The sequence below is a fragment of the Rana temporaria genome, chromosome 4, assembly GCF_905171775.1.
Source record: "Rana temporaria chromosome 4, aRanTem1.1, whole genome shotgun sequence".
Classification (NCBI taxonomy): Eukaryota; Metazoa; Chordata; class Amphibia; order Anura; family Ranidae; genus Rana; species Rana temporaria.
The window spans coordinates 395,350,455-395,494,633 of NC_053492.1; the positions used below are offsets into that span (position 1 = coordinate 395,350,455).

The 144,179-nt window shown below is 41.8% G+C and overlaps 1 protein-coding gene across 1 annotated transcript; it reads right to left on the reverse strand.

Annotated features, from left to right (window-relative positions):
* Nucleotides 1-40,140: 40,140 nt before the first annotated feature.
* Nucleotides 40,141-118,095, reverse strand: CCDC85A (coiled-coil domain containing 85A). The gene is made up of 2 exons (XM_040351155.1): nucleotides 117,355-118,095; nucleotides 40,141-41,733 (listed from the first exon to the last, which is right to left on the reverse strand). Exons 1-2 carry the CDS (start codon nucleotides 117,559-117,561, stop codon nucleotides 40,768-40,770), a joined length of 1,173 nt encoding a protein of 390 aa, XP_040207089.1. The 5' UTR covers nucleotides 117,562-118,095; the 3' UTR covers nucleotides 40,141-40,767.
* Between the last annotated feature and the right edge of the window lie 26,084 nt (nucleotides 118,096-144,179).

Here is a 144,179-nt window from a genome sequence, read left to right on the forward strand (position 1 = left end):
TTTGGTGCACATAAAGTGGATTTTCATCATGTGTGGCTATTGAGAAAATGTTTGTGCCTGGAGTTCAACTGTAAACTTTAGTATGTGACACCAATGAGACTATTAATATTTGGCTATTTATAGTACACAATTGGGCCGGGGTCAATACTACATAGGTCCAAAGTTTACTGTGAGAAAATCTGGAACCCTCACCAACTTTCACAAATGCACCTAGGTTTTGGTAAAATCATTTGAAGAGAAAAAATATAGGGGCAGATTCACATAGAAAAACATCGGTGCAGCGTATCAGAGATACGCTACGCCGCTGTAACTTACTTTTGGCTGGTTCGAATCCTGGAAGAATTTGCGCCGTAAGTTACGGCGGCGTAGTGTATCTCTGGCGGCGGAATTCAAATCGGCGATTAGGGGGCGTGTTTCATTTAAATGAAGCCGAATGAACTGTGCATGCTCTGTTTCTAAATTTCCCGCCGTGCATTGCGCGAAATGACGTCGCAAGGACGTCATTTTTTAAACTTAGATGTGACTTACGTCCATCCCGATTCACGGACGAGTTACGCAAAAAAAATAAGAAATTAAAATTTCGACGCGGGAACGACGGCCATACTTAACATAGCAAATCTAACTATACACGGCAAAAAAAAAGCAGCTTTAACTATACGCCGGAAAAAGCCGACTAGAGACGATGTAAAAGAATGCGACGGCCGCGCGTATGTTCGTGGATCGTCGGAAATAGCTAATTTGCATACCCGACGCGGAAAACGACGTGAACGCCACCCAGCGGATGCCGAAGTATTGCATCTTAGATCCGAAAGGCGTACGAGGACGTATACCTGTCGGATCTAACCCAGATGCCGTCGTATGTTGGTTTGAGGATTCAAACTAAAGATACGACGCAGGTAATTTGAAATTACGTGGCGTATCAAGTGATACGCCGGCGTAATTTCTTTGAGGATCTGCCCCCATAGATCTTTGCTCTTGTTTTAATTTTTTTTAAATGGCCCCTTACTTTGTATAGTTTATATCCATTAGCCCCCAGACTGGGCAAGTAATTGGGCATGTTATGGTAACCATGCAAATGAAATTTGTAAGATGAACAATATAAAAAAAAAAAAAAAAAAAACATAAATTAATTTCACTCCATTGCAATGCAAGAAAAAATATTGCATAAATTAAATACAAAAAAATATGGTGTAAGTATTCTTCTGATTAAGCCCTGTGTAATATATTTTAATTACGATTTTGCCTTACAGTCTGGTTTCATAAGAAAGGCATAGCAGTTCTACATAGACAGATGGGAAGAGACTCAACTTGGGTAATCAACAATTTATTATTTTTAAAGCCTTCAAATCCAATAAAATGAAATATTTGAACAGAAAATATGTGGAGAGGGCAATTTATCAACATAGCTGTGAGAGCACCAAACTCTGGAGACAATGACATAGTATGTGCTTCTGCATTTAAACTTAATTAATTGTGATTCCTATTGCCTATGCCTCCAGCTGAGGTCCGTCTTAGTCATTTTGGTTAGGCAAATGTAGACAGATGCTGAATGGTTACACAGACTGAACATTTTCATTATGTCGATTTGTACTAGAAATTGTGATATGCAGTGTTTAACTAGTGGGCGTAACATTACTTACAAAACAAGTTTAATAATGAAGTGAATAAGAAAACTTTACTGACAGATAAAATAATATTTAGGCCCTATTTACACGGTACACTGCCTTGTGGTAACACACTAAGGCAACACAACTCCTTTGCACATGCATTGCAGCACAATGTGTATTCTGGTGATGAGATACCAAAAATAGTACATGTCAGTTTTTTCTGACCCTTTTGGTGCTTTGCCTGCTGATTAGTTTGAATGGACTGCCTTAATTCAATGCATTTTAAGACATGTGAAAAAAGGATGTTATTGCCGGTGCGAAAATACAATGCACCAGGCATGTCACATGCCTGACGAAGGGGCCCTGCGGGGCTCCGAAACGTTGCACTCTTTTTGTGTTGTGATCATGCAAAAAAACATCCGTTTGGATGTTATTGTCAGGGGATGTCTACGCAGGCATCCGAATACTGGGTAACAGGTCAATGGGCTGCACTAACGGCAATAGGCACCAAGATAGTGAACAAAATATATGTTTATTAAAGGTTAAGCACGTGTGTAAAACAATCATAGAAAACCCCCAAGACGAGCAAGCATAACACAGCAACCACAAACCACCAGAACTAGTGTGTAGGCTTTTGTTTGCATTACATACTCAGATAAAGGTGTTCATTGTCTCAACAGATACTGGTTAATAAGTATTCTCCACATTCATGAAGTTCTTCTTTAGATTAGACGGAGTCAAATGCCCCATACACGCGGTCGGAATTTCCGACAAGAAAAGTTCGATGTGAGCTTTTGGTTGGAAATTCAGACCATGTGTAGGTTCCATCGGACTTTTCCTGTTGGAATTTCCGCCAACAAATATTTGAGAGCCGGTTGTCAAATTTTCAGACGGAAAAAAATCCAATTGGAAATTCCGATCGTCTGTAGCAATTTCGACACGCAAAATTCCGACACATGCTCGGAAACAATTTGACGCATGCTCGGAAGCATTGAACTTAATTTTCTAGGCTCGTCGTAGTGTTGTATGTAACCGCGTTCTTGACGAGAACTTTTGTGTGACCGTATGTATGCAAGCCAAGCTTGAGCGGAATTCCATCGGAAAAACCATCCATGTTTTTTCCAAAGGAAAATCCGATTGTCTGTATGCGGCAAAAGTGTTAGCTCTCAATCTATATTCGCATATTGTGTCCTTCCTTTTGAAACTCTAAAGTTGGGAGGTAAGTAAATAGACAGCAGAGAATGTTGTTTAGGGAGTTAAGAAGGTAGGATTTGTAATACCACACTGAGAAATAAAATGTTTTCAACAATTCCACAGAGGTTAGCTCATATAGCTTACATGTGAAAACGATCCTTATAACCAAGATTTTTGCCAGGATTGCCATTGTCCTAAAAAATACTACAGGCAATGAACATTTGGAATTATGGAAACAAGCCTAACATACATTGGATGTGAATTTTATGGGAGGCTAAAAAAAAATCGTCTTTTCTTTACTGAAATTTGTATACATAGTTATATAGGGCCATATTCACAGAATAGATACGACGGCGTATCTCTGATACACCGTCGTATCTCTCAGAGTATCTATGCGACTGATTCATAGAATCAGTTACGCATAGATAGCCCTAAGATCCGACAGGTGTAATTGTCTTACACCGTCGGATCTTAGGATGCAATACTTCGGCCGCCGCTGGGTGGAGTTTGCATCGTATTCCAGTGTCGGGTATGCAAATGAGGATTTACGGCGATCCACAACGGTTTTCGCGTTCGTTACGTCGTCGCTAGTAATTTTTTCCTGTCGCAAAGTTAAGGCTGCTTTAACATGGCTTAACTTTAGTCGAGCCATGTTAAAGTATGGCCGTCTTTCCCGGGTCGAATTTCAATTTTTTTTCGTAAGACGTCCGGGAATACGAACGTACGTTACACACGTCGCCGTTCAAAAAAATTACATCACTTCGCGCAAAGCAAGGCAGGAATTTCAAAACGAAGCATGCGCAGTACGTCCGACGTGGGAGCGCGCCTAATTTAAATGGTACACGCCCCATTTGAATTAGGCGGGCTTGCACCTGTGTGCATTGCTCCAAAGTACGCCGCAAGGACGTCATTGGTTTCGACGTGAACGTAAATGACGTCCAGCCCCATTCACGGACGACATACGCAAACAACGTAACTTTTTCAAATTTTGACGCGGGAACGACGGCCATACTTAACATTGTTACGCCGCACTTATGCCTCATATAGCAGGGGCAACTATACGCCGGGAAAAGCCTAACGTAAACGTCGTAACTTTACTGAGTCGTCCGCGCGTACGTTCTGGAATTCGCGTATCTAGCTAATTTGCAGACTCAACGCGGAATTCGACGGAAGCGAAACCTAGCGGTCAAAAAAAAATGCAGTTAAGATCCGACGGCGTAAGAGACTTACGCCTGTCGAATCTAATGGATATCTATGCGGAACTGATTCTAAGAATCAGGCGCATAGATAAGACGGGTCGGATTCGGACTTACGACGGCGTACATGGCACTGCGCCTTCGTAAGTCCTTTCAGAATCTGGCCCTAGATGTTTTGTAAAGTGGTAGAATTATATAACCTTAGCTCTTGAGTATATACCCTTTTTAATGCATGCTAATAGTCTGCTAGACTTACTTGCTGCAGCATGGCATTGCATGCTATTTCTGAGCCTTTGATCTATGACCCCCAGATCCTTTTCCATACTCAAATCCTCCAAAGGTTCTCCCCCTAGCGATTAGCCCCAAATGCATTACTTTAAATTTTTCAATATTAAACCTCATTTGCCATGTAGCTGTCCACCCCTCTATTTTATCAAGGTCTTTCTGTAAAGTTGCTATATCCTGTTGTGAAGTTTTTTCCCTGCTTAGCTTTAATTGAACTTTATACCAACCTCCATATTGTTTATAAACAAATTAAACAGAACTGGTCCAAGGACAAAGTGTTGGGGTAGCCCATGTATAACTTCAGGCCATTCCTAATAGACGCTATTTATCACCACCCTTTGGACGAACTCCCGTGACCAGTTTTCTATCCAGGTGCATATACTATCCTCTATGCCAACCAACCTCAATTTGCAAATTAAGGCTCCATGCACACTGGAGCTGATAAACTGCAGTGGACTTATTGGAGTTTGGGCGCTTATTGGAGTTTTGGTGCTTTTTTTTTCAAAGTCCATAAACTCCACTCTATGTTAGCCTATGGGTCCATGCACACATGGACGTTTTACAGCTTTAATGAGCAGTGGAGTTTACATATGTTTTTTTTTTTCTGAACGCCCGAAAATCGCGTTCAAAGTGCCGTTTTTTGACACCCAAAAATGCTAATAAACTCAAAAAATTGCTCAAAAACACAGTTTACCAGCGTTTTTTAGCGTTTTTTGATCCATTGAAAAAAAAACGCTGAAAAACGCTGAAAAACGATATTGGAAAAACGTTAAAAAACATTGAAAGGCTCTCTGCAAAGCTACTGGCATTTTTATAGCTTTTTTTAACGTCCAGTGTGCATGTAGCCTAAGCATTTATGAAGAACTGTATCAAATGCTTTGGTGGAATCAAAATACTCTATATCCAGAACCTAGGTGTGTTCTAACTGTAGGGGGGATGGACTGTCTGGGACATGACAAAGATCACTGTTCCTGATCACTGGGGGAACAATAGACCTCTGTCATGTCATCTGTCAGAATAGGGATCCGCCTTGTTTACAAGGGAAGATCCCCATTCTGCCTCTGTACTAAGTGATCAGGGATCGTCAGCGGACATCGAGACAGCCTGACCAACGGGCGCCCTCCTGCTGCGTGCAACGAGTGCGAGAGCGCGCTGCCAGCCCGCCCGCAACTACACCTGCGCAAGCCAACGTGCAGTGATGGCAATTCGCGCAGGAAGCTAACCTGCCGCACTACAACTGGAGCAGCTGATCCTTAAGTGGTTAAATGCATTTATGGGATGATAAAGCAGGTCAAGTCTAAAGCATTCACAGCAAGTTTGTAATATTTCTACATACATTTTGGGGAATCTACACTTTTGTCATTTGTACGCTGAGAATATTCTCTGTAGCTTATTACTTGTATTGTGTACATTTAGTTGGGCTTTAAAACAGTTTAAGACCAAAATAATATAACATTTATCTCTTGGGGATATTTGGAATATAGACGATTTGAGGGCAAGGTGCAGACAGACCAGAGACCTAATGTGCTAATTTCCGAAGACTGGGAATTTATCAAATAACCAACATTTCAGCAAGGGTCGCCACCCTTATCAAAGTACAGCAAAACACAACATGTCAAGTTAATAAAACTGTCTCCAAAGAGAGCACCTCACTGTTGCCTAGCAACCTGAATTGCATAATGCTAGAAAAAAAAGGTGCGATCACGGGAGTAGACTAGGGCATTCAGCAGTCAGGTATATCATACCTAAATGGAAACTAATATGGCAGAAAATCACTATATTAAAAGAAACATTTAAATGAATACCTAGAGCATAATGGTAGTAACATTATATATACTAACATAAGAAAAGGATCAGGCACAGGCAACTACGCATTAAATGATAATGCAGGAAGGTGAGTAATAAAGCAATTGTACAGATAATGATGTAAAACAGAAAAAGAGGATTTTCAGAAGTGTTACCTAAGCATCACAGGGTGGTTCTGTTATTAGTCAGATGTGTTTGTCAGTCTGGACACCCATGCAGCGCAGCTCACCTTGGAAGTCTCAGGATTTGATCTTGGCATAGGATTTTAGGAATATCCAGGGTTTATTTTAATTTGATGCATTTTATGTTTTAAAACCTTCAGGGGGACCACATAAAAAGAAAAATAACCAAGTTAAGCTGCTGCGGTCATTTTCTACATTTATTTTCCATATTGCAGGCAAAATGAAAATAACTCGGCAAAATCTTTTTACACGTACAGTTCACCAATTATTTAAGAAGCCCTACTGTTCTTTTTAATGGAAAGTTTGTTATCACATGAAATAGCGCATAATCCATTTTCAATAGAAGGAAACTGAAGAATGACCTTTCTCAGGGTAATGTAAGGATACATTTACATATCTATTTTTTTATGCAGTTTAGTTGCAGTGCGGTACAGTCTATGTACATTACCATTCATCCTAATGAAAAGGGTTTTAGTTTGACTGATTTAGTCCAAAAAAATGATAAGTGCGTTTCCAAATAAAGTGCAGCTATTCTCTTTGCCCCGCCCCCATATAACGTACCCCACCTTTCACCCCTCTTCCAAATGCATACTTCCCTTTAACCTGTGGAGGCAATGTTTACATTCTTCCACATGAATTTTTATTTTATGGGTTGGCCACTCTTGCATTGACTTTAGTGCGACCTCTCAGGCCTCATACACACGACCGAGTTTCTCAGCAAAAATCAGCAAGAAACTTGCTGGGAGATATTTTTTGCCGAGGAAACTGGTCGTGTGTACATTTTCTTCGAGGAAACTGTCGAGAAATTCGACGAGCCAAAAAGAGAGCAAGTTCTCTATTTCCTCGACGGGAATGGAGAAACTTGCCTTGTCGAGTTCCTCGACAGCCTAACAAGGAACTTGACGAGGAAAACAATGTGTTTCGCCCGTCGAGTTCCTCGGTCGTGTGTACGAGGCCTCCAGCCAGCATACCCGCAGTGTAATCAGTCTTAATGTTTTGTTAGATTTTTTTTAGGGGGAACCTCCACTTTAAGGAGGCCACAAGGATGGTGAGCAGTAACAGTGCATGCATCAGTGAGACTGTCCCTCTTATTCACATGTTGAAGCACACACTGCGTGGAATAATGGACAGGGCCCATGAGGCAGAACAGAGGGAGGAATGGGAGGACTTCCTTACCTCTCAAGGCCCCCTTTATCCAGACAGTGTTCCTGCTTTCCCGCCTATCACACAGGAAGAGGACGAGGAGGAGGAGGAGGAGGATTGTGTCAGCATGGAGGTGGAGCCTAGCACTCAGCATCAGCAGCAGTCTTCAAGGGATCAATTACAGTCCCAAGGAACCCATGGATTTGTACGTGGCTGGTATGAGGTGGCTGCGGATCATGTCGTCCTCAGTGACCCAGAGGACTCCGCACCGAATGCCTCAGCAAACCTACGTTGTATGGCCTCCCTGATCCTGAAAAATCCTTGTATTCGTGCTATCAAGGAGAGGGATCATTACTGGCTGGCAACTCTCCTTGATCCATGTTACAAGAATAAGGTTGCGGATCTTATCTTGCCAGTGCAGAGGGAGATGAAGATGAAACATCTTCGGGAGGCCTTGCAGAAAGGTCTGTGCAACGCGTTCCCAGAGACTGGGGGGTTACAAAATCTTGGACAACGTGTTGCTGAGGCTTCGGTCAGTCACAGAAGGAGCGGTGGAGATGGTGGCCGTCTGACCGATGCGTTCAGACAATTTTTTAGTCCGCAGCCCCAAGGTATGACCGGTTCCAGCAACCATCGCTAGCGTCTGTTTTACATGGTGCGGGAACACCTAGGGGCAAGATTAGACTTGGACACCTTTCCCACCGAAAATCCTCTGGCTTACTGGGTCTTGAGGATGGATCACTGGCCAGAGCTTACACAGTACCCAATTCAGCTACTGGCTTGTCCTGCATCCAGCGTTCTTTCAGAACGCACATTAAGTGCTGCTGGATGCTTTGTAACCGATCACAGGGTGCGCCTCTCCACCGACTCGGTCGATCGACTGGCCTTCATAAAAATGAATCAGGCTTGGATCACCACCAGCTACCAAGCACCTGATGCTGATGTAACTGAATATTATTTTTTTTAAATGTCAGATCCCTTCAAGACTGCCTATGCTGATGCTGAGTCACTATCCTTTTCCTCCTCAATGATCATGCTGATAGCTTGTAAGAACATTTTTGGTTCTGGGCACCGCCACCAGTGGCTAAGGCCCAATTTTCTGCCCCTGTTTAACAGGGGCGTGTAATTACAATTTTTGATGCAATACTTTGCAGCGGGCTAATTCCTGCGCTCCTACTAGAGTATTTGTGAGGGGTTGCAGTGTTGCGGCACCAGCACCAGTGCATAAGGCCCAATTTTTCTGCCCCTGTTTAATAGGGGTGTGTAATTACAGATTTTGATGCAATACTTTGCAGCGGGCTCATTCCTGCGCTCCAACTAGAGTATCTGTGAGGGGTTGCAGTGTTGTGGCACCAGCACCACCACCAACAAAGGCCCAATTTTTTAGCCCCTGTTCAACAGGGGCATGTAATTACAATTCTTGATCTAATATTTCACAGCAGGGCCCATTCCTGTGCCCACCAAGAGTAACTGTGAGGGCTTACAGAGCTGTGGTACCAGCGCCAGCACCAATTTATCTACCACTGTTCAACAATGGCATGTAATTACAATTCTTTATATAATAGTTCACACAGCAGGGCATTCCAGCGTCCACCAAGACTTAGGCCCCGTACACACCATAGAATCCATCCGCTGAAAAATCCCAGCAGATGGGTTTCAGCGAATAGATCCTATGGTGTGTACACGCCAGCGGATCTGTTTCCGCGGATGTTTCTCCCCTGGGATGGATTCCAGCAGATCGAATATTTGCTGACATGCCAAGCAAATCCATCTGCTGGAATCCATCCCAACGGATGGATCCGCTGGTCTGTATAGACTCACCGGATCCATCCGTCCGAAGGGATCCCCCGCATGCGTCGTAATGATTCGACGCATGCGTGGAATTCCTTATATGACAGCGTCGCGCAGGTCACCGCGTCATAATCGCGGCGACGGCGCGACACGTCATCGCCAGAGGATTTCGGCGCGGATTTCAATGCGATGGTGTGTACACTCCATCGCATGAAAATCCGCCGAAATCCTCGAGAGGATTTATCCGCGGAAACGGTCCGCTGGACCGTATTCGCGGATAAATTCTCTTGTGTGTATGGGGCCTAACTGTGAGGGCTTACAGTGTTGTGGCAACACCAACACCTAGGGCCCAAATTTCTGAAGAGTATCTACGGCAGGCCTCTACTTTCAAACAACCAACTTACAAACGACTTCTACTTGCAAACGGAAGGAGACAACAGGAAGTGAGAGGAAATCTACCCCTAGGAAGGGAAATTCTCTTCTGTAAAGAGGTGTCTCCTGTCCACTGATGCTTTATCACCAATCCTTGTTTCACTAAAAAAAGCGAATTTTTTTAAAAACATCATTTGTCTGGAGCTACACTTTAAAAAAGTACCTGTTCAAAATTACAAACAGGTTCTACTTAACAACAAACCTACAGTGCCTGTCTTGTTTGCACCGCCTGTATAATGCTGTTCCAAGTATATAGGGCCAAAGGGGCTTGTAATGACCTTATTTTTACCATCCATATTGCAGGAACCAGACATTACATTAAAGCCGCAAGCAGTTTTAAATTACTTGTTTCCTATAGTAATCTCATTTTGTGCAGGGAAAGTTCTAAACACGTGCCACCTCACAGGCATACTATAGACACCCAGCAGGTACGATATTTAACACCTTCCATACCGCGTCATTGTAAAATGACGGCGGCAGGAACCCCTCGCCGATCCGGGTGGACGTCAAATGACGTCCTGTGTTCCCGGCAATCTAGAGCGCGCGGCGATGCTCGTGACCCCGGCGCGGGTGCCCGGCGGCCGCTATTGCCGATGGGTGCCCGCGATTGTCTGTGATCACGGCAGGAGTGTGGATCTGTGTGTGTAAACACACAGATCCACCTCCTGTCAGCGGTGAGGAGACCAATGTGTGTTCCCAGTACAGAGGAACACACATCGGTCTCCTCCTCTTGAGAGTCCCCTCCCCCCTACAGTTATAACACACCTTAGGGAACATATTAACCCCTTCAACGCCCCCTAGTGGTTAACCCCTTCCCTGCCAGTCACATTTACACAGTAATCAATGCATATTTATAGCATTAATCGCTGTATAAATGTGAATGGTCCCCAAAAACGTTTCAAAAGTGTCCGATGTGTTCGCCGCAATGTCACGGTGACAGTAAAAAAATCGCAAATCGCCGCCAATACTAGTAATAAAATAAAAATGCCATAAATCTATCACTTATTTTGTAGACGCTATAACTTTTGCGCAAACCAATCAATATACGATTATTGCGATTTTTTTTTACCAAAAATATGCAGAAGAATACGTATCGGCCTAAACTGAGGAAAAAAATGTTTTTTTTTCTAAAAATTTTGATATTTATTGAATAAAAAAGTAAAAAATATTGTGTTTTTTTTTTAAATTGTCGCTCTTCTTTTGTTTATAGCGCAAAAAATAAAAACCGCAGAGATGATCAAATACCACCAAAAGAAAGCTCTATTTGTGGGGGGAAAAAAACATAAAGATTTCGTTTGGGTACAGTGTTTCATGATCACGCAATTTTCATTCAAAGTGCAACAGCGCTGAAAACTAAAAATTGGTCTGGTCAGGAAGGGGGTGAAAATGCCCTGTATGGAAGCGGTTAATGGAATTTTTCATTTTTTTTTCACTTCAAGCATCATCAAAATCACTGCTCCAGAAAAAACGACCGTTTTTAAAACTTTTTTTTCTATTGATACATGTTCCCTGGGGCAAGACCCGGGTTCTCAAACCCTGTTTTCCAACAATAACTTGCATATTAGGCTTTAAAATTAGCACTTTTGAATTCAAATGTTCGAGTCCCATTGATGTCAATGGGGTTCTAAATGTTCACGCGAACGTTCAGTCCGTTCGAAGGTTCTGGTGCGAACCGAACGGGGGGATGTTCGGCTCATCCCTAGTTACAAGTATCTGTATATGTCGTACAGTGATTCATGCTTATATTTTAATTGTCTTTGCATAGACATTTTTATGAAAGTTTTTCTTATGTTTGTAATAACATTTCTACATTTTCAAACCATTTGGTGTTCATGTCACTTTTAAAGTCCTGTCCCATAGGGGGGGTATTTCTTATTTTCACACAATTCGGATGGAGACAGGACACCTGGTTCTGTAGATGGTGGAATCTTTTTCTATGAATTACTACAAGTTATATTCTTCAGGCAGTTTTGGTCGGGGTTTTTGAGGTCTGACCTTTTTTTTTTTCTTCTGCTCAGTTCACGGTTTGCAATATTAGACTAAGCAATAAGGAGTTATTATGGTAGGAAATCTAATACTGGGCACCTTGTCATTCAACTTCACTGGGCAGAAGAGGTTGACATTGAATGACAGGATCCAGCAGGGGCTTCTCATGGCTACAGAGATCAATCTGAATAATATCCCCAGTAATTGCAGGTACCAAAAGATACCTACTGTATATTTCATTGCTACTTTTCAAATCATTTGTGTTCACATTAAAGCAGTAGTTCCCCCTCAAAAAAATTGTTACCCTTAGATTGATGCTTATTTTGTCTAGGGGAATCGGCTAGTTGTTTTAAAATCGAAGCTGTACTTACCGTTGTAGAGAGTGATCTTCTTCGCCGCTTCCGAGTATGGTCTTCGGGTCTGGGCGTTCCTTCTTGATTGACAGGCTTCCGACGGTCGCATCTATCGTGTCACGATTTTCCGAAAGTAGCCGAACGTCGGTGCGCGATGGATGCGACCATCGGAAACCTGTCGGAAGACTGTCAATCAAAATAGGAAAGCCCAGTCCCGAAGACCATACCCGGAAGCGGTGGAGAAGATCGCTCTCTACAACGGTAAGTACAGCTTTGATTTTAAAACAACTAGCCGATTCCCCTAGACAAAATGAGCATCAATCTAAAGGTAACATTTTTTTGAGGGGGAACTACCGCTTTAAAGAGGTGCAACGTAAATTGACTTCATCTAAAAGAAACTGATGAGGTGAGGTTTCTGTGGCTCCATCCTGAAATTTTATCTCAAAATACAGTACAACTCATTAAATTACTTCCTGAAATTAACTGCTTGTGCAGTCCTTTACAACACAGTATCGCTTTCTAAAGTATACTGTATATGTGTTAATGGGATGCTGTGTAAGTTTATTGTAATGTGCTCACCAGTCATATAAGCATAATCAGCGTTAGAAGCCTACTGTATTACTGCGTAGGAGCATAATAAGTACCAGTATTCCTTTTTAAAATTAAATGTGAATTTCAGTTATAGTGAAAATTATTACTATGAAAAAGTGTTTCTCTAGCTAAGATATGCACTGCTGCCATACTGCAATGCCTTTAGAGAAGCTTTGATAAAAAACAAAATTAGGAAAACTCAGGTTAACAGATTGGTGTGACTGTCATTTTTCCTGGATGACTTAAGAGTCACTAAGTTGGTGCGATTCTTCGAAAAAAAATTACAGATTCATAGTTAACGTACACCTGTACTGAAAAAAAAAATATTTAGGCTTACAGGCCCAGATTCTTAGAGGAGATATGACGGTGAATCTCCAGATACGCCGTCGTATCTCTGCGTCCGGACGGTCGTATCTATGCGCCTGATTCTTAGAATCAGTTACGCATAGATATCTGTTAGATCCGACAGGCGTAAGTCTCTTACGCCGTCGGATCGTAACTGCATTTTTACGCTGGTCGCTAGGGGCGTGTACGCTGATTTATGCGTCAAAATATGTAAATGAGCTAGATACGCAAATTCCCGAACGTACGCCCGGCCGACGCAGTAAAGTTACGCCATTTACGTTAGGCTTTTCCTGGCGTATAGTTATCCCTGCTATATGGTGGCGTAAGTGCGGCGTAACAATGTTAAGTATGGCCGTCGTTCCCGCGTCGAAATTTGAAAAATTTACGTTGTTTGCGTAAGTCATCCGTGAATGGGGCTGGACGTCATTTACGTTCACGTCGAAACCAATGACGTCCTTGCGGCGTACTTTGGAGCAATGCACACTGGGAAATTCCACGGACGGCGCATGCGCCATTCGGGAAAAACGTCAATCACGTCGGGTCACAGAAGATTTACATAAAACACGCCTTCCTGATCCAAATTTGAATTAGGCGGGCTTACGCCGGCCGATTTACGCTACGCCGCCCCAACTTATGGAGCAAGTGCTTTGAGAATACAGCACTTGCCCGTCTAAGTTGCGGCGGCGTAACGTAAATCGGATACGTTACGCCGCCGCAGAGATACGCCGCTGGACGAGAATCTGGCCCACACTGTTTACATCCTTCTAAAATTGCTAATTATTTCATTATTTCATATTCTGAGTCACTTACCCAGGACAAGCATGCATCAGGTTCGTTTTAGAAATAAGCCAGAGCTCCTAATTTGCATAATGTTCATTCCAGGGCAGTAATGTAAAATGCGTCACGGAGGCCAGAAAATTTGTACTTATAAGAGTATAAGTATAAGAGAGGAAAACAGTAGTGGACTATAATTTCCTTCAATCAAAAAGTACTAAAGCTTAATCCTGGGGTTGAAAAATCCATATCCTTGCAGAGAGTCCCCCTCCTCACTACAACGGTTACCAGTAGAGATTGGCCGAACGCCGAACAGAGGAAAAGTTCTGCCAAACCCCACTCAAAAGTCCCCATTTAAAGTGTTATATGCAAGTTAATGGCAATAAAAGGGGTATGGTGGTCAGGGTACTTCCCTGGGGGACATGTACCAATGCAATTTTTTTTAAATAATCATTTTTTTCAGGAGCCGTTATTTTAAAGTGCAACAATAAAAATTAGAAATTATTTTAAATATAGTGCCTGGGGGGTCCCCTTTGTCTGCCTATAAAGTAGCGCATCTGTAGCATATATAGAAAAATCTGCAGAAAAATGAAATTTTCGAAGGAAAATAAACAAGGCAAATCACACCTGTCCATGACGTCAAAAGGGGGCGGTGGCAATTTGCCTTATCTATATAGGAAAAGTCAAATGGCAGAGCCTGCATTAGACAGCCAGCCTTCATGTCGGAGGGAGTATTTTTTTTTCAGGTGCGGCGTGGTGGACTATGGATTTACATCAAAAAAAGTATTGTAAAAAACTGTGTGTGTTATTATTACTTTTTTTGCACTTTTTATGTATCCCATACTCATTCACATGAGGGGGGGGCAGGATCTGGGGAGCCCCTTGTTAAAGGGGGCTTCCAGATTCCGATAAGCCCTCTGCCAGCAGAACCCCACAAACCCCAGCCACGGTTGTGGGGATAATTGCCCCTGTCCCTATCAATATGCTTTGGGATGGGGGGCACTTACTGCCCCAAAGAACTTATCCCCCCATGTTGAGGGCATGTGGCCTGGTATGGTTTAGAGGGGGGAAATGCTCCGCCACTTTCCTGACCTGCCATGCTGCATGTCCGGATACGAGTCTGGTTTAGATTATTATTTTTTTACCAGCAATTTTTTGGGGAAACCCATTGACAGCTGATAACTCATCGTTTTTTAAGGACGCCGCAGCTGGATTCCTGGCCCTACTCCTTAACAACCATCTTGTACTGCGCCATGAGCTTTGCCCAAACAGGGCGCAAAATGCACTGTGCATTGAAGGGCGTTCGGTGAGGCGAACACCCACCAAACACCCTGCAAATTTGGGTGTTCTCCAAATGAGGTGAACAGCCAATGTTCGGCCCAAACTGATGCTCGGGCCAAACCTTTTGCCCAAACTCTAGTTACCAGGTTGTTTTATCTAGGGAATGATAAACAAGGTAATATGCTTACTTTATTCCTTGCTCACCCAGCAGCTGTTGATCTCTTCTGCTTTGTGATACACCAGGGTTGTAGGTGGGTATTTGGCGAACTGCTGGTCTTACGCCGTATGGGATGAGGTCAGAGAGCTGCAACTGGTCAGGCAGCAAAGGGAAGACATTTTAGGAGACAAGTCACACGATGAGGAGAAATAAGGTAAGTATATCACCTTATTCATCATTCCCTGGGCAAAACAAGTAGTTGACCTTTTTTAGTGGGTCCCCCGAGCTCAAGCTTTAATGCTTTTAATGGAGTGGGGAATAATTATAACCTCTGTCAGTTTTTTATTGCAACCTGTGTCCCCATTTGGTTAGAATGTGTTAAACACATTTAATATTATTACCTTTAAAATATAATGTTCTTGACATGCTTACACCTTCAGCCTTGGATCACAAGAATAATTGTATTATTCTTACATTAGGCTGGATTTAAAAGCTAAAAAATGGGATTGAATTCCCATCAATGATTTTTTTCTCCATTTAAGTTGCATGGACATCTGTGTTTGCATGAGGTTTCCTCCAGATAAATTAGACAGAATGAGAAGAGAAGCAGACGCAATGCAGACAGAAAATCATATTTTAGCCGAATGGAGCCTCATGGAAGGTTTTATGGCTCTCTGTGTTGCCCTAATGATCTTTGCCTAATGACCAATGACCACATAAGAATTGCTTCTTTCTACTTACAAGTCAACAGGAATGCCAAAGCAGCTTAAAACAGATTAATGAAGCTTTACAGGAGGTAAAATACAAATCAAGTGATCGTAGTTAGAATGATCTCAATAGCATCTCAGACTCAAACTGATCTCAAATAAAAAAAGCTCATTGTACCTTAAATCAAGCCGCATTTGCCTAATGGCACAAGCTAAAAGACCATTGACACAGGCCATATGGATTTTTCCTCCTAATTTTCTTATTTCCACTTATTTCCACATGCATCAGCATACCAAGATATTTTGGGCAATTTTGTGCTTCAAACTTTGTGGTAACAGTTTGGGGATGGCCCCTTTCTGTTCCAACATAACTGTGCACCAGTGCACAAAGCAAGGTCCATAAAGACATGGATGAGCGAGTTTGGGGTGGAGGAACTTGACTGGCCTGCACATTCAAAGTCCTGACCTCAACCCGAAAGAACACCTGTGGAATAAATTAGAGTGGAGACTGCAAGCTAGGCCTTCTTCTTGAAGAATGGTCAAAATCTCCCATAGACACACTCCTAGATCTTGTGGACAGCCTTTCCGGAAGATTTGAAGCTCTTATAACTGCAAAGGGTGGGCCAACTCAATATTGAACCCTACGGTCTAAGACTGGGATGCCATTAAAGTTCATGTGCGTGCAAAGGCAGTTGTCCCAATACTTTTGGTAATAGAGGGCCAGATTCTCGTACCTGCGGCGCAGCGTAACGTAACCCGTTTACAATACACTGCCGCAAGTTTTCAGTCTATGTGCCCGATCCACAAAGCACTTACCTGTAAACTTGCGGCGGTGTATCGTAAACACGTCCGGCGCAAGGCGGCCCAATTCAAATGGGGCGGGTACCATTTAAATTAGGCGCGCTCCCACGCCGGACGTACTGCGCATGCTCTGTTCGCAAACGCGGGAAAGACGGGCATACTTTCACATGGTGGAGTAATTTTACACCATGTTAAAGTACCCCTAACTTTGCGACGGGACTTGCGCCGACGTAACGACCGGAAAAACCTTTGTGGATCGCCGTAACTGCTAATTTGCATACCCGACGCTGGTTTACGACGTGAACTCCCCCCAGCGGCGGCCGAAGTATTGCATTCTAGGATCCGACGGTGTAATTCAATTACACCTGTCGGATCTTAGGGCTAGCTATGCGTAACTGATTCTATGAATCAGTCGCATAGTTAGAACGGCCCTAAAACAGAGATACGACGGCGTATCAGGAGATACGCCGTCGTATCTCTTTTGTGAATCTGGCCCATAGTGTATATTTTATGCTTACCACATCTAAAAAAAAGCACCTTTCTTAACCATTAACCTACAAGGAAAACCACAAGTTATAGCTGACATTGCATTCCTGAATATTACTGCAGTTCTCTCAGATACTGTCATTTTGAGGAAAACTTGTCTAAAATATCTCAAAATCTAGGTTGGGAATAAGGGCCAAATTGCACTACCTTTGTGCTGTTACAAAGCAGTGTCAATTACATTTTCTTCTCCTATCCATCTTTCATGCATTTTGATTGGAAGAAAAAGGCACAGTACAGACAAATTGACTGGTATACCTGTAGCAAAGGAACTGGTGAGCATACAGTACTCTGGCCATTCTTTTGTTTTTGATAAATTATTATTATTCTAGTCTGTCGTAGCTTAATTTTAAGAAATCATTAAATAAGGTCCTGTATTTGGCTGGTCGTCTTCTAGATGAAGAGTAATTCCCACTGTGACAGGAATGGAACAAGCGAGACAAGTGCAATCTGCATTATTTGAGGATTAACATTTAATTTGCATTTATGAAGAAATGTTCTTTCAATATGCATGCAGTTTAATTGGTATTATCTCAATCTTTCTTTCCTAAATCTGTCAGCATATGCTCCTTGACATTGCTTTTTAAAAGTTTCTAACCAATAGATAATGTATGCACTGTGCAGCTTAAAGAGAACCTGCACGAGACCATTAGTTTCACCTACAATCGCAACAAAATATTATAAGGGGCATTCATAAAGGATGTCATAGACACCCTTCAGAATTCCATTGGCTGTCAGATTGCTACCGATTCATGTACCTGTCACAAAGAATGTCGGGTACTGAGCTTGGCATGTCCATATTGGACATTGCTTCCTCAATGCATTCCCTCCCTGGCCACTTGAACTAGAGGAACTCGTCTCTCAGTGCCCCATAAGGCTGCGCCCACCCAATGACACAGGTAATTGTCATATTTGGATAATGACATCACCACTATCCCTGACTCCTTTGTTGACAATTAGCTTTTTTAGCTAGTGAAACTCTCACTTGACAGCTGATCGGAGCTGAGGAGACTGTGCAGGAAGCTGTCCTATTCATGATAGCTTCTTTGCACAGACAAACCCCACTTTGAGGACTTGGCCAACTCAGAGCTGGTCTTAATTACTGCCAGTTTCCTAATGGTGCTAATTCTTTAAGAATATGTCACTGCCATAGCAACGTGTTCTTAAAATTGTGGTAGTTACCTGTCAGTATTGTTACCAAAACAGGCACAGATACATAACGAATTTGTAAAGAAAAAAAAAAATCACACAGGTCACAGTCTATTTAGAAGGAAACAATATGAAGGCAGTGATTACAAATAAAATGTTTTTAAATTGTTTCATTGCCCAAAAACCTTGACTTCTGATTTTTTTTTTCTCTTTAGGCATTTTGAAGGGTTATAATTTATTGCATATGTATGTTGAATAGCAAAAAATATATGGGTAGAGTCAGTAAGATCGCCATAACTTTGCGGCGGCGTAGCTTAAGGAATTTAAGCTACGCCGCCGTAAGTTAGCGAGGCAAGTACATGATTCACAATGTACTTGCCTGCTAAGTTACGTCGGCGTAGCCTGAATCGGCGGGCGTAAGGGCGCCAAATTCAAATGTGTTGGGGGGGGGGGGGGCGTGTTTAATGTTAATGAGGCTTGACCTCACGTTTTTTAGTTTTTTTTAAAGTGCGCATGCGCCGGGCGCCTACATTTCCCAGTGTGCATTGCGGCTACGTATGCCGCACGGGCCTATTGATTTCGACATGGACGTAAACGACATAAGTCCTGATTCGCAAACAACGTAAAAAATTTGAATCTCGCGGCGGGAACGGCGGCCATACTTTAACATTGTTATTCCACCTAATAGGTGGAATAACTTTAGGCCTGTAATGCGCTACGGAAACGGCGTAAATCGACTGCGGCGGCCGGGTGTACGTTCGTGAATCGGCGTATAAACTCATTTACATATTCTACGCCGGCCGCAATGGAAGCGCCACCTAGCGGCCATCCAAAATATTGCAACCTAAGATATGTTTAAGCGTATCTCTGTTTGAGCATACGCTTAAACATAGGTCGGCGTAGATTCTGAGTTAGGTCGGCTTATCTACTGATAAGTCGGCCTAACTCTTACTGAATCTACCTATTAATGCCTAATACATCCTTTGTGGAAGGCTTAAAGCTAAACTCCAGGCATCAATTTATGAAATTACCATATTTTCCGGCGTATAAGATGACCTTTTACACCGGAGGTCATCTTATACGCCGGGTGAAGCAGCTGTCCGATGTATATCAGCCCACCGGGTGCTCTGTAAAGCTGTATGTATTCAGTATATGCGCCACTCAGCCAATCCCGGCGGGTGATGCACTCTGTTGATGACTACAAAGGCTGCTAAGCCTGCTTGGATCGGAGTAACAACCTCTGCCAATCCGAGCAAGGCTACATATTACGTTGACTATAGGTCAAAACCAACGTTTTAAACTGAAAAGTAGGGGGTCGTCTTATATGCCCAGCCAGCTTATACCCCGGCAAATACGGTATGTATTCATTGAAAACAATTCGAGTGGATTCACACCTTTACTTTTCAGTAATGTGTGGTAAAGAAGGCATTTTACAAGGTATTACCGATATGCATGGCAAAATACGAACTGCAGTGCTTTGAAGATTCATTCATTGTAATAGTGGCCCGATGGCTGCACATCTCCAAACCACCACTATAGGCCTTTGTTTTATCACACTACCATGCAAAGATGTGAACCATCTCTGCATTGTGGTGTGCTAGAAACAATGGTGCTGGTGTGTTGAAAGGTCCCTTGTTATCCAATGGTAGTTCATTCAAAATAAATGAACTGCCTTAGTGCATGTTAACTTCAATTTTAACTTACGTATTGTAACACATTGGGGTTGATTTACTAAAGCTGAAGAGTGCCAAATCTGATGCAGCTGCACATAGAAACCTATCTACTTTACAGTTTTATTGGCAAAGCTTAATTGAACAAGCTGAAGTTAGAAGCTGATTGGCTACCATGTACAGCTGCACCAGATGCTGTGTGCTCCACTTTTAGTAAATCAACCCCATTGTAAAGGTCTGAATCTAGCCTGAATACATTTTTACATAAGATGGGTATCCTAATAATCAGCCTCCTGTAATTCTCCACTTTCTGTGACTAGATCTGGGAGAGAGTGGGTCAGTGCTTGGAGCCAGTCATACCCTATTTCTTCTATGTTCCTGAATATGCTTACAGGAAGAGAAAGCAGAGGAATGATCTAATTAGTATGTTTCTGCAGTTTCATTGCCCAACCACAGGCTGACACAAGCCAGTGACCAAGTTAATCTGCAGAACTGTAGTTAAAGTGTTACTAAATCCAAAATAGCAAAATAAGTCTGTATATGCAGTAAAGCATGCTTGTGGTTCACACATCGTGTGAAAAAGGCTGTTTGATCCTGACTTTTCTGATGCTCCCCTTCTTTCATTGTCCCCAATTCATTTGCTAATAGGACAGAGCCTTTGTAGTCACTCTGCACTTGCTCAGTTTGGTGTTATTGCTGAAGAGTTTTACTTTTTTTTTGATAGAGTGAATGTTATCAGCACAGGTCCAATCAGCACTGTCCAGACAGAGGGTCAGGGGTCCTGCAGCCTCATAGGACAGTCAGAGTAGAATGAAAAAGTCTCCTCCGTGCTCAGCTGGACACTGATAGAAGTAAAAAAAACTGCTACTATATATACTGCTGATGAGAAAGGGTATTTAGCAGTTTATATTTACTAAAATAATTGCATTTCCATGTTATGTGTACTGTGGGAGACCAGATATAGTAAATGCAGAGTCCTGGGTTTAGTAACACTTTAAAAAAATAAGTGGTCAAATAAGGTGTTGACTGCCTCACTTTGATATCTGATAGGTATGAGTAGCTAATGAGAATTCCAAATTTTTTGGCTGGTAAGAGAGTTTAGATATATGTATTTAAACTGATTAGGGATGGGCTATCTGTTTGAGTCGAACTCGCCGAACAGCGAACAATTTGAAGTGTTTGCGGCAAATTCGAAAACCTGTGGAACACCTTTTAAAAGTCTATGGGAGAAATCAAAAGTGCTAATTTTAAAGGTTAATATGCAAGTTATTGTCGTAAAAGTGTTTGGGGACCTGGCTTTTTAAAATGTTGACACTTTTTTACAATGTACCCTGTTACCAATTCATATGGGGGGGGATCTGGGTGTCCCCTTTGTTAAAGGGGGCTTCCATATTCCGATAATCCCCCCGCCTGTAGACCCCCTTCAACCTGTGGAGATGAGGCCCTTGTCCCCATCAACATGGGGACATCCCCCCCATGTTGATGGCATGTGGCCTGGTACGGTTCAGGAGGGGGCGCTCTCTCGTCCCCCCTCTTTTCCTGCGGCCTGCCAGGTTGTGTGCTCGGATAAGGGTCTGGTATGGATTTTTGGGGGTAACCCCACGCCATTTGTTTTTTAATTTTGGTGCAGGCTTCCCCTTAAAATCCATACCAGACCTGAAGTGTCTGGTATGTATTTTTGGGCGGAACTCCACGCCATTTTTTTTTAAATGGCGCAGGGTTCCCCTTAATATCCATACCAGACCTGAAGGGCCTGGTAATGAACTAAGGGGGAACCTATGCTGTTATTTTTCAATGACTTTTATCTGTATTGCCGGGATCAGTTTAAATTACTTTTTTTCCTTTAGAAATGTCATTTTGTGCAGGGACTTTTTTAAGCACGGGAAACATGCGTTACTTTACAGGCATACTATAAACACCCCCCCCCAGGTACGAAATTTAAAGGAATATTTCATTTTTATTGTTTCACTTTTAGCATTATTAAAATCACTGCTCCCGAAAAAAACGTCAGTTTTTAAAAAAAAAAATTGCATTGATACATGTCCCCTGGGGCAGGACCCAGGTCTCCAAACACTTTCTGTTATGACAATAACTTGCATATTAGCCTTTAAAATTAGAACTTTTGATTTTCATGTTCGTGTCCCATAGACTTTAACGGTGTTCACGTGTTCGAATTAATTTTTTTTGCCTGTTCGCGTGTTGTGCTGCGAACCGAACAGGGGGGTGTTCGTCTCATCCCTAAAACTCATTATAACTGCCTGGATTTCACTATTAAAGCTGAACGAAACTGTAAAATAATTACCTCTGCTTTTGATGCCCATGAGGTCCCTTGCTGGCACTGACATCTTCTCCCCAGCTCCTTCTGGGTGCCAGTCCTCAGGCCATCTTGGTTGGCCAGTGGTGGGATGACATCACTTCTGTGCATGGGCAGGAGTGCAGTCATCCCACCACACAGGCACTGTGCTAATATGTAACCTGAGTTTGCGAATAGGCAAGTAGGTGTATTTTATTCTAGAAGAGAAGTTGCATGCCTCTTCTGCAATAAAGGGCCTGCCTGCTATTTTTCTTTACAACTTTAGTCCCACTTTAACCTCCCTGGCAGTATGATTCTTTCAGATTTTAGGTGCTGAAAGCGGTGCCATTATTTTGCATGGACATTTGGCGTTTTAGATTGCAGGCCTGTAATTCTTAGGAATAACTCACCTAAATCTGTCCAAACCAGAGTCTAGTAGATGTCTCGGGTATGATAAAGTTTGAAACACAAAATTATAAGTTATAATATAATAAATAATAAAACATTTTTTTTTTATAATAACAATACATTTATAATATAATCAAAAACTCAGATTTTTTTTTTTTGGCCAAACAAGGGTGCAATATTAGTAGTCAGTAAATGCAGTGGAATAACAGGATGTCTCCAACTTACAAGCCAACCTCAATGCACTGTTTAATTGGGCAGCTATGAGGCAAATGAGGTTTAATTTAGAAAAATGTAAAGTTATGCACTTGGGGGCTAAGAATATGCATGCATCATACATACTAAGGGGAGTGCAACTGAATGAGTCAATGGTGTAGAACAGGGGTCTCAAACTCAAATTACCTGAGGGCCACAAGACAAGTTTTCATATGCCATGGAGGGCCGCATGCAAACTTTCAAACTTCAAAAACAGTACTGGTGTCAGCGAACACATTATTAACCCCCAGTACTGGTGTCAGCGAGCGCATTATTACCACCAGCACTGGTGTAAGTCAGGGTTTGACAAATTTTCTTGGAATCTAGGAGCCAGCTAAAAAAGTTAGGAGCCAGGAAACGCACCCCGTCCCGACGAGCTTGCGCGCAGAAGCGAACACATACGCGAGCAGCGCCCGCATATGTAAACGGTGTTCAAACCACACATGTGAGGTATCGCCGCGATTGGTAGAGCGAGAGCAATAATTCTAGCACTAGACCTCCTCTGTAACTTAAAACATGCAACCTGTAGATTTTTTTAATCGTCGCCTATGAAGATTTTAAAGGGTAAAAAAGTTTGTCGGCATTCCACAAGCGGACGCAATTTTGAAGCGTGACATGTTGGGTATGAATTTACTCGGCATAACATTATCTTTCATAATATTAAAAAAAATGGGGATAACTTTACTGTTGTCTTATTTTTTAATTAAAAAAAGTGTAATTTTTTCCCAAAAAAGTGCGCTTGTAAGACCGCTGCGCAAATACGGCGTAACAGAAAGTATTGCAACGGTCGCCGTTTTAATTCTCTAGGGTGTTAGGATAAAAAATATATATAATGTTTGGGGGTTCTAATTAGAGGGAAGAAGATGGCAGTGAAAATAGTGTAAAATGACATTAGAATTGCTGTTTAACTTGTAATGCTTAACTTGTAATACCAACGGCCACCACCAGATGGCGCCAGCTCACATCTGGTGGTAATAACTTGTAATACCAACGGCTTACCACCAGATGGCGCCAGCTCACATCTGGTGGTAATAACTTGTAATACCAACGGCTCACCACCAGATGGCGCCAGCTCCCAAAATTTTTTTTTTTTTTTCCTCTTTGCTCCCCCCACTTCCACCCTGCCTGCGGGCCATTTATAACTGGTCCGCGGGCCGCAAATGGCCCGCGGGCCGGTACTTTGAGACCAGTGGTGTAGAAGGATCTGGGTGTTCTGGTTGATCATAAGCTTAACAATAGCATGCAATGCCAAGCTACGGTTTTCAAAGGGAGCAAAGTCCTTTCTTGTATTAAGATAGATATGAACTCCAGAAAGAGAAAGAGGGATAATTTTGCCCCTGTACAAATCATTAGTAAGACCTCCCCTGGAATATGCAGTTCTGTTATTTGGCACCAGTTCACAAAAAGAATATCGGAGAACTGAAGAAAGTGCAGAGAAGGGCAACCAAACTGATTAGAGGCATGGAGGAGTTCAACACTGAGGAAATATTAGAGGAACTGAATTTATTCTCTCTTGAGAAGAGGAGATTAACTACGTGACCACTGGAAGATCCCCCCTTCCTGACCAGGCCATTTTTGTGATACAGCACTGCGTTACTTTAACTAGCAATAATGTGGTCGTGCAACTCTGTACCCAGAAATAGTAAAAAAAAAATCCCCCTCAAATAGTGTTTTCTTTTGGTGGTATTTGATCACCACTGTGTTTTTTTACACAAAAAAAGGACGACAATTTTGAAAAAGAAAAAACAATATTTTTTTACTTTCTGCTATAAAACATATTCAATAAAAATAATCTAATTTCTTTATAGATTTAGGCCAATATGTATTCTGCTACATACTTCAGGTAAATAAAATCACAATAAGCGTATATTGATTGGTTTGTGCAAAAATAGCATCTACAAACTATTGTATATACACTCATTTTTTTTTTATACTAGTAAAGGTGGTGATTAGTGACTTAAAGTGGGACTGTGATATTGCGGCGAAAAATCTGACACTAACTGACACTTTTGACACTTTTTGGGAACCAGTGACACTAATACCAAAATTATGTACAAGTGAATGTGAGAGATGATATCACTAATGGAGCATGGAAAAAGGTGGAATCCTTATTGGTAGTGCTACAAAGGGAGGAAACTAAGGGTAAAGTAATACTGGGCATGTGCTATAGGCACCCTAACCAGAGGGAGGAGGGGGAGGAAGACCTCCTATCACAATTTGGATTAGCGGCAAGCATGGGAAGTGTCATTATAATGGGGGATTTTAATCATCCAGACATAGACTAAGCGGGGGGAATTGCACATTCATCTAAAGCTCGCCATTTCCTAAATGTCTTGCAGGACATATACCAGGGCCTGATGGTATATGCACTAACTAGAAAAAAAGCGTTACTAGACCTACTGATTACCAACAATACAGACCTGATCACGGATGTGGAAATACAGGGCATCTTAAGAAACAGCGATCACAGGTCAAATTGTTTCAGTATAAATCACACAAATCGGAAACATAAGGGGAATACAAAGACACTGAATTTCAAAAGAGCCAACTTCCCTAAACTATGATCCTTGCTAGAAGATACTAAATGGGATAAAATCTTAGGAACAAAGAACACGGAGGAAAAATGGGTATGCTGTAAGAGAATATTAAACAAGGGTATTAGCCAGTGCATCCCAATGGGAAATACATTTAAAAGAGCTAATAAAAGTCCCTGGTGGCTTAACTCCAATGTAAAAATGCAGATAAAAGCAAAGGAGAAGGCCTTCAAAAAAATACAGAGGGATCATCATCAGCATTCCAACTTTACAAAGAATACTACAAGAAATGTAAGGGTGCAATTAGGGCAGCTAAGATAGAACACAAAAGGCACATAGCAGAGGAGAGTAAAAAAAAAAATCTTTAAGTATATCAATAGTAAGAAAGGGAGGTCAGATCATATTGGTCCCATAAAGAATGATGAAGGGAATCTGATTACTAAGGATGGATAGATGGCGAAGGTATTGAATGTATTCTTCTCCTCAGGCCTCGTACACACGACCGAGAAACTCGACGGGCGAAACACATCGTTTTCCTCGTCGAGTTCCTTGTTAGGCTGTTGAGGAACTCGACAAGCCAATTTTCTCCATTCCCGTCAAGGAAATAGAGAACATGCTCTCTTTTTGGCTCATCGAGTTTCTCGACAGTTTCCTCAACGAAAATGTACACACGACCGATTTCCTCGGCAAAAAAATATCTCCCAGCAAGTTTCTTGCTGGTTTTTGCAGAGAAACTCGGTTGTGTGTACGAGGCCTTAGTCTTCACAAGGAAAACAGGGGGGCTTCAGTAACCTAAACTGCGATGTTTATCCTCATGAAACATCACAGTAAGGAACCTCATGGCTAACAGAGCCTTTAAATAGAAATAGACTTGAAAAACATAACATTAATAAGTCACCGGGACCAGATGGCTTGCACCCAAGGGTCCTTAACCACTTGCTTACTGGGCACATATACCCCCTTCCTGACCAGAGGACTTTTTGCGATTCGGCACTGTGTCGCTTTAACTGACAATTGCGCGGTCGTGCGACGTGGCTCCCAAACAAAATTGACGTCCTTTTTTTCCCACAAATAGAGCTTTCTTTTGGTGGTATTTGATCACCTCTGCGGTTTTTATTTTTTGCGCTATAAACAAAAATAGAGCGACAATTTTGAAAAAAAATTATATTTTTTACTTGTTGCTGTAATAAATAGCTCAAATTTTTTTTTCTCAGTCTAGGACAATACGTATTCTACATATTTTTGGTAAAAAAAAAAAAAAATCGCAATAAGCGACTGGTTTGCGCAAAAGTTATAGCGCCTACAAAATAGGGGACAGAATTATTATTATTTTTTTTTTTACTATTAATGGCGGCGATCTGCGATTTTTATCGGTACTGCGACATTATGGCGGACACATCGGACACTTTTGACACATTTTTGGCACCATTCACATTTATACTGCAATTAGTGCTATAAATATGCCCTACTCACTGTATAAATGTGACTGGCATTGAAGGGGTTAACTCTAGGGGGTGAGGAAGGGGTTAAATGTGTACCCTATATAGTGTTACTAACTGTGGGGAGGGGGGTGACTGGGGGAGGTGACCGATCTGTGTCCCTATGTACAAGAGACACAGATCGGTCTCCTCTCTCCCTGACAGGACATGGATATGTGTGTTTACACACACAGATCCATGTCCTTCTCTCTGTAACCGCCGATCGCAGGAGCCTGGCGGACATCGCGGCTGCCAGGCACGCGCATTGGCATCCCAGTGATGCGGCGGGCGCGTGCCGCCGGTGCACTCGCGCGCCCCCCAGTGGCCAGGAGGAGCGGAGGCCGTAAAAACACGGCCTCCCAGAGATTTAGAGCCACCCTGCGGCCGTATAAAGTCGTACGGCCATCGGGAAGTGGTTAAGGAACTCAGTCAGGTAATTGCCAGACCATTGTTCCAAATTTTTACAAACAGTCTACTGACTGGAATAGAACCAGCAGATTGGAGAAAAGCCAATGTAGCTCCAATATTTTAAAAAAGGGACAAGATACATCCCTGGGAATTACAGACCAGTTAGCCTAACATCAATAGTTTGCAAGCTCTTGGAGAGGATGATAAGGGACTATATACAAGATTTTAGGAATGAAAACTGTATCATTAGCAGTAATTAGCATGGATTCATGAAGAATCATTCTTGCCAAACCAACCTATTAAGCTTCTATGATAAAGTGAGCTGTCTTCTAGATAAAGGAAGGCCTGTAGATGTGGTATATCTGGATTTTGCAAAGGCATTTGATAAAGTTCCCCATAAATGTTTACTGTACAAACTAAGATCTGTCGGACCATAGCGTGAGTTCATGGATTGAAAACTGTCTACAGGGGCGAGTATAGAGGGTAGCGATGAATGGGTTCTTGGAAAGGTCCAGTGTGGAAAGCGGGGTCCCCCAGGGTTCTGTCCTGGGACCAATCCTATTAAATTTTTTCATAAAAGACCTGGAGGATGAGATAAACAGCTCAATCTCAGTATTTGGGATGATACTAAGCTAAGTAGGGCAATAATGTCTCCACAGGATGTGGAACCTTGCAAGAAGAACTGAAGACATAATGTGATGGGCAACTATATGGCAAATGAGGTTTAATATAGAAAAATGTAAAATAATGCATTTGGGTGGCAAAAATATGAATGCAATCTACTCACTAGTAGGGATGAGCTACGAGTTCGAGTCGAACTCATGTTCAACTCGAACGGCGAACAACGAACAATTTGGGGTGTTCGCGGCAAATTCGAAAAGCCACGGAACACCCTGTTAAAGTCTATGGGAGAAATCTAAAGTGCTAATTTTAAAGGCTAATATGCAAGTTTTTGTCCTAAAAAGTTATTGGGGACCTGGGTCCTGCCCCAGGGGACATGTATTTTTAAATGGCTGTTTTTTCGGGAGCAGTGATTTTAATAATGCTAAAAGTGAAACAATAAAAGTGAAATATTCCTTTAAATTTCGTACCTAGGGGGGGTGTAAAGTTAGCATGTGAAATATCGCATGTTTCCCGTACTTAGAACTGTCTTTGCACAAAGTGTCATTTCTGAAAAAAAAAAGACATTTAAAATTTACTTGCGGCTATAATTAATTGTCGTTTTTAAAACTTTTTTTTGCATTGATACATGTCCCCTGGGACAGGACCCAGGTCCCCAAACACTTTTTAGGACAATAACTTGCATATTAGCCTTTAAAATTAGCACTTTCGATTTCAAACGTTCGAGTCCCATAGACTTTAATAGGGTTCTAAAGTTCACACGAACAGGGGGGTGTTCGGCTCATCCCTACTCACTAGGGGGGAGAACCTCTGGGGGAATCTAGTATCGAAAAGGACCTAGGAGATGACAGGCTCAGCAATGGCATGCAATGCCAAACTGTTGCAAGCAAAGCAAACAGAATATTGGCATGCATTAAAAGAGGGATTAACTCCAGAGATAAATCGATAATTATCCTACTCTACAAGACTCTAAACTGCTAAATGTGTGCCTAGACAGTGTTTTTGTGTACTATGTGTGCTGCTTTCACTAAGGAATGTGCTGTATTTTCTAATCCATCACATCTCCACTGTCAGGACAGAGCTCTGCATCCATTTGCTTGGCACTCGCTGACCGGCTTCTGCTGTGACTTATCACAGCAGAAGCGGTGTGCCCCCTACCTGGAAGTGCCAAATCACATACATAGACATGATTCTGCACAGAACAGCCGCCCTGTAGCAAGTGGTTAAGGGGGGATATGATCAACATGTACAAATACATAGGGCACTCTTATATCTGGAGGAAAGAGATTTCATCTCCAAATACGGAAAGGTTACTTTTTACAGTAAGAGCTGTGAAAATGTGGAATAGACTCGCTTAAGAGCTAGTTCTGGCCAACTCAGTAGATTTTTTAAAAAAAGACCTGGATTATTTCCTAAATGTATATAATATAACTGGATACTAACATTTATAGGTAAAGTTGATCCGGGGAAACCTGCAATGTTAAGGTTTCATATATAGTTAGGCTCATAGAAAAAAGTCTACAGCACTTTAGTTGCATATAAGTAACCATACTAAAAAGTTAGGATTAGCCAAAAAATAAAAAATAAATAAAGTGAATTGAAACAAAAAAATAAATAAGTATAACTTTTAAAATACTGTATATGACTGACTGCTATTTTCTTATTTGTAATAGTGCGTTTATGATATAGATACAGTATACCAATATCAAAGTGGGTTTCAAGAAAGTGGAAATCACATTTTTTCTGAACCCCTACCTTTTTAGGATGCCGAGTTTCTTTGGGACTGTAATTATAGATTTTACTTTCAGTTCCACATTTTGGACTTTGTATTGTGGTGTGACCAAACAAGACAGTGGTGGTTACAGGGACCACTATATTTTATATTTCAACTCCAGTCTGCATTTCCAATTAATAGTGCATTCCTTGGATTTTAACAAATGAGCTACAAATAATTAGTATAGGTGAGGTTTCCCGTAGGTGTCCTGTCCATCAACATATTGGGTAAATTAATTCGATTCTATATAAACTGGACCAAGAGAGTGTGTAATTTTACTGGATGGCTGGAAAGCCAGACCTCTCATTACCTGTTAAAGATTTGCTTGTGCTCACTGAAATCTCTAGAGAAATGCAATCTACCACCATCTTTGTCAAAAAGCAGGTGCATGTTTAGTAAAAGATTTGCTATTTCCAGAAATATCCTGCAGAGATTTTCAACCATGATGACAATTCTCTGAATGAGATGACAAGCTCTTCAGATACTTCAAAGTACTTATCTCTTTGGTGTAAACCACTTCATCATATATCATCATAAGTGATATATGATTCTTTCACATCACATCAATTACTGGACAATGTATTTGTATTTGAGTAGTTGCTTCCTCTGGACAGCAGGCTCAAAAGATTGTTCTAGGTCCGTACCATGGAGAGAAATATGTTGATGCTATAATATTATCCTCTTGACACGCCAAATTATTTAGACCACAAGTATCTTCAAGTGATTTTGTATTCAAGCACTTTAATAACCTACTTAATCCAAATGACCCTTGTTCTGTCATAAATATAAGTATTAACCCCTTGCCAACCAGCGCACGTCGATAAACGTCGGCACAATGGCACGGCTGGGCAAATGGGTGCACCTGTACATCCCCTTTAAATCGCAGCATAGTGGGCACTCACATGCGTGCTATGTACTTTGTGAGCATGGCTGTGGGTTCCACAGACTTTATGTCCGCCAGGGGCCCGCGATTGTGTCATACTGGGCAGAACGGGGAGATGCCTATGTAAACAAGGCATTTCCCTGTTCTGACTAGCAACATGACAGGGATCTACTGCTCCCTGTCATCGGGAGCAGTGATCTCTGTCATGTTCTAGTGAGACAATCCCCCCTACAGTTAGAATCACTCCCTAGGACACACTTAACCCCTTGATCGTCCCCTAGTGTTTAACCCCTTCCCTGCCAGTGTAATTTACACAGTAATCAGTGCATATTTATAGCACTGATCGCTGTATAACTGACAATGGTCCCAAAATAGTGTCAAAATAGTGTCAAAAGTGACACTTGATTGTGTTTTTTTTTTTAAATAAACCTCTACTTTTTGGACATACTTCACTATGAAGACTCTATTATTGTTTTTTTCCTGATGAGTTACCATTCTCAGTTCCAGTGCCTGCTAAAGCCGAGTGGATTCTGCCTGTTTTTCCTGTGTGATCCGGTCTGAAGAACAGCTGAAGGTGTTTTCCTCATCCAGCAAGATGGAAGCATCCCTCCCTGATCAAGGTGGACTGTTACAGTAGCCGGCAGGCTGATATACACGCTCTATAGATCTCCCTAACCTGAGATATTTCCAGTCCGGTAAGCAGCAGTAATTTCACACTCTTTTGGCTCCTTCTAGATATTTCATTGAATATTACAGCGATTATTGGAATAATCCCTAAAAGTGTCCTATTGCTAACAATTTCCTCATTTCATGTTTGGGACTTTGTTTTTATTTTTCTCACACAGTGGTTATCTAACAAAAAGTTACTTTGGTAACATTTGTTTTCCTTCACTGTTTTATTTGTGCATTGTATGTTCACAAACATATTGAGTCAGTTAATTTCACGTAATAATTTTTTTGGTTGCGCGCTTGTTTATTATTTGTATGTTTCTTTGGGCTTTAAAGGAACACTAAAGGTTTGTTTTTTATTAGATCAATTGATTGCTGTAAACTAGAGCATTTAAATATCAGTTACCTCGTTTTTCCTTTTGACCTCCAAAATACAGTAATCCAGGTTTGAAATGCCATTTCCTGTCACTCCTCTTCTTGCTTTCCACCAGCATCTGAGCTGTTTTGCATGGTGGAAAGCAGAATGTGCTCACCCCCTCCCTATGACTATTATTATTATTATTATTATACAGGATTTATATAGCGCCAACAGTTTGCGCAGCGCTTTACATCAGGGAAGACAGTACAGTCACAATACAATTCAATACAGGAGGGATCAGAGGGCCCTGCTCGTTAGAGCTTACAATCTAGAAGGGAGGGTCAAGTGGAACAATGGGTAGTAGCTGTGGGGGATGATCAGATGGACTCAAATACAAATACAGTTGTTAAGTGTGGGTAGGATAGGCTTCTCTGAAGAGGAGGGTTTTCAGGAATCCTCTAAAAGCTAATAGAGAAGGGGATAGGCGGATAGATTGGGGTAAGGAGTTCCATAGGCTTGGAGAGGCTCTGGAGAAGTCCTGGAGACGAGCATGGGAGCAGGTGATGAGAGAGCTAGAGAGTAGGAGGTCTTGAGAAGAGCGAAGAGAACGATTAGGTTGGTATTTAGAGACTAGGTCAGTGATGTAGCTGGGGGCTGAGTTGTGGATGGCTTTGTAGGTAGTAGTTAGTAGTTTGAATTTAATTCTTTGGGTGATTGGAAGCCAATGGAGGGATTGACAGAGAGGGGAAGCAGAGACAGAGCGGTTGGTAAGGTGGATCAGTCTGGCAGCAACATTCATGATGGACTGAAGGGGGGATAGAGTATGCAGAGGTAAACCAATGAGGAGGGAGTTGCAGTAATCAAGGCGAGAGATGACCAGGGAGTGAATTAAGAGCTTTGTGGTGTCCTTGGTTAGAAAGGGGCGTATTTTGGAGATGTTGCGAAGGTTGAGGCGGCAAGATTTGGACAGTGATTGAACGTGAGGTTTAAATGACAGTTCAGAGTCCAGGACTACTCCTAGGACCTTGACATGTGGGGATGGGCTGATAGTTGTGCCATTAATTTTGACAGAGAGATCAGGGGAAGTGGCACGTGGGGGAGGGAAAATGATAAGTTCCGTTTTAGATAGATTGAGTTTGAGGAAGTGGTGCGACATCCAAAGTGATATATCTGATAGTAAATTAGTGATACGTGAGGAAAATAAACTAGTGAGTTGAAGGGTAGAGAAATAAATTTGTGTGTCGTCAGCGTAGAGATGGTATTGGAAGCCGTGGGAGGCTATCAGCTGACCCAGGGAGGAGGTGTAGATTGAGAATAGGAGAGGTCCAAGAACAGAACCTTGGGGGACCCCAACAGAGAAAGGAAGAGGAGAGGAGGAAGTAGAATTGTAAGTAACGCTAAAGGTACGGTTGGATAAGTAGGTAGAGAACCAGCGTAGAGTACAGTCACGGAGACCAAAGGTGTGAAGTTTTTTGAGGAGGAGGGGGTGGTCAACCGTATCGAAGGCGGCAGAGAGGTCCAGGAGTAGGAGCACAGAATAGTGTCCCTTAGTTTTGGCCGTTAGTATATCGTTTGTAAGTTTTAGGAGAGCAGTTTCTGTGGAATGTTGAGGACGAAATCCAGACTGAAAGGGATCAAGAAGGTTATTATCAGCAAGGTGTACGCTCAGTCGGTTGTAGACTAGACGTTCAAGGAGTTTGGATAAAAAGGGGAGCAAGGAGATGGGACGTAGGTTGTCAAGATTGGATGGGTCCAGTGAGGGCTTTTTAAGTATGGGGCTGACTAGTGCATGTTTCAAAGAGTTAGGGAAGATGCCAAAAGAGAGGGAAAGATTGAAGATGTGGGTTAGAGAGTGTAGAATAGAGTCAGAGGGTGAACGTAGCATTTGCGAGGGAACGGGGTCCAGAGCGCAGGTGGTAAGATGGACGTTGGCAAGTAATTTAGCGACCTCGTCTATAGTGGTGGGGTTGAAAGTAAAGATTGTACCTGTGGGCATGAGGTGGGAAGTGTGGAGGGTATTTGAACAGTAGAGATCTCCTTGCGAATTGTATCAATCTTCTGTTTGAAGTGATTGGCGATCTCCTGGGCAGTGAGTAAGTAGGTGGGTGGAGGCAGTGGGGGACGAAGTAGAGAGTTGAAGGTAGAGAAGGTAGAGAAGAGTTGACGGGGACAGGATGATAAGTTTTTAATGAGGGTGATGAAATAGGTCTGCTTGGCAGTGAGGAGGTTGGAATTGTATTTTTGGAGGGCAGATTTATACTGGACGAAGTCTTCCTTGGACTTGCTCTTGCGCCACTGGCGCTCAAGAGCACGGCTGTGTTTTTTCAGACTTCTGGTATCATCAGTTTGCCAGGGTTGAAGGGGACGGGGCCTTATTCTGCATGTAGTGAGGGGGGCAAGTCTGTCCAGTGATGCTAGAAGTGAAGTGTTGTAGACAGAAGTGGCTAGGTCAGTGCAGGACAGGGGTGCGATTTTGTCGTAGAGGTGGTCAGTCGCAGAGTATAGAAGAGAAGGGTTGATATGGTGAAGGTTTCTGCGAGAAACCGTTAGGCGTTTGGGTGGAGAGGAGGTGGAGGAGAAGGAGAGAGTGAAGTTAATAAGGTAGTGATCAGATAGGGGGTAAGGATAGTTGGAGAGGTTACGTGGAATGCATAGGTGGGAAAAGACAAGGTCAAGGGTATTGCCTTCAGAGTGAGTAGGAGCCTGTATCCATTGCTTCAGGTCAAAAGAGGAGGTTAGACTGAGAAGTTTTGAAGTTGCAGGAGTGTTAGCATTAGTAGGGATGTTAAAGTCGCCAAGAATGATTGTGGGGATTTCAGAAGAGAGAAAGTAGGGTAGCCAGGCAGAGAAGTCATCCAGAAAGGATGATACTGGGCCAGGGGGCCGGTAGATCACAGCTATCCTTAGAGAAACTGGGGAGAAGAGACGAACGCAATGCGCCTCAAATGAGGAGAGTGACAGAGAGGGAGGTGGGTGAAGTACCTGAAAGGTGCTATGTGGGGCTAAAAGGATTCCAACACCCCCTCCTTTGCGTCCACTGGCTCTGGGGGAGTGAGTCCAAAGAAGACCACCGTGAGATAGAGCAGCAGAAGACTACAGCCCTGTGTGAAGATGCTCTCTTATCCCTCACAGGCATGGAGGCTAAGCCTAATGGGAACTGTAGTTCCCATTAGGCCGTGATGTAGCAAGAATGAATGCGCACCGCAAACCAGGAAGTCAGTGAGAATAATGATTCGGGAGTGACAGAGGTGAATAAAACAGCTCGATTTCAACAGGTATCAAACTAGTTATAATGCAAAACATTACTTTTTACTTTATCAGCTACTGTCAGATTTTAATTTAAGAGGAAAACATTTTTGTCTTTACAACCCAAGTATTTAGGCTTTCATGAGCAGCAGCACCATTTGTTGTTCGATACATTTTTTCACTTATTATAATATAATTTTTATATTATTCACCTATTTTCACTTTCACTTTTTATTAGGTTTTTATTTCCAGCTGCTACTGGGACTTATTGTGATATTTATTGTATTCTATCAGAGCACTGAAATATTACCTAGTTTATAAATTATTTTTGTAGTTTAAGCACTCATTTAGTGATTTTATTATTTTTTGATTTGTATTTAGCCAGTGCCATTACCCGATATCCACCTTACTAGCAATAAACTTAAACTATGCTTTCAGTTAGACTAGAGTAACTGCTTTGTAAGTAATTAGGCAGTTGGGAAAGGTTCTTATGATGATGGTTTAAGGGCAGTCTATATTCACTTTTCAATCCAGTGAGCAGGCAAAAGGTGAGGCGGTGGGAAAGAGCCTGAAAAATGACAGACACATAATATTATCACCCCTGTTGCTACACATCTGTAAAGCACAGCAGGGAATGAGATGTTAGGGTTGCAAATGCATGAGCCTACCTTAACAAAGTTAATGTCAAGTAAAACAATCTGTTGTCAATATGTAATGATTGTAATGGCCCAAGTTGCCATTTAATTTCAAATCAATACAAATTTTTGACAGGTAGCCATAAATTTCAATTTTCTTCCAATGATTCCAACTGGGAACGACAAGCAGATCTAAAACCCTCTGATATAACTCTATGACAAAGATATCAAAGCTTGCCGTGAAACCATAGATGGAAAACAGATGATTTATAATTATGCTCTTGGATAAAACATGGTTCTCTCCAGCACAGCAAGATATAAAGACATACAGTTATCTCACACAGCTGTCACACACAAAGTATTAAAATATTTAAATACATTTACATCTGCGTGTTTTCTCCACAGCCTACTTGAGTAGCTCATCAGATTAGCAGAACTGTGGATTCATATTGCTTTGTAACACTGATAGTCATGATTTTGTTAACCACTAAAACACTCAATAAATATGTAAAAAAATATAAAAATATAAATGACCTAAACATCAAAAAAAAAAAAAAAACTTCTATATCTTGTAGATATCCATATGTATATTTTTCCAACACATTTTAAATTGGTATGAAAACACATTAACATATTAAACTAAGATTCTGAAAAAGATTAAATGTATCAGCAAACATCCGTAAAATATTTTGCTACATAGCAGCACTAACCGGCAAGCAGAAAGTAACTCAACAATAATAAATACATTTGTTCAAAGTGAAAATAAATGTTATTTTCTCTTTGATATGCTGTAAGCTCCTGTTAAATCATCTAGAAGACAAACGTTGAATGGCAATGATGAGCTATTCTCTCTCCAACCAAAAAGAAGTTCAATCAATAGTGATTGATTTTGGGTGAACACCAATAGGAAGAATCATTCAAAAGCTTTTCCCACCTGCCAGGGTTCTTTAAACCCAGTTTTACCAACCAGCAGAATCCCACAAAGGGATCTCTCACACACTTGGAGTCTCTTTGTGTCTCCTGTTAGCATTGAATTTTCTTTGGTTGGCTTTTGGCTTTCCTCATAGTTGTTTCAGGCAGGTTAATACATGTATTTGAGTGGGGTTTTTTTTCAGTTGGAGGCCTTAAATGGTTTTCTACTTTCAGAAAGTGGAAAACCTCAACACTTACCACCCAGATGCTGACTGGCAGACCTGTCCAACTCAGGTTATGCAATAGATAAGTTGTTTAACAGCAGCCAAAAAAGCTCCAAGGCTAAAAGTGTACAAAGTTGTTCTACCTTCTTCAGCCACCCCATTTAATGTGATTGTTTTACCAAAGACAAATAGACTGTTCACTTTGCAAGGGATTGTAACCCTAATCTTAGTGAATGTTTTAAAAACTGAATTGCAAAAAATAGTCAGTCACATGCAGGGAACAACAAAACAGTAGTTTTTCATGCATTTTACTAAGCTAAGGGAAAATTCCCTTGCAAAGTAAACAGTCTATTTGTCTTTAGTAAATCAACCCCAATGTTTATCAAATGAGGCAAGACTGCTCCTGTGCCAGCCACACAGCCATCAGTGGAAACAAATGGCTGTGATTGCCTAAAGCCCTGTACACACGGTCAGGAATCTCGTCTGTTTAAAAACCATCAGTTTAACTGATGGGATTCCTGCCAAGCTTACCTTGAAAAGCAATGTATACACACGGCCACACAAAAGACCCACCGTTCTTTTAAATGGCAAGAACGCAGTGACGTCAAAGACTATGATGAGCCGGCTAAATTAAGTTCTATGCTACCGCGCATGCGTCAATTTGTTATAGAGCATGCAAGGTTTATTTCCCCTTCAGGTAACCATACAGACGACCGGTTTTCTCGGCAGGAAAATAGAGAGCAGGTTCTCTATTTTTTTCCGGCAGTTTTCCTGTCTGGAAAACTGCTAGGGAAATTCCCGGCCAAAAGCTCTCCTGACAGTTTTCCTGCTGGGAAAACTGGTCGTGTGTACCAGGCTTAAGAGGCAGAGAAGCACTGCCAAGCACTAGTAACCTTAAGCAGGCTATACACTAGTAGAATTTCACTGGAAATGTTTCACGTTAAGAACATTTGTTTGATTTTCAAATCATTAGTGGGGTCAAATTTGAAAGAGCAGAATGGTACATTTTTCTCCAATGAATGAATTTCTAACTTCTATGTGATCTTCAATTCCTTTCAGAATTGAATGTTAAAAGCCAACACAAATTGTAAGTACTTTTAAACATTTATTAAGCCGTCAAATGTATTCAGATTTTTTTTATTACGAATGTTCATACAAATATCATCCAGCGTTTGGCAAGCTTTAGACCTGCTGGTGAAACAACTGATAAACTGGAGTTCCAAGCAAAACATCCTTATTCATCAGTGGTGGAGAGAAGGAAAGTTTTGAGATTTTATAAGGGATACAGCATAATAGACCAGGAATGATTCAACCTACCACTTTGCCCAAAACAGAAATATCAGTTTTGCAATGACCTAGCACTGGCAAGGGGTCGAAGAACAGCATGCAAAAAAAAAATAAAAAATCTTCAGATTTTGTAATCTTCTCCACTGCAATCATAGGAGATAAAGAACATGACCGAAGTGAGCACTCTCAAAGAATTTCACTGTCTATCAATAAGAGATACACTAAACTTGTAAGCAATATTGAGAAAAGACCTCCACTAAATAGCCGTTTTATTGATGACAAACATGACCATAGAGAAAGCTCCCTGTTAACATACTGAGAACATCCACTCCTTTGCTACATATTTGAATGCACGCCTTTAAAGTAAACCATCCAGGGGGGAAAAGGCAGTTGTCATAACCTGTTCTGAAAATGCTAGTTGCCTGATGACTGCATGCTTTCAACACCTTGAGTCAATGACCTGCAACAAGTAGAGGGATCAAGAAAATCAAAGAAAAAAATCAGGAACCTTATCTGTATCCTTGTTCAGGATCATTGACTTGTATTAAAATAAAAGGAGTAGCATGACAACCAAGCAAATAGCGGATTCAAAAGGGGTAGTCAGCACTATCCTTCATGTTTCTTTCCTGCAAATTTTCCTTAAACAGTAATCCTCATTCACACTTTAAACTGCATCTGATGTTCATTGAGAGTTTACCTCTGTGCAGGCACTTAAAGCGGAGGTTCACCCTGAAAAACAACTATATGCCATTACATCCAGCATACTGCTGACATCTGCAGTATGCTGTTTTTTTTTTTTTTGCTGTACTTACCGTCTTATATTTGTTTTCATCTGGGTCCGTGTTCTGACTCCCGCGGGGAATAGGCGTTCCTAAGACGAGGCATAGATTATTGACATGCGGGTAAAGCGCGTCACGCCTTCCGAAAATATCCAAGCTGGAACTCAGCTCTTTACGGTGCTATACGGCGCCTGCGCCTGCAGTGTAGAGCTGACTGCGCAGGCGCCGCAAAGTGCCGAGTCCCAGCTCAGATATTTTCGGAAGGCGTGACGCGCTTAACCCGCACGTCAATCATCTATGCCTCGTCTTAGGAACGCCTACTCCCCGGGGAGCGAGAACCCGGAAGCCGGGTGAAAACAACGATAAGACGGTAAGTACAGCGGGCTAAAAAAATCCAGCATACTGTTGATGTCAGCAGTATGCTGGATGTAACGGTATATAGATGTTTTAGGGTGAACCCCCGCTTTAAACACCACTAAAGTACACTGCACTTAAGAACTTTATACTGCAGTACTTGCTGCCTTTCAGGTGCAGTTTTTAGCAGGGGCAAACAACACATAAAAAGCAGGACATAACCTCTTCCTGGGAAATAAAAGCCAAACAAATACAAAATGCATAAAACACGTGGAAAGCCCATGGAAAGCTATTTTTTTTTTAAATAAATCCATCATAACAATAAAGATTATAAATGTCTAATATTTGATAATAGACCAGACCCACAGGTGCCTGCACTTGCCTTCAGATAGGTGCCATAGAAATCATTATCTATTATCTATTAGGCAGTTCTTGCCCTTTGTAGAGAAAGTCAAGTTCCCATATCTCCAATATCTTACTGTTAGTGAGTGAAGCGTGTCTAAAGGTCCATGCAGGTACCTGTAAGTGTCTGCTATTATACATCAATGTCCCAATAGACATGTATACTTTCATGTACATATTGTATAACACAAGATGACAGTAAATTGCAAACAACATCTTAAATAGTGTATATTCATACATTTGTATTTGAGCTACTCCCAATGCATTTTCACTTACCTGAACCTCTGCATGCAGATCTGCTTTACATTATAGTAAATTAACTATAACAACCATACAACTTATAGTACTTTTAGGGGCAGTTCACACCAGACGCAGTTCCGTACAGTTTTGTGTGCATTTTGTCTGCACTAAAAATGCATGCACAGTGTTTTCCATGTATTTCAATGGCTCTAGTTGGTTCTAGTTCACACCATGCAGTCAGTTTATTGTCAGTTTCTGGTGCAGAAACTGACCGGAAACTGACTGCATGGTTTGAACTAGAGCCAACTAGAGTCATTGGAATACATGGAAAACACTGTGCATGCATTTTGTGCAGATAAAAAGCACACAGAACTGAATTGAACTGCGTGTGGTGTGAACTGGCCCTGATAGTATAAATCACCAAAATTCAACTATGATTTAACAAACAATGGTACTCTATTTTTTAGCCTCAATTCATGTAAAGATGACAGCTACTTTAGGCCTATTTATGGAATATTGTATACAATATACACACACAAACAACTGCAACACAACTATCAACACCAACAATACTTTAGTGGACATAAAGCAATGACTTAATGTCAGCATTCACTGCAGTTCACCTCTACTGCAGGTTAAAAGGGCTAAAAAATAAAATAAAATTCTCATGATATTGCACTAACCATACCAGAATTCTCTGTAAAACAAAACTATAAATGCCAATAGGATGTGTACCAATCATAGATTACTTTTATAGTAGCAAGGAATGCCGAGAATTGCTAAGAAAAGAAAAAACATTTCCTGCAATTGTTATTGATTCTAAGGCACTAAAAGCATCAATAATTTTCCATATTTAGTTTCTGCTATATTAACTTGGAAAAAGTACAAGTGAAATACTGAAACTGACTGACCATTCTTAATATACAGTTGGTATTAAGCTAAAACATGCATTCGTGATATGTTCACATGTATGTACTATGTTTATGCTGGTTGTTCAATACATGCAGAAAACTCCATTTAAGCAAATGGGGATTTCAGTAGGCTTGTCCACCCACCATTCATTCCATTGTACACACTTCTGTGATGAGATGACATTTCATCTGCTACTTGTCTCCTTATGGTGCCTTCCCTGCTGCTCGCACTCAAAAGTTTGAGGTGTTCTGGGCTACCTCCAAAATGTTGTCTGAGATGCTCAGGGCTACTACCCCTTGCTTTTTGAAGATGTTCTGAGTTTCCACTTAATGTATGTTTTTGAAGATGTTCTGGGCTGCCACTGCTGAGCTTTTGGTATTCTGGACTACCACCAGACCTATGCTTTTTAAAATGTTCAGGGCTACTACTTAATATCTGCTTTTGTAGGTTTTCTGGGCTACTACAAGAATGCCTTTGTGGCTCTGGACTACTTTTACCCACACTTTTATGATGTTCTGGACTTGCACTTTTCAGATGTTTCTGATGGTCAGGACTTGATGAACTCCTAGGCTTTTGAAGATGTTCCGGACTGCCACTTCCATGTTTCTGGTGTTCAGGACTTCTTTCACCTCTGCTTTTTTGGAGGTGTTCAGGACTGTTGGTAGAGTTTGCTTTATGATGGTCTGGGCTATCTGTGCTACCTGCACTGGATGTGCTGCTTCCATCACCAACATCTCGTAGAAATGTACTGGTCGTTGCAGTCAACTGACAGAGGCTATTCTGACTGTCAATGGAACTCCTACTACCCGCTACCCCAATTTTCTCTTCATCTAGCAAAAAACAAAGTTCTTTTAATTCAAGGTTTTCCTTTACCACTTCTTCTTGTCTTACTTCAAGCTCCTTCAGTTTCTGTAAATACAAAGTAACTTCTTTCTGCATGATCCCTGAAGTATATCTTCCCAGTCTTTGCCACTCTCTGGAAATACGTTTTCCTTTTTGCCTGTCGTCATCCAAGAAACAACATAGGTCTCTAAGTTCTTGATTGTCTTCCTGCAGCTTCTTATTTACATCCTTAAAGAACAGAATATTTTCAGTTAGTAAATGATCAAAGTAGAATTAAAATCATACATTTTTAATGCTGATAAACCGTTCAACTGAAAATCTGCCAACCGCCTTGTGTAGCTGGAAAAATCATAATGCGCCAACTCTGATGTGATTTATTTTAAGCCAGATGCAGTACATTACATCTGATACAATATATCATAACTTCAAAATGATGGAGAGCAAATCATAAAGCTGAAATTAAACCTATTTAAAATCTGTCATCTAGTTTTTCAAAACATTCTTCAATAGCTTTTACTGAAAGAGTACATTTGCAATAGTAATAGTGGAATAGACTCCTTTTTCGTGAAAAACGAATTTCACCCAAATGGCTAAATATACAGTTAAATACATTATCTTCAAAATAATTTGTACAGCATTTCTGTTTATCCAGTCCTAAAACATGCACAGACCTGCCACTCAGCAGTTCTGCTCTCAGCTTGTGATTGGAAGAATCAGAAATAGCAAACTGATCATTTATCCCTTGTTTATTCTACTCATGTAAGAATGTTTAAATTCAGCACATGGAACTGAACCACAGCTCATTGGCTTCTAGTACTGCCCCTCCCTCTCCAAGTGCTACTATACAGGGGATTACATGAGGCTGATATAATATAAAGCCAAAAAGTCAAAATCACGATATATATATATATTCTTATTAATCAATTATGAATTACCGGTAACTACATTCATTTGTTTTCAACTGCACAAAAAGGTTCTATTATGCCCTCTACCTCATCTAACTGACAACAATAATATATGGTGCACAATGAGAAATCTGAGAAATCCTCTACTTTTTCTTCCTGGTCACTCAGATGTTGACCCTGCAAATGAATACAAGAGATAAAACATTCCAACTATCTAACTTCCTAAATCAAAAGCCCATGCAGTAGGTTTCATCAAGTATGACACTTTTTGTGTAAGTAAAATTTAGGTAAATAATAACCTGTGAAAAAGTTTTTTAAGTTGTTAATGGGTCCTCATATAAAGTCTAGGTACTAGCAATGTTTTAATTATGGCTTCTGTGTGGGAGAGGCAGCAAGAAGGGTGTTCCAGAATCACCAGCAGGTGCTCTCCAGGATCACCAATTTATATATATACAGGTATATATATATATATATCTGTATTTATAAATATGTATTCAGTGCTTATACTGGATAATTTAATATATTTATTTGCCATCTGCAAAGTCCAATAACCCAAAGCAACTAGGCCAGATTCAGGCTGGGTTCACACTGTGTGAGGTGGCTCGCAGCAGGGGGTCTGATGCGTCCCCATTCACCATTACAGGTCCGACCTGGCTGAATTTGGACCTGAAATGGATCCAAAGACGCACAGGACTCTTCTGCAAAGCGCTCTGTGGCCGCCCTGGAGATGTGTGAACCGACTCCATTGAGAGCCAATCTTACTTTACTGTCTTGCTAATTGAATGCAGGTTTTCTCCTAATCTTATCTGGAGTTTAGTACATGTAATCCACTGCTGGCCATGAAACTCCACAATGGATGCCAATGCACACCATTTAGAAATAGGCTTTGAGAAGTCAGATGCACTGGTGAGAAAGCTATATATTAAGCTCTTGAGCAGAAAGAAAAGTTATAATAGAGCAGCTCTTGCCACATCAAAAATTAATGTTGATTTTAACATAAATGAACTAGGTCAGTGATGAAGGAAAGCAGAGACAGGACATTCTGTAATGATCTTTTGCATATAGACAAGAGGAGATTATGTCAGCCAGCTACTGCAGAAATGCAGTAAGTGTCAGCAATAAAAAGAACTCTGGCACTGCCACTTTCACGGCTCTATAGTCACTGATCCATCTTCAGAAGAGAAATCTCCAGTTGATTTTTTTCAGAAACAGACATTTCCAGGGATGTCATGATTCTGTGTCCCCCGTTGCATTGGGTGGTTCCTCTCAATAATCCCATATCCCTATTGTGTCCTGAAGTAATGTTGGGGCTGGCAGGAGGATCAGCTACACACAGAATGGGAAACAGAAGATCAACACTCCCAGAAGAGTCAATTTCTGAAGAAACTCTGTTGAGTTTGCTCAAGTTAAGTGCATTAAGACAGAAGTGCAGTGGACAAAAGTCCATACGTTCCACATCAGTAGTTTGAAAACAGCAGATAACTGTCTTAGGTAGCACCTTTGTTTGATTTTACTAACCATTCTTTTGAAGTTTGGTCTAGTTTAATGCAATACATACAAGATTCTGATGAGCTAACTTGTGAAAATGCAGTACTAACTTAGACACTATGCAGGGACAGGGCAGTGTGGACATCTGTTGGGTCTTGTAGTGTTAATACTAGGGACCATAATCATGCAGCTTTTGGTGTGTATAAACTTTATGATATTCTTTCTGAACTAAATGGTAATATAGAAGTTGTTATATTGTTTTTGAGAATGGCATCCCTATTGAGTAGAGGAGGGAGACCCCTGAGAAAGAAATTACTTTGTAGCAGTGAAAGTTCATTTTTAGGATTTCCAAAGGCAGAGATAGCAATGAAAGACTAATAAAGCAGTTAGAAATCATGACATTCATTTCAGAGTTCTAAGAGAACTTTGAGGCATAGTTGTTAGACTATTAACTGACCTTTTAATCAGTCTCACTTAACAGGAGAAGTTCCCCATGACTGGTGGACAGCTAATATTGTACCTATTCACAAGAAGTTGTAAGGAAGAAGCTGGCAACTAAAGGCTAGTAAGTTTAACATCTGTAGTACAACGTAAAATCAATAGAAGTACTCCTGAAATAAGGATCAATGTTCATTTAAAAATACACAACTTGGTGGACCCAAGGCAGCATGGCTTTACTAAAAGCAGATGAAATCAAAATATTCTGATATAATTTCTAGACTATTTTACAAATGTTTTGGGGAGGGTGGTACTGTGGTAGTACTATGGACTATCTTTTCAGCAATGAATTTATTATGATTTCATATAATAATATTAATAATATCATAAAACTGTTGTAAACTGTTGTAAAAGCTATGACTAAACCCTTGAGTGGCTTAGTAGGTACACAGCTTCTTAAAGGATAGAGCTCAGAGTATATTTGTATATGGAGTTAATTCAGAACAGAGAAAAGTCAATAATGGTATACTACAAGGCTCTGTACTAGGTCCTGTTCTATTTGATCCATGTGTAAGTGGGCAAGGGGTACCTTTCTTCTGATGATTCAAAGGTGTGCAATACAATGGATATCTAGATTGTAAGCTCTAACGAGCAGGGCCCTCTGATCCCTCCTGTATTGAATTGTATTGTGACTGTACTGTCTTCCCTGATGTAAAGCGCTGCGCAAACTGTTGGCGCTATATAAATCCTGTATAATAATAATAATAATATGCCAAGAGGTACAGTATTTGTAACATGAAACATGGTTTGGCATTGTTGGAAGATAGAAACTGCAGTTCAATATTTCTAAATGCAAAATAGCGTTTAATATATAAATAGTGAAAAATAATCCCTTTTTCTAGGGTACAATATGGGAGGAGGGGCAGTGCTGGCCAAAACTACAGAGGGAAAAGATTTAGGAATCCAGGTACTCTACTTGCAAAATGAACAAAAAGTGTAGCCTGGCAGCAGGAAAAGTGTATAAAATTCTGGGGTGTATCTTTAGAGGGATCACCAGCAGGAGGAAGGAGGTCCTGATTCACCTTGGTACACTTCATTTACAATACCGTCCCCAGTTCTGAGACCTCACTTACAACAAAAGATATTGATAAGATAAAATAAGTAAAGAGATGGGCAAAAACTGTGAACTGCAAAACCTTGCATCCGTATGCAATGGAGATGAGAAGAGGAGGAGGTTATGTAGTTAAAATTTGGAGAGAACACTAGGGTGACAATGCTGATCCCTCATAAATCCAATACGCTGTCACCCTAAGGCAGGAAGTGAGTTACGGGCAGGATCAGCAGGTTAAAATAAAGGGAAAAAAATTATAAAAATACTAAAACAAACAAATACAGCAACCACATCTACTGTAAGTACTGTTGAGTTGTAATACATATCAATTTTGTTTTGGGGTTTATAAAATCTTTAGGATTTAAATAAGGAGGACAGTATTTTCAACCTGAAGCTAATATCAAGAACATGAGGACATGACCTCAACTTAGCAAGAGGGAAATTCAAAACTAACCCTAGAAAGTATTATTTAACTGAAAGAGTAGTTGATGCTTGGAAAAGACTTTCAGAAACAGGTAGTGAGTCAGTCAACAGCAAGTGAAATTCAACATGAATGAAACAAACAGATCTATGCTCAAAAACAAATAAAAATGGTGCAGACCACTTGGATGATTCTATGTAAACTACTGTGAAGTTATACAGGCTGCAGGCAAGCTAAGTATTCACTTTTATAGGGACAGCGTTAATGGGCAGTTTCAGTTTTCAGTTAACCAACAGGGTCACTTTAAAGTGGTTGTAAAGGTTATGGTTTTTTACCTTCATGTATTTTATGCATGAAGATAAAAAATCTTCTTTGCGCAGCAGCTCCCTAACCCCCTAATACTTACCTGAGCACCATCTTGATCCAGCTATGTACACAAGTGCCTTGGCTCTCCAGGAACTCTGCCTTCTCATTGGCAGAGACAGAAGCGGGAGCCACTGCTGTCAATCACAGCCAGTGAGTCAATGAGGTGGAAGAGGGGGTTGACCAAGCCTCAGCTCTGTGTGTAAATAAACATGCAGCTCTGGTTGCAATCAGCAGGAAGGAGGGGCCAAGGGCACCGGCGAGGGACACAAGAAGAGGTGGATCGGGGCTGCTCTGACCAAAATCATTACAAAGAACAGATAAGTATAAGATATTTGTTATTTTTTTAGCCTTTAATATCACTTTAAGAACTGGTAGATTACAATTCAGCATAAGTTGTTTGTGTGGACACACCACCAATTTTACAAATGGAAGAAAGAAAAATATATTCAGAGATAGCACTATTAAATAATTGAAAATAGCGTGGAAATTGTTTTATTATATCATTTCTTTTTAATAACACAGCATAACGTTCCCAGTCACAATGCATCGTTAGGTAAAGGACAAATGCGACGATGAGTGTTGCTTTGCACAAATTTACTGTGTACAATAAAAAACACAGTTGGGGAACATTTTTCAAAAGACAAGTAGCAGCTCTATAAAAGTCTTAAGGGCTTAAATAATACTGATGGAAAAATTCCAACCAAGACATATACAAAAAAATTAGAATATAAATTTATACGAAGGCTAATGTCATACATTCAGGCAAAAACAAGTCGTTTATATTAAATGATTCAGCGGGAATGATATTTTATTTTTATCTTTACATTCAATGTAATCCTCGTGACATGATAACAAATGAAAGCACATTGAACGCTACAAAGGAAGTGTCTGCCTTAAAGGCTCACTTTTTAACATGAGTCTTTTGCATAATTATCCTTCAAAAACGTATGTCGCTACTTGCTCTTTACCTTAAAACATAAATAATCATCAAGGGATCCAACCAATTATTCATGAAAAATTTGTCAAATCCATGAGGAGATCCTAATATTATTTTTCTAGTATGTAATGCACAACGCATTTGTTGATTTCCAATTAAATGAACATACACGTGCCTGGTCGCGAGGATTGGATACGGGTGGTGAGTGACATCGGAGAGGCTGAAAGTTGGGTGGCGACCTGTCGCTACCGCCATGAACGGCATTTGGCCGTGTGGGCGCCGTGGACAGACTATGTCTCAGACCCTGATTTTGTTCCCTCTAGCCTAGACGTTGCTTTGCTGGAATTGGCGGAGCCCTCCCTTAAGACTCGCAGGCTGCAGACTCTCTCTGGGGGTGCAGCTGGACCCTCCAGTACTTAGCTAAAGAGGTGGCCAGACGGTATTGGTGGTTGGAACTGGGGTGATGCGCCCGGTGTGGAGGCGGACAAGTTCTTTGCCAACTAATGAGGTACGCACTGTTCTTCTCTCTACTCCCTCTTCTCTACCCCCCTCTTTCCCTCTCCTTTCTTTTCTCTCCACACTTCTCGTCTGTGGCTTCTCTCTTTCTCAGATCCCTCTCTCCCTCCCCCCCTCTCCCCTCCCTGTGTCTTTTCCCTTTTATTGTCACGACTTGTGACCAGTGGGAAGGTTTCTACTCTTTAGAAATATTAGGTATGTTGTGAGGTTAGCTGGGGCACGATGTTGGACCTTGATTTATCCCATGACCCCGCCTGAGTGCCTTTGCCGATCCCCTGGCCCGTGGCCCGCCTGGGGGTGGAGGACGGTTAGTTGGAGGCCTTAGTGCCCCCCTCCTCCGCCCCGGACGTGGGCCTCTGGTTCAGACCTGAGCCCTATGGCTCGCCCTGTATTGGCACGGCTCTCACACAGATTTCCCGCCTGGCTCATACCCAGGTTCGGGTGGTCTGGCGGACAATGACGTTCTTCCCCCTCTAAATGCCTTAAATCACGAATGTTTGCCCCCATACCCTCTTTGGTCACTGCCCACGTGGCCACCCTGTTGCCCTGGGGGCCGAGGCGGCCGCTGATGCCCTCCAGGTGTTGGCTGCTGAGCCGGCCCTCATGGCTGCGATTATGTTTGTCGCTGACTGTTCATGTATGCATATACAGTGTGCTATATTTGACGTATGTTTCGACTGTTTAACGGCCCTGCGAGGCCGGATCTAAGCTCAAGACACCCTGTTGGGCGTGTTTGACATTTGTCTTATATGCTTTTCCCCCCTCCCCTTTTATGTTTCTGTTTCCCTTTTTATTTCTTCAATAAACACTGATTATACAAAAAAAAATGAACATACACATAAGTCTTTATTGTTAGGCAGGTATATTATGGTAGCTTTAGGTAATGCAAACCTTTCCAGACTTTTTAACCATCTTACCACCACCATACCACCAACTACTACTGAGAAGGTTACATAGTTTGGTTGAAAAAAGACGCAAGTCCATCCAGTTCAACCAATAGAAGGAAAAAATTTTTTACAGTCTTATAAAAAAAAATCTATACCCCACAGTTTGGCCAGAGGAAGGCAACAAATCCAAATAAAGGATGATTCAATTTCTCCAGCAGGGGAAAAAATCCTGATCTCCCAAGAGGCAATTAGATATTCTCTGGATGAACTTTACCTATAAATATTAGTATCCAGTTATATTATGCATATCTAGGAAAGAAATCAGGTATTTTTTATAACAATCTATTGAGCTGGCCAGAACCAGTTTTTGAGGTAGTATATTCCTCATTTTCACTTCTCTTATGCCACGTACACACGATCATTTTTCGGCATGAAAAAAAACATTGTGTTAATGTGTGTCAGTTGTTCATTTATGATTTAAACTTATGCTTGTTCTCTTCGAGTTCACCTAAAGTAAATTCATTCTTTTGGTTTAAATATACTACTTTGTGAAGTGTATTTTCTCGTCTGGAGGCACCATCCGTAAAGCAGGTGATATTACTGTTACATTGTCGTTGAATATTATATGCCTGCTATTGTGACCCCAGCCCAGCAGAGGTCACAATATTCCCACCAGACTTCTGATGTGTCAAGGGAGGGTTCGAGCCAGTTAAATAGGGGTGAGCCAAGCAAAGAGATAGTAGATCCCAAAACAACCAGCGGCTCCTGAGGGGGTAGCGTTACACAACATTTAACAACTTATTGCTACACTTAGAGCTGCCTCTCTTCTCTTTTATACCCTGTAAAAAAAATGCTTTGATATGCAAGTGCTTTGGATTACAAGCATGTTTCTGGAACAAATTATGCTCGCAAACCAAGGTTTTACTGTACAGCGCCTGTGATAGTGCTGTTATTACACAGTGCAGATTACAAACAAAATTGATTGTTTTGGGGGGAGGGGGTTAAAGTGGCACCGACCACCAGTGATGAAGGGGTGAAGTATTTAAAAGTGAATCTGACCCTCACCAATGTTTGTGGGAATTCACATTTTTATAGAGGGGGATGTTAAAGTGCCACTGATCACCAATAATAGGGGTATAGTGTTTTAAAGTGCCATGGCCATGAATGATTTGTTTTGTGCAAGGTTTAAAGTGCCAGTGACCAACAATGGTGAAGGAGAAGGGTGGGGGTTTTAAAGTGCCACTGACCACCAGACCAATGATTTTGTGAGAGCAGGGGGGAGTTGGGGGGGTTAGGCCCAATACACACGATAGAATCCATCCGCTGAAAAATCCCAGCGAATGGGTTTCAGCGGATAGATCCTATGGTGTGTACACTCCAGCGGATCTGTTTCCGCGGATATTTCTCCCCTGGGATGGATTCCAGCAGATCGAATATTCGCTGACATGCTAAACAAATCTATCTGCTGGAATCCATCCCAACGGATGGATCTGCTGGTCTGTATAGACTCACCGGATCCATCCGTCCGAAGGGATCCCCCGCATGCGTCGTAATGAATCGACGCATGCGTGGAATTCCTTATATGACAGCGTCGCGCACGTCGCAGCATCATAATCGCGGTGACGGCGCGACACGTCATCACCAGAGGATTTCAGCGCGGATTTCAATGCGATGGTGAGTACACTCCATCGCAGAGAAATCCGCTGAAATCCTCGAGAGGATTTATCCGTGCAAACGGTCCGCTGGACCGTATTCTCGGATAAATCCTCCCGTGTGTATGGGGCCTTAGAGTGAACATTACTTCAGTAGGTGACTTTTAAGGCTCCATGCACACTGAAGCTAAAAAAAGCTATAAAAAAACGCCAGTAGCTTTGCAGGGAGCCTTTCAACATTTTTTAGCGTTTTTACAATAGCTTTAATCAGCGTTTTTCAGTGTAGCTTTTTTTTTCAATGGATAAAAAAATGCCAAAAAACGCTGGCGCCAGTGTTTTTGAGCGTTTATGAGCGTTGTTGATAATTTTTCAGCATTTTGTGTTTTTTGTGTTTTTTCCCGCTGAAAAACGGCACTTTGAACGCAGATTTCGGGCGTTCAGAAAAAAGACAATAAACTCCAAAGCTCATTTACACTAAAAAACGCCCAGGGGTGCATGGGCACATAGGCTAACATAGAGTTCAGTTTATGGGCTTTAAAAAAAAAAAGCCAAAACGCCAATAGGCTACAGTTTATCAGCTTCAGTGTGCATGGAGCCTAAAGCTGAATTGTGCCTCGACCACCACAAAACCAGCATATTTCCAAAACATTGTATCAAGAAAGGAGATGCTGGTGTGGCCACTTACCAAAAAGAATTGACTTTGTGGATGCTTGTACTGTCCTGGCTTTTTATTTTACATGTTTTATAACAGAACACAAGGAAAACATGGTTTTCCTTCAAAAATGTGGTCATTTTCCTTTATATTGTAAAAGATAAAAAAAAAAAAACAACAACAAAAAAATAAAACAAGTGGTTACTAAATGCCATCAAAAAAATGTTTTGTTTAATGATATGATAATGATATAACATGCATTTGGGTACAGTGTTGCATGGCTGAGTAGTCAGCCAAACTATCACAACACTAAAAATTGCAAAATGGCCTGATGATGAAGAGGTATATACAAATTAGTACCCAAATGGTTAAAGAAAATCAGAGCTGCCATTGTTGATCCCTTCTCAAAATGCTTGCTGCCTGGCAACCCTGACCCTCTTTTAACTTCAATACTTTTTGAATTGCTGACCTGGAACAAGCTTACAAAAAAAATTAAGTCTAAAGCCTGCAGTTTTATTTTCTCTGAGGCCCCGTACACAGGACCGAGTTTCTCGGCAGAATTCAGCCAGAAACTCGATGGCAGACGTATTCTGCCGAGAAAACCGGTCGTGTGTACACTTTTCGCCGAGGAAGCCGACGAGGATCTCGTCGGGCCAAAAAGAGAACATGTTCTCTATTTCCTCGTTAGTCAATGGGAAAAGTTGGCTCGGCGAGATCCTCAGCGGCTTCACAAGGAACTCGACGAGCAAAACGATGTGTTTTGCCCGTCGAGTTTCTCGGACGTGTGTACGGGGCCTCAGGTAATTTTCCTTTTTGTTAATGGTAAATACTGAATGGGAAGCTGAATTTCTCCTGCACCCTGCTAGACATTGCTGGATGGCATAGGAATGACTGAGCAGTGCTATTTGATAAGTTCCTTAACCCGTTTTCAGATCCAACAATGTAATGTCAATCCAAAGAGCTCTGGACAGAGCTAGGCATACTCAATCATTGATGGGATATCAACTGGGCCAACATTCAAGTAGCTACAGTAGCAACAAGGGTGGCATCACTGCAGCAATTTCACTGCAGAAGAAAAGGTGTTGTCAACTTATCAAAAGAAGTGCATATGTAACAGTTCTGTGAGGTATTTGGAAAAAAAACTAGCCTACATTTACTTGGATGGGCAGCCTACATCACATATGTGATTTTATTGTTAAATTTAAGATTTTATTGTTGAAGGCAAGTCCGAGTGATGTCAATATTCCTGATATGCGTGCCTGTCATGCATCACTATCTCAAAGCACAGGTTTTCCTTTAAAGTGGTTCAACCCAGCACATCAACCGTTCCCCATTACTAAAGCAGCATGTTTAATTTACATGCTGGTATAGAAGAAGTGCTTCAGCTACGGACTGCAATAAAATCTGATTATATTGTGTTAATCCACCTAAGAAATCTGAAATGTGATAAAAAGTGACGTAGTACTGGATGAAGGGACATCTTCTGATAATTAGATGGGGTATGAAAAGGTGGAAGAACAATTGACTTATGGTATCCCAAAGCAACCAATACATAATTATTTACCATAATTACCATGTTTTACCATGATTAAGTAAATGCATTATTTAAGCCAGCTAGTTTTGTAAGGGCTAGTTTACACTTGCATGAAAACAAGGCTTTGGACACACTTTGTTAAAGCTTTTGAACGCCAGTCAAAGCTCCTGTCACTAAATAAAATATTTAGCTCACAGTCCTGTTTACACATTGCTTTTGCTAGGTGCTTCAATGAGGCTTTGGTGGAGCTTCGATGGCACTATGATGAGCCTTTGGTGGGACTTCGGTGAGGCTTTGTGGGGCTTCGATGAGGCTTCGTAGGGGTTCAGTGGAACTTCAAGCAAGCTTTGTCATAGACTTCTATGGAGACTTTGAAGACGCTTTGAAGCACCACTGAAGCTACATGGGGTATAATTTTTGAAACAAAGCCAAAGCAAAAGCAGGTGTAAACAGAACTGTAAGCTAGCCATTTTATTTAGTGACAGGAGCTTTGACTAGCGCTTAGAGAGCTTTAACAAAGCATATCCTAAGCTTTGTTTTGAAGTAACTGTAAAATGGTTGTTAATGTGTGTTGAAGCCAAAGAAAGTGTAAATGAGCCCAAACAGGATGGATAATGATCAGGCAGAGAGTAAGGGCACATTTACACTTGCTTCAACACGCATTCAACATGCTTTTATGATGTGTTTTTGATGCTTCGGTGGTGCTTTGATGAAGCTTCAATGGCTTTTTGGTGATGCTTCGGTAATGCTCTTTTGAAGCTTTGTTAAAGCTTGGCAGATGCCCTGTGTGTGTGTGTGTGTGTGTGAATATCTCATACCTGCAATTTCTCCAAAACAAAGCAAAGCTAAAGCTGAATTAAAGCCTCTAAAAAGCTGCAGGTGCTTCAAGCAAGCTTTGCCATAGACTTCTATGGAGGCTTTGAAGACACTTTGAAGCACCACTGAAGCAGCATGGGGTATCATTTTTGAAGTGAAGCGGAAGCAAAGTAAAGCAAAAGCAAGGTGTAAACAGGACTGTAAGCTAACCATTTTATTTAGTGACAGGGGCTTTGACTGGCATTCAGAGAGCTTTAACAAAGCGTGTCTGAAGCCTTGTTTTTAACTACTTACCCCCCGGACCATATTGCTGGTCAAAGACCAGAGCACTTTTTGCGATTCGGGACTGCGACGCTTTAACTGACAATTGCGCGGTCGTGCGACGTGGCTCCCAAACAAAATTGGCGTCCTTTTTTTCCCACAAATAGAGCTTTCTTTTGGTGGTATTTGATCACCTCTGCGGTTTTTATTTTTTGCGCCATAAACAAAAATAGAGCGACAATTTTGAAAAAAAATAATATTTTTTACATTTTGCTGTAATAAATATCCCCCAAAAATATATAAAAAAAATTTTTTTTCCTTAGTTTAGGCCGATACGTATTCTTCTACATATTTTTCGTAAAAAAAATCGCAATAAGCGTTTATTGATTGGTTTGCGCAAAAGTTATAGCGTTTACAAAATAGGGGGTATTTTTATGGCATTTTTATTAATATATTTTTTTTACTAGTAATGGCGGCGATCAGCGATTTTTTTTCGTTACTGCGACATTATGGCGGACACTTCGGACACTTTTGACAAATTTTTGGGACCATTGGCATTTTTATAGCGATCAGTGCTATAAAAATGCATTAGATTACTATAAAAATGCCACTGGCAGTGAAGGGGTTAACACTAGGGGGCGGGGAAGGGGTTAAGTATGCCTGGGAGTGTTCTTACTGTGGGGGGGGGGGGTGCCCTCACTAGGGGAAACACTGATCTTCTGTTCATACAGTGTATGAACAGAAAATCAGCATTTCCCCCGCTGACAGGACCGAGAGCTGTGTGTTTACACACACAGCTCCCGGTCCCCGCTCTGTAACGAGCGATCGCGTGTGCCCGGCGGCGATCGCGCCCGCCAGGCACACGCACGGGAGTCGGGGGCGAGCGGGGGGCGCGTGCGCGCCGCCGGAGGCGCGCGCGCGCGCCCCCTAGTGGCGGCTATACGATAGGACGTATAGCTACGGGCTTTCGCCCAGGAGAGCCGACCTGCCGCCGTATAATGACGGTGGCTGGTCGGCTAGTGGTTAAGCAAGTGTAAACGAGTCCTAATTATAACCTGGTCCCCAATTAGAATCAATCAATCAAAACAGATTTAAAATGGCTGAGCGCATACAAACACTGTAGAATAATTCAAAACAGATTATGAAGCCTGCAAAGACAAGCACAGGAAAGTCTCAGAGTAACATATGGCTGCATAGCATGTTTAGCAAAGTCTCTATAGGACTTTATAGCAACATAGAATCCCCACATCAGTAAAACAGTTTGGAACTGTTTGCTTATCCTCAACAACAGTATCCCTCTCAGTGAAGTCCAGGAAAGCTCTGGTAACACAGGGGAACAGCTGGAGGGAGTTCCCTGGTAGCAATTGGGGAGGTGCTTTCCATGGTAGCTGGGTCCACAGAAGCTGCATGCATTTAGGCTCAGACCCAACTGCCTGCATGCCAGTTCTAACAGTAAAGGCCTCTAACCTTGCTGAAGATCACTTGCCATGCTACCTCTACCTCTGAGCAGCTGAGGGAGGGAAGCAGAGAAAATATCTTCCTTGGGTGCGTCCAGAAACCCAGGAAGGTGTAGGAAAAGAAGTAAAAGGGGCCTGCATTTGAGCATAACCCACCCCACTTGATAATTGTTGCCTCCTGGCAAGTTTACAAATTCAAATGCAACCTACACAAAGTTTACAGAAGGGCCCCCAAACTTAGGTCTCAGATAAAACCTCAGGGTTGAATCCCATTTCTATCTTGTAGGAGTAAAATGCATTTTTCTTCTCTCTTCAAGCATGTCAGTGGATGGTAGATCAGAAGGCGGGATGGACCTAGGTGAATATTTAATATTTTATGATCCATGGCTTTTCCTGGGGGTTTAAGAGATACAGGTGGATAAGCAAAAGGCAGCCACCATTGAACTTCTGGTGGCAGAGATATTTGTGGCTTACAAACTTAGTTATTATTATTATATTATTTTAAAACCTTGAAAACCCCCCGCTATGGGATGCTATTTGGGTCTCGATGGGTTTGGCGAGTTTGTGGTATAGGCATCTCATTTTTTTCTTGGGTTCCTTCTATCAGGATATCATAAACTGGCATACCTGGAAAAGCTAGTTGGAGTACAAATCCAGGGACTTCTTTCCTTGCTGGTGTGCACCTTCCAATCATGCCTCGTATACATGACCAGTTTTCCCGCTGGGAAAACTGGTCGTGTGTATGCTCCATGGCAGTTTTCCCGACAGGAGAACCACCGGGTTGTTTCCCATTTTCCCACGGGGATTCCCAGCGGTTTTTGACCTGGCAGTTTTCCTATGGGGAAAGCCTGTGGGGAACCATACACACAGCCGGGTTTCCTGGCCAAAGCTCTCATGGCAGTTTTACTGCTAGGAAAACCGGCCGTGCGTAGGGGGAAAAAGTTGCTGAGCCGGTTCTCGGCTTTTCCCCTCGAGTTTCCCAGCGGTAAAAAGTCTGCCGGGAAACCCGATCGTGTGTACGAGGCATCAGACTTGCACTTTATTTCCAGGTTTAAGGTTGAAGTCTGATGTTTTGAACTCCCCTTGCTTCACCCATGACTGTTTCAAAACATAAGTGACCTGCTTATACTTGTAATGCTGCTTTAAGCAAAAAAGGAAGTTATACCGTATATTGCCTGCATGAAATATCACCATCCATTAGTGTGTAGTATACTTAGAGGTATCTCCTCTATGACTAAAGCCAGGTACACACTAGAGTTTTATTTTTTCGTGCAAGCCCACGGTCAGCTCTGGTCGGAGACACTGTACTAACCATGCAAGGTTAGTCCAGCGATCTCCTCCACTGAGCTGTTGTGCTCTGACAGGGGGGTGGCTGAGAGCTATGAGGCGGTCAGCTGCTTGTTTTCCAGCATGCACGTCTGACAGAAGTCAGCTATACACTTGACAGGCCAACACACAGGCAGAATGTCGGCCCTTTATTTATTAACCGGCAAATGTTACCAACATTCTGCCTGTGTGTACGGGGCTTAAGTCCCCCATGGGTGGGTGAAAATATGTCAAAGGAAGTGGCTTGTAGAGTAGTGTAAGGCTGATGCCATCCTCACATATGTTAACACCATAGCCTGGAAGAACAGTGATTTCTCTAAGTTTCAAAAAGTTTGCAAGTTTGAAAAAGTGCTGCACAAATACCGTGTGATATAAAAAGTTGTAACGACCACCATTTTATCACCCAAGGTCTCTGCTAAAAAAAAATATATAATGTTTGGGGGTTCAAAATAAGTTTCTAGCAAAAAAATATGATTTTTACCTGTAGGAGAGGAGTGCCAGAATAGACTTGGGCTGGGAGGGGTTAAGGAATATGGGAACCCTTACCTTGTAAAACAATCCATTAGGTTTAAAATAGAAATGCAAAGCAAATAATTTGTGTATATAAAAATTTAAAATATCAAATATCTTTAATTTTCTTTTTTTATAAGTGATCACATTATCTCTGGTCTAAGGGGGCTTAGAGAGGTAGAGGTGGAGAATAGTGTTGCTCACGAATATTCGTATTGCGAATATCCGGCTCGAATATGGCATATTCGAGTATTCGCGAATATCTTGAATTTCGCGGCCAATATTCGCTATTCCGAATATAAAAAAAAAAATTGCGAAGTTTCGCTAATGCGAATTTTTTGGCGAACATTTTGCGAATTTTTTTTTTTTTTCTGATTGGCTCTGATGCAAAAGAAGGGCGGAGAAAGTATTCTCGAATATTCGGAAATCGAATATTCGGAATATTTTATCAAAAAAAAAATGTTGTGAAATATTTTGACAACTGTGGTAGGAGAACTCTGATTGGCTCTGATGCAAAAGAAGGGCGGAGAAAGTATTCGCGAATATTCGGAAATCGAATATTGGTGATATTTTATCGAAATTTCGCTAATGCGAATGCGAAATTGATTGCGAGATTTTGACAACTCTGATTGGCTCTGATGCAAAAAAAGGGTGGAGAAAGTATTCGCGAATATTCGATTTCCGAATATTCGCAAATACTTTCTCCACCCTTCTTTTGCATCAGAGCCAATCAGAATTTTTTTTTTTCGCAAAATGTTCGCAATAAATTCGCATTAGCGAAATTTCTCAATTTTTTTTTTTTTTTTTTTTTAAATATCACGAATATTCGATTTTTGCGAATATTTCACGAATATTCGGCTATAATTTTGTGATATATCGCGAAATCGAATATGGCGTATTCCGCTCAACACTAGTGGAGAAACAGCAGGACACTAATCTTTCCAGTGACTGGCTGTGCAGAGGGGAATGTCAGTACACAAGTCTTGGCCTTTGGAGGACAAGCAGGCTGTGCTCACAGCACAGCCTTAATACTGACCACACTGGGAAGGATGGCCTCTCATGCTTAGCATGGTCTGTTTGAAATAGAAAGCAGGAGGAATTGCAGGATTGTCAGGTATTTTAAACAAAGGAAGAAATTCAAAAAGAACAGGGTACCTTTTAACATAAGCTAATAGACCCATATCAGGAATATAAAATGTTGGGGTAGCATATTCTTTACCTAACATTCAGGTTTGAAGATTGAATAGTTGAAGGGGTGAAGTGAGTTTCATGTTAACCCCTGGGGTATCATTGAATAACCCAACAATATTTTTTTCTTTGAGCTAAATGCAATGGGACAACATGTATCATTTCACAAAAGTAATCAACTGATTCAAAAGAAACAGAAGAATTCACTGTTAGTCATTTGGTGATAAAATCCACTGACGTGAACTTAGACACTAAAGCCTCTCAAGAATTTTATGGGTAGTATAAATTGTCAGAGAATGCAATGACATTCCTATACAGTTTAGTTTGCCTATACAGTGTTGTAAAAGTAAAAAGAAAGAAGACTGGATTAGGGACATCAAGTAGTAACGTCTAGCTCGGAACAAACTTTTTTTATTTGTTTTAGATTGCAGTTTGCAGGAATGCAATACAGTCCATTTAACATGGTTTCCTACGATACACATTCACATCTATGTGTTATTCAGCCGGTGCATTTTTAAAAAGGGTCAGGGACTTTTTTTCCTGCAGCAGATTGAACCCGCACCAAAAACGCAAGTGTTGCAACTGATTCACTGATTAACAACTGAATAGTTATCACATGTGAGCAGGGTTCCCTGCTGACAGCTGAATGTAAAAATAAGAATTGCCAGCACAATCAAATTGGGGAAAAAATAACATGGGGTGTCCCCCTATTTATACTAGGCCCTTCGGGTCTGGTATGGACTTTGAAGGAATCCAAATGGTGTGGACCATCAAAAATCTATACCAGACCCATATCCGGGAATACAGCCCGGCAGGTTAGGAAAGGAAGGGGACAAACAATCTCCCCCATCCTGAACCATACCAGGCCACATGCCCTCAACATGGGGGGTGCTTTGGGGCAGGGGAGCTCTGCCTCTTCCCCACATCTCTTGCTGGTGATTGTGGGGGTCTGCAGGCATGGGGCTTATTTGGAATCCTTTAACAAGATCCCAGCCCCCCTCCCCATGTGAATGAGTATGGGGTACATAGTATCCTTACTCATTCACCAAAAAAAGTGTAGTGTACAGTAAGTAGACAGGTTTTGACTAATCCTTTATTTAAAAAAACAAAAATAAAAAAACAATTCCCTCTCGATATAGATACATCGTCAATCATGACACCCACCACCACCGCGACCCCAAAAAAAAAAATAGGTCCACTTCCACTGAAGGTTCCTGCAGTCTGCCAGCTTCACTGTCTCACAATTCTTGAATAATTAAGGGTCGGGGTACCCATTGATATCAGCGGATGACCCTGCCCCTTAGTGATTTAAGAACTGTCAGGCGGCAGGAGGAGTGGACTATTTATTTATTTTTTTAATTAGGGCGAGCATCAAAATTGATGATGAGCCTGCATCGTGGAACATTGTTTTTAATTTTTTGTTTTTTAAAGGACTTGTCAAAAACTGCCTACTGTCATTATTTACCTGTCCTCAACCCGATAGAAAACCTTTGGGATGAACTAGAGCCTGACATTCACAAATGCGCCTCCGGTAGAATCGTCAAACATTCCCATAGACACACTCGTAAACCTTGTGGACAGCCTTCCCAGAAGAGTTGAAGCTGTTATAGCTGCAAAGGGTGGGCCAACTCAATATTAAAACCTACACCTAAGATTGGAATGCCATTAAAGTTTTGTGTAAAGTGTCAATACTTTTGACAAATATGTATATATATATCTCATATAAAACCTATACCTGTAAATATTTCACATTTTTCTATTTGCAACAAGGAGGAGGTTAGAAAGAGCTGTTGACTTAAAAGACAAAAAACTGGTGCTGTAAAACTAATTTGAGAGAAGGATGAGGTCAGAGTAAGTCACCAATGTAACCAAAGACAAAGGACCATCTGGTTTAGATAGTTATACATGGCCTCTAAACAAGGCAGTGCAGGGCATTCTTATTATGCCGCGTACACATGATCGGTCCATCCGATGAGAACGGACCGATGGACCGTTTTCATCGATTAACCTGACTGATGGTCCGTCACGCCTACACACCATCGGTTAAAAAAACGATTGTGTCAGAACGCGGTGACGTAAAACACAACGACGTGCTGAAAAAAATGAAGTTCAATGCTTCCAAGCATGCGTCGACTTGATTCTGAGCATGCGTGGATTTTTAACTGATGGTTGTGCCTACTAACGATCGTTTTTTTTTCCCCATCGGTTAGGAATTCATTGGTTAAATTTAAAACAAGATTGCTTTTTTTTTTAACCTATGGATAAATAACCGATGGTGCCCACACACGATCGGTTTTGACCGATGAAAACGGTCCATCAGACCATTCTCATCGGTTTAACCGATCGTGTGTATGCGGCATTAGAAATCAGCGCAGGCTTTACAAACTAGTTACCATTTAAAAGCTTTTTAAAAAATATCAGATTACAACGTATACACTAGGGTTGTCCAGATACCGATACCAGTATCGGTATCGGGACCGATACCGAGTATTTGCGGGAGTACTCGTACTCGTGCAAATACCCCCAATACCTAAATAGAATACTTCCCCCCCGCCGCTGCCGCCGCCGCATCGAAAGCCGCCGCATCGCACCGCACCGCCGCATGGGTTAAACGCCGTGCGGGAACATCACAGCTATTCAAATGAATGCTGTGATCTTCTCCATGCGGCGGCGGCAAAGGTATGGGGGACATGGCTGGACTCGGGACATGGCTGGACTCGGGACATGGCTGGACTCGGGACATGGCTGGACTCGGGACATGGCTGGACTCGGGACATGGCTGGACTCGGGACATGGCTGCATATGTGAGGGACCTGGCTAGAGGGACATGGCTGCATATGTGAGGGACATGGCTAGAGGGACATGGCTGCATATGTGAGGGACATGGCTGCATATGTGAGGGACATGGCTGCATATGTGGGGGACATGGCTGCATTTGGGGACACATTTAAAAAAAGTATCGGTATTCGGTATCGGCGACTACTTGAAAAAAAGTATCGGTACTTGTACTCAGTCCTAAAAAAGTGGTATCGGGACAACCCTAGTATACACATTAAAAAATGTAAAAATGGATACAAAATAGAATACATTCTCTTTAAACTATTAAGGCTGAAGAAAGAAATGACCCTTATCCATCTGACTTACCTTTGTCGACTCACTAATAAACGGATTTCTAGCAAATCAAAGATGAGTCAAACAAAAATCTTTGATATCTGCAGTTTTTGGTAGAGCTGGTTGAACTGAGAACTCCTTATTTCTTCTTCTGTTACTGCCTTCATCTCAAGCAGAGACTGTAGGGGTGGGTGATGGAAACCTAACATCCAAAGTAAGTAATAAATATAGGCTCAAATACTCAGGCAGAGGTAATTTGTACAATTCCTAGTGGGGCCAAAGCCTTGGAGCAATCATTTTCAGTTCCAAGGTGTCATATAGCCATAGATCTTGGCATGAGAGTGTTAGATTTAGGCACAGTAAAATAAGTACATACAATTACAGTAAGTGTTAGCCCTGTATTAAAAAATAGGTTTAAGCCCTGTACACACAATCGGATATCTGATGGAAGCTAATCCGATGGATTTTTTCGTCGGATATCCGATGAAGCTGACTTTCATCAGTCTTGCCTACACACCATCGGTTAAAAATCTGATCGTGTCCAACGCGGTGACGTAAAACACTACGACGTGCTGAGAAAAATGAAGTTCAATGCTTCCGAGCATGCGTCGACTTGATTCTGAGCATGCGTGGATTTTTGACCAATGGATTTCCCTACAGACGATTGTTTTTTCTATCTTTTTAACCATAAGAAAAAATTAAAACAGGTTCTATTTTTTTTCACCAATTGATAAAAAACTGATGGGGCCCACACATGATTGGTTCGTCCGTTGAAAACGGTCCATCGGTCCGTTTTCATCAGACGAACTGATCGTGTGTACAGGGCATAAGGGTTGTTATGGTAAAGTGGTAAAGTTGAAACAGTGGTCCTCTGCTTTTTTCATTATGGTATAACACTTTTAAATTTGCTTTTCTGACAGTTTTGGTCTGTTTCACATAGGCTTCAGCTTGTATGAAAGCAATGTACCTCTAAAAGCTGAACTTACAGTACCTCCCGCCGATATTGTGTCAATCTCGCCTCTGTTTTCGGCGAGAATGACACCTGTGAGCCCCGTCTCTGGAGCCAGTGCCAGTTGCTCCTCCCGCTCGCTGCCCTCAATGGATTTGTATGGATGCGCTGCATCTCGTGGGGGCCACGAGCGCGAGAAGCACAGCCTCGCAGCTGTGATTTCCAGGTCGATCCCATCGCGCTGGAAACACAATATCGACGGCAGGTACTGTATAATATGCCTGGAAATGTCCAAGTGTGCATGAACACATAGGATAACACTGAGCTGCTTCTACAGGCAAAACACAAAACTCCTGTAGAGGCAAAGTTTTTTAATCTAGTGTGCAGGGACCCTAAAAGCTTCAACAAAGCTTGCTTGCTCTCATTCAAGCTGAAGGCCATGTGAAACAGGCCTATAGAGTTGTCCCACCCCACTCAATCTGCCATTACTAGCATCATGCATTTTTCCAGGTGGGCTTCCATCCTTTTTAGCACTGGGAAGTCATACTTAATGTAAAATAAACCTTGCCACCCAATTCCATCCAAGAACAGGCCAGCAATGTACAGTGCAATAAACCATTAAGCAAGAGGAAATTTTGTCTAAATTGTGGGAATACATCTTTCAGGCAGTTGTTCCAGTAAAACATGCTACAATTGAGATACTTCGCCTTTAAATTGCTGTCACAGGAACAGCTCAAAATTCAGCAATTTCTCTGACTTTCACAGTTGGTGACAATGGTTAATAGGACAAATAGGATCAATCTTCCTAGTGGACACACAGACAGCAACACAAAACTGATTTTGCCGCTAACCAAAGTTTTGTCTTTGCATACACTTTAACATTGAGGGCTTGGCAGGGTTAAATATTAATGTTATGCCCTGTACACACGATCGGTTCATCTGATGAAGACGGACCTATGGACCGTTTTCATCGGACGAACCGATCATGTGTGGGCCCCATCAGTTTTTTTCCCATCAGTGAAAAAATATAGAACCTGTTTTAAATTCTTCTTATGGTTAAAAAACCGATAGAAAAAAACGATCGTCTGTGGGGAAATCCATCGGTCAAAAATCCACGCATGCTCAGAATCAAGTTAACGCATGCTCGGAAGCATTAAACTTCATTTTTCTCAGCACGTAGTTGTGTTTTACGTCACCGCGTTGGACACGATCAGATTCAGGTGTGTAGGCAAGACTGATGAAAGTCAGCTTCATCGGATATCTGATGAAAAAATCCATTGGTTTGTTTTCATCAGACGAACCGATCCTGTGTACAGGGCATTAGACTAAAGGCTAAAGTTGAAACAATGGATAGGCTAAAGTGTCAGTGTTAGAATAAATGGTAAAGGTTACGTTCAAGGGTTAGGTTAGATTAGTTAACTTTAATGTTACCCACACTTGTAACAATCCAATTGACTGGTAAACCAACTAACTTGTTATTTTGATCAATTTTTAACAACTATTTTGATCATTTGCAACTGATTTAATGGCAGTACATCAAAGATGAAAACGATTACATGGGTGGAAAATTCCAACCGTCTTGGTCAAGAGTCACAAAAGCAAGTGTTTGTTAGGCACTATTTTGCAACATTTAATTTAAAGTGGGTGTAAAGTCAAAAGTTTTTTTTTTTTTTTTACCCTAATGCATTCTATGCATTGAGGTATATGAAAACCTTTTGGTGTTTTTTTTCTAACCCTCCTGCTTCCTAACACCACTACCTGCCTGAGCCCTGTATAGATCCAGTTCTGTGCCTATCTGCAGGTCTTCTCTCTCCTCTACCTTGTCTTACAGGCTTGGCTAAGTGCAGCAAGAGCCATTGGCTCCTGCTGTTGTCAGTCAAATCCTGTGAGGCGGGAGCAGAGGACAGGGTCAAGCCATGCTGTGTGTGTCTATAGATGCAATGTTACCCATCATCACAGTGCTATTGTTATATGGTGGCATCAAACTTCTCTTGCATCTCTTGATCATAAAAGGATGAACAAGAGATACGTTGAGGTCAACGGACAGCCACATCAATTTGAATAGTTTGCCTAAAGCAATATGCGCTTCAATGCCCAAAACCAAGTGTGTGGGCAAGGTAATTTTTCCCTTTCCCAATCATGTGCAAGGAAAATTAAAAACAATACAGTATTTTTGCTTGCACATGATTGGAAGATGAAAGTAAGCAAAGCTTTACTTCATTTTCTAAGCTAAGGAAAAATCCCATTGCAAAGTGAAAATGTCCTTGCAAAATCAACAGTCTTTTTGCCTTTAGTAAATTAACGCCAGTATGTTCTGAGCGTCTATAAAATGTGTCACCCTGACAACAATTAAAAGAGAAGTATGTTTTTTTTTATTAAAGATTCATAGTTACCTAGGTGGATGCAGCATCAGACTGATGCTGCATCGGTCCCCCGCCGTCTCTGCACTGAGAACTGAGCCACCGAACATTGCAGATGACTCGGTTTTCACAGATCCCAGAGAGGAGAGCTGCTGCCTGTCCGTCAACGTCTTTCCTCTCTGCTTCTTCACGCTCATTGGAGCGCTAAGCTGTGGAGGGGTGGGGAGCGGCCGTCTCAGCGGCTCGCTGAGACTGCCATCAGTCAAGTCAGCTGGTGGATCCAGACTTGGAAGTCGGGATGACGTGCTGCCTCGACTGATGGCAGTGACGTCAGCGGAGAGCGGACTTCAGACTGCTCTCTGCTGAAAACGGGTCACAGAAGTGCAAAACAAATTGCACTCCTGTGACCCAGAGGAGAATCGCAGCCTAAAAATCTCAAGCTGGACTTCTCCTTTAAGAAATTGCATAAGAAAGGGAAAAACCACATCACCTAAAATACAGGAATTTAGTCCACTGCAACACTCTTAATTGCCAATGACCTACTAATGACAGAACTGTTCCACTGTTCTATTCCAAATGGTTGCAGATCTGAAATGTTGAAGAAGCCACAAGCAGCTCATCAAGCCTCTTTAACAGCTAACATGATAATATTTTGCCAGGCAAGACAAAGAATAGAACAATTGATAAAAAAACTAAAAAGTTAAATACATGGGGGCAGATCCACAGACAGAGTACGCCGGCGTATCTACTGATACGCCGGCGTACTTTCAAATAACCTGCGCCGTATCTTTGGTTTGAATCCTCAAACCAAGATACGACGGCATCTGGGTTAGATCCGACAGGTATACGTCCTCGTACGCCTTTCGAATCTAAGATGCAATACTTCGGCGTCCGCTGGGTGGCGTTCACGTCGTTTTCCGCGTCGGGTATGCAAATTAGCTATTTCCGTCGATCTACGAACACACGCGCGGCCGTCGCATTCTCTTATGTCGTCTCTAGTCAGCTTTTTCCGGTGTATAGTTAAAGCTGCTTTTTTGCGGCGTATAGTTAGATTTGCCATGTTAAGTATGGCCATCGTTCCCGCGTCGAAATTTTAATTTTTTTTTTTTGCGTAAGTCGTCCGTGAATCGGGATGGACGTAAGTCACGTCTAAGTTTAAAAAATGACGTCCTTACGACGTCATTTCGCGCAATGCACGGACGGAAATTTAGAAACGGAGCATGCGCAGTTCATTCGGTGCGGGGACGCGCTTCATTTAAATGAATCACGCCCCCTAATCGCCGATTTGAATTCCGCCGCCAGAGATACACTACGCCGCCGTAACTTACGGCGCGAATTCTTCCAGGATTCGATTTAAAGCCAGGTAAGATACGACGGCGTAGCGTATCTCTGATACGCTGCACGGGCAGGGCCGGATTAACAATGGGGCTGATGGAGCTGCAGCTCCAGGCCCCTTTCTCAAGATAGGCCCATTTGCCCAAAAAAAAAAAAAAAAAAAAAATTTTTTTTTTTTTTTTTTAAGAATTTTTTTTTTTTTAAGATCGAATTTGGGGGGTTGTAGCTCGATGACCAGAGGTCACAGAAACCCCACATTTTGGGGTAGGCATGGGAAGAGCTACCCCACAACTGGTTAAAATATGGGACGGCTATAATTTATGGTTCCGGAGATACGGGCCTGCTTGCACAGCCTGTCAGAAGCTACATTCAGAGCGGCCAGTATAAATACAAGCTGACACACTGCAGCAGACTGATAGGATCACAGGGCTTATAATCATTATTTGTATATTACTCATGGTAATTAACCCCTTGCCACCCAGGCCAATTCTGACACTTCTCTACTACATGTAAAAATCATCATTTGTTTTTTGCTAGAAAATTACTCAATGGTGGTCTTTGCACTTTTTATGTTGCAGGGTACAGAGCTGCACGATTCTGGCTAAAATGAGAATTGCAATTTTTTTGCTTAGAAGATAGATCACGATTCTCTCACGATTGTTGCGGCGTAACATCATCTTTCACATTAAAACAAAAAAAAAAAAAATGGGCTAACTTCACTGTTTTGTTTTTATGTTTTTTATTATTCATTGAAGTGGGAAAATGCAGTGTGACATAACATATTGCAGCAATAGCCATTGTATTCCCTAGAGTCTCTGCTAAAATATATATAATGTTTGGCAGTTCCAAGTAATTTTCTAGCAAATAATATTGCTTTCTAACTTAAGAAACAAGTGTTGGACTTTAAGTGGTTACATTTAGTTACAATGTTAGTTAGTTACAATGTTTCATTTTGTTTACAAACTTCGCAGACTGCCCAGATTTGTTCTTTACACACAGAAGTGTATCCCTTTGATCGAAGAAGGAAGTGTCAGTTACAATGTTTCCTGTTAAAAACTTGGCAGACTGCCCAGATATTTTCTTTTGACAGCTGAAAGTCTCTCCACTTGTTATATGAAAGAATCAGCAAACTCTGCATTGGAGATCGTCAGGGGGGTTGAATCGAGATCACGATTTTTTTACCGATTAATTGTGCAGCTCTAGCACGGTATTTGCGCAGCAATTTTTCAAACATGTTTTTTTGGAAAAAAATGTTTCATTCATTAAAAAAACAGTTAGTTAAGTTAGCACAATTTTTTTTGGTATCCTAAGCGATGCTTTACATTTTTTTAGGTTACATGTTTAGAGTTACAGAGGAGGTCTAGTACTAGAATTATTGTTCTCGCTCTAACGATCATGGTGTATGTAACCTGTGTGTATCTGGCTCTGATACTACCAGTGCCTACCCAGCCACTGACTAGTATCTCTCCCCAGCCTGTCCCCACACACCCTCTCACCTGCTGACCTGTGGATGGGGGAATCACTCCAGCAGTGTTATTGTGTTCTGCCAGTGCGTACAATGATCAGTGTTGCTAACTTTAGCTGGCAGCACTGATTGTTTTAAGAAAAAAAAAACAGGCTGGTTGTACTCAAGTTGATTAATAGATTGACTTGTGTAAAACCAGCTAGCCCATACATAGATTGACTATGGCTGGTCTCTGCATAATTGGCGTAATTTCAATCCATGTATGACCTGCTTAACCACTACTCAGTCCCTAAATATCCTTCCACTCCTGTACATAGTGCTCACTGTCATACTCTCCACACTCCTCTCCTGTACATAGTGCCCACTGTCATACTCTCCACACTTCTCTCCTATACATAGTACCCACTGTCATACCCTCCACACTCCTCTCCTATACATAGCGCCCACTGTCATACCCTTCACACTCCTCTCCTGTACATAGTGCCTGCTGTCATACACTTCTCTCCTGTACTTAGTGCCCACTGTCATACTCTCCACACTCCTCTCCTGTACATAGTGCCCACTGTCATACTCTCCACACTTCTCTCCTATACATAGTACCCACTGTCATACCCTCCACACTCCTCTCCTATACATAGTGTTCACTGTCATACCCTCCACACTCCTCTCCTATACATAGAGCCCACTATCATACCGTCTACATTCCTCTCCTGTACATACTGCCCACTGTCATACCCTCCACACTCCTCTTCTGTACATACTGCCCCATCATACCCTCCACACTTCTCTCTGGTACGTACTACCCTCTGTCATACCCCCTCACTCTTCCTGTACATACTGCCCATTGTCATACCCTTCACACTCCTCTCCTGTACATAGTGCTTTTTTCCGTACCCTTTGTACTCCTCTCCTGTACATAGTGCCCACTGTTAGACCCTCCACATTCCTCTCCCTCACCTGCACATACTTCCCACTTATATACCGTCCATACTCCTCCCCTATGTCGCTTACCCACAAAAACAGTTCTTTAAAATTATACTGAATACCCTCAATGTTACCAGCTCTAGAATGGACACACTTTGTTAGTTCAACTAAAGGAAATATCAGTTCTCATATTTGTTCTGCCCCATTATTAGTACTCATTTAATTTTGTGATTACTACTATGATGTATAGAGGAACATCGGGGATCTCAGCTACTCTAAATATAGCACTTATATAAAAAAGTGGCCCTGAAAATATTTTTTAAATGTTGGCAACTGTGCACTTAGGCACTGCCCAAGGGCCACCGTCCACCGGGTCAGTAGGGGCCCCATGAGAGGCTCCTGGGATCCTGTGATAATAAAGCGGTAGTAAACTTTCCTGACATTACTACTTTTTAGAGGCCCTGGGGTAGGTTATGCCACAATGTACAAGTATGCACAGCATATTAGCACATTAGTGTACACTTACATTTTCAGACTGAGCCCTCCAGTGCTGCGATGAATCAGGCGGGGCCCGGGCACTTCCATCTTCACCCGGTCTTCCTTCTGGTTTCTGTGCCTTTGGTCACTTGCCTTGGCTGGGCTGCGTTCATGTCATTCCCACGCATTTATGTATTATTTATTACACCCCATTCACACCTCCGCGACAAAACGCCCGACGCCGGCCGCTCGTGCCGCTGGAGGGGAGAATTCCCATTGCTGTCTATGAGATGGTTCACCGTACACCTGCGGCATGAAAAAAAGTCCCGGACCCTTTTTTTCAGGTGGCATTGGCGTTCGGCCATACAAAGCAATAGGAAGGATTTGTAAAAAAAAAGTTACACTATTCGCGGCAAAATACGCCGCGTACGCGGCGTTACTTGTCGCGGAGGTGTGAATGCAGCCTAAAAGGCCCCACCAAAATCCTCAGCACCAGGCCCATGATGTTCTTAATCTGGCCCTGTGCACGGGTGCAGATCTCTGTGGATCTGCCCCATGCTGTCCAATGGCATACCCAAACTGTAGCATATCTACTGTAGATATCATCAATTTTGGGAGACATACATTTTTTCTGATGCCTTTGAACTACCAGAAAAAATCTCACATCATCATTACCCAGCTCAAATTTGTATAAACAAGTCATACCTTTTCAGGAAGATAGGTATAGACAACACAACATTCTCCAACAGAGAGATGTACTTCTGCACCCTTTCCAACTTTGACAGCTGGGCCCACAGGTAGAATCGAATTTTCTGGAGACCACTGTTATCTGTGAAAATGTCCCTTAACTTTGTGTTTCACTGTTAATAGTAATTGAAACAGTAACTAAAGATAAATCTTCTCAAAATGGTCACATGTTGAAATAAAAACTGGCAATTCTAACTCTATCTAAAACAAAATAAAGACAATTTAGACTGGGGTTCCACCCAAACTGCCTTTCTCTTCTGCCACTTCAAAGTTAATGCAACATTAGTTATTTTTTGCACTTGCAACATTGCATACCATACTGCTAAATTCTGTGTGTGTTTTTAATTTGTTTCCCCACAAAATTTCAGAAAATAATCTTTAAATCAAAATTTCACTGTCTCATTTTGCCCAGGCAAACCAGAATCCACATGCTACAAATTACAAGAAAAAAAACAGTTGCACTACAAGATATCCCGGAGCATAGGTAAATGTATTATTCAAGATGCACAGCACGTTCCTCACTGAGGTTCCATCTTCTCATATGTTTTTCACCCATAAATCCCTAATGAGGTACTATAAGCAGTCTTTGTGCCACACGTGCTCATCTTTTTATAGGAGACCAGCTTCCATATAGAAGCCATGGCCTGCAGATTGAAAGCCATGTACTGCATTCCATTTGCTGATATTACAATTAACTCTTCAGACTGCCAGACATACAGGTCTTTAATAACAAATTCTGCACCATACTGATGCTAGGTGCTTCTTCACAGTATCAGATACAAGTTAATTTACTTTCTATAACCACCTTCTCTGGATCAATACAATAGCTGATGAGAATTTTAGATAACTTGCTGGAAAGTATGAGTACAAAGATACATATCTATCAAAAGTACAAAATATAAGAAGAAAGTACATTTTAGAATTGTGACTAAGAGCTGAAGCTAAAGAAAACCATTGATGAATAAAAAAATACTCATGAGTTTTTAAATAATATCATAAATATCATGTATTCAGAAAATTGCTGTGAATTTCTAAAGCTGAATTAAAATACAATGGATTTCCACCCTGTCAGTGGGGAATATATTTATTCCCATTTAATTTAGTTACCCTGTGGTAGTCAGTCAATTTTCCTGTTGCTGAGATAGCATAGTCGGATATCATTTAAAAACTATCACTACTAATTGGCATTGTATTTTCAGATATTACACTGTGTACTAATTAACCACTTGACCACTGGGCACGTAAACCCACTTAATAACCAGACCAATTTTCAGCTTTCGGTGCTCTCACAATTTGAATGACAATTACTCAGTCATACAACATTGTACCCAAATGAAATTTTCGTCCTATTTTTCACACAAATAGAGCTTTCTTTTGGTGGTATTTAATCACCGTTGGGTTTTTTATTTTTTGCGCTATAAGATAAAAAAGACTGAAAATTCTGTAAAAAAATGAATTTTTCTTTGTTTCTGTTATAAAATTTTGCAAATTTAGTATTTTTTCTTCATTCTTTTGCATAAATGTGAAAGATGAAGTTACGCCGAGTAAAAACCCAACATGTCACCCTTCAAAATTGCACACGCTCGTGGAATGGCGCCAAACTTCGCTACTTAAAAATCCCCATAGGCGATGTTGCAGGGTATTGTGGGGTATTGCAGAGTATTGTGGGGTATTGCAGAGTATTTTGGGGTATTGCAGAGTATTTTGGGGTATTGCAGATTACTTTGGTGTATTGCAGAGTATTATGGGGTATTGCAGAGTATTGAGGGGTATTGCAGAGTTGGGGCAGGGATGGATGGCTGGATCTGTGACTATATTTGTCACAGATCCAGCCCACAGCAGCTGCTGCTGCTGCATCCGCTCCCTCCCCTCTCCTCTCACACGGTACCGTTCGGTCACATGACGCCGGTTTGTTTACAAGTGATCGCTCCGTCATTGGACGGAGCGATCACGTGGTAAACCAGCGGCGATTTACCGTGATCCGTGATCCGCCGGGTCCGACATTCCCGTGTGCGCGCCCCAGAGGGCGCGCGGGAGCGCGATTCTGGGAGGGCGTCCATGGACGTCCTCCCAGAGTTAAGCAACCACCTTGTAGACGTATATCGTCTATAGGGTGATTGTTAACTGGTTAATAAAGAATTTCAGGCATGGATATTTTATACATAGTTACATTGGCACAGCTTGGACCAATATAAATATATACCATACCTGGCTTATGCCTCTGTGAGCTGGAAATCACTAAAGTAGGGTGACCAGACATCCCCGGTTTCCAGGGACAGTCCCTGGATTGAGGACACTATCCCCGGACCAAGTCTTTCCACAGTTTTGTCCCCGGAGTGGATTTAAACTGGGGCTGGGGCAATTTCAAAGACAGTCAGTGCAGTATGAAAAAAAACTGAATTGCACCCCCCCCCCCTCACTCCACCGCACCTACTAGCTTAGGGGGTGTATTTTTTTCCATTATCTGTGCCCCTTTCTGATGATCGTGTGCTGGTCGGAGCAGAGGGAATATTTCTTCAGTTTCGGTTGCATTCCCATTCAGCTCCGCTTGCATGTTCTTCTGCCTTGGCCCAAGGCCCGGCCAGCCGCCTGCTTATCTCCTTGCCTTCCCTGGTGGAGTGATCTTCCTCCGCTCCCCACCCAGTAGTAGCCAGGGCCGGAGAGTAAGACTTGACAGGCTGTAAGGCGGGGGGCAGAAAGTCACTGATTGCCGCCATTACTAGTAAAAAAAAAATATGTCTCCGGATTTAGATTAAAAAATCTGGTCACCTTACACTAAAGTAGACATGATTACTCCAGTGATCTCCACTTGTTTCCCAGGTTCCCGCACTGAGAGGCTGGCACAGGCACTATTCAGAGAAAATAAGTATGTTGTGCTACAAAAAACTTTAAACAAATATGAACATTGTGCAAAAATAATATACTGATAGAGTGCTTAAAGTCCAAAAAACACATGTGACTAGGTGAGTAGCCAAAGGGAAAGGACCTGCAACCAGGAAAGGGGTGCATGTAAAAATGAATTTAGGGAGAATTCTCCACCGTGTGAAAAACCTCTGAAATAAGGTCAAGATGTACCCTTACCACAGAGTGTGGACCCTCTAGTTATGGAAGGTCACTTAAGCCCTGGTAAATCAACCACTGGAAATTGGCCCACGGAAAGCAAAGGCAATGGTAAAGACACACTCCCAGCTCCTGTTAGCCTAGTATCCGGTCCTCCCGTTAATCCAGCGGTACACCCAATAAAGAAAAAAGGGGCTCCAATAGTGTAAAGCCTTTCACGGATAGTTTATTAGACTCAAATATTGCACTTACAGTACATGTTCTCAAAACAATGTAGGCAAATGACATCCAAAACAGCAAACACTGGTATGTTCAAATAGCGCAATGACAAGTCCATGTATACCCGCCCGACTGGTTTCATCACAAATGGACTTCTTCTGGGGCATGAGAAACACTTCCTGTCATCACCATAAATACACACAGTATCCCCGCCAAGCCTTGCTTTCGCTAATGCAATCCTGCGGTTCAACCCAGTAACCAAGCCTCGTTCTGAAAGGCAGCTTGAGAAACACTTCCTGTTATCACCCCTTTTTTCTTTAGTGGTTAAGCTTTGACAAAAAAAATTATCTGGAAGCTGATTGGTTTCTATGCAGAGCTGCACCAAATATTGCACTCTCCAGTTTTAGGAAATCCACCCAAAGTCAATTTATAAAGCTTTTCACATAGGAATCAAGCAGCTTTCACCCAAGATCCACACATATTTATGATGATATTCATCTGAGAAAATGGGTGAATCCTGGGTGAAATGGCATTGGTAGACCAATTCCAGCTTGGATAAATTACATTAAAATGGATTTCCAGCAAAAAAAAGCGCATCTCCAGCTGCCAAACTCACCACATCGCCAGTGCTGATCCCTACAGATTCTCCAAGCCAGCAATGCTGCCCTGTTCCTCTTCTGGGTTGAAAGACACCCAGCTTTTTTAAACCTACTTCCCATTAGCCCATGGCATCAAGGTTCCTTATCCCATTCGAGAATGCTGCAGAGGGCATTACCATCTCATTACATAGTGCTAATCGAATGTGAAGCGAGCTGGCTGGCAGGTAGGTCCTTCGGCTTCTCCCCAATGCGATGCCTGTGTAGGATTGTTTGATGTGTCTGCATTGATGGGCACTGATGAGGTAGCACTAATAAAAACAGATGGGCACTGATAGGCTGCACTAATTGATGCTGAAGAGGTGGCACTAATGGGCACTGATAGGCTGCACTGATAGGCGTCACTGATAATCTGCACTGATGGGTACTGATGAGGGGGCACTGATGGACAATGGTAGGCTGCACTGGGGGGCACTGATTAGGTGGCACCGATGGGCACTGATAGGCTGCACTGGTGGGCACTGATAATCTGCACTGATGGGCATTAATGAAGCAGCACTGATGGGCACTAATAGGCTGCATTTATGGACACTGATAGACTGCACTGGTGGGCACTGATAAGATGGATGAAAACTGATGGGCACTGATAGGCTGCACTAATGGACACTGATGAGCACTTATAGGCTACACTGGTGGGTGCTGATGGGCACTGATGAGCTGTACTGAAGGGCACTGATGAGGTGGCACTGATGGACACTAATAGGCTGCACTGGTGGGCACTGATGAGGTGGCACTGATGGACACTGGTAGGCTGCACAGGTGGGCACTGATAGTTTGCACTGATGGACACTTATAAGCTGCACTGGTAGGCACTCATGAGATGATGGAAACTGATCAGCACTGATAGTCACTGGCGGGTACTGGGGAGGTGGCATTGATGGAAACTGATGGCCACTGATAGGTTGCACTGGTGGGTACTGATGGGCACTGATGAGCTGCACTGATGGCCACTGATGAGGTGGTACTGGGGGGCACTGAGGAGGTGGCCCTGATGGGCACTGAGAGGCTGCACTGGTGGGCACTGATGAGGTGGCCCTGATAGACACTAATATGCTGCACTGGTGGGCACTGATGAAGTGGCACTTATGGACACTGGTAGGCTGCACTGATGGGCACTGATAGGCTGCACTTATGGACACTGATAGGCTGCACTGGTGGGCACTGATAGAAACAAATGGGCACTGATAGGCTGCACTGATGGGCACTGATGAGCTGGCCCTGATGGGCACTGAGGTGGCACTTATGGACACTGGTAGGCTGCACTGATGGGCACTGATAGGCTGCACTGGTGGGCACTGATGAGTATATGATTATCATGATATAAAATAATAAATATGGGGCCTTTTGGTGTGCGTAATTATTTATTTTTGGGGGCAGCATTTTATTCTTAGACCCAGGCAGCACAATGTCTTGGGCCAGCCCTGAACTAACCACAGATCTTCTGTGAATGTAGGTCACCTCAAATCCTTCTGTCTTTTCTTGTAATCCCAAACAGACTCAACGATTATGAGATCAGGGCTTTGTGGAGGCCAAGCCATCACTTCCATATTATTCTTTATGCTGAAGATAGTTTGTAATGACTTCAGCTGTGTGCTTGCGGTCATTGTCCTGCTACAGAATACATTTCAGGCTAATTACACGCCTTCCTGGTGGTATGGCATGATGAATAAACATGTATTTCTCAGAATTAAGAACACCATTGATCCTGACCAAATCTACAACTCCTATTACAGAAATGCAGCCCCAAACTTGCAGGGAACCTCCACCATGCTTCACCGTTGCCTGCAGACACTCATTATTGTACCGCTCTCTAGCTCTTCGGAAAACAAACTGCTTGCTGCTTCAGCCAAATATTAACATTTTTGACTCAGCAGCCCAGAGTACATGCTGATATTTTTTTGTAACCTGGGGCCAGATTCACAAAAGAGATACGACGGCGTATCTCCTGATACGCCGTCGTATCTCTGTGATTCGCCCGTCCTAACTATGCGGCTGATTTATAGAATCAGTTCCGCATAGACAGCCCTAAGATCCGACAGGTGTAATCGAATTACACCGTCGGATCTTAGGATGCAATTCTAAGCCGGCCGCTAGGTGGCGATTCCATAGCGGTCGGCGTAGAATATGCAAATGACTAGTTACGGCGATTCACGAACGTCCGTGTTACCCGTCGCTCTAACTTTACGTTGTTTCCGTCGAGATACGCCGCGTAAAACTAGGGATGCCCTCTAGGTCGACTAACCAATGTTAAGTATGGCCGTCGTTCCTGCGTCGAAATTTAAAAAATCACGTCGTTTGCATAAGTCGTCCGTGAATGGCGCTGGACGCAATTTAGAGCAATGCACGTCGGGTAATTTTCCAGACGGAGCATGCGCAGTACATTTGGCACGGGAACGCGCCTAATTTAAATGGTGCCCGCCCCATTTGAATTAGGCGGGCTTGCGCCGAGCGGATTTACGTTACACCGCCGCAAGTTTACAGGTATAAGCTTTGTGAATCAGGCACTTGCGCTGTAAACTTGCGGCGGTGTAACGTAAATCAGATACGTTACGCCGCCGCGGAGCAACGTAAATGTACCTGAATCTGGCTCTCGGTTCCTATGTTTCCCGTGCATGGTTAAGTCGCTTATGCCTTGTTTCCATGTCAGAGGTATGGCTTTTTGGCTGCAATTCTTCGGTGAAGACAACTTCTGACCAGACAGATAAGTGTACCAGGGTCCCACTGTTTTCTGCCAGTTCTGTGCTGATGGTACTGCTTGGGATCTTCCAATGTTGAAGGTAAATAATCATGATGCATCTTTCATCTACTGTGTTAAGTGTCCTTGGCTGTCAACTGTGTCTAAGGTCTTCACTGCTGCTCGATCAATAATGTCCTCAATACTGAGAAATACAGGCAGATACTTATTCATCATGCCATACCTTCAGGGAGGCAGTAATTGGCCCCAAATGTATTCTGCAGCAGGATAACACCCCCAAACATACAGCCAATGTCATTCAGAACTATCTTCAGCGCAAAGAAGAACAAGGAGTCTGGGAAGTGAAGGTTTGGCCCCCTACAGAGCCCTGATCTCAACATAATTGAGTCTGTCTGGGATTACATGACGAGACAGAATAATCTGAGGCAGCTTACATTTACAGAAGATCTGAACTATAAAGTTATGGTGATAAGGTGTAGCCAACATCCCAAAAATTAGAAAATATAGGATGCCCTCTGAAACACCAGGGGGGGGGGGGCTATTATAGGCTAACTTGAAATGATTATAATAGTATGGCTTGATTATAATAGTATGCAAAAATAACTCATATCATGCCAGCTCACAAGAGAAGTGCACCCAACATGTTTCCAAGTCACCTTCTTCCTCAGGAGTGCAAAAATGGAGATATATATAATAGAAGGAACTATGTACAGTCACTACAGCCGCAGAGTAAGAATGTTAAAAGCAGTTCAGTGCTGTCACCCTGGTCCAACGAGAGGGAGGGCACAGAAATTCCACAGAAAACCCCATAATCGTGCCACTGTCACTGGGGCAGCAAAAGGAGACACCAGAGGCAGGAGTATAGATATATCCAAATATACAGTATAAGGGGAAGAGTAATTCAAAATTCAAAGTGCATGCTAAACGCCCAAAAGACTGTGGTATGACAAGGGTCCTATGGTAACCATCCATTGAATGAGAGACCAGTCTACTAACAGCTAGGGATACATCTTGTGGTATAAAGATGTTTTTTGTTTTGTTTTTTACATTTCGTGCTCTTCTAGGTCTGGTAAAATTTTGAGAGATACTAGAAGAAAGAGAGGAAGCCTGGGAATACAAATAAAGAGTATCATTATCATTAATATAATTAAACATGGGTCTGCCCAGATGTTGATTCCATTTATATACCTTGTTATCATGAAACTCAGTTTGGTCTCTGCAAAATTACGCTTCTTTAGCAACTAAGGGCCAGATTCACAGTGGAGATACGACGGCGTATCTCCTGATACGCCGTCGTATCTCTGTTTCTATCTATGCGACTGATTCATAGAATCAGTTACGCATAGATATCCCTAAGATCCGACAGGTGTAATTGTTTTACACTGTCGGATCTTAGGATGCAGTACCGCGGCCCCTGCTGGGGGGAGTTTGCGTCGTAAACCAGCGTCGGGTATGCAAATTAGGAGTTACGGCGGATCCACAACGGTTTTTCGCGTTCGCTACGTCGCCGCTAGTATAGTTTCCCGTTGCAAAGTTAGTCGTCGTTTTTGGTGCCCTAACTTTAGTCAGCAAGCATATTGCTGTCTAAAGTATGGCCGTCGTTCCCGCGTCGAAATTCTAAATTTAACGTTGTTTGCGTAAGCCGTCCGGGAATACGGAATTACGCTACACGCGTCGCCGTTAGAAAAAATTACGTCACGGCGCGCAATGCATGACGGTAGTTCGGAAACGGAGCATGCGCGGTAGGTCCGGCGCGGGAGCGTGCCTAATTTAAATGGCACACGCCCATTTAAATTGGCCCGCCTTGCGCCGGAGGCCGCCGGCGTAGGTTTTCATCGCAAGTGCTTGGTGAATCAGGCACTTGCGATGACAAATTGCGGTTGTGTAACGTATTACGATACGTTACGCCGCCGCTCTTCTATGTGAATCTGGCCCTAAGATTTTTTTAGTGAATAATTCTATGTTTTTTTGAGTTCCTGCTCAAGTTGGGCATAGTTGGTATGGTTTTTAGATGGTGTTAGTTGGGAATAAAGTTTATCCAAATTGTTATCTATCTCCTTGATCCTGTTGTTATATTCTGTGATCACGACAGTTATGGTTATAACAGGATTGTAGATTTTGTTCCCATTCTTCTCTGAAAGTCTCATCGAGGTTGGTTTGAGTAGGAAAGATTTGGGTGCTCAACCCCAATGGGTTCATCTCTTTTTTGATATAATTTTCAAATCTAAAAACATGCCAATGAAAAGATGTCTTAGAAAGAAATTAACTAGGAGGTTAGTGGGTGTATTGTCAATGGTATTGGTTGGAGGGATGGTAAGCCCCCTTTTTGTATGCTTGGTACCGAGATTGAATACTACTACCTGGGAGCTTTTGAGATGCACATCCTGAGACATTGATACATATACCTCCTGAGGAAAGGGTGAGTCGTTGTTCACGTCCACTTTTGTGGTTTGACATGGTGATGATGAGCCTTTTAAGTGCCTAATATATATATATATATATATATATATATATATATATTTGTGTTTTTGTATTTTTCTACTTTAGAATCTGATACTGTAAATTACCCTGAGGAAGAATGTCACACATTCGAAACACGTCGGAATATCTGTCTTGCATGCCTACAGTTCGCTAAATATAGGCATACTTTGACGGACAATATCTTTTGTATTGTTTTTATAATGATCTTTATTTCATCATTATTGATATTGTTTCTATTATATTTACGCATTGTAATAAATTTATACTTTTTTATGAATTTTTGTTGCTTTATATTTGTTGCCTAAAAAATCCCACCCCTATTGAGGTTTTTTCAGTTTATAAATGAAAAGATGTCTTTTTCTCCAATAGTCGCTTTAATTGAAAGTAACAAACAAGTTAAACTTACCTGCTCTTTGCAAGGGTTTTGCACAGAGCGGCCTCGATCCTTTTTTTCAGGGGTCCACAGCGGCCCTCCTGCCCCCCCCTCTTAATCGAATGCCCCCACGGAGAGCTGCTTTCTATGGGGGCACTCGTGCAGGTGCGATCCCGAGTACTGTTGCTGAGTCGATTGACACAGACAGCAGGACTCAGCCCTGCCCCTGGCACCCATGTCACTGGATTTGACTGACAGCAGAGGGAGCCAATGGCACTTGCTTCCATCAATCTATCCAATGAGAACCTAAGACAGCGGCTGGAGCTGCTGGGCTCGTCCTCGACGCTGGAACAAACGGGTTCAGGTAAGAAAAAGGAGGGCTCTGGGGGGCTGCTGCAGCACAGAAGTTGTTTCACCTTAATGCATAGACTGCTTTAAGGTGAAAAGCCTTGTGACTTTGCAACCCCTGTAAGAAATAGACTGGAGAGTTCCAAATCTTTAAGTTCTTTTTGGCCAAAGACTTTATATTTGAACATATCTATACTCTACCCTGCCTTGGGTGTCTCCTTTTGCTGCCCCAGTGATAGGAGTATGGGATCTGCTGTGGACTCCCTTTGTCTCGTTGGACCAGTGTAATGGCACTGAACTGCTTTTAACGTGTTTTCTCTGCAGCTGCAGTTATATATTTTCTTGCACATCTAGGGTTAGATTCAGAGAGGAGATACGCCGGCGTATCTCCAGATACGCCATTGTATCTCTGAGTCCGGCCGGTCGTATCTATGCGCCTGATTCATAGAATCAGTTACGCATAGATTTCCCTAAGATACGACCGGCGTAAGTGTTTTACACCGTCGTATCTTAGGCTGCATATTTACGCTGGCCGCTAGGTGGCGCTTCCGTATAGTTAAGTGAGGAATATGCAAATGAGCTAGATACGCCGATTCAGAAACGTACGTCTGGCCGGCGCATTTTTTTACATCGTTTACGTTAGGCTTTTTCGGCGTATAGTTACCCCTGCTATATGAAGCGTATCCTATGTTAAGTATGGCCGTCGTTCCCGCGTCGAGTTTTGAAAATGTTATGTTGTTTGCGTAAGTCGTTCGCGAATAGGGATGTACGTAATTTATGTTCACGTCGAAAGCAATGACGTTTTGCGGCGGATTTTCGATGATGCGCCGTTCGTAAAAAATGTCAAATACGCGGGGTCACAGTTAATATACATAAAACATGCCCACATCATCCACATTTGAATTAAGCGGGCTTACGCCGACACAGATACGCTATGCTGCCGTAACTAAGGGCGCAAGTTCTTTCTGAATACAGAACTTGCGCCCTAAATTACGGCGGCGTAACTTATCTGAGATAAGTTACGCCGGGCATAAAGATAGACAAATCTATCTGAATCTAGCCCCTAGTCTATTATATACCTACATTTTTGTATTCCTGAGGAAGAAGGTGACTTGATGGGTGCCCTTCTCTTGTGACCCAAGATCATTCACTGGCATGATATGAGCTATTTTTGCATACTATTAGAATCAAGTCATGTTTGTTTTTATATTTTTTGCATACATAAAATGGATATTTTTTATTATATTATATCAGTGTACATTTCAAGGTAGCTTAGAATAGTTCCCCTCCCCGGTGGTTCAAAACCAATGCCTCAACATTAAGGTAAAAAATGTTTAGGTTTTAGAACCACTTTAATTAACAGCATTTCTTTACACCTAAAACAGTTGCACGGTATTGTATGTGAGTTTCTTTTTAAAGGGTTGAGGTACTCCAAAGGGCTAAAGCTAAAAGGGAGGATCCCAAACCTGAAGTCGGGTTTTAAATTATTGTCTTTTTAAATAAAATACTGTTCTTACACTTTTTCATTTGTTTTTGAATCTCAGCACTCAGGGGCTGCTGTACATCCCTTCTATCACGCCACCCCCTATATGTAGAATGGATAGATTGATGCATAGTGGGTGGGGATCATAGTGAGGCTGCATTTGATGGGGCACAGTGGCTGCATTTGATGGGCACAGTGGCTTCCGTTGATGAGCACAGTGGCTGCATTTGATGGGCACAGTGGCTGCATATGATGGACACAGTGGCTGCATATGATGGACACAGTGGCTGCATATGATGGGCACAGTGGCTGCATTTGTTGGGGCACGGTGGCTGCATTTGATGGGCACAGTGGCTTCACTTGATGGGGCACAGTGGCTGCATTTGATGGGCACAGTGGATGCATTTTATGGGCACAGTGCCTGCAATTGATGGCACAGTGGCTGCAAATGATGGCACAGGGGGTACCTGTGTTCAAGTGTCTGACATAGATCATCCCTCTGCTGTAACCTCTCACAAAGTTATACAGTAAGTGAGTGGTAACATTGTAGCTATGGTAGAGAAGACTAAGGAAATGTGTCCTCCTATTTGAAGCAGATTGATGGCATCATCTCAGCCTAGGCAAAGTCATCTGGCTTAAGCTAAAAGACTGTTTTTTAATGACAAAAGCTTCTTTGAAAAATAATGTGTCCGCTTTATATTGTGACATGGTAGGAATTTATTCATGCACTCTAGTAAACTCACTGAAAGGTCCAATTTAATCAAATTGCTTATTTTTGCTGAAAGAACTCTACAGAGCATTATTTTCATATACATTTTACTCTGTACATAATGCATGCTTTATGTGTTGTACATATATGCTTTATAAATAATTGACATGTTTGTGTAGAGACCACATTGAGCTGTTCCAGAGAAATCAAAGTCAGCTGATTGCTGTGGATTAGAAATGCTGCTTTAGATAGCAAAGTACTGTATGTATACATACTCATGCCTGGCATCCATCATACAACCAAACAAAGAAAAAGAAAATAATGAATCTCATTACTGACAGTACAGGAATCATTCCACTGATAAGTGCAGTAATATAAATTTCCAAGAAATGTTTTATTTTTGAACTGCGTGTAATCACTGTGCTATTTTTACTTTGAGATTTCTTGTTACAGCTTATAAATGATTATTTTTTAGCTGGCAGCGTACATTTCACTTGATTTTTTAACCATTTGAGACCCCAGGCCTTTTTCTCCCTAAATCTGAGAGTGTTTTTATTTCTTTCAGCAATGTATTGCTTCTGCATAGTATACTTTTTAACATTTGTAGTGTACCCTAACATATTAAACATTGGTTTTTGAGGGGGACAGATAGTAAATTATTTTGGTAACAGATTTAGAGACAAATATTTTTGTTTCTTGGATTTTTTTTAAAACACCAAAAACAAATAAAGAAATAAATTAATGTCACTATTATTTTTATAAGTATACAATGTATATGTAATTTTCACACATATTTACCCAAAATATACTCAACAAAGTCTGCTGTTTAACCACTTAAGACCCGGACCTTTAGGCAGCTAAAGGACCCGGCCAGGTTTTGCTATTCAGCACTGCGTCGCTTTAACAGACAATTGCGTGGTCGTGCGACGTGGCACCCAAACAAAATTGGCGTCCTTTTTTTCCCACAAATAGAAATTTATTTTGGTGGTATTTGATCACCTCTGGGGTTTTTATTTTTTGCGCTATAAACAAAAATAGAGTGGAAGTTTTCAAAAAAATGCAATATTTTTTACTTTTTGCTTTAATAAATATCCCCAAAAAATATATAAAAACATTTTTTTTCCCTCAGTTTAGGTACATATTCTTCTACCTATTTTTGGTAAAAAAAATCGCAATAAGCATTTATCGGTTGGTTTACTCAGTATTATAGATGACTACTTCCATCTACTGTATATAGCAGAGAGGAAAGTTATATACGGTAGCTAGAATGCCTCTAATGTACAGACTGGAATATCATCATAGCCATAGGGATGGGCTAAATGACCCTCAGTTTGGATCGCACCAGAACTTTCTAACATCGCAAAAGTTTGGAATTGAAAAATTGCAATGATATGCACTTGTCAAACAGGTGTGGAAAAATTGGTCTTTGGGTGTCGGTGGTGCCTTCACACCGTAACCCTATTGGGGTACTGTTGATAAAAGCAAGAATTGGCCTTGCTTAAAAAATTTAAATGATGTGCACCTGTCATACAGGTGTGGAAAAATTGGTATTTGGGTGTCGTTGGTACCTTCACACTGTAACCCTATAGAGGTACTCTTGATGAAAGCAAGAATTGGCCTTGCTGTCAAAAATTTTAATTATATGCACCTGTCAAACAGGTGGGAAAAATTGGTCTTTGGGTGTCGCTGCCGTCTTCACACCATAACCCTACAAAGGTGCTCTTGATGAAAGCGAGAATTGGCCTTGCTGTCAAATATTTCAATTATATACACTTGTCAAACAGGTACAGAAAAATTGGACTTTGGGTGTCTTTGGCGCCTTCACACTGTAACCCTATAAAGGTGATCTTGATGAAAGCAAGAATTTGCCTTACTATCAAAAATTGCAATAATTTTCACTTGTCAAACAGGTGTGGAAAAATTGGTCTTTGGGTGTCATCTCTTGATGAAAGCAAGAAGTGATATGCACCTGTCAAACAGGTGTGGAAAAATTGGTCTTTCTTTGGGTGTTACACCAAAAAAAAATCTCCCAGATAAAAATAAACACCCACAACGCTAGGTAGTCTAGAAGTCCTGCAGAGATTCCACACCCTAAAAACACTTAATCAGCAATATCGGCATCATGGAATTCATAGCTGCTGGTAATCCAGGACTGATTCATTTTGATAAATGACAGATGGTCCACCGAGTCTGTGGACAGACGCGTTCTATTATCAGCAACAAAACCTCCAGCAGCACTGAATGCCCATTCGGAAAGCACGCTGGATGCAGGACAGCCCAGCAGCTCAATTGCATACTGGCCACGTTCTGGCCATTGGTCTTTTCTCATGACCCAGTAAGCCAGTGGATCATCAACTGGAAAGCTCTGTCTCTCTGTTTTTTCCCCTAGATAATCGTCCACGCTCTTCTCTTGGAATGTGGAAGCTGACAGCCCTGGGTGGCGAGGATAAAAAAAATTGTGAAATGCATCCCTTAGGCAGCCTTCTCCACAGCTCCTCTCTTGACCAACATAAGTCTCAAAACTACATTTTCCATGACACTGTATCCTATCAGAGTCGGGAAAAGCATTAGATAAACTTCTCTTTAAGGTGTCCTCAAGAGATTTCGGGGCAGATCCACGTACCTCTGCACCGGGCGTAGCGTATCTAAGATACACTACGCCGCCGTACCTTTATTTATTTTTTTTCGAATCCTCAAAGAATTTGCGCCGTAAGTTACGGCGCCGTAGTGTATCTTTGGCAGCGTAATGGCACGGAATTCAAATAGATGTAATGGGGGCGTGTTTTATGTTAATACGTCGTGACCCGATGTAAACAACGTTTTTTTTTAACTGCACATGCGCCGTCCATGGGGGTATCCCAGTGCGCATGCTCGAAATTAACCCAGGACAAGCCAATGCTCACGATGGTGACGTCATTCTACGCAAATCCCTATTCGCGAACGACTTAAGCAAACGGCGTAAAAAATTCAAAATTGTACGCGGGAACGCCGGCCATACTTAACATTGAGTACGCCTCATAACAGCAGCTTTAACTATACGCCGGAAAAAGCCGAACGCAAACGACGTAAAAAAATGCGCCGGTCGGACGTACGTTCGTGGATCGCCGTAACTAGCTAATTTGCATACTAAACGCGGAATTCGATGGAAACGCCACCTAGCGGCCGCCAACAATTGCAGCTTAGATCCGATGGGATGCCGTCGCAGCTTAGATCTAGCCGAGATACCGTCGTATCTTGTTTTGAGGATACAAAACAAAGATACGACACGCAAAATTTGAAATTACACGGCGTATCAAGAGATACGCCGGCGTAATATCTTTGTGGATCTGCCCCTTTATCTTTTGCACTCTATGTGGGAACGGAATGAGTTCTGAGACTTTCCCCTTGTAACAGTGATCAAGGAGGGTGGCAAGCCAATAGTGATCCTTCTTCTTTATGGCACGTATTCTTGGGTCCTTTCACAGGCTTTGAAGCATGAGGGAGTCCATGCTTCAAATAGTATCTGGAACTGCCTCCTCCCAGACACGTATTACTCCCAAGGGATCTTGCAGATGGAAAACCATCTCTTACTGTTTGACCTATGTCTCCCTCTGCTTCAATGCCCCCAAAACTGCAAGAATCCTCCTCCTCCCATTCTTCTTGTGTGTTCTTTGGCACAAGAACAATGGTGTCTGCATAAAGTGGGCCTTGAGTGGGCCACTGCTCTGCCTTAAAGAGGAAGTAAACACTCTCTAAAATAAAAACCTGCAAGACAAAGGCATAATGAGCTAGTATGCATACTGCATTATGAATTACTTACCTGAGATTGAAGCCCCCACAGTGGTCCTCGATCACCTCCTCTCCCGGAGTGACTTTTGGGCATGCACAAGGGAGCCGGCAGTGATGGCATGATCGCCTTTTATAGCGACACGCATGCGCCGTAGACATCGGTGCCCGTTTTTTGGAAAATATCTCCTTAACTGTGTGCATGTGCAGCTGCTACAGCATTGCCAAAGTCGAGTTCCACCTGGTGGACATGTCACAAATCAGGCAGCTTACAGGCAGGTGGAATTCCCGCTGAATTTCAGCCAACCGAGCACTGGTATGAACATCACCTCCAAATTGAGGCATGGCACATGTGTCAACTTTCCCTGTCTAAGTGCCGACAGGAGGTTTGTGCCATTATCACATTATTCCTGTATTAGTGAAAGTGATTTCTTCCATCTTAGCCTGCATTTAACCCACTTAGCATATGAATCAGTATATTTCCTCTTAAATTTAAAAAATGGTACATGTAAATAGATTCAATTAATAAAAATTCCAAACGTACATACAGTAATTGCTGTTGTTTTTTATTATTTAATTACTTTTTATTGCTATTTCAATCACAAATACAAAAAGAACAGAAAAATATAGTCAGACATTTTAGCTCTTAGGCCTCGTACACACCACCGGATCTATCCGCTGGGATTTATCCGCAGATCAGTTCCAGCGGATAGATCCGGTGGTGTGTATGTCCGAGCGCATATTTTTTTCCACGGATATATTTCCGGCCGATGTCCAGCGGATTGATCCGGTGGACTGTACAGACTCACCGGATCAATGCGTCCGCTCCTCTCCCTCGCATGCGTCGTAATGATTCGACGCATGCGTGGAAGTCTTTATCTTCCAGCGTCGCGCAGGTCGCAGCGTCATCATCGCGGCGACGGCGCGACACGTCACCGTGGATGGATTCCACGCGGATTTCGATCTGATGGTTAGTACAACCATCAGATCAAAATCCGCCAGAGGATTTATCCGCGGGAACGGTCCGGAGGACCCTTTCAAGCGGATAACCCTCTCGTGTGTACGGGGCCTTACAGAAAGAAATTCAAACAAACAGCAAATATGTTATTTAAATATTATTATTTCTGCTTATAGAGCATTTTTTTTTTACCAAAACAACAAAAGCAAAAACAAAAGGAAGAAGGGAAAGGAATGGGGAAGGAGGAATGGAGGACAAAAACTCGTTCTCTGCGTTCAATTCCAGGCCTGGGATTACAAATAACAAAAATATTGACCTTCTATTGCACCAAATCTATCCAAATATTATATCTTATATCAGCAGACAACTGTATGTCATTAGAATACTATAATATCAGGGATCTAATATCGTACTATAATATAACGAAGCAGTTTTAAATTCAAACCAATATGCCCATACTGTATCTTTAAATGTTTGTCAACCATGCCCTTGGTATTGTACCTAAAGTCTTCTTTATAACATATATAACCTATTTTTCGTAACCATTGAGCTTAGTTCGGTGAAGACTTTTTCTTCCAGTACATAGTTATTAAGGATTTTGCCGTGTTTAACAAATGCGGGGTCATTGAGTTTTTATATCTAGATATTGATTGTGAAGCAAGGTGAAATAGAATAACCCAAGCATCAAACTGGATTATATCTTTTTGTATTTTAGACGCCAAATTAATAACTGTCTGCCAATTTTTTTTTAATAAAAGGGCAGAACCACCAGATATGACCGTGAATAGCACGGCCTCCACATTCTCTCCAGCATAGAGGAGAATTGGAAGAGAACATGGAATGCAACTTAACAGGCGTACAGTACCACCTAACAAGCAATTTAAAGTTAATTTCCGCTATTCTGGAAGAAAGGGAGGTAACGTGAGAAAGTATTAGAATCTTTTCTCTTTGTGTATTATCAAGACTGTATTGTAGTTCCGTTTCCCAACGGGTTAGATACGCTGAATATCCAGACTCTGGAAAAGACAGCGAAGCTTTATAAAATTGCGATATACAATGCTGGGGAGAATCCGCTGTCGAAATATTGCCTCTACTTTAGTTAATTTGTTTAAAGGGTCACTAAAGGAATTTTTTTTTTTTTGCTGAAATGACTGTTTACAGGGTATAGAGACATAAAAGTTAACTGATTCCTTTTAAAAATGATTAAAAATTGAATTTAATCTATCATATAATGTGCCTCTAGTTTCACGTTCAGTTTTAAATGTACATACATGAATTTCCGGGTGAGAGGTGAGTCGGGAAGACTCACAGAACAAAAACAACAAATCCAGGGCAGTGTTTTGTTTTTAAAATGAATCTGATTGGTTCTGAGGAGTTTTAGACACACAGTAATGACAGCTTAGACCACCGTGAAAATCTCCCAGTACGATGGTTATAAGGAACCAGGCAACCAGGAAGTGTGGAGATCACAGCAGAATTACAGCTACTTCAAAGCAAAAACGAACAATGAGGACATGAAACCAGTACTGCAGTAAGGTAAAGGAAGCTATTTAGCTAAAAAAAAAAATTCCTTTAGTGACCCTTTAATGATCGAATATGTTGTGGAAAATTGCCTACAAAATTAGATAACTGAGTATATCACCAAATATCCGCGTACCTATATCTTGTTGGACCACATATTAATCGCATAGACTTCACTTTAGCGTTTTCGGTCACATGGTGAAGTTGAAGTTTGTCTTCTAAAAAACATGACCTAAACCACTGTCCTCTAAAAGACATGACAAGCCGTTTATCTAAGGAACCAGGCAAAAAATAGAAATGGTGTAACAAGGGCATCAAAGGGGAATTATATTTCCATGATTATTGGTAGTGCAACAAATACCATATAGCCAAGGTGGAGAGAATCAGGGCCGATACTGAAGGTGCTAAGGTTCTATATTTACATGGGAGCCATACAATAGCCAATAGATCAGTTTCTGCCATAGTATGTTCCATCTGTACCGACAACCTGGAATCCCTTGCATATTTACAATATGATATTTGGGTTAGGACCTGGTAATATAACTTAAAATTAGGAAGAGCTAAATCTCTGGCTCCTTTAGTGCAATACAGTACATCCCGGGAGATTCTAGAACGCTGTCCTTTCCATATAAAATGGTAAACCAAGGGATGAAACATTAATAAGATACATGGTAGGATATTCATTTTAACTATATTTATTTTCCCCAACTAAGTATGAAAAATATAAGTCCATTTACATAGATCAGATTTAATTTAGCTGTTGACAAGTTATATACATTGGAACAAGTGCAGCGCTAATGATAAACTAACATAATATAAAGCAAGCTGAATGCAATATAGAATGTAAATAGTGAATAAACATAACATTAACACCAATGCATGTGAGTAAGTGCTAATAGCAAATAAAGCATAGAAAGATGTCTTTACAGTAAACAATTCTAAAAGAACTCTGTCTCAACAGTGAATAAACATAACATTATCACCAATGTATGTGAGTAAGTGCTAATAGCAAATAAAGCATAGAAAGATGTCTTTACAGTAAACAATTCTAAAAGAACTCTGTCTCAACAGTGAATAAACATAACATTATCACCAATGTATGTGAGTAAGTGCTATTAGCAAATATGGCATGAATGAAAAAATGTCTTTGCAACAAATGATTCGAAACCAAAAGAATTCTGTCTCAATAGAGATCTCACAAATGTGCAGGAATGTGAATAATCATCAAATCGGTGTCATGTGCATGACAGGATGGACAGTCAGTGTATTAATCCACTGGGCCAAACAGCTGGTATGAATCCTGACGTTTAAGCAGAAAATATCACCATTTGCATGAAATGAAGAAAAACCGCCACCACAAAAGAAGAAGATGGGTACCCTTACAGTGAGATGTGGACTCCCCCACGACAGTGGTGAGTCAAAACAGCATAGGGGTACTATCTGCTTCTGAAGGCGCTCTCTCCAATGGACAGCTGGTCAAGGATTTCCAGAAGATAATGCAATCAATGGCCCGTGGTGCAGGCGAGTCCGTGATGAAGCAGCAAGTTGGTGTAATGGCCCCTGCTCTACTGTAGGAGTTTTATATGTACTTGAATGTGGATGTGGCTTACAGTATATTGGACGTACATCTAGAAGCCGCAGGTGCAGCTCGATGCTCACGGCTACTTCTTGCCTCTCTCTCTTCCCTCGAGGCAGCAGTGGGCAGGACTAAAATATGTTTAGCCCCGCCCACTGCTGCCTTGAGGGAAGAGAGAGAGAGGCAAGAAGTAGCCGTGAGCACCGAGCTGCACCTTGAGACAGAATTCTTTTGGTTTTGAATCATTTGTTGCAAAGACATTTTTTCATTCATGCCATATTTGCTATTAGCACTTACTCACATACATTGGTGATAATGTTATGTTTATTCACTGTTGAGACAGAGTTGTTATGTTTTAGAATTGTTTACTGTAAAGACATCTGTCACTGCTTTATTTGCTATTAGCACTTACTTACATGCATTGGTGTTAATTTTATGTTTATTCACTATTTACATTCTATATTGCATCCAGCATGCTTTATATTATGTTAGTTTATCAATAGCGCTGCACTTGTTCCATTTTCCATACCTTGTCACAAATTTTCAGTTTGTTGGTGCTGGCAGCTTTTTTTGTTAGTTTCACTATTTTCGACAGTGCAGTACTATACCCCCCCCCCCCCTTTTTCCAAGTTATATACATTGCCTATGTTATGTGTCGACTGCACTTTGCCAAATAAGCACATTATGGTATTGTACCTAATCTCTGCACACTCCCTAGACCCCCAATGGTTAATACACTACCCGAAGAACAGGGCATGCCTTAATGATCATTCCAACAGGGGAATTCTCCAGTGATGGTACAGAGCTGGAATGGACTTACGTGAAAAGAAATAGTGACTGGGAACCTGCCATTGTGGTACAGCACATTCTATAAATCTACGTAATGGGGCAGAATCCACCAGACAGAAATGCAGAAGTTGTAGAGTCAGCAGCTTTGACAAGCTTGCATTTAGACGCTGGGCATGTGGATGGCAGTGACTGTATTTTTTCTCTGCAGCAGATGGGGCAGAGAAATTTTCCGGCTATAGTCTACAGCTGGTGGTGTGCTGCTGTCATATGTGCTGCAAGGACCTGGGACACCCTGCGCTATACCATCATCCTTGTCTGTGGAGGCTGCTGAGAGGTCATGATGTATAGCAGGGGCAGACTGAGGTGAGTAAGGAAGAGAAAAAGATGTGTGCCCCTTTTGAGTGGCTTTCAGGTGCTCTTGCCAATGGCTGAGTGGTGGGAGGTTAAATGCCTTCTCAAGCACGTGGTACCCAAAGGGCTGATGTTTTTGCCACGCTTGATGTGCTTGAGACAAAGTTTGCAAATTGCAACAGTGCGATTGGCTGCACATGTGCTAAAAAAAGGCCCAGACAGCTGAGCTGTGAGAAGTGAGCTGGGAGAAAACAGATCCACAATGTGATGGAATAGTGTGGCTGCTCTCTACTCTTCCATGATGGCTGCCTATTTGGGGTTGTACCTCACCCTCACTTTCCTCCTCTGCTGTCAGTGACCTCATCATTATCATCTCTTCCATCCTCATTACCACTGGAGACAACTTGGCCATACGCTGTGGCTGGAGGAACATGACTGCAAATTTGTGTACCAGTGTTCTCCCCTCTCTGTAGGCTCATGTTCCTGCCTTCCTCAACCTCAAAACCAACATCTTAATCAAGTAATGGCGGTGCATCATCAAGTGGCTGATGCTGTGTTCAAATAATTCAGGTGACTCCTCCATGCCTGATACTGTGGCTATGCCAGGAATAGCTGTGGACAAGGATGCAGGTTTAGCCACTCTGGTGACTGCAGTGGACTGTGCACCAGTCTCTGCTTGGGTGATGGAGGAGGATGAGGATGGGCTAGTAAGCCGGTCCACCACCTCCTCTGCATGCTGTGACTGGATAGCACAGGCAACATCACTAAACAGAGGAAATTATGTCCATGTCCACCTTTGCCTGTGAACACATACACTGCTGGCCTCCTCACAGTGCCATGGGAACATCTGCCTCTCCTTGTTGTCCTCCCAGCCTTGATGGGGGGGGTGGGGGTGCTTAACCTTAATGCCGCATACACACCATCACTTTATGTGATGAAAAAAAAACGACATTTTCTGTGAAGTAAAAAACGAAGTTTTTGAAACTTCAATTTTCAAAGACGAAGTTGCCTACACACCATCGTTTTCTCACAATGTTCTAGCAAAGCGAGGTTACGTTCCACCACGTTTTTCCATTGAAGCTCGCTTCATAAGTAGCTTCTGGGCATGCGCGGATGAAAAAACGACGTTTTAAACGACGTTTTTGCTACACACGGTCAATTTCTGTGAAGTAAAAGTTGACGTTTTGAAAAACGACACATAAAATTGAAGCATGCTTCAATTTTTTTTGGTCGTTTTTTAGAAGACATAAAACGACGTTTTCCCCCACACACGGTCAATTAAAGTGACGTTTTTAAAAACGTCATTTTTTTTCATCACATAAAGTGATGGTGTGTACGCGGCATAACAGTTAGGTGAAGCAGCACTATATATATACACTGAAAAACTGCCCAATGAAATACAGCAAAATATAAAGTGCTAAATAAACATATATAAATAATATAGCTAATATTAGATCAATGTACAAATGTGCAAAAATTGGTAGTTCAAAAATACATAGGGCCAGATTCAGATAGAATCGCCTATCTTTAGGCGGGCGTAGCGTATCTCAGATACACTATGGGCCAGATTCAGATAGATCAGCGGATCTTTAGATCCGCGTAATCTATCTGATTTAAGATCTTCCGCCACAAGTTTTAGTGGCAAGTGAGTAATTCACTAAACACTTACCTCCAAACTTGCGGCGGCGTATCTTAAAGCGTCCCGCACCGATTTAACTACGCATTCTCCGTCCGCAAATTTTCCCAGCGTGCATTGCTCCCAATGACGTCGCTAGGACGTCATTGGTTTCGGCGTGAGCGTAACTTGCGACGAGCGGTTTTGTGAATCGACGTACGCAAACGACATAAAAAAAAAAACAATTTGACGCGGGAACGCCATACTTAACATTGGCTGCGCCTCATAGAAGCTGGGGTTAGTATACGCCGGGAAAACACTTACGTAAACGACGTAAAGTGACTGCGTCGGGCCCGCGTACGGTCGTGAATTGGTGTATCTCGCTGATTTACATATCGTCGCCGTAAATCAGCGAGAACGCCCCCAGCGGCCATTTTAAATTTGCAGTTAAGATCCGACGGTGTAACACAGTTACACCTGTTGAATCTTAGGCATATCTATGTGTAACTGATTCTATGAATCAGTCGCATAGATACGACCGGCCTAACGACGGTGTATCAGGAGATACACCGTCGTATCTCTCTCTGAATCTGGCCCTATGCCGCCGTAACTTAGTGAGGCAGGTCCCGTATTCAAAAAGAACTTGCGCCCTAAGTTACGGCGGCGTAGTGTAAATGGGCCAGTGTAAGCCCGCGTAATTCAAAGTAGGCTGGTAGTAGGCGTGTTGTATGTAAATGACTCGGGACCCCACGTAATTGACGCTCCTAACGAACGGCGCATGCGCCGTCCGTGAACGTATCCCAGTGCGCATGCTCAAAATCACTTCGCAAATAGTCAATGCTTTCGACGTGAGCGTAACTTACGCAGAGCCCTATTCGCGTACGACTTACGCAAACGATGTAAACCTTGTAAAATTCTACGCTGTTCCGACGTCCATACTTAATATTGGCTACGCCGCATATAGCAGGGGTAACTTTACGCCGACAAAAGCCTCACGTAAATGACGTATATCAATGCGCCGGGCGCACGTACGTTTCTGAATCGGCGTATCTAGCTCATTTGCATATTCTATTCGGAAATCTACGGAAGCGCCCCTAGCGGCCAGCGTAAATATGCAACTAAGATACGACGGCATAAGAGACTTACGTCGGTCGTATCTTAGACAAATTCTGGCGTATCTGGCGAATCAGGTGCCAAGATACGACGCCTCACACTCAGAGTTACGACGGCGTATCTGGAGATACGCCGTTGTAACTCCTTTCCCAGTAGGCTGGCCGCCCTGGGGCCGCTTTGATCTGTGGGTGCATGCTGCTCTGCGGGAGCGCTGTGTGTCTAAGTCAGAGCTGGGTCTGTGTGCTATTATAAGGTCCCACCCCCCTAGACGGGCTCGTCCACGGACCGTTTTCATCGGACATGTCTGCTGGGAGGTTTTAGCCTGATGTGTGTACACACCATCAGACCAAAATCCCCGCGGACAGAGAACGCGGTGACGTATACGACACCGACGTTCTCTGACGCGGAAGTTCAATGCTTCCATGCATGCGTCGAATCGATTCGATGCATGCGCGGGATTTCGGGCCGCTGGTTATATGTCATAACCAGCGGACATGTCCGATGAGTCATACTGACCATCGGACATGTCTGACGGACATGGTTCCAGCAGACAAGTTTCTTAGCATGCTAAGAAACTTTTGTCCGCTTGAAACCTGTCCGCTCGGCCAGGAATCCGGTCTGGTAGGCCCTACACACGGTCGGACATGTCCGCGGAAACTGGTCCGTGGACCAGTTTCAGCAGACATGTTCGGTCGTGTGTACGAGGCCTTAGGCCGCGTACACACGATCAGTCTAAACCGATGAAAACGGACTGAAGGACCGTTTCCTCGGTCCAAACCGACCGTGTGTGGGCCCCATCAGTCAGTTTTCCTTCGGTCCAAAAATTTAGAACATGCTTTAAAATTCAATCGGTGGACGCCTAACCGATAGGTCAAAACCGATGGTTAGCACGCAAAAGCATCGGTTAAAAACCTGCGCATGCTCAGAATCAAGTCGACGCATGCTTGGAAGCATTGAACTTCATTTTTCTCTGTACGTCGTTGTGTTTTACGTCACCGCGTTGGACTCGATCAGTTTTTTAACTGATGGTGTGTAGGCACATCAGACTATCAGTCAGCTTCATCGCTCCTTCGGACCGTTCTTATCGGATGGACTGATCGTGTGTACAGGGCTTTAGGCTCCATGCACACTCAAGCTAAAAAAAGCTATAAAAAAACGCCAATAACTTTGCAGGGAGCCTTTCAATGTTATTTTAGCGTTTTTGCAATAGCTTTAATTAGCGTTTTTTCATTTTTTTCAATGAATAAAAATCGCAAAAAAACGCTGGCACCAGCGGTTTGAGCGTTTGAGTGTTTTTCGGCATTTTGTCTTTTTTTCTAGCATTTTTTCCCGCCGAAAAACGGCACTTTGAACGCAAATTTTGGGCGTTCAGAAAAAAAACAATAAACTCCAAAGTTTAAAATATACATTTTCAAAAATGTATACTCTTATTGTGTGAAATGCCAGGAATTTATTCTTGCACATTTTTTAAAGTCAGAGTCGGTTCACACTAGGGCGACACGACTTCCAGCACGACTTTCAGAAGCGACTCCAACACGACTTGAGCATGAACCACAGGGCGATCTGGGGAGATTTACAACACGACTTGAAGTCGTCTCCAGGACAGGAGACATTCCAGTGGCCAATAAAACAACAATCAGCTCTGGGAGAGGGAGAGGGAGGGAGGGGTTTGCCTGAGAAATGTATGTTATCTTCCTGGAAAGTAGCTTCAGTTAAAGACAGTGATCAGACTTGGAAGCGACTTCCATTGAAATCAATGGGTACAAATCGCCTAGAAGTCGGATTGAAGTAGTACAGGAACCTTTTCTGAAGTCGGATTGCCTTGAGTCGTGTGTATTAACACCACTCCCATTCACTTTCATTGTTTTTCTCTACAGCGCGACTTGGGACGACTTGAGGCGACATGAAGTCGGATCACAAGTCGCCCCAGTGTGAACCGGCTCTCACTGAACAATTAATAAAAATATTGTCATAAACACCAACCTCATAACAAAACATCAAGATAGGCTAACTGGCTTACACCCAACCTGGTTTATAATGTGTGTTAGGAATATTAGCTTGTAAGCCCCTTTAGTGCAGAGAATGATCCACTAGTAATCCATACAAATCTAAAGAATTGCGCTATATAAATGAAAAAAAAAAAAAATCAATCCATGGAATTCCATTCACCAAGCATTATGTTGTCAATGCACAGCTAGCTTTCCATTTATGTTCTCAAGATTTTCCTTTGCTTTATAGACTTTGCCAGTACAGGAATGGTCAATCCATATGCTTTTCACACTTGATTTATTTAAGTGCTATTTAATGTGCCTCTCACAACTCCACTGAGGAATTTAAACAAGCATTCACCAAACAAAACAACTGGGCCATTTAACGTGTCTCCTTGTATTTGCAGACTCTTATTTATGTGCCATGAGAAGACGTATGCTGGCCTGATTGACAAGCAAAACAGGCAAAGTATTAAAAATAAAAAAACAAATCCACCTATACTCCACTTAGAGATAAAGAGGGAGCAAATTACAATATTTACTGCCTGGCAATTTAGCGCAGACAACAACACAAAGGCAGCCAGCATGTCTATGCCAACAATCGCTTAGTCCTATTTACTATGCTAAAATTGCATTTTCCTCTGGAAGCGGCAATGTATTGTAAATCTGTTCAATAATGTCCTTTGATTGCATGTACCACCTGAATTCATAATGCAAATCCATTTAAAGGAGATGACAATTTGTTCCCTTTGAACTATGTGGATGCCAGCAGGCACTTTTTAAAATTTGGATACATTAAGCGAGAATTTTTATATGAAAAATTGTAAGGAGCATAAACTGTATCGTTATTCAAGCTATTGCTATAAATTATTCAGCTGCACTAATGTGTTCTGACCTTCTAAATTGTTAAATGAATTTCTCAGTACAGGTACATGCCAAACAGTAATCTCTTAGAACCTTCTATTTTATTATGCCATAATAATAGCCCCATTTCTTTTCTGTTTTCATGTTATTTTTGTTTTATTGCATGGTGCACCTGTGAGCTCTGGCCTTCCTTTCACAGGGAACTGCCTGTTCCAGGAATGATTTTCTATAATTTCTCTATTCATTCAACACTACTTAAGCTATTATTGCGCTTGATACTACCAGTAATTTGAGGCAAGCCCACCTGATTAGTGATAATCGTGGAAATGTCAAGGTGGTTTAAAGGTTGTCATGATACATTTACTGATTGAAAGTGCTGTATCTCTAATGCCCTGTACACACGATCGGTTCGTCTGATGAAAACGGTCCGATGGACCGTTTTCATCGAACGAACCGATCGCGTGTGTGGCCCCAACGTTTTTTTTCCCATCGGTGAAAAAAAATAGAACCTGTTTAAAAAATTTCTGATGGTTAAAAAAACGAAAAAATTGTCCGTGGGGAAATCCATCGGTCAAAAATCCACGCATGCTCAGAATCAAGTTGACGCATGCACGGAAGCATTGACATTTATTTTTCTCTGCACGTCGTTGTGTTTTACGTCACCGCGTTGGACACGATCAGATTTTTAACTGATGGTGTGTAGGCAAGACTGATGAAAGTCAGCTTCATCGGATATCTGATGAAAAGATCCATCGGTCCGTTTTCATCGGATGAACCGATCGTGTGTACGTGGCATTACACTAACGTACTGAATTTTGTTCAAGTTACAGTAAAAAAGAAGAATAAACTAAGAATTTTTTTAAGCTGTAGAAAGTCTCAGTAGGGATCATACAGCTGGATCATTGATTTTCAGCACTATCGTCTGAGCGCAAGAGGTTTGGTGCACTCAACCTTAGCACTGAAATGGTTTGCAATAAGGATGCCATTATTATGGTTGTTATTTTGCAGATTTCAATATGATTGTTGGTGGTATTCTACAGTTCACTGTAGTAAAGGACTGAAATCCAAAGTTTGGCAATTTTTACATAGTTAGGTTGAAAAGACACAAGTCCATCTAGTTCAACCAATGAAAGGGAAAAAAAAAACATACAATCCCATATAGCACAATCTTATAACCACAGTTGATCCAGAGGAAGGCAAAAAGCCCCAGCAAAGCATGATCCAATTTGCGGACCTGATCGCAGCAGGTGTCCCGCGATCGGGTCACAGAGCTGAAGAATGGGGAGAGGTAAGTGTAAACAAACCTTTCCCCGTTCTTCCTAGAGTAAGTGTCACTGATCGTCCGTTCCCTGTCATAGGGAACGACGATCAGAGATGTCACACGCCAAGCCACGCCACCACACAGTAGTAATCACTCCCTAGGAAACACTTAACCTCTTCAGCGCCCCTTACAGGTTAATCCCTTCACTGCCAGTGTAATTTTCACAGTAATCAGTGCATTTTTATAGCACTGATCACTGTAAAAATGACAATGGGCCCAAAATAGTGTCAAAAGTGTCCGATGTGTCCGCCATAATGTCGCAGTCATGATAAAAATCGCTGATCACCACCATTACTAGTAAAAAAAAAAATATTAATATAAATGCCAAAAAACTATACCCCATTTTGTAGACGCTATAACTTTTGCGCAAACCAATCAATAAACGCTTATTTCACTTTTTTATTTTACCAAAAATATGTAGAAGAATACGTATCGGACTAAACTGAGGAAAAAAAATATTTCTTTATGGTTTTTTTTGGGATATTTATTATAGCAAAAAGTAAAAAATATTGATTTTTTTTCAAAATTGTTGCTCTATTTTTGCTTATAGCGCAAAAAATAAAAACCGTAGAGGTGATCAAATACCACCAAAAGAAAGCTCTATTTGTGGGAAAAAAAGGACGCCAATTTTGTTTGGGAGCCACGTCGCACGACTGCACAATTGTCAATTAAATCGACGCAGTGCCGAATCGCTAAAAGTGGCCTGGTTCTTTAGCAACAAAATGGTCCAGGGCTTAAGTGGTTAAGGGGGCGTGGCAGAGTTGGGCCGAACACCCCCTGGTTCGGTTTGTGCCAGAACTCTCGAACATCATAAAAGTTCAGACCAAAACTGTTAACCCTATTAAAGTCTATGGGACCCGAACTTGAAAAATCAGTGCCTATTTTGAAGACACATATGCAAGTTATTGGCCATAAAATGGGTATAGAGGCACGGATACGGCTCTGGGGGGATATGTATTAAAGACATTTTTTTTTTTTTTTTAAAGATCATTTTTACAGGAGCAGTGATTTTAATGATGCTTAATGTGAAGCAATAAAAATGAAAAAAAAAATGAAAAATTAATTTAAATATAGGACTTAGGGGGTCCCCTTAGTCTGCCTGTAAAGTGGCACATCTGTACTATGTATAGAACCTGCGACAGCAAAACTAAGCATTTATAAAGAAAAAAAATGATATTTAAATTGCCGGCAATACAATACCATTGCAATGCAAAACTGTTTAAAAAAACATTTTTGGGAGGGTCCCCCCTCCCAAAAATTCCATACCAGACATTTTTGGGAGGGTCCCCCCTCCCAAAAATTCCATACCAGACCCTTATGAGAGCATGCAGCCGGGCAGGTCAGGGAAGGGGGGACGAGCGAGTGCATGGGGGGGTTACAAATGCCTGCTCGCTCGTTTCACAGTTCTTGAAGAGGAAGTAAAACCTCTGGAAAAAACACGCTGCAAGACAAAGACATAATGAGCTAGTATTCATAGCATACTAGCTCATTATGAATTACTTACCTGAGATCAAAGCCCCCGCAGTGGTCCTGGTTCCCCTTCCTCATCGCTGCCATCTCTCCCGGAGAGCTGCCAGTCACGGCACGATCGCTGTTAGAAACAGCACGCTCAGTTGTCTATGGCGAATGCACTGTAGACATCAGTGCCTGTCTTTTTTGCAAGCATCTCTTAAATCGTGTAGGTTTAGGAGATATTTCTTGCACCTACAGGTAAGCCTTAATCTAGGCTTACATGTAGGTAAAAGTGGCCTGTAAGGGTTTACAACCACTTTAAATAGGTAAGGGGTGGGGCATGCTGGGTCGGAGACATCACAAGGGGCTGTGCCACCAGGTGATGTCACCAGGTGGCCCCACCCCTTACCTATTTAGGAACTGTCAAACAGCGAAGTAGGCATTCAGCAGTTAGCCTTCATTGCAGGCAGAGCGTGTTTTTTTGTTTTTTTTCCTGGTGCGGCGGGCGTCGTGATTGATGATGGATCTACATCTAGGAACATTGTTTTTTTTTTGTTTTTAAGGGGATTGTCAAAAACTGCTTCTGTCTTTATTTTTGACACTTTTTTTGGTGAATGAGTAGGGGCACAATGTACACCATACTCATTCACATATAGGGGGCCAGGATCTGGAAAGGGGGCTTTCAGATTCTGCCGTCAGACCCCCACAACCAGCACCCAGGGTTGATAGGAAGAGGCTCTTGTCCCCATCAACATGGGAACAAGGGGCTTTGGGTGGGAAAGGGGCAGAGCCCCCCTGCCCCAAAGCACCCCCCTCATGCTGAGAGCATGTGGCCTGGTATGTTTTGGGGGCGCTCACTCATGCCCCCCTTCCTGACCTGCCGGGCTGCATGCTCAGGTAAGGGTCTGGTATGGACTTTGAGGGGGACCCCACGCCATTTTTTGGGGTGTTTTCTTGGCATGGGGTTTCCTTTAAAATCTATACCAGACCCAAAGGGCCTGGTATGGTTTGAGGGAGGACCCCCATGCTGTTTTGTCACTTTTTTCTATTGCTAATGTTTTTTCTTTAATTAAGCTGTTACCACTTCCTCCTGACACCTGTTTTTTCTTCACTTTTTTAAATTAATGAATGGTAATTTTACATTGCAAAACTGCACTGCAAGTGAGAGCCAAGTGTTTGCAGTTGTAGAGCAGCCCCATCAAACTCAATGGGGAGTTTGACATGTGATGCTGCTTGTCAAACTCTGCAGCTTGCGTTAAAAATGCTGCAGCTGTGAAGTTAAATATTGCAGCCATGCCATGTATACAGCCCTGTCTACTGTTAGGATTTGGGTGCTAGGGTGCTAAGATATGTCCCATATGATAAATGCATTGGTATATTGTGTCATTATCTATATAGATATTGTTTAAGTATTACTTTTTTCTAAAAGATTGCTCTATTGTTTTTATGCGTCCTGATAAGCTAACCTTGGTGAAACGCGTCAAGACCCTATAATCAGCATTGGAATTTGCCTAAGCATGTCAACATTTATTGTTGCATGAATATATACAATCTTATAAGCACCACTATATAACTGTTTTTAATCACTAAATGGAAATATTTTTTAAGCGTGTTGTATAATACAAATTTATGATTTTATATATACTCCGCGTTTGGCCTATATAGTCCGACTTTCCCTCTTCTTTTTATCAATTCATACAATACGGAGTGTCACATTGATATTTGAGTTGGCAATATTTATAACTGATTCCCCTGCAGAGCACCTGCAGGGAGAAAGCTGGCAGCACTGTAGCGGGATCCACAAGAGTCACAAGGAAGGGGGCCCCATTTTTGAACTGATGGGGCCCGGTACATGAGGGCGGGATGTACTGCCTTGTCAGCGGCCCTGTCTGGATTCTCTCGTTGATGACCTCAGATCAGATGTCAACTATTCTCCAAACTCTGCTTGCCTTTTGACTACAGATTTGACCCTGATTATTCTGAGCCTTGTCTGCCTTGTACCTGGACTGTCATTGAACTACTCTGCCTGTCTGCCAACCGCAATTTTGTTGTTGTTGTGCTCAGTTCATGCATGCCCTTTTGTGGTGGCCAAGCGCTATAGTATTGTGTATAAGACCTGGGGGGGGCAACTGAGTACCGGTAGGCCTGCTTGCCTTATGGGAAAGGTGTTTGCTATAGGTGAAGAACACAGAAGCCAGCTATAGTGCCTGACCACTTGCTTTATGGGTAAGCGGGACAGCTGTACAATACATTCAATTGGTGGTGCATAATTTGGCTGTGCTGTTATCTAGTGGTGCTGTTGCCCAGTGGTGCTGTTCATACCTGAAAGGTAAGAAAGTCCATAGAACAAAGAGCTTAACCCTCTGGGCGGTATTCCCGAGTCTGGCTCGGGGTGAGATTTTTATACCAAAAGCAGTATCCCCGAGCCAGGCTCGGGCTCGCCTCGCTGCAGCCAGAGACAAAGTTACTTACCTTGTCCCTGGATCCAGCGATGCCACTGCGCTGTGTGAGCGAGCGGGTGCTCGCTCGATTCACACAGTGTCCTCCTGTGCCGCCGATCTCCGTTCCCTGCGACGTTACGACGTACGGGGGCGGAGAACGGCGCCAAATTCAAAAATTTAAACAAACACCTTATATACAGTATACTGTAATCTTATAGATTACAATACTGTATGTAAAAAAAAAAAAACACCCCCCTTGTCCCTAGTGGTCTGCCCAGTGCCCTACAGTACATGTTCTTTTATATAATAAAAACTGTTCTTTCTCCCTGCAAACTGTAGATTGTCCATAGCAACCAAAAGTGTCCCTTTATGTCAAAAATGGTTTTAGACCAGCTAGAAAGCAGCGATAATAAATTATAATCACTTGCAGAATTGTGGGATAGCGATTTGTGGGGAAATTCGTCATGAAAAAAAAAAAGTAATGACAGCGACAATACTGCAAATTTCAGTGATTTTGAGTTGATTACATTATTGAATATTTTTTATTATAATTATATTATTACTTGTTATAATTATTTATAATTATATATTATTTTATAATTTTGTTTTTAAAAAAAATTCATACCCGGGATGCCTACTAGTCTCTTGTTTGGTCAGATTTAAGTGAGTTATTCCTAAGAATTACAGGCCTACAGTATAAAATGCCAAATTTCCTTGCAAATAATGGTACCGCTTTCAGCACCTTTTTTTCTGAAATAATCATACCGCTAGGGAGGTTAAGCATGTTTACTAAGCTCTGGGAAAATGAGTGCAACTGCACTTGCAAAGTGCACAGTCTTTTTGCCTTCAGTAAATCCATCCCTATAATAATAAGACCTAAAGCTGATCTCTTTAATGTGTATAGTAGAATGTGTAAAACATTACAAAGGCTACAGATGGCCCTTAAAAGGAAGATGACGGCTAAAGCTGAAACGCTCTGTGAAGTGTTTGTAGTACTCGGAATGACACTGGATCACTAAAGTAATGTTCTTGAAACACCTAAACCTGAGCCAAAGATTCTGAAGACCCGTCATTCACTACCTATAAAAGCTGAATGAATTTTAAGTATGCACCTTTGATGACACTTTCTTTCCATGTCATTCTGAAATAAACTACTCCTTCTCTTTTTGGAAAATTGGAAATGCACAGGAACAAAGTTGGTCAAAACAAAACTTTTTTAGATCTGATGTAGGTTTGAGAGGTAATTTTATATCAAGTGATCAGCAATAAATCTGTTAATCTGCACAGCAGACTTCACCCAACCTCAGGCAGACGAATGGCTGCACTGAATCTCATCAATTGCAATTCAGAGAAGTGTGTAAGTACTACTACAACCTACATACACTGACTTTGATCTCCTACACCCCACATCCCCACCCAGCCCTCACACACACACTGGGTCAATTGTTTAGATCTCAGAGGTCTTCCAAAAATGATTTAGATGCCCAGGGAAATCCTGGCACTGTTTAAATGATTACTTTATATTTAGTGCTTATAAAATATCCTGTTATGTTTTTTACACAGAGATCAGGTACACCCTAAGGCAGCTTCCAGGTATTTCAGCTATACAGTAATGACATTTTTTACAGTATATGCTGAGGGCCAGAAGTCTCCTCTCTTATGGGTTCCATTAAATCTCTCGAAGGATTGGCATTTGATCTATGACCAGCAGGCTTAACATGGATGATAATTGAGCTTTTGGTTAAGACATTCCTCTCACTTATAAAAGGATGGGGGTCAGCCATAATGTCTGTGAATTGAAAGCTGCTGTATCAAAGGCATAGGGAAACCTCTACAATAGAATCTAACAGGATTCACCTTTAACTTTGGGTTTGCTGAATGTTAAACAATATTTACTGAACCCTTGTTCAATCGAGCACTGACAGTTTTGCCCATCACTAGTCTTGTCATGCACAGTGGTAAGAATTCTTCACGATGGTGATTTTTTTTACCTGACATGCTCCTAAGAAGAAAGCTTTGCCATGATTATCAATCCCTCTAAGAACTTGAGATGTTCTTACTGTAAAACTAACACTTAGTACGGAGGGAGAATGAGCTGTTAAAGTGAAGAACCTTATGGCCACCTGGTCTAGAAATTTTAAGTGGCTCACTGAAGATATATACAACACACTCAACTCCCCTTGCAACACCTTACAAAAGGTTAACATTTAAAAGGCTATCCTTGGTCATTATTAAATACAAATATAAGTCTAAGCTGTAACATTTAGTTAAAATATAACAAGGATTTCCTGATAATTATATTTCCTAAATAATTAACTGACTTAAATTTATTGACTAATCATCATTATCCTACCTCATGCAGGGCAAGGGAGGACTCAAATATAACACTGTTTAATTAAATTAATTAAATTATCCTCCTATCACTTCAACCCCCATAGATATCTAGGAATTTAGGCCCGGATTCAGAAAGAATGGCGTAACTTTCGTCGGGCGTAGCGCATCTCATATACGCTACGCCGCCGTAACTTAGAGAGGCGAGTACCGGATTCAGAAAGAAGTTGCTCCCTAAGTTACGGCGGCGTAGCATGAATGGGTCGGCGTAAGCCCGCCTAATTCAAATTATCAAGGCAGTGGGTGTGTTGTATTACAATGAGCCGTGACCCCATGTAAATGAGTGGCCGATCGAACGACGCATGCACGGGCATGCTCAGAGTCAATTTTGCAAATACTCCCTAAGATACGTCGGCTCAATGCTTTGTCAAAGTGAACGTAACATACGCCCAGCCCTATTCACGTACGACTTACACAAACGACGTAAAATACGACGCTGTTCCGACGTTTCCGACGTCCATACATTAACATGACTGACCCCTGCTTTATGAGGGGTAAACTTACACCGGACCGACACCTTACGTAAACGGCGTAGCTAAATCCGACGGGCGCAAGTACGTTTCTGAATCAGCGTATCTAGCTCATTTGCATATTATACGTGTAAATCTACGGAAGCGCCCCTAGCGGCCAGCGTAAATATGCACCCAAGATACGACGGCGTAAGAGATTTACGTCAATCGTATCTTGGACAAATTCTGGCATATCTGATTCTTTGAATCAGGCGCATAGATACGACGCCTCACATTCGGACTTACGACGGCGTATCTGGAGATACGCCGTCGTAAGTCCTTTCTGAATCTGGCCCTTAGTGCGGATACGACTGAGCCATGTTGTCAAATGTCTGACAACATGGAGAGCCTGGTAGAACGTGTTATTGCTGTGGCCATGCTCACTCATGGCAACAAGTTAAAGGGAACCTAAAACTGTATCTTAAATATCAACCCTATACTTTCCCCAACATCAATGGTCAACAAAAAAAACTTCTATGGCATGTCAATTGATAGCTCATTAGCTAATATAAGAGAAGCCAATATACTGTATTTCTATTACAGCAGACTAGATTGAGTGCAATGCTGTGCTCAGTCGGATTGGGGAAAAAAAATCTAAACAAAGCGGGAGCATTGTGGGTCTGTGGCCGTAACGTTTAATCAAAGGTATGCTTTATTTTTATTTTTATTAAAGTGTATGTATAGTTTTTTCATTTTAACTATAGCATACAAGGGTATCTGTGCTATCTGTGTGCGAATAAGGAATTTTGCTGCCCTGGAGATGCAAAAGGAAGTGAGTGAAAATCTATAGAAAATTATTTCCACTCACTTGGTAGTTCCCTGGCCTACGTGATTGTAGGAAAGGAACATATGAGCCCACTGTAACAGTCAGTATGTTGAGAATCACAGCTACATCTCTAGAGATATACTGCTGGAATTACAGGCTTCTAATATGTACTTTTATGCCCATCATTAGGTATATTGAAGCCCATCTCTGGGTGGGAGAGGAAAAATGCTTAATTCTCCTTGCAGTATGGCTGCCAGCACACTGTAAGGATTAAATGCTCATTTGGGTCTAGAGCAGTGGCCTTCAAACTGCAGCCAGTGGGCCACATGCAGCACTTTGCTTGCTCTTTTCCAGCCCTTGAGAGACTGTTCCTCCCACTGATAATGAGGCACTATTCCTCTTACTGACATGAACAATGAGTCGTCATTCCTTCCACTGACACCAAGAGTGGGACATTATTCCTTCCACTGACACCAACGATGGGGCATTAATCCTTCCACTGATGTAAAAAAATAAGCACTATTATCCCACTGACACCAATGATGAGGTACTACTCTCTCACTGACACCAATTATGGGACACTATTCCTCCTCCTTCTGATCACAGGCATTATATCATTTATTTACTCCTACTGACTACCAAATCTAAATCATTGTCTACTTCCATTGATGCTGGGATATTTTCTACTCTCATTTGCCACATTCTACCCCCTAAAGTCTGAAGGACAGTAAACTGGTCGTTTATTAAGAAGGTGTGGAGTAGGGATGAGCCAAACACCCCCCTGCTCGGTTTGCACCAGAATTTGCGAACACATCAAATGTTTGTGTGAACTTTAAAACCCCGTTAAAATCTATGGGACTCGAACGTTTGAAATCTAAAGTGCTAATTTTAAAGGCTAATATGCAAGTTATTGACCTAAAAAGTGTTTGGGGACCTGGGTCCTGCCCCAGGGGACATGTATCAATGCAAAAAAAAGTTTTAAAAACGGACGTTTTTTTTTTCAAATTGATGGCGGGGTTCCCCTTAATATCCATACCAGACCTGAAGGGCCTGGTAATTGAATTTGGGGGGACCTCACGCTTTTTTTTAATGAATGAATTCTCTCTGAATTGCCGGGAGCCGACAATTCATTATAGCCGCAAGTCAGTTTTAAATGACTTTTTTTCCTTCAGAAATGACACTTTGTGCAGAGACAGTTCTAAGTACGGGAAACATGCGCTATTTCACATGCGTACTTTACACCCCCCCTAGGTACGAAATTTAAAGGAATATTTCACTTTTATTTTTTCACTTTAAGCATTATTAAATTCACTGCTCCCGAAAAAACTGCCGTTTTTGAAAAACTTTTTTTTGCATTGATACATGTCCCCTGGGGCAGGACCCAGGTCCCCAAACACTTTTTAGGACAATCAATGGCATATTAGCCTTTAAAATTAGCACTTTAGATTTCTCCCATAGACTTTAACAGGGTGTTCCGCGGCTTTTCGAATTTGCCGTGAATACCCCCAAATTGTTCGTTGTTCGCCGAACATGAGTTCGACTCGAACTCGAAGCTCATCCCTAGTGTGGAGACCCCAGGTCTAGAGGGCCACATAAGGCAGTTTTAATTGCCTGATCCATGCTGCCCTGGCAGTTCTTCTCTGCTCCCTTTTCTCTCCCAGTAGACTGTCCCTTGGCAACCTGATGTTCATAGCCAAGCTAAGAGCTCTGCATTGCACTTGATGACAATAATGGACCTGCAACCACAGGATCATAGGAGAGTAGAAGCTGCGGGGACCAGCCCTACAGGCTTTAGGGAGACTGCAGGGGGTCGGGTAAGTGAAATTACTTTTTTATGTCTATCTAGACCTAAACAAACATTTAACCCTTGCAGTGTAGGGGCAGCCCTGCTGCAAGGGAGCCTTTTTACTTTTCCTGTATGAACTATTCATCTGAACTACTTTTTTCTGTTTTGCCTGGAGTGTATCTTTCCAAACTGAAAATGAATAATTTGCAAGCATGGGGAAATATTTTTATTTACATGTATCAACTTCCGTTGCAGAAAAGCAGATACTTGGTGCACTGATTTACACATTACTGAGAGACAGGAGGGAACACCATGTAATGGGATTTAATGCAGTGGAGTCTGCACACTCAGTATATCATTGTCCTGAAGGCACAAGGGTCACTAAAGCATGTAAGGATGCTCCATAAATCACAATTCCACCACAACCGGATTACCAGAGACCAGGAAGATACTCCACGGAGAAAAGATATAAAATATATAAAGATATTTCTTAATATACTCAACAGTCTGATGGCCAAAAGGTTATATTCTAAGGTAATACATTTACAGTAGATTTAAAGCACCTTTTACTTACCCTATCTAATCTATTCATTTATGTAGCTCACATTGGAGAAAGTGCATTTTAAAACTATTTACTTCTATCAAACCAAGTGCCAATTATGGCTTCACAACCAGTCTGGAAAGGAATATGTGTGCTAATGTGCCTGATAGGCTTTCTATTGATGGTCTGTTGAGGGTAATGCGTAGGCAGTCTTTTATACCATTGCCATTGCTAATATAAAACATATTTGTCTGGACAACCTCCTGTCTGATTCACATGCAATCTGGGTGCAGTGCAATTTCCGCCCATTCATTTGTATAGGCTGAAGTCGCACCAGACTGCACCATAATGCATGCAGTACTTTGTAAAATGCACAGCAACGGAATCACAAGGTACCACTGTACCATGTGATGCAGTGCAAGCAAAAGCACTGCGCTTGTGACCTGTGTTTGTGGTGTTGTTAAGTTAACAGTGACACCACCTGCAGATCGCAAGTGCTGTGCATTTTGAACACGGTGCAGGAAACATGCAGGAAACACTGGCTTCCAGCACCGTGTTATGATGTGAACTAGGCACTAGCCCATAGTATCCAGTATACAAAATTACACACAGAGCTCTAAAAATATGTAACTGTCAAAAATAAAAAGTTTGCCAATACATTGAAACCATACAAAAAAAAAATCATGAAGAAAATGCCTACATCAACCAATTGAAAGCTTTCTTGCAATTTTATAATGTGCTCTGAAAAATAAATTATGGAATTCAGCGGCCACAGAAGGCATACTTTTTCCTTTCCTCAAGAAGCTCAGTCTGAAAATCAGGTGGACTACAAAAACGTTACCTCTGAAGTCTATTCTGGCCAATATTTTGCTGTAGTTGGTTCCTCCTTTCCCCTCTCATTAACATGCTAATTCCCCTCTCATTAACATGATAATTAATGGTTTAAATAAAGACCTACTTATTTTATTCTGAACGATTGTGAAGTTTGTAAACTTACTTTGTGAAGATCTCAACACTTTCCTGAATTCCGTGACATATATTCATTATGCCATATGAGTAGGTACTGCTGTGTCACACATTTCATAGAGCCTGCCTTCTGAACTACAAAGGTGATGAGAAGAGGAGTCTCTAGAGGTGAAATCACTGTGTGCAGACAGCAAGGTACCATGGGATATGTAGTCTTAAGAAATTTTCTACAGCAGGGAAAAATATTCCTTCCCGATCCCCCGAGAGGCAATCGTGTATTCCATGGATTAACTTTACCTATAAATGTTTGTATCCAGTAATATTATGGACATTTAGAAAATAATCCAGGCCTTTTTCAAATCAATCTACTGAGCTGACCGGGAACCATCTCTGGAGGGAGTCTATTCCACATTTTGACAGCTCTTACTGTGAAGAAACTTTACCGTGTTTGGAGATTAAATCTCTTTTCCTCCAAAAATGGAACTTCTGCTTTTCGGTACCCTCCCCCCTCTTGTGTAACATTTGGCACCTTTCAGGGGGGTGCAGATACCTGTCTAAAGCACACTGGTCCCAGGAGAGAGCGGGGACCAGTGAGGATGGGCCGCACCACTCACGCATTTGCAGTAGGGAACCGGGCAGTGAAGCCGCAACGCTTCACTTCCTGATTCCCTCACCGAGGATGGTGGCGAGGGCAGCCAAGAGATGAGCGTTTGCTCCGCCTCGGCTGCCGACATCGCGGGCGCGCTGGACAGGTAAGTGTCCATTTTTTAAGTCAGCAGCTGCAGTATTTGTAGCTGCTGGCTTTAAAAAAAATTAAATCGGGGAGACCTCCGCTTTAAAGTGAATAACTCAACACCAAGTTCACTATATGGATCACTTATGTATTTTTACATGTTGATCATACCCCCCTTAACCTCCTTTTCTCAAGAGAGAATACATTCAGTTCCTCTAATCTTTCCTCATAGCTGAGCTCCTTCATGCCTCTTATCATTTTGGTTGCCCTACTCTGCACTTTCTCCAGTTTCCCGATATATTTTTTGAGAACTGGTGGCCAAAACTGAACTGCATGTTCCAGATGAGGTCTTACTAATGATTTGTACAGGGGCAAAATTCTCTCTCTCTCTCTCTCTCTCTGTAGTCCATGCTTTTTTTAATACAAGAAAGGACTTTGTTTGCTTTGGAAACCACAGCTTGTCATTGCAGGCAATTTTTAAGCTTATGGTCTACCAAAACCCCAAGATCATTCCCACAGTTGTTCTCCCCCTAGTATGTATGATGCATGCATATTTTTAGTCCCCAAGTGCATAACTTTACATTTATCAACATCTCATTTGCCACATAGTCGCCCAATCAGACAGAGCATTGAGGTTGGCTTGTAAGTTGGAGACATCCTGTAAGGATGTTATTCCGCTGCATAGCTTGGTGTCATCTGCAAAGACTGAAATGGTACTTTTAATTCCAGACCTTATATCATATTATAAATTTGCCGCTTTTTAACTAACAACAACACAACAACTGAACACAAAATATTACCAATAACTGCAATTAGTATCAAATAAAACAAATTAAAACTATACTCTAATAAACCATCCATACTGTTAAAATACAACATAGAAATAACACAGATTGAAAAATAACAAAACAATGTAACTGCAAATAATAAATTGCTTTCTCTAGCATTACCCCAAATAATAATTACATAATACCAACATACTACAGAAAACTACATGCAAATCCTGAACATAAACCAAAATATATCTTCACATCACAGAGAAGAATCATATACTGTAATTTGATGACCATAGGCAAAAATGATTTCCTGTGTCACTCTTTGGTGCGTCGTGTTTGTAACAATCTGTCACTGATGGAACTCTGCAGACTGACCAGTGTATTGTGGAGTGGGTGGGAGGAGTTGTCCAAGACTGAATGTACCTTGAACAACATTTTCCTCTCCAACACTGTTGTTAAAGTCTCCAACTCCAATGCAATAACATCACTGGCCTTGTGAACCAGTTTGTTGAGTCTGTTGATGTCAGCCAACCTAAGCCTGCTTCCCCAGCATGCCACCGCATACAGGAGAGCATTGTATGTAGGTATACATATATGTTCTCCCTTTGGGATTATTAAAGTATTCTGATTTAAAGGCATAATACACTATTTTATAAAAAAAATATATAAATGTACCCATATTATAAAAAAGAAAAAAAATGTGCATGTATTATTTTGTTTTGCATTGGATCCTGCAAAGCATTGCAACCACAACCAGTGCATCATGGGTGCAGGGCATATGTTTCTACAAAATATTTCTCCATCCTCAGGTCTATATAGAGGTACCAACCATTGTTTTATGTTGTTGGAGAAAAAAGTCAATAAAATATGAATGCAATAGCGCCAATGCACTGAGAAACATGAGTTCCTCTGCCGTTGTGGCAAATGGGACTTGTAGTTTTTTCACTCACAGATCCTGTGAATAGATCTGTGAATGGATGATGCAGTGATGTGGGTGGAGTCGTGCACAATCATGCCAAATTCAAAAATATACAGAACCCCTATGATTCATGACATGGTCCCGGATTCCAAGAGATGCTGGTATTTCCTGTAGCTTTGCGAGTGAATGGGATTGAGAGAAGCGTAGGGGAAAAGTATCTCCATTTCATTTAGAGAACTAGTAGAACAGACTGAAGTGAGTATGCCTTCTGCCCTTTCAGTATCCACAAGTTATTGACAAGCTAGACCAGAAAACATTTATCTCAAACTGAGAACAGAACCTGTAAAATTATAGATCAGTTCTGACCTTTAAAAAAATAGTTTTGACATTGACAGCACAACTAAACTTTCAATTTAAATCAACCAACTACATTCCAGGTGCATCATGATAGAAGGTTTTCCTAAATATTGTTTTTGTTAGAGAGCAGCTACAGCCTGTCTCCTGCCAGAAACTGCTTAAGGAATCTTGTCCTTATGCTGGAAGCAGCAGTTTCTCTGTAAAGGTCTGATACACCCTGTGTAGAGTCGTAACTAGAGCTCTGCAATCAGTATTTATTTTTATCTATTTATTTTGGGTACTTATATAGCGTTGTCAATATACGCAGCGCTTTACATATACATTGTACATTCACATCAGTCCCTGCCCTCAAGGAGCTTACACTCTAATGCCGCATACACACCATCAGTCCATCCGATGAGAACGGAACGATGGACCGTTTTCATCGGTTAACCGATGAAGCTGACTGATGGTCTGTCGGGTCTACACACCATCGGTTAAAAAAACGATCGTGTCAGAACGCGGTGACGTAAAACACAATGACGTGCTGAAAAAAAACAAAGTTCAATGCTTCCAAGCATGCGTCGACTTGATTCTGAGCATGTGTGGATTTTTAACTGATGGTCATGCCTACTAATGATCATTTTTTTCCCATCGGTTAGGAATCCATCGGTTAAATTTAAAACAAGTTGGCTTTTTTTTTAACCGATGGTTAAATAACTGATGGCTCCCACACACAATCGGTTTGTACCAATGAAAATGGTCCATCAGACCATTCTCATCGGTTTAACCGATCGTGTGTACGCGGCATTAGGTCTCTAACTCACATTCATACATACACATACTAGGGACAATTTAGACAGGATCCAATTAACCTACCAGCATGTCTTTGAAATGTGGGAGGAAACCGGCTTTCCTGATTGAAGAGTTATATGTCCCAAGCCTCGTACACATGGCCGAGGAACTCGACGGGCGAAACACATCGTTTTGCTCGTCGAGTTCCTTGTTAGGCTGTCGAGGAACTCGACGAGCCAATTTTCTCAATTCCCTTCAAGGAAATAGAGAACATGCTCTCTTTTTGGCTCATCGAGTTTCTCGACAGTTTCCTCAACGAAAATGTACACACGACCGGTTTCCTCGGCAAAAAAATCTCTCCCAGCAAGTTTCTTGCTGGTTTTTGCCCAGAAACTCGGTCGTGTGTACGAGGCCTTAGGCATACAGAAAAGGTGTACAGTTCAGGGTACGAGGCCTGACTCTAAGCCATGCTTAGAACTGAACCCCTTTTCTACAGCATGCTGGAAGGGGACAGGCTTCTATTCAGGCTGTCGCTGCTTTCTAAAAAAAAATCATCTGTAAAGGCCAGTTCACATTATTGTGCTGCGATATTGCATGCTACATGCATTGGCACATTGGGGTGCCACTTTTTTCCAACACATTAAGGCAATCACCTGCTCTCTTCAACAGTATACTGGCAGAGGACAGGTGTTTTTACTCTAGCTGTGGCTGCTTTCTAAATAAATAAAAAAAAGAAACTGCAAAATGAAATGTTGAAAATCTTTAGTTTTAGCGCACCTGGTGTGTACTGTTCTTAGCTGATTTTAACTGAAAGTTCGGTTCAGTTTTAATGTAATTAACAATTCTCTATAGAGACTTCATGTTCCAGGTCAGCAGGACCTTCAGTTGATATGGCAGCAAACCCTGACTTCAGCTTCAACTACCAGTAATTATGTATGACTTGGCTTAAATTCAGAGGTCGTACTGCAAGGGCTATATATTCTTAATATAAAACCACATGAAGCCATCCATCATGGCATAAGTGGTGAACGCTAAGTGAACCATGACCTACAGAGTATTGTAAAAAGATATTAAATCTGCCCTTCCTCCATACTTATCTGCTTGCTTTTATGCTGTTCTTTTTCAGAAGCGGAGGTGTGAAATGGCATCCTTGGGCAAAAGAGACCAAGACAATTGTATGGAGAATTTATATTCGCATACTACAGCTTTTCTCTACATTTCCAGTAATAAGTGTTATTTTCAGAACAACAAAGAGGCTGTGTATATATATATATATATATATATATACGATAGATAGATAGATAGATAGATAGATAGATAGATAGATAGATAGATAGATAGATAGATAGATAGATAGATAGATAGATAGATAGATAGATAGATAGATAGATAGATAATCATCATATCATATATGTATGTGTATAATCAGTGAAAACAGCAAAAAATATAAATATATGCAAAATCCTTACATATACAAAAGGTTCTACAGTATGGTAGATACCACTGCAAATGCATGCAAAAAAAAAAAAAACGCAAACTGGATCCACAGTATTTGTCTCTATACAACTAGTGGTAGAATAAACCAGTGTAAGATAAAAGCTGTTTAGCTTGAACCCCACTTGCCGTACAGCCCAACTCTGGGAGCACTGCAAGGGTTAAATACTTGTTATGTCTAGGGGTGTCATAATAGGCTGAAATATCTAGCTTATTCCATACTTTGGTAGGCTCCCTCTAGTGGTGTGACTGGGTCACTGCAGCCTGCTCTCAGCTGTGGTTGCCTGCCCCCCTCTCCACGTACAAAGTAGGGTTAACAGCCCTACACTGTATATCATGATGTTAAGGGTATAGAGATTTAAATAGAGCACCAGAAAGTAAGAGGGGTAAGTAATAATGCCTCTTGTTCTACCCTCTTGACATAACACGCATTTAACCCTTGCATTGTAAGCAGGCTCCATTGCAAGGGCAGCTTTAAACTAATTCCCGGAGTTGGCTTTTAAACTTAGTGAGACTAAGGAGTTGACAGGAGAGTGCAAAATCTGGTGCTGCTCTGCATAGGAATCAATCAGCTTCCATTGAACAAATTGAAGTTAGAAGCTGATTTGCTACCATGCACAGTTGCACCATATTTTACACTTTACAGTTTTAGTAAATGAACCCCCAAGTGTGTATTTGGGGGTTGTGGGGTTGATTTATTAATAGGCAAAGAGGCAGTGCATGCTACAAGAACAGTTTCTCAACAGCTTAGTAAATGAGGTAAAGCTTCACTTTGAAAAAAATACCCAATTACAAGCAAGGAAAAAAAAAACAGCATTTTGCTTGCACATGATTGGATGAAGGAGGTTAGCAGCGCTTCTGCTCATTTACTAAGCTCTGGAGCAAGCAAACTTTGCAACATGCACAGTCTTTGCACCTTTAGTAAATGAACCCCATTGTTTTAGCTTTTATTCTCTGAGACAATAAAACAAGGTGAAATGAGCTCGCTCTAGGTTACCGCACCTTGCACGTGATTGGATGATGGAAGTCAGCAGAGCTTCTGCTCTTTACTAAGCTCTGGAGCAATTGAACTTTGCAAAGTTTATGTGCCTTTAGTAAATCAATCCCTCTGTTTCAGCTTTTAATGTCGGAGATAATAAAACAAGGTGAAATGAGCTTGCTTTAGGTTACCGCACCATGCACGTGATTGGATGATGGAAGTCAGCAGAGCTTCTGCTCATTTACTAAGCTCTGTAGTGACTGCACTTGGCAAAGTCAATGTGCCTTTAGTAAATGAACCCCATTGTTTCAGCTTTTAATGTAGGAGACAATAAAACAAGGTGAAATGAGCTTGCTCTAGGTTACCGCACCATGCACGTGATTGGATGATGGAAGTCAGCAGAGCTTCTGCTCATTTACTAAGCTCTGTAGTGACTGCACTTGGCAAAGTCAATGTGCCTTTAGTAAATGAACCCCAGTGGTTCAGCTTTTAATGTCGGAGACAATAAAACAAGGTGAAATGAGCTTGCTTTAGGTTACCGCACCATGCACGTGATTGGATGATGAAAGTCAGCAGAGCTTCTAGTCATTTACTAAGCTCTGGAGCAACTGCACTTTGCAAAGTCAATGTGCCTTTAGTAAATCAACCCCATTGTTTCAGCTTTTAATGTCAGAGACAATAACACAAGGTGAAATGAGCTTGCTTTAGGTTACCGCACCATGCACGTGATTGGATGATGGAAGTCAGCAGAGCTTCTGCTCATTTACTAAGCTCTGTAGTGACTGCACTTGGCAAAGTCAATGTGCCTTTAGTAAATGAACCCCATTGTTTCAGCTTTTAATGTAGGAGACAATAAAAAAAGGTGAAATTAGCTTTCTCTAGGTTACGGCACCATGCACATGATTGTTGCTCTTTGCTCTGACTTATATACAGTATACTTGCCTAAAAGACACAATAATCTAGTCCTGAATAGAGCACACAGCGAAGGTGAAGTGTGTAGCACTGAAACAGTTACATTGTGACTCATTACATCATTGCTGTAGCATCTAGGAAACTACCCTTCCAGCCAGGCTGACATTCCCCTTTCTGAAAGTAATCTGATTGGACCAACCTGCAGCAAACCCCATCAAAGGTTAGTGATGACAGTTTGACGCTCAAGAACATTCCCTATGCTCATTTAACAGGAAGAATCCCAGTCTCCTGCCCTGCGATACCTTACAAGGTGTTCCTCCTATGTTTTCACAAGAACATCTGACAGCTCCAACACTTCCAGGGTTGGCTCTTTGATTGCATGGCTTTGATTTAGCGAAATACGTCATCTGCTTTGGGAAGAAAGCCCCATGGAGCCTCCCCCAGCCTCTCACACATTACGTAATGATTAGTCGGGGATGGAGACGGTGTCACCTAGATGCTGAGATTTGAGGCTGCAAGTAGAAACCTTTAACTCTTAGTGCTCTGGGAGAAATGGAATGCTTTCCATTGCCTTGGCTACAGTATATAACCTTGGGTTAGAGCTTAATGGGTGACTTTAGATCACATCTCAAATCTTTAAAGATACATTGCTCACTTTAGAAATTATTAGGATCCATTTATCACTGTTTCCACCCAAGATTTGAACATTTTTCTAATGGCATCTTATGTTCAAATTTGCAAAGACATAAGGGACACATGGGCACTCTTCCCTGTCAAAATCGACGACACTGAAAAATACATGGTTTCTGTACACCGTTCTAAGCGGTACCTGCGTTCAGTGATATATGCCCCAAACAGGTAAATTCTGTATCATAATTATAGTAATGGATTTGGATATCAGCTCAGCATTCCAAATGAGTCGTATTGCAGAGAGTAAAGGTGACTTTTTTAACTAAAAGTGGAACTTCACCCCAAAAGACAATGTGGGTCCAGCTCCCTCCCTATACCACAATTGGATTTTCTTTTTCAATTATGTATTTTTTTCCTCCTGCGGGGCAGCACTTCCTCCTTTCATGCCTAGGCAAGAACGACATTGCACATATGTGCACAAAAATGCTGAAGGGCTCTGCCAGGCTTTGGCACCTGGCACAGAACTTTCCGTAGAAGGTGCAGTGAAGGTCCAGGTCTTCTTTTCCTGCACATGGGTGGGCACAAGTCATAGCATGCACAGATGCTCTGCAGGGCACTGCCAGGTCCTAAAGGGGCGGGCAGAGCCCTTTGGCGCAACTGCACATGTGCAGGTTTCCGTAGAAGGTGCAGTGAAGGTCCAGGTCTTCTTTTCCTGCACATGGGTGGGCACAAGTCATAGCATGCACAGATGCTCTGCAGGGCACTGCCAGGTCCTAAAGGGGCGGACAGAGCCCTTTGGCGCATCTGCACATGCACCAGTTCATTGAAATTGACGGTGCTGGTGGACCCAGGGGGTGGAGCCACAATCAAGGTGGGGGCTGAAGTTTCTCTTTAATTTCTTTGTACAAATGTAATCCTAAGAGATTTTGGTATCTATTAATATTTTCACCCAGGATTTATACAACTTTCACTCAAGATTTATGCAACTTTTATCCAAAATGTACACATTTTTCCTTATTGAACCTTGTGTGAAAATGTGTGAATCTTGGGGAAAAGTTGTGTGAATCTTGAATAAAAACAGTGATAAAACAGACCCTTTTAAGTACCGGAAAATTCTACTCCCCTCAATTGATCAGATGAACAAAAATTGTGAAAAGTCACAAGACTATGTGCAATCTTCATTAGAAGAGCTCTTAGTCGTGTGATTTAAAATCGTTCTAGCCTTATGGCAGCCATATACAGAACAATTTTATATGCATTCAAATTGTAAATTGATTTACTGCTCAGGAGAAAAATACAATCAGTGTATTAAAAATATTGTTCAATTCACAATACACTTAAAGATCATATTGATCTACTTTCTTACAATCACATTTTTCTTCCAGACGGATCAGAAACATTTCAAAGAAATCATTGGGTTTTGCTCAAAATCTATCGATGACACAGTATTCTTGTGTTCATAGATTCGATCTGTGTGTGAGCACATTGTTACATGTATGGCCACCATTACAATCACTTAAACGTGTCAATAAACAAACAACAAGGGGGTGTTCAGAGTGATTAAAGATCACATGGAATGGGTTAATTAGTACATAACGGGATGGCTTGTTATTGATCTGTAAGAACTATCTGTAAACAGAAGAAGATGCTAAGGGGCAATGCACAGATAAATGCATACATGACACTAGAAGGGTCCCTGTCATACCTTGAGCCCTCTGATCTCCCCCAGATGTAGCTGCAGCCTCCTATTCACCTCCCGGATCAGATTGCTATGATCCAACATCGCACTCATCTTGTCAGCCTCAGCCCTGCGGAGCCGGACGATCAGCTCCTCCTTAGTCCACTTCATCAGCTCCTCATCAGAAACCTTGGCCAGGTCTTCCACCGAACTTTCCCCAACAACCTTGGACATCTTTGCTGCTTCTTCACGGCTCCCCTGTACCAAAACGACCCTCGCAACCGGCTCTCCTGTTACAATCTGATAAGGACAAGACAATGTTGGGCTCAATCAAGACAAGTGAATCCCCTTGGTGACATCTAGAGCTTGCAAAATATCAAAGATCCTTTCTAGAACCTTGAGCCAAGCCATTGTGTTCAGGGGAAATGGGGTGCCTATGAGTTCTTTACTTGGCAGAAGATAAATCCATCCAAACCTAAATAAAAAACACCATAGTGATCAAAAGAGGCAGCTTGAAAGAGGCAATTACTCTACTTCAAAGCATCTGCAGGCTGCTCTCATGTCCTCGTGGAGGGAGCTCTACTGCAGTAGAAGGAATGAGCCCATGCAGATGCTGCTACCGGCATGCCTGTGTGGACTGTCTCCTCTGGGCTGCAGTGGGAATGCTTGGCACTTGGAAAAGAGTTCCATTGCCTGCAGCAGACACAAGACACTCTGCCTGCTGCTGCTACTGCTGCTAACACAGCACAAGTGACCTGTCCCTCTCCCTTTCTTCTTCTTCACTGCCAGCCTAGCCTGGCTGTCAGCTTATCAACGCCATCTGCTGGACAAAAGCTTAACTCACCAAGAAAAGAAATGTAACATTGTATATGTCATCTACTGGAAATATATATATATATATATATATATATATATATATATATATATATATATATATATATATATATATATATATATATATATATATATATATATATATATATATGTGTGTTACTAGGAATATATATTAGAAATATAAGGATAGAAATCTGAAAAATAAATAATATAAAACCAAAAATGTTTTATAAAAAAATAAAAATATATATGTATATAAATATAGATATACTTCTATAGTAGATGTTTTTATAGCATAGATTATATTGTCTGTTTTTCTTTACCTTTGTCCTTCAACTTTAATTGTGTCAGACGTTATAGTCTAATAATGATTATATACAATATTGTTATCTTTACTTATTGATGTATTTAATATATTAATGTATAACATGTATTGATGTTTTAAAAAAATGGTTGTGTTTAAATGAGCTGAGAAACGACTCATTCAGATTGTATTTATATATATATAATTTACTAGAAATATTTACTTTTTCTGTATTAGATGTTCATATATAATAAATCATATTGTTCTTTCTTCTTTAGAGTCGGTTCACACTGGGGCAACTTGTCTGGCGGCTCAGCCGCCTGACGAGTCGCGTCCCATTCAATGCAATGCAACCGTTCTAATAGGAGCGACGCAAGTCGCTCTGACTTAGAAAAAAGGTTCCTGTATGACTTCGGGGGTGGCTCAGGGCGACCTGCATTGACTTCTTTACAGAAGTCGTTTTGCAGGTCGCCTCTGAAGTCGTCTTCAGGACGACTTGCAGAGTCGTCCCCAAAGTCGTGCCACGGCTGTGTGAACCGACTCTTACATGTATCGTTCATCTTTTTCCTGTATCAAATTTGTATAGCCTAATGCTGACTATATACAGTGCTTTGAAAATGTATTCATACCCCTTGACATTTTCCATGTGACAGAGAAGGAGGGAGGTGACAGAGAGGGAGGGGGTGAGACAGAAGGGGGGTGACAGAGATGAGTGAGACATTACACAGCCCCCTGCACCACTGGACCCCTTTACATCACATAGCCCCCTGCACCTCTGGACCTCTTTACATTACACAGCCCCCTGCACCTCTGGACCTCTTTACATTACACAGCCCCCTGCATCACTGGACCCCTTTACATTACATAGCCCCCTGTACCTCTGGACCCCTTTACATCACATAGCCCCCTGCACCTCTGGACCTTTTTACATTACACAGCCCCCTGCACCACTGGACCCCTTTACATCACATAGCCCCCTGTACCTCTGGACCCCTTTACATCACATAGCCCTTTGCACCTCTGGACCTCTGTACATTACACAGCCCCCTGCACCACTGGACCCCTTTACATCTCATAGCCCCCTGCACCTCTGGACCTCTTTACCTTACACAGCCCCTTGCATCACTGGACCCCTTTAAAATTACACAGTACCCTGCATCACTGCACCGAAAATGTGGCCAGCGTCGAATTTTGCGTCGTTTACGTAGTTTGCGTAAGTCATTCGCGAATAGGGCTTTGCGTAAGTTACGTTCACGTTGAAACCAATGAGGCTTTGCGGCATAATTTGGAGCATGCACACTGGGATACGTCCACGGACAGCGCATGCGCCGTTAGTAAAAAACTTCATTTACGTGGGGTCGCCATTCATTGACATACAACACGCCCACTGCATGGATAATTTGTATTACGCGGGCTTACGCCAGACCACATACGCCGCCGTAACCTAGGGCGCAGGTTCTTTCTGAATACAGAACCTGCCTCACTAAGTTATGGCGACGTAGCGTATCTGAGATACGCTACGCCTGCACAAAGTTACGCCGGGCTTTCTGAATCCGGGCCTTAAAGTGTTTGTAAACTCTTAAGTTACACTTTAGGTCATTGCAATCTTCATTGATAAGGCTACTGATCAGTGCCTGTGAAACTTCACTTACTTTTACAGTCCGACACATGCCCAGTTCGTTGTTTAATTCACGGCACACTATGTTTACTTTTTCTGTAGTAGATGACTATACAGGATAAAATGCGAACGGACCTAAAGTTTGCGCAAACTTTTGAAAACTGTTAAAGTCTATGGGACTTGAAAGTCAAAAATCAAAAGTGCGAGTTTTAAAGGCTAATATGCAAGTTATTGTCATAAAAAGTGTTTGGTGACCCGGGTCCTTCCCCAGGGGACATGTATCAATGCAATATATTTTTTTATTTTTTTTTACCAGTAATGGCGGCGATCTACGATTTTTTTTATTGTGACCTTGACATTGCGGTGGACACATCAGACACTTTTGACACGTTTTTGGGACCATTCACATTTACACAGCGATTAGTGCTATAAAACTGCACTGATTACTGTGTAAATGTGACTGGCAAGGAAGGGGTTAACACTACGGGGCTCTGAAGGGGTTAAATATGTTCCCTAAAGTGTGTTCTAACTGTAGGGGGAGGGGGATTCACAAGGGGAGGAGATCGATGTGTGTTCCTCTGTACTGGGAACACACATCAGTCTCCTCACCGCTGACGGGACATGGATCCTTGTGTTTACACACACAGATCCATGGTCCTGCCGTGATTGGGGGCAATCGCGGGTGCCCGCCGGACATTGCGGCCCCCGGGCACGCGCACCGGGTCACGAGCAATGCGGCGGCGGCGTGCGCACCCCCTAGCCGACCGAGGAGGCTAGGACTGTCGGATGTAGGTTTTCCAGCATGCTCACATGACAGAACCTGCCAAACGGACATAAACACGGGCCAAAGGTTTTCTTTTTTAACCGGCCGCTGTCTCCTGACATTCATCCCATGTGTACCCGGCTTTAGCATTTACCTCTTTAACCGAAGCAACATTATATATGCAATCTGCTAACAATAGTTACTTTTCTGCAGTAGATGTTTATATAACATAAATCAATCCTCTTTGTCATTCATCTTTTATTGTTAAGGTTTGTTATATATATATATATATATATATCAGCCTTGAAAGGAACGGAGCAATGCTTCATTTGAATTGCATTGTATATGTCATCTATCAGAAATATTTTTTTTCTGCAGTACATGGTTATATAACTAATAGAGCCAAAAAACATATTTTCTCTTATGCTCTATCTTTCTCATTCCTCTTTTAGTGTCAGATTTGTTATAGTCTCATACTAACCATGTACAGTGCTGCTATCTTTATTTCAATTTGATTAATATGATTTAGTGCTGTATCATATTAATCTATTAATACTTATATCCTTAGGGACATCTATGCAGCAGCTAGGATACTTATCTATTTCTATAGATGTATTTTTATCTAGTACTGACTAATACAGTATATTTATATACAGTGGGTATAGAAAAAAAATCACCCTTCCTTAACCACATGCTTACTGGGCACTTAAACCCCCCTCCTGCCCAGACCAATTTTCAGCTTTCAGCGCTGATGCACTTTGAATGACAATTGCGCAGTCATACAACACTGTACCCAAATTAATATGTTTTCCCCCACAAATAGAGCTTTCTTTTGGTGGTATTTTTGTGGTATTTGATAACCTCTGGGGTTTTTATTTTTTGCTAAACAAACAAAAAAAGATGAAAAAATAAAACATATTTTATATTTTGTTAAATTGTTTTGCAAACAGCTAATTTTTCTACTTCATTGATATGCACTGATGAGGCAGCACTGATAGGCTGCACTGGTGGGCTCTGATAGGCTGCACTGGTGGGCACTGATAGGCAAAGCTAAGGCAGCACTGATAGGCACAGATAAGGTGGCATTGATAGGCACAGATAAGGCGGCATTGATGGGGACAGATAAGGCAGTACTGATAGGCACAGATAAGGCGGCACTGATGGGCACTGGTGGCACTGATGGGGGCACTGATGGGGGCACTGATAGATGGCACTGAGGGGCACTGGTACGTGACAATGACAGGCACTGGTAGATGACAATGATGGGCACTGGTAGATGACAATGATGGGCAGCACTGTTTGAGGCACTAATTAGAGACGTTTAGATGAGGAACTGTGGGCAGTGATAGGCGGTGCTGGTGGGCACTGGTATGTGACACAAATTGGCATAATTGAGCTGTCTGCAGCTCTCCCTGATCGGGACGGATGTCCCGCTGTCTTCTGCCGGTAATCAGCTTTTTTCCCTTCTCACGCTATCAACGCGAGGAGAAAAAATAGCCGATTACCGCCTCTGTTTATATCAAATGATCAGCTGTCATTGCCTGACAGCTGATCATGTGGTATAGGGGTCGGGACCGACCCCTTACTCCAATCTGTGATCCAGCGAGTCTCATAGACTCGGTGATCACAGAGCGAGCCGCGCGCCCCCTGCAGGGGGCGTGCAGGCGGCTCGACCACAGGAGGACGTCTATTGACGGCCTCCCGGCAATTCAGGTCCATGCTGTAGCCGTCATTCGTCTATAGCTCGGATGGGAAGTGGTTAAAATAATCAAATGTTGTTGCTTTGCAACCTGAAAGTATTATACAGGATTTTTATAGAGCCAACAGTTTGTGCAGCGCTTTACAACATGGATCTGAAATTAATACAGGCAGTTTTTGTTTTATCCAGCTGTATTTGGTCAGTGCAACTTATAACATCTAAGTGAAAGATATAACAACAACATGTAAAAAAAAAAATAAACATTTTTAAACAGAGTCACTGAGTTGGAAAAAAGATCACCCCTTTCCTAAAAATGACTTAGGTGTAGCTAATCACATTCTCAATGGCACACAAAGCCATTTGACTTTCAACTGTAATCAGCTGTGGTTACAGTATTTTGATTAGCTAAGAATGAAAAGAGCTTTCCTGGAGCATTTCAGTCCCTGATAGTGCAACTGAAGCAAACAGTCAACTATGGGTGGCAAGGTGCTGTCAAAAGATTTCTGGAATAAAGTTGTGTTCAGGCACATGTCAGGAGATGGATCCAAAAAAATTCAAAGGCTTTCTCAATGCCTAGAAGCACAGTGAAGTCTAATATTAAGAAGTGGAAGGTATTTGGTACAACACAGACCTTCACTGGATAAGGACATCACTCCCAATTGGATAAGAGAGTTAGGAGGAAACTGGTCAGAGAGACTACCAAGAGGCATACAGTAACTCTGAAGCAGTTGCAGGAATTTATGACAAAGAGTGGTCATCATGTACATTTGACAACAACAATATCACAAATTCTCCACAAATGTGAGTTGTATGGCAGAGTTGCAAGAAAAAAGCCAAATTCACATTGAAGATTCTGAAGCCACATGAAAAAGGTGTTATGGTCAGATAAGAATAAAATTTAATATTTAGCCTCAACACCAAATGATACCTGTATGTCTGGCGGAAATCCAGTACAGCTCACCATCCAAAAAACATCATTCCTACAGTGAAGCATGGAGGTGGTAATTTCCTGTTATGGGGGTGTTTCTTCGCAGCAGGGACTGGAGCATATGTCAGGATAGAAGAAAAAAAAATGGATGGGACAAAATACCGACAAATTTGTGAGAAAGCTGTCAATGGGGAAAAGGTTTACTGTAAGGTAAACTGGACCTCCACCACTAAAAGGCCAGTGCGGATACTTGCTCATGCTCGTACACATTGCACTCATGCTAATATTCGGAAGGAAAGGATCGACATCAATTCTGCAATGCCAGTTCATTGCGCACGGATATGACACATCGCGCACGTGTGCACACACCAATTAGCACTTGGCGCCCAGTGCTCTGCTCTGTCACTGTAAACAGGGCTGGATGATCTTCAGCTTCTTCCTGACCTACCAAGACCTGATCTGCTGCTCCTGTTTGCTCGTGCATGACCCAGCTCGCCTTTGGACTTCACCTCTGCTTGTTCCTTTACTTTGTTACCTGGTATCCTGACATTGGCTTGTTTACCGGAATTGATCTGCCTACTGATTTGGTACAACATTGCCTGGCTGTTACTGACCCTGGCCTGCCTTCTGGACCTGCTTTGCCTGCTGATTCGGTACCCTGGTTGTTGCTGACTGCTGCTCTTCTCCTGGTTCCACTCCTGTCCATGCTCTGGTGCCAAGCTGCTTCTACTTCCTGCTCCAAGGACCTTGACTGCCAGCTCTACCCACCTACAGAGGTGACATCACCAGCCAGCTATCCGGCACTTGTGCCACTCCTTGCCTTTACACTTTCTGTTTCCACCTTCAGGAGTGTAGGCGGGAGAAGCAAGGGAGGCCTCCATCACATTCCAGTTTCCACCAGGTACGTGATATTTATCTTTCAACATGACAATGACCCAAAGCACACAGCAAAACAGACAACACAGTGGTTGAAGGAGAAAAGGGTGAATGTCCTTGCATGGCCTAGTCAGAGTCCAGACTTTAACCCTGTAATGGGATGGCCCGTGGAATCCAGAATCCCTTGGAAAGTATGGGATCTTCTTGTTTCAGCCCCCAATGTACCTCTTATGTCTAAGTTACCCTGTGTCTATTAGGGGCACAGGGTGAGCAAGAAAATAATGGTCATTAAGAATGTGATTGGATTACTTCAAATGGAACAGTAATATTCATTAGCAACATTAGCAGAAATATGAAGATTTTATCCCCTGTACACTGAGGGTTATGACCAGGAAGTATAACTCCTAATATAGGCATTCCAGGAAGTTCAATGTAAGAGTGATTAGATCCCTATTGTTGTTTGTGTTAATTAACTTTGCTATTGCGTGAAAGAGTTCTGTGTTGATTTGTGATAATGTTGGTTGTGTCTTCTGAGCTACAAGACGGCAAGTCTGGCCTAAAGGTCATGTCTCTGAGTCATCTAGGTTGTCAAAAGGGATTAGTTAATGAGCTCATGTTTATTAGGTTTCTGGTCACAGGTGTATTTCCAGAGTAATATTAGCAGGTGGTATGCACCTCCTCTTTTGACTGTGGAGATTTTTAAGTACTGAAGTTTGGTGCCATTCCATGAGTGTGCGCAATTTTAAAGCGTGACATGTTAGGTATCTATTTACTCGGCGTAACTTCATCTTTCACATTATACAAAAAATTGGGCTAACCTTACTGTTTTGTTATTTTTTAATTCATGAAACCGCTTTTTTCCCCAAAAAAAGGCGTTTGAAAAATGATTGCGCAAATACCGTGCAAGATAAAAAGTTGCAATGACTGTCATTTTATTCCCTAGGGTGTCTGCTAAAAAAACATATATAGTGTTTGGGGGTTCTGAGTAGGGTTGAGCGAACCCGAACTGTAAAGTTTGGGTTCGTACCGGACTTTTGGATTTTTGTTACCCGGACCCGAACCCGGACAATTTACTGTAAGTTCGGGTTCGGGTCCGGTGTTCGGCAATGTAATGGCACGCTGCAGGGCAGCCAATCACCATTTGTTTTACTTGTGTGGCATAGAAGCCATCACAGCCATGCCTACTAATGGTATGGCTGTGATTGGCCAGTGTAGCTTGTGACCCAGCATGTGACCCAGCCTCTATATAAGCTAGAGGCACATAGCACAGCTCGTCACTCTGCTTTAGATAGGGTAGGGAAAGGCTGCTGCTGCTGCTGCTCTGAGGGAGAGAATTAGATAGGAGTCAGACACTCCTGCTTCAGAAATCAAATTACTCAGCGATCTACATATGTGCAAGTCACTCTGCATAGATACTTTAGGGAAAGGTTCCTGATTTTGCTTGTATTGAGAGAAATATATAGGAGTCAGTCCTGCTTCAGAAATAAAATTAAACCAGCACTGCATATGTTACTGTGAGATACACCCTTTAGATACTTTTCTTCTATTGTGCTATTCAAAAAACATCCATTTAGGGCAAAATAATTTTTTTTGCAGTGTTTCCTCCAGTGTTTTCAGTTTTTCCTCCATATCTGTACGCGTGAGATAAACACTTTAGCTAGTGTTCTTCTATTGTTCTATTCAAAAAACACCCATTTAGGGCAAAAAAATATATTTTGCAGTTTTTCCTCCAGTGTTTGCAGTGTTTTCTGCATATCTGTACGTGTGAGATACACACTTTAGATACGGTTTTTCTATTGTGCTATTCAAAAAAAATATTATTTAGGGCAAATAATTATTATTTTTTTGGTGCGTTTCCTGCATATCTGTACGTGTGAAATACACACTTTAGATACTGTTCTTCTATTGTTCTATTAAAAAAACAGCCATTTAGGGCAAAAAAATATATTTTGCAGTCTTTCCTCCAGTGTTTGCAGTGATTCCTCCATATCTGTACATGTGAGAAAAACACTTTAGCTAGTGTTCTTCTATTGTTCTATTCAAAAAACACCCATTTAGGGCAAAAAAATATATTTTGCAGTTTTTCCTCCAGTGTTTGCAGTGTTTCCTGCATATCTGTACGTGTGAGATACACACTTTAGATACGGTTTTTCTATTGTGCTATTAAAAAATATATATTATTTAGGGCAAATAATTTTTTTTTGGTGCGTTTCCTGCATATCTGTACGTGTGAGATACACACTTTAGATACTGTTCTTCTATTGTGCTATTCAAAAAACACCCATTTAGGGCAAGATCCTACATTTGTGAAATATTAGGAGAACGTCAAATAAGGGACGTGGCCCCGGTCGTGGTGCTGCTGGTGGAGCTCCTGTTGCAGGAAGAGGACGTGTTCGATCTGTGCCAGCTACACGCACAAGTGAAACACCTTCCTCAGGTGCGAGTAGGCGACAGAGCCTGCAGCAGTATTTGGTCGGGCCTAATCCGGCTCTATTAATGTTGAGGCCAGGAGCAGAACAGGCGGTAGTTGATTGGGTTGCTGACAGTGCCTCCAGTTCCTTCACATTGTCTCCCAACCAGTTTTGTGCTGAAAGGTCAGAGTTGGCACCTGCAGCCGATGTCCACCATCAGTCTTTCACCTCACCCCCTTGCAAATCAGCCAAGCAGTCTGAGCCCCAAATCATGCAGCAGTCTCTTCTGCTTTTTGATGACTCTGTTAGCATGGTTTCCCAGGGCCATCCACCTAGCCCTGCCCCAGAAGTGGAAGAGATTGAGTACACCGATGCCCAACCACTTCTGTTTCAAGATGAGTACATGGGGGGACCATCACAGCACGTCTCGGATTAATGAAGAAACACAGTTGCCAACTGCTGCTGCTTTCGTAATTGTGCAAGGGTGAAGACAGGGTGGAAGATGATGTGAAGGACGATGAGGTCCTCGACCCCACATGGAATCAACATCATGCAGGTGACCTGTGTAGTTCAGAGGAAGAGGCGGTGGTCGCATAGAGCCACCAGCACAGCAGAAGAGGGAGCAGGGTGCAAAAGCGGAGCGTCCGTCCCCTAGACAGTACGCCTGCTACTGCCCAACTCACCATCGGACCGAGCAAACCAAAGCCAGGTCCAAGGAGTTACCTAGCGTGGTAGTTCTTCACACAATGTGCTGATGACAAGACATGAGTGGTTTGCACGCTGTGCAATCAGAGCCTGAAGCGAGGCATAAACGTTCTCAACCTGAGCACAACCTGCTGGACCAGGCATCTATGTGCAAAGCACGAGCTGCAGTGGAGTAGACACCTCAAAAACTAAGAAAGGTCTTTGGCTCCTCCTGCTTCCTCTTCTGCTTCAGTCTCGGCCTCTTCATCCACCTCTGTAGACACAGTGGCACCTGCCACCCTGCAATCAGAGGATTGGGGTCACCAAACATCTCCACAATGTCCCATGGAAGCGTTCAGCTCTCTATCTCCCAAACCCTGGAGTGGAAGAGGAAGTACCCCCCTACCCACCCGCGATCCCTGGCCCTGAATGCCAGCATTTCAAAATTCCTGGCCTTTGAAATGCTGTCATTCCGTCTGGTGAAGACGCAGAGTTTTAAAAGCCTGATGGCATTGGCTGTCCCACAGTATGCCACTACTTTTCCAGGCAAGCCATCCCTTCTCAACCAAGTGGGGGACAAAATCAGGTGTGCACTGCGCAACGCCATCTGTGGCAAGGTCCCCCTAACTATGGATACGTGGACCAGTAAGCACGATCAGGGATGTTATATCTCCCTAACAGCACACTGGGTAAATGCAGTGGCGGCTGGCCCTGAGGCGGATAGCAGTTTGGCGCATGTCCTTCCACCACCGAGGATTGCAGGGCGCTTCAGTTTGCCTCCTGTTGCTAACTCCTCCTACTCCTCTTCCTGATCCTCTACCGCCTCCTCATGCGGTCAGCGTAACACATTCACCACCAACTTCAGCACAGCCATGGGTAAACGACAGCAGGCAGTTTTAAAATGTTCCTGTTTGGGGGAAAAAACCCACACCGTGCAGGAGTTGTGGAGGGACATGGAACAACAGACCGATGAGTGGTTGGCAGCAGTGAGCCTCAAGGTGGTGTGCGATAATGGGCGAAATCTCGTAGCAGCTCTGGGCCTAGCCGGTTTGACGCACATCCCTTGCCTGGCGCATGTGCTGAATTTGGTGGTGCAGAGGTTCCTTAAAATTTACCCTGATATGCCACAGCTGCTGCAGAAAGTGCGGGCCGTCTGTGCGCACTTTCGGCGTTCTCACCCTGCTGCTGCTCGCCTGTCAACGCTGCAGCGTAACTTCGGCCTTCCCGCTCACCGCCTCATATGTGACGTGCCCACAAGGTGGAACTCCACCTTGCACATGCTGGCCAGACTGTGCGAGCAGCAGCAGGCGATAGTGGAGTTTCAGCTGCAGCACGCACGTGTGAGTCGCTCTGCGGAACAGAACCACTTCACCACCAATAACTGGGCCTCCATGCGAGACCTGTGTGCCTTGTTGCGCTGTTTCGAGTACTCCACCAACATGGCCAGTGCCGATGATGCCGTTCTCAGCGTTACTATCCCAGTTCTATGCCTCCTTGAAAAAACGCTTTGGGCGATGATGGAAGAGGATGTGGCACAGGAGGAGGAGGAGGAGGAATCGGGATCATTTCCAAGGCTTTCAGGGCAGTCATTTACAAGTGGCTCCGAGGGTGGGTTCCTGCACCAACAAACGGCAGGTCCACAATTGTCCAGCAAGGGCACAGTTCTGGAGGATGACGAGGTGGAGGATGAGGAGATGGAGGAGGAGGAACCATGTTCACAGCAGGGTGGCACCCAGACCAGCTCATGGCCATCACTGGTGCGTGGCTGGGGGGATACAGAGGACACAGACGATACACCTCCCACAGAGGACAGCTTTTCGTTGCCTCTGGGCAGCCTGGCACACATGAGCGATTACATGCTGCAGTGTCTCTGCAACGACCGCCGTGTTGCCCACATTTTAACAGGTGCCGATTACTGGGTGGTCACACTGCTGGATCCCCGCTACAAGGACAATGTACCATCCTTAATTCCCTCACTGGAGCGTGATCGCAAGATGCACGAGTACAAGCGCACGCTGGTAGACGCGCTGCTGGTGGAATTCCCACCTGACAGCGGGGGCACAGTGGAAGCACAAGGTGAAGGCAGAGGAGGAGGAAGAGGTCACCAACGCAGCCGGGGCACCGCCAGCACCTCAGAAGGCAGGGTTAGCATGGCCGAAATGTGGAAAAGCTTTGTCAGCATGCCACAACAACCAGCACCACCAGCTGATGTGGAACGTTTTAGCAGGAGGCAGCATTTAACCAACAAGGTGGAGCAGTATGTGTGCACACGCCTAAACATACTGAATGACGGGTCTGCCCCCTTCTGGGTCTACAAATTGGGCACATGGCCTGAGCTTGCCCTTTACGCCTTGGAGGTGCCTGCCTGCCCTGCAGTCAGTGTATTATCTGAACGTGTATTTAGCACGGCAGGGGGCATTATCACAGACAAGCGCAGCCGCCTGTCCAGAGCCAATGTGGGCAAGCTCACGTTCATTAAAATGAACCAGGCATTGATCCCACAGTACCTTGTGCAGAATAGACACGTATACCGGCCTTACCCAGCCATTCTGTATTTCTGATCTTTCTCACTCTTTTGGGGTGTACCCTAATTTAAAAAATAAATAAATTAAAAACAAAAACCTGTGTTGGCTACCTCGTCCTCCTCCACCGCTTCCACCTACACCGCCACCTCAACCTCCTATACTCCATATGGACCTCGTCCTCCTAGATCAGTGATGGGGAACCTTGGCACCCCAGATGTTTTGGAACTACATTTCCCATAATGCTCTTGCACTCTGCAGTGTAGTTGAGCATCATGGGAAATGTAGTTCCAAAACATCTGGGGTGCCAAGGTTCCCTATCACTGTCCTAGATCAAGATTATTTTATTTTTTATTTTTATGTATTTTATGTTATTTTAAGTTATTTCCCTATCCACATCCGCAGAGTACTGGCCATGCTCTTACCAACATTTTGCTGCCATTTGCAGCCCTCTAGACTCCATTATTTTTTTAGAGACATTTTAGTACTGAAAAGTTCGGGTCCCCATTGACTTCAATGGGGTTCGGGTTCGGGGTCAAGTTCAGGTCCCGACTTTTTTCCGAAGTTCTGCCGAACCCGTCAAACCCGAACATCCAGGTGTCCGCTCAACTCTAATCACAAATCATCCTTATCTTTTAGTTTCCTTTAACAAATGAGAAAAAAAAACATTTTACTATTTCCCTTTTTAAGCATTGACTGAAACAGTTGCCTTTGCTTAGCCCTGTGATGGCAGATTTAAAGAGAAAGCAGATAGCTATGTAACACCTATCAGCTCTTTGAGGTCTTAATAAGTGGTACCCCTACCCAAATCCACCCACCTAACATTGATCATTTGTACTGGCCCAGGCATATGTCCCCCTGTCCTCTAGCCAACTGTTCCACTGGATCCAATGGCGTTTATACTTTTTGAGGCATGGACATGAAACAACTATGCAGATTAGAAGTCCTGTCTTCACTTTGACTTTCTAATGTTCGTGGCTTTACAAGGACAGTGAGTACAGATGCCAGACACAGCTATAAAGATTTGTATTCTTAGAAGAGGGGCAGCAAAGGCAGACCCTTTATTCTTTGAAATCCAATCAGCTGCGTAACGTATCATTATATTTTGTTGTCTGCTACTTATCAGAGAAAGAGAAAGCTAAACAGAATGTACTGTAGAATGTTAATAAACAGATAATAGTTAAAACAGAAGGTTGATAGGAAAAGCTAATAGATAGATAGATAGATAGATAGATAGATAGATAGATAGATAGATAGATAGATAGATAGATAGATAGATAGATAGATAGATAGATAGATTCAGGACTGTTTGCTCTGTGCTGCAATCCCTATTAACCATTCAGAACTCATATTTAGCTGGTCTGACTCCAGTGAACTGAAATCCAATCAGCTTCTGCGGATTACCTCTTTGCATATCATCATTATTCTTTGCTCTGTCAATGATCAGAGGGAGAGGGAACAGATGGGCAGACAGCTAAATAGATAATGCTGTAGAAAAATGATTTTAAAAAAGCTTATGCTGGCCATACACGCCTCAAATTTCGTCTGATTCACAGAAGTTTAAGCCATGGGTGGACTGTCGAAATCACCAAGCTTGACAAACTTCGATTGAGAAATCAAAGGAGATGGGTAGAAAAAGTTAGCTAAACAGTGGCTGCAGTGAACCAGGTGAAGTCACTGTAGAGGCTCGTTTACACTTTCTTCCAAATGTGTCATTGACACACTTTTTTAACCACTTAAGACCCGGACCTTTAGGCAGCTAAAGGACCTGGCCAGTTTTTGAGATTCGGCACTCCATTGCTTTAACCCCCCTGGCGGTATTCCAGAGTTTGACTCAGGGTGAGATTTTTTGGCTACGATCGGTAACCCCGAGTCAGACTCGGGCTCACCTCGCTGAATCCACAGGCTTGGTTTACTTACCTTGTCCCTGAATCCAGCGATGCCACTGCGCTGTGTGAGCGAGCGGGACCTCGCTCGATTCACACAGTGTCCTCCTGTGCCGCCGATCTCCGTTCCCTGCGACGTTACGACGCACGGGAGCAGATAACGGCGCCAAATTCAAAAAGGTAAACAAACACAATACATACAGTATACTGTAATCTTATAGATTACAGTACTGTATGTAAAAAATACACACCCCCCTTGTCCCTAGTGGTCTGCCCAGTGTCCTACATGTACTTTTATATAATAAAAACGGTTCTTTCTGTCTGCAAACTGTAGATTGTCCATAGAAACCAAAAGTGTCCCTTTATGTCAAAAGTGATTTTAGAGCAGCTAGAAAACAGCGATAATAAATTATAATCACTTGCAGAATTGTGCGATAGTGATTTGTGGGGAAATTCGTCATAAAAAAATAAAAGTAATGACAGCAACAAATCTGCAACTGAGCAAATTTCAGTGATTTTGAGTTGATTACATTATTGAATATTTTTTATTATAATTATATTATTATTTGTTATAATTATTTATAATTATTTATTATATTATAATTTATAATTTTTTTTTTTTAATTCATACCCGGGATGCCTACTAGACTCTTGTTTGGTCAGATTTAAGTGAGTTATTCTTAAGAATTACAGGCCTACAGCATAAAACGCCAAATTTCCTTGCAAATAATGGTACCGCTTTCAGCACCTTTTCTTCTGAAAGAATCATACCGCCAGGGAGGTTAACTGACAATTGCGCGGTCATGTGACGTGGCTCCCAAACAAAATTGGCATCCTTTTTTTCCCACAAATAGAGCTTTCTTTTGGTGGTATTTGATCACCTCTGCGGTTTTTATTTTTTGAGCTGTAAACAAAAATTACGTATTATTCTACCTATTTTTGGTAAAAAAAATGCAATAAGCGTTTATCAATTGGTTTGTGCAAAATGTATAGCGTTTACAAAATAGGGGATAGTTTTATTGCATTTTTATTATTTATTTTTTTTTACTACTAATGGCGGCGATAAGCGATTTTTTTCATGACTGCGACATTATGGCGGACACTTCGGACAATTTTGACACATTTTTGGGACCATTGTCATTTTCACAGCAAAAAATGCATTAAAAATGGATTGTTTACTGTGAAAATTTCAATTGCAGTTTGGGAGTTAACCACAAGGGGGCGCTGAAGGGGTTAAGTGTGACCTCATTTGTGTTTCTGACTGTAGGGGGGTGTGGCTGTAGGTGTGACGTCATTAATTGTGTTTCCCTATAAAAGGGAACACACGATCGATGACGGCGCCACAGCTCTCCTCGTTCTTCAGCTCTGGGGACCGATCGTGGGACTCCAGCAGTGATCGGGACAGCGGGTCATAAAAAATGACCGTGTATAGCTAAAACGACGTTTAAAACAACGTTTTTAAACCCGTGCATGCTCAGAAGCAAGTTAGGACGCGAGCTTGAATGGAACAGAGTGCCACCGTACGTGCTGAACGTAACCTCGCTTTGCTAGAGCTTTTGGAAAAAACGATGGTGTGCATGCTACGTCGTTTTTTAAAATGAAGTTTGAAAAACTTTGTTTTTTTCATGATAAAAAACAACGTTTTTTTTTATCACAAAAAAACACCGTCTGTACGTGGCATTAGTGTGTCCCTGTTCTCCATTTTGGGGACAAATCAGGCCCGAATTTTTGCCTGAATTTTGAACTGAAACTGAGCCAAAGAACCCTTGTTCCACAGCCGCCACGGAGATGTGTGATCTGACTCGATTGAGAAACTTGCATCTAATTCACACTAGTGTGAACCCAGCCCTAAATGATTCCTGTTAATCTGTCAATGTTCTCCACAATCACAGCATAATGTTTCCTTATAGTCTGGTCAGTAAATATTTTTTTTCTATTCCCAGAAAAATGTGAGACCAACATCTAGAGTTTGGAACCATTTCCCCAGTGCAATTTCTGTTGAGAGCAAAGCTCAATTAGCAAATATTGTGAGAAGAAATATTATTTTCCAAATGCTATAAGGATGACAAAACACATCCTGGCATGTCAGAGGTGCCATAAAGACATTAAAAAATACTTTATGAAAATGAGGACCATAATGAAAATGCAAATAGTTTTTCCCTCCAAAGTTCACATTTCAGTAACATAATTATACTGCTTCTGGATCACCAGAAAGTGTTTTTTTCACCAGCAGCAACATTTCTAGAAATTTTACATCTATAGGTGTAACTATAATATTTTACACTTATTTTACTTACCTTAATTTTTACCACCTAGATGACTAAAAGTCCCCTATGTGATAGCATTTTGATCTACTTAATGAAGCAGAAGGAGTCTATTAGACCCCTGATGTCTCATTGGCCTTCCACTGAAGCTATTGGAGCACATTCTAGCTAGGGGAGCTCAGCTGATGTCTCCCGTCCCTCTACCCACCCAGCTCCCATCATGGAATTCCTGGGCCAGCAGGTAGGACTGTGGAGCCCAGAAAATGTGGCAGACGAGGTTGTATGGGGTGGGTACACCACTGTACAGCCTTCTGATCACTTCACCTGACAGACAACTATTTCAGATATTCATGCATTGCTGGCAGCTGTAGTCAGCATGCTGTAATCATGGCCTATGTCAGCGTCAGTGAAAGGGGGGAAATTGCTATTTAGCTGGACATTCCTGGCTGTGGCACAGTGGCACATTAACTATATATATATATGTATTGTCAAAATAATTTGTGTTGGAAGCAGTGCAAATGTAATTTAAAGGGTCACTAAAGGAAAACATTTTTTTTTTGCTGAAATGACTGTTTACAGGGTATAGAGACATAATAGTTAACTGATTCCTTTTAAAAATGATTAAAAATAGATAAAAACCAATCATATAATGTACCTACAGTTTAGTTTCGTTTTTGCTGTTTTTTCTGGTTCTCTGATGTACAGAGCCAGAGAGCCAATAGAGGGCAGTGAAGGTTTTGCAAAAAGAAACTGGATTGGTGCTGAGGGGTTATAGACACACAGTAATCACACCTCCTTGATTAGTCACCACAGTGAGAAAGCTCCCAGTACTGTGGTGATCAGGAAACAGACAACCAGGAAGTGTCCAGAACAGAGAGGAATTACATCAACATCAAAGCAAAAACGAACAATGAGGACATGAAACCAGGACTGCAGTAAGGTAAAGGAAGCTATTTAGCGAAAAAAAAAAATCTTTAGTGACCCTTTAAGTCTTTTATGGGCCTCAGCAAGTATAAGAGCAGTATGTGTAGCAGTGGTGTACCTAGCATATTTGTCATCCAGGATGGCATATTTTATAGCACCCCTATCCTTTATATATCAAATATATTTTCAGTAATATTTATGAAATTAAACTGATATAAAAATAGCTAGAAAAAAAAACCAAAGACAGTAAAAAAGTTGTTTATCTATCTGAAAGTCATAAAAATAGGGATAAATGATGGGGGTGAAGTATATGTAGTGCAGAGATGTACTGCATACATATTTATTTCTACTTAAATTTAGCCTTGACGTACACTTTCAATTTCTACAATAGTTTTTTGTTTTTGTTTTTGCGTCTGTGAAATGTTTTATTAATCCACTACAAATTTTATCCTTCCATATTTTGGTGTTCATCTATCTACTGAATACACAGGTCTGAACTTGAACCATTATAGTGTGCTGTATGTCTTCTGTCAAATTTGGGAGATTGAAATAAATTTGTATTTGTTTTATATAAAAATTATTTATGCGTGTATATTTTGTCTAAAAATCTCTGTTTCTCATTATATTGATCTTATATACAGTGCCTGATATCAAAGTTCTCCTGAAGAAGTAATTTAAATTGTGAAACATGTAGAGACCTAATCAGTTTGCATCTTCTGTTTATATATTAACCACTTACCGACCGCTGCACGACTATATAGGTCAGCACTTTGAAGAGGGATATCTTGGTAATGGCAGCAGCTGCTGCCATTACCGTGGTATCCATCTCTTCAGGCGGCCGTTCGGTTAATGATAATGGTGGTCTCTGTGGGATAGGGGCCCCCCTCCAGCCGCTCTCAAGATGGCCCCCACCCGTCTCCATACCATAGCAGTGCGGAAGCGACGTCAAAACGTCTCTTCCGCCCATAGCTCTTAAAGGGCCATTTTATTTTTGTCATTTTTTCAAATGACAACATTTTTATTTTATTGCTTATAACATTTTAGTCTAAATATAAGATCTGAGGTCTTTTTGACCCCAGATCTCAAATTTAAGAGGACCTGTCATGCTTTTTTTCTATTACAAGGGATGTTTACATTCCTTGTAATAGGAATAAAAGTGACCCAATTAAAAAAAAAAAACTGTGTAAAAATAAATTAAATTGTGTAAAATAAATAATATATATATATATTTTTTAACCACTTACCCCCCGGACCATATTGCTGCCCAAAGACCAGAGTACTTTTTGCTATTCGGGACTCTGTCGCTTTAACAGACAATTGCGCGGTCGTGCGACGTGGCTCCCAAACAAAATTGGCGTCCTTTTTTTCCCACAAATAGAGCTTTCTTTTTTTGGTATTTGATCACCTCTGCGGTTTTTAGTTTTTGCGCTATAAACAAAAATAGAGCGACAATTTTGAAAAAAAATAATATTTTTTACATTTTGCTATAATAAATATCCCCCAAAAATATATAAAAAAAAAATTTTTTTCCTCAGTTTAGGCCGATACGTTTTCTTCTACATATTTTTCGTAAAAAAAAATCGCAATAAGCGTTTATTGATTGGTTTGCGCAAAAGTTATAGCGTTTACAAAATAGGGGGTAGTTTTATGTCATTTTTATTATATTTTTTTTACTAGTAATGGCGGCGACCAGCGATTTTTTTTTCGGTACTGCGACATTATGGCGGACACTTCGGACACTTTTGACACATTTTTGGGACCATTGGCATTTTTATAGCGATCAGTGCTATAAAAATGCATTGGATTACTATAAAAATGTCACTGGCAGTAAAGGGGTTAACACTAGGGGGCGGGGAAGGGGTTAAGTATGCCTGGGTGTGTTCTTACTGTGGGGGGGGTGGCCTCACTAGGGGAAACACTGATCCTCGGTTCATACATTGTATGAACCGAAGATCAGCATTTCCCCTGCTGACAGGACCGGGAGCTGTGTGTTTACACACACAGCTCCCGGTCCCCGCTCTGTACCGAGCGATCGCGTGTGCCCGGCGGCGATCGCGCCCGCCAGGCACACGCACGGGAGTCGGGGGCGAGCGGGGGGCGCGCGCGCGCGCCCCTAGTGGCGGCTGGGAGAGAGGACGTCATATTACGTGCTCTCGCCCAGCAGAGCCACCTTGTGGACGTATATCGACGGTGCGCGGTCGGCAAGTGGTTAAAGCGCAGTAGAAGCGAACGCATATGTGAGTAGCGCCCACCTATGAAAACGGTGTTTAAACCACACATGTGAGGTATCACGGCGATTGTTAGAGTAAGAGCAATAATTCTAGCCCTAGACCTCCTCTGTAATTCAAAACATGTAACCTGTAGAATTTTGTAAACTTCGCCTATGGAGATTTTTAAGGGTAAAAGTTTGGCGCCATTCAACGAGCGGGCGCAATTTTGAAAAGTAACATGTTGGGTATCAATTTACTCGGCGTAACATTATCTTTCACAATATAAAAAAATTGTGCTAACTTTACTGTTGTCTAATTTTTTTATTAAAAAAAAGTGCGCTTGTATGACCTCTGCGCAAATACAGTGTGACAAAAAGTATTGCAATGACCACTATTTTATTCTCTAGGGTGTTAGAAAAAAAATATATAATGTTTGGGGGTTCTTAGTAATTTTCTAGAAAAAAAATGTTTTTTACTTCTAAACACCGAGTCTGAAAAACAGGCTCGGGGCTGAAGTGATCAATCTTTGAAAGTATTCCATGTATTCATTTAAAATACATTTTTCTAATCTATTAAATGTATATATTTTATTATATCTTTGTATTTCTTGCACCTCAAAAGTCCCGATGTAGCATATGGATAATTTGGAAAAGTTCAGATGTAGCATATGGGTAATTTAGAAAAGTAACCAGAAGCAAGAATACAGTAAATAAGGGATAGTTCCAGGTCCAATACCGCACAAGGCATGTATAAAATATAGCAATTTATATCTTGCCATACCAAAGGTGACATGTATATGATAGAATGCCCCTGTGGTAGCAATACCCCTTCATTCCCACTGAAAGAAATCCCTGGTCTTACCAATGGTAATTCCACCTGTTTTAATTCTATTATGTGCATTCATTCCAAATTCAAACGTTAAAAGCAAACTCTAAAGACAAATGAATGTTCTGAGAATTTTCTGTAAATTTCATCTGAATTTTAGACTTTTCCAAAGAATTTTCATTCAAAAATGTATCCATCCATGATCACATATTACAATAAAAACATGACACATTTATTTAACCATGGAAACAGGTTCTGAACAAAGTTTACTAATTAATTTCTGTTAGCTTTTGTGGTCATTGTGAGATATGTCTAGTGAATGAAAGTAAAATTGTTTGTACATATAGCCAAAATTCAATTTTAGTATAGAATGTTTAGAACCCCCATCAGGGTATTTTTGCCATCTGGGGTATTTTTGTCTCTGTCCACCTGGGGAGTGTTTCTTTGGCTTCCTGTTCTAGAGATGCAGAAGAAGAAATCTCCCTAGGGTGAAGGGAATTTTAATCCTAGAAGATTTGCACTGTAGCATTTTTTCAAATTGAAAGATTCCCCCTCACCTTTTGCTCTCATTACAAATTTTTGGTTTTCACACAAATTTCTATCTTGGTAACATTGGTCCCCTTGGCAAATAGAAGAGTGGATCTCGACAATGGGGATACGGAAGCAATAGAACATTGAGTCTAACCCTTTCCCACTGTATCCAAAACACTGTAGATGCATGCACTCTGGGTATTCTGATGCCAGCGTGGTCAGCTGTCAGAATACAATAGCCTAGATAGAGAATTCTCCATCCATGCCATTTAGCATTAATGGAGGAATCTGTTGGATTTCTTTTGTTCAGCACAAAGTCTGAACAAAAGAAATCTATGGGTGTATGGCCAGCTTAACTTTTTGAAAACAAAAGAAGACAAGCACCAAAGCTATAGTGACAAAATCACCAGCTTCAGCCCCCCTGGGAGATTTCCTTGTGGGAGCTATTTAAAATATGTTCACCTGACTGATCCAAAGCTGGTCCAGAAATGGTAGATGAAGTATGGGCTATGGACAACCAGGAATTCTCGTCAAAAAAGTAAGTCTGTGCTACAAAGTAGGTAAACTAATAAATAAATGAATGACTTCAAGGCCATCCTGTCACATGCTCTCCAAACAAACAGGTTATTTTGCATAACTTAAGGGTTATATAAATGTTTTGTGCAACAATATCTATAATGTTCATGTTAGTAAATTGCATGAAATTATGAAAATTTTAAAGAAATATGTCTGCTTTGAAGTAGTAATGAACTTGTCTTTGATATAATTAAAATAACATAGAAAATCACCTTGTATGGTACTTGCTGAATACTAAAGTAGCTGAGGGTGACATTAATAAGGAACAACTGATCTTGGCAATATTTGCTGCCAAACAAACATTCAATTGTCAGCAATCATTTGGGACAAGATGGCAAAATATCAAAGGAATTTGCTGACATGCGAAAATCTTTACATTGAAGTTGATTTTTTTATTATGTATTTAATACCTGCCTTGGAAAAATAGATTTTGTTTAAGGTTATGGCAAGACATCTATAAAGGCAGTTATGACAACCCATTAAGAGTAAGTTGTGTAGGAGAAAAGTAGACAAGGCTGAAAGCTTTCAACTTGATTGTAATGGTGGTGATAAAAACTTAAGGAACTGATTAATTAACTACTAACTGGAGTTACTTCTCACAACCACCAGATACAAGTTCTTAGTAAGAAAACATTGATAAAAAGGAAAATGTTTTCCCCACAACTGTCTTGCATTAGAAGGAATTACAGGCATACCCCGCTTTAAGTACACTCACTTTACATACACTCGCGAGTAAGGACATACCCGTGAGTGTATGTAAAGTGCCTTACAAGCACTGTACAGACATTATGCAGCCGCAGTAGAAGGAGCTGAAGCTCAGAGAGCATAGCCCGCCCTGTTCCAGTGTGCCTCTGACACCCCCACTACAGCCCCTGAGACCTTAACTACAGCTCATAACACCCCCATTACACCCCCTGACCCCAAACTACACCCTATAAGTGAAAAAAGGTATTGTTTCACTTTAAGTACATTTTCGTTTTACATACATGCTCTGGTCCCATTGTGTACTTAAAAGTGGGGTATGCCTGTAGAATGAATTCTATCAAGGAGGAAATATGTTCAGAATAAATAAATATATCAAAAAGAGATTCAAGCATAAGGGGTATAATGACAGGTTGTTGACTAATATGGCTAATGAGGTAAAAAAAAAAAATAGGGAGGAGTTGATAAGAGATAAACAGGAAGATGTAGATAACTAAATGGAAGATTTTGAATTTATTGTGGAATTTAATACTCAGTACAAACACATAGATAGATATTTTTTTTTCCAAAACCTTGGCCTATTTTACTGGAAGATTAGGTTTTATTACCAGAACTCTGCAGAATGCCAGATTTTATGTATAGGAGAGCTCTTTCTTTGAGGAATTAAACTATTCATAATGTGATTACCCCTCCCGATAAAGCCACTCCTTGTACTTTTTTTGAAAGGGTAAGTTTTTTTCCAGATGCAGTAGATGGGCCATTTGCAAAAGGAACCAGAGACAAGTAAAAATGAAGGATTCCAGATATTATTTATAACAGAACTCTTACTTTGAGGAATACAATTATTCATATTGTGGTTATCCCTCTTGATAAAGCCCCTCCTTGTACTTTTTTGGAAAGGGTAGGCTTTTTCAGATGTAGCATATGGGTAATTTGGAAAAGTAACCAGAAGCAAGAAAAAAAGAGGGATAGTTCCAGATCCAATACCGCACAAGGCATGTATAAAATATAGCAATTTATATCTTGCGATACCAAAGGTGATATGTATATGATAGAATGTCCCTGTGGTAGCAGTACCCCTGTGTTCCCACTGAAAGAAATCCCTGGTCTTACCAACGGTAATTCCACCCGTTGATTTCTAATATCATATTTATGCTTTGTGATCCAGTGCTTAAAGTAGAACTATAGGCAAAACATTTTTTTTTTTTTGGATAGAGTAAGGGAGGGTTATAACCCCTGATCAATTTTTTTTCAACATCTGCATCCTTCACTTCCTGTCCCCAAGCCAAACAGGAAGTGGGATGAAATCCCTGTAAATTAAGGGAATTTTTTGGGGCCCCCTAAATCACCAGAACTAGTGTCTCCATTGGAAGATTTCCTCTCTATTACTTTTCTAGGGACAACCCAATATTTGGGATTTTCTTTTACTTTTACTTTCAATGATAATGGTAAACAAAAATTGACAGGCATTCTTATATCTCACCACTCTATCTAAAACGGAAAAAAAAATGGCCTTTACTTATACTTTAAGTTAATTTGTGGTGAACCCACATAGCATACATCTCTTGAACACCTAATGATATATATTGCATATAAAGATTGATATGTTAAAAAATGTATAATACAAATCCTGTCCTTTCTGGGAATGGTTAAAATGTTTGCCTTTTACACTGCATTCAATTCAGAAAAGCAGCCATACATCTGGGACCCAAGAAAGGCATGTTAGATTTAACCTTATACCCATAGTCTGATTCAAGTATACTATTAAATGTAGAGCAACTCCCTACTGAAGGACTGCATAGGTTTCGTTGTAAATTCTGGTACAGTAGGATTTTTTTTATATAAACTTTCTGTTTCATTTTTCCATTAGACAAACCTTCTTTATATATAGAAAATTCCCATACAAAGAGAATACAAACAGCAATTAATATCATATATTCCCATTCAATTTCTCCTCCTATAAGCCAGACTCGCTCTTACTATTGTATTGTTAGTCCTTGTCTGCCACTCCATTATCATTGGGGGATTAGGGTCTATCCCAGTGATGGCGAACCTTGGCACCCCAGATGTTTTTGAACTACATTTCCCATGATGCTAAACTACACTGCAGAGTGCATGAGCATCATGGTAAATGTAGTTCCAAAACATCTGGGGTGCCAAGGTTCGCCATCACTGATCTATCCACTTGCCGGTGATTGCCTTCCTGGCTTGATACAAGCACCTTTAAACTTCTATTCTCATAGCCTCCGGTCTCACACTCTACCTCAGGAATCCCAGTATACACATTATCAGGTCCAAAACTAGGTTTATCTTATATATCACCTCCTTCCAATACCTATACAGTTTTTGTCACCTCCAGAGCATATGCATTAAATCTCCTGTCTCACATCTAGGACAAGATGCATCTGGTTGTCCCCCAAACATAAACAATCTTTTTGGGGTATAATATGCCCTGTGGAAGATGTAAAACTGCGTAAGCCTTTGGGTTAGTGACATCCACAAAGCTCACTCTCTTTCTCTGCTTTTCTGCAGAGAAATCAGAAAAAAAGACCTTCACTCCACTAAACATTATGGGGTAGATTCAGGTAAAGAGCGCGTATTTGTGTGCGGGCGTAACGTATCCTATTTACGCTACGCCTCCGCAACTTTGACAGGCAAGTGCAGTATTCACAAAGCAAAGTTGCGGCGGCGTGGCGTAAATAGGCCGGCGTAAGCCTGCCTAATTCAAATGTGGAAGATGTGGGCGTGTTTTATGTAAATTTATTGTGACCCCACGTAAATTATGCTTTTTCCGAACGGCACATGCACCGTCCGTGAAAGTATCCCAGTGCGCATGCTCCAAATTAACCCGCAAAAAGCCAATGCTTTCGACGTGAACGTAAATTACGCACAGCCCTATTCGCGAATGACTTATGCAAACGATGTAATTGACGGAAAATTTTACGCTGGCCTGACGTCCATACTTAACATTGGCTGTGCCTCATATAGCAGGGGTAACTTTACGCCGGAAAAGGCCTTACGTAAACGGGCGTACGTTCGTGAATAGGCGTATCTAGCTGATTTACATATTCTAGGTGTAAATCAGCATACACGCCCCTAGCGGCCAGCATAAATAAGCAGTTAAGATACTTACACCGGTCGTATCTTAGCAACATTTAAGCGTATCTCAGTTTGAGCATACACTTAAAGTTGCGACGGCGCGGATTCGGACTTACGACGGCGTATCTACAGATACGCCCATCGTAAGTCTTTCTGAATTCGGGCCAATATCTTTCAACTTCCTTGCTTTTCTCAATATGGTTTCTCTGTCCTTAAAAAATAGGAGTTTCGTGATCACTGATCTTGGTATCCCTCCTGGGGCAGGCATTCTTGATGGGACTTGATGCGCCCTTTCTATTGTAAAAAAGTAGAGAGATATTCATGCCCAAAGGTTTCCTTAAGCCACTTTTCCAGGAAGTCTCTAATATTATTCCCCTCACTTTTCTCTGGCAGACCAATTATACGGATGTTACAACTTCCTAGCCGATTTTCCAAATCTTCTAATCTGTCATTTTGTCTGTTGACTGTACCTTTTAGAAGTTCAATTTCTTTTTTCATGGGTGTCAAACCATCCCCAATTCCACTGACCCTCCCCTCCAGTTCTGAGGTACGTTCACGTTGAGGCCTCCAAAGCTGAGAGGTCATGAAATCCTGCTACAGTTGGAATAGGGGTTATTGGGGGTGCTGCCGTCATTTTGGAAGGTTTACTCTGCAAACGTAACCCCTTGAAGGTCGTGGAGGGTGCAGGTGATAAAGAGGTCCTAGTTTGTTGTATTTTTTCTGTACTTTGAGCTGAATTATGAGCAAATCATTCTAGCTTATTGGCTTCTTCCTTGCTTTTATCTTTTTCCAATTTTTGTGGATGTATGCCGGAGACATCTTGTGATATATCTCGCCTTTTTCTAGTCATAGTTCCAAAAAAAAGTTCTGACTCAAACCGCCCCTTCTTACGCTATTCAGCTCCAATAAGGAAAGAGGATAAAAAAAGAAAAGGCAAAAAAAGAGAAGGGGAAAAAAATGTTTTCACTTATCTGGTCTGCTGGGATATAAAAGTGTAGGCAGTCAGGGAAGCAAGCCACGATTGTAAACTGTATACTGAAGTTCTCAGTTTTCAGCGTGCCCGAGAGAGTATCCAACTAGAGGGGGAAGGAGTCAGCTTAGGGGAGGACAGTCTGGATCCTGGAAGATTGACAATGACACCCATGAAGTCCGCCAGGGGTTCCTCAGCCATAGCCAGTCAAACCCGCTCCAGACAG

Coding starts and splice junctions, on each gene's coding strand:
- CCDC85A (XM_040351155.1), bottom strand. CDS start 117,561: ATGTCCAAGGTTGTTGGGGAAAGTTCGGTGGAAGACCTGGCCAAGGTT. Junction 41,734..117,354: donor GGGAGATCAGAGGGCTCAAG/GTATGACAGGGA, acceptor CTGTTCTTTAAG/GATGTAAATAAGAAGCTGCA.